This window comes from Typopeltis vanoorti, chromosome 12 (genome assembly GCF_054136105.1).
Source record: "Typopeltis vanoorti isolate ZY-2024b chromosome 12, IOZ_Tvanoo_1.0, whole genome shotgun sequence".
In the NCBI taxonomy this organism is placed as follows: domain Eukaryota; kingdom Metazoa; phylum Arthropoda; class Arachnida; order Uropygi; family Thelyphonidae; genus Typopeltis; species Typopeltis vanoorti.
This window is the reverse complement of record NC_143560.1, coordinates 82222710-82366888: the sequence shown is the minus strand read 5'-3', so window position 1 is coordinate 82366888 and position 144179 is coordinate 82222710. Positions and strand designations below refer to the sequence as shown.

General features: G+C 36.0%; 2 protein-coding genes and 1 pseudogene across 4 annotated transcripts in view; 2 read left to right on the top strand and 1 right to left on the bottom strand.

Annotated features, from left to right (window-relative positions):
* Positions 1–9195, bottom strand: part of PolE2 (DNA polymerase epsilon subunit 2) — a 119898-nt gene extending 110703 nt beyond the window's left edge. For 2 of the 3 annotated variants that reach the window (XM_090401580.1, XM_090401581.1), the window contains exons 1-2: positions 9036–9195; positions 2618–2848 (exon numbers count right to left, since the gene is read on the bottom strand). In XM_090401580.1, the coding sequence (XP_090257706.1) occupies positions 2618–2848; positions 9036–9100 (296 nt within the window). In that variant the 5' untranslated portion in view covers positions 9101–9195. Of the gene's footprint in view, positions 1–2617; positions 2849–9035 lie in introns of those variants that run through there. The other variant, XM_090401582.1, reaches the window with a different exon arrangement.
* An 18146-nt stretch (positions 9196–27341) lies between these two features.
* LOC150100940 (protein YIPF5 pseudogene) lies at positions 27342–28010 on the top strand (annotated as a pseudogene).
* Positions 28011–51053: 23043 nt separating this feature from the next.
* Positions 51054–118184, top strand: Dpm1 (Dolichyl-phosphate mannosyltransferase subunit 1). The gene is made up of 8 exons (XM_090401179.1): positions 51054–51247; positions 66769–66868; positions 78514–78624; positions 81898–81923; positions 93436–93531; positions 96097–96165; positions 108194–108308; positions 117950–118184. Exons 1-8 carry the CDS (start codon positions 51141–51143, stop codon positions 118052–118054), a joined length of 729 nt encoding a protein of 242 aa, XP_090257305.1. The 5' UTR covers positions 51054–51140; the 3' UTR covers positions 118055–118184.
* Positions 118185–144179: the final 25995 nt, after the last annotated feature.

Below are 144179 nucleotides of genomic sequence, written 5' to 3'. Positions count from 1 at the left end.
TTAATTTTGATTTGTAGTTTTACTTATTAACTTTATTAGCCCTAAAAGCAACAGCTTTGTGGAAATGGAGAATTATGGAGCTCCATTTTCACTAAGATATGCTATTAGTATCTAAATTAGGTGCTACATGAAATTTAGATTTCAGAAGTTCTACTTACTGAACATAGGAGTATTTTTAAGCTACATGTTTTAAGAGATGGTGGAGTTATCCTACTGTATTCTTATCACGTCCACATTTTTTTTTGTTTAATTTGTAAACAACATGCAGTGAAACTGGTTAGTAGTCATAGAATAATTCAGCTCTTAAAATTATCAGGTATTTCATATAATAAAATTATTATTATTATTATTATATGTAGACACCGCCGGCCTGGTTGGCTGAGTGGTTAGCATATCCGCTCTCCAGTCAAGAGGCTGTGGGTTCAAATCCCACCTAGGCATGAATGTATGTGATTGTCTTCCACCTTTGTACATTCATTCATCCAAGTATATATACACTTTCCCAAGATGGACTGCTGAGTCATCATGGGAGTAGATCCAACCCACCCATAATGGGAGAAGCCTTCACCCTGTAGTGGATGGACAACAGGTTTATCATCACCATGTAGACACCTTCAAGGAGTTAGTCATCGAGGTATAATTCCTTGATACCTATCATATCTCTCCATAAAACATTCACTGATGAGTGTTCATATGTCCACTGGGAGCTTATTCCATTCTCACTGCATGCTATGAAAAGAAACTTAACCTCATATTCTTCCCGACTACACCTTTAGTAAGCTTCCAAAGACAACATTGAGTTCTCCCTCCTCCACCTGCTATGAGCTGCACAATTTTCCCTATACTCTCTCAAACTGTGATTATCACACTCCTTCATTCTATCTCCATATGAAAAATTCCACAAGTCAGATACAATTTTGGTTATCTAATATTGGATCTTTTCAAGTGCTTCCACATCTCCATGAAACCAGATGACCATATCTGACCACAGTAATACAGATGTGGTCTTATTGAAGCCTTGTAAATGGGAGAAGTAGTGTTCTTTTGAACACTGCAGTTATTTGATGTGATGTCTTAATCATCTTGGCAAAGTGGCCTCTAAACTTTAAATCATTGTCCAGTATTACCCCCAAGTCTCTAGCTTCATCAAACACCTACAGCAAATATTCATTGATATAATATAGTCTTCAATGTCTTCACCCAAAATTCATAACCTTGCACTCAGAAACATTAAACTGGTACTCAATCTTTGTCCATAGAATCAATCTATTCAAGTTGGCCTAAAAGGATTCTGTATCTGAAATATCATTTATCTCAACTTAGCATTGTCTGCATATAGCTGAATGCTTCCCCAAGACTATCCCCAATGTCATTAATATACCAGTAAAAAAAGGAGTGGTCCAAATACAGAACCCTGTGGTAAGTACCTGACTGATCACCCTTATTCTCTTAGATTCACCACCTCCATACATCACTCTGATACTTGTCTGATAACCATGCTCCACTCCATGCCACATGCCTATTTTGCATACCCATCTTCTGAGTTTATATAATAACCATCATCATCAAATTCCTGACATGTACCCTCAAGGGGTGTACAGGATATGATAGTACTACATGAAAAAATTACATCATTACTAATTTCCTATCTACAATTTTCCTCCAAATCAGTCTGTTACTTGTCAAGACTCCAACATTATCAGATCTTATATTTCTATCATCTAAGGCACTTTGTACTGTATCAATCCACCTATATCTTGGTCTTCCTCTGGGTCGTTTTCCTGCCAACCTAGCAGAGAACACTTGTTTTGCTAATCTTTTCTCTCCCATTCTATTTAAGTGACCATACCACCTGAGATTAGCTCTGCTAACGCATTCCTGGATGCTGACAATGTCAAGTTCTTTCCTAATATCCTCGTTTTTAATATGATATTGCCATTGATGCCATCTGTTCACACCCCTAATCTTCCTCAGGACTCTCTTATCTATGATCTCTAGTCCAAATACAGAACCCTGTGGTAAGTACCTGACTGATCACCCTTATTCTCTTAGATTCACCACCTCCATATTTAGTCAAGCATTTTATTTCTAATTTTATTTATTTTATTTCTATATCCATTGGTTTGAATACCATCTTGTATACAGCTAATTTAGTGTTTTGACTAATTTCTCTCTAATTCCATATAAATTTATTCGGTTGACTTCTTACCATACCCAGCTTTGTTGATTCTGTCAAACAAAAGGAGATACTAAACAAAAGATCATCTTCATATGTTTTAGTGAGAAACTGTAGAACTAAGTCTCATAATCAAAAGGTTAGGTAACTGATCCAATTAATTAGTGGCATCACTTGTGCATTTTCTATGTTTCAATGATCTTCAAGGTTAGTGCTTATGAATTTAACAATATTCACTTCCAAACACAAATCCAAGTAAAAAAAAAAAATTGTTTACAAACTTCTTAATTAACTCTCAACACTACAGAAGTTTCCTAACACTTCCAAGAAAAATTTCTTCTACTTAGTGAGAAGAATATACAACAACCCCTACAATATTTTTTCTTTAATAAAATTGACAGAAATTAATTTATAAAGTTAAAATAATAATAATATACATACTCATAAGTATATGATGGTAATAAAAATGCATCAATTACATTAAACATTTGTCCAACATCACTATTTTCAGATTCAGTAATTTCCTTCAGTGCAATTTCCAGTGCCGACTTTTCAATCATAGAAGACTCAAGAGTGTGTGTCTGGAGAGTGTTGATAATCCTCTTCATCCATTCTTTACGATCACTCTCATTTACATTATATAATATATCTGCTAAATATTTACTGGCATCACTGAAAAAAAAAAAAAGAAATAATAATCATAAAAATGTGCAAAAGCTTTTGTTGTTAAAGCTTAGTCTTTACTATTACTTAAATAAAGCTTAGTCTTTATTTTTCTTAAATATACTTATTTTGCATTTTTCAGTATCTATCATCCACAATAATAAATTACATTTGCCTTTTATTCCCAAAAGGGAATAAAAGGCAAATGCTCTTCAGCACTAACTTTTGAAAATCAGCAGAGAGCCAATTCCCCAACCATAGTCAACATCAAGAGTGGAGTTATATGCTACTGATAATTTGAAGACTTCCTTCCATATGAGAGTATAGTAGGCAACTGTAGCCATCTCATATTCTTAAACTCTATTGCCAGAAGCAGTGAGTACAATAGTCTCTCTCCCCCCCCACTTGGAAGATTAAACAGCACAATTTCAGGCAAAAGTCTCTTTGTCATGGACATCTAACTCAGTAAACACTCAAAATAGAGCAAAGAAAATGTTCCTCTACTCAGTGAGAAGAATATACAATATAGTCTGACCACAGTATAGAGAGCTGTGAGCTGTCCTTGGCAGGCTGCCAAGAAGAGTCCATTCATGTTGAAAGGGAGAAAGAAATACAGCTATTTACGAATTGGTCACCAACACGCGAATTTATGTGCTTTATATGTAAAATTTTCAAACTGTTATATAAGCAAAATAGTTATCACTTTAAAAACTACAATGATCATAAAAGAGAAGTTAATTTTTCGACGTGTAGTAATAAACAACCCATCCCAAAAGACGGACTGATTACCCTATAATTGGAATGGATTCTCCTTCTTTTCACATGCACAGAAGTGTCGAAGGGTCTCGAATTTGTGGGTGTACTATACCTACAACAATTCTTTTTTTGACAGTATATCATTGCAGGTAATGGACAAGGCTATACTGCCTTTTTGTGCATATTTCTTAGTCATTTAAATAACAAATGCAACATCTAGTACATATGGATTCAGAAATTGTGTTAAAAGCAAACACAATTTCTGATACATGTGAAAACAAAGCCTGTGGATGATAAACGTTCTTTTGTGGTAAAGACGAGAAGTTGCCAAATTTTAATAAAAGCAATATTTGGGGAAAAAAATAGATGAAAAAAAAGATTTTCTTTATGGCATGAATGCCACTGCTTTTCTAATATAAAGACTAATGTCCACTTGTTTGTTTGCCAGTATACAAACTTAGACTGTCAAACATATCATTACCTAATTTTTCATGACTACCCCAGTAAACTATATAAAAAGATGTCCCAAATTTTGATTACTCATGTCAACGCCATGCTATGCAAGGAGACTGTCGTTCTCTGTATGGTATCATGTTCAAGTCTATCTCCTCTAACTGCATAGTCCACTCTTTCCTTTCATTCAAAAATGAAACAAAGAATGACAGAATCATTGTGATCAAAATAAATCTTACACATATACTAATCCCATCAAACCCAAACAATATTCTAAACATACCAGAATCTCGACAAAAAAAAAAAAAAAAAAATCCCCTTAAACATCCATCAACATGAAACAATTCTTTTTTTTAAGGTTACACAGTGATCAGCATTCATATTTACAAATTTAGGGACACAAAACACATGTGTTGAAATGATTATTTTACTAATTATTAATATTTTATTGATAATTAGTAAAATAATCATTTCATCAGGTGTTTTGTGTCCCTAAATTTGTAAATATGAACATGAAACAATGTGCATCACCACTTACATTCAGACCAGATCTGCTCTTGACAGAAACTAATTGCAGCTACATTAACCACAGTCCACATTAAATGTCCAAATTACACACTTCACGATTCATTTTTCCACAATGGCGGCACCTGTGCCTTTCTGTGATCTGCCATTGACTGCCAACTTTAGAATCCCCTGCTTTTGACCTTCTGTGGCTCATCTGCTGTATTTACCACTCTGAATTATTCACCTTCCTCTCCATGAAGCTTGATCATCCAACTATCCAAAGAGTGAAGTTATCATCCACTTCCAACTGGCTCCCCCTTTTAAAGCATCATCAATCAAGCTGAACATGATGCAGAAGTTTTTGCTATAAGAAATGACTTAATGCAAATTGTATATCTATCAATCCAAATTTCTGATATTCCTCTCCACTTTCCCAATACAGTACTCGATCTTTTTTTAAACCAGTTCTCCTTCTTGATACACAGCAGAAGCCACTGATCCTCTCAGCAATCAGATTACAATCTTGTGCAAATTTCCACTCACACAGAACACCCTCCCTCCAACCATTCCCAATCTTTTGCTGTGCAACTATAAAGGTACCAGTTGGGATGACCTCCAGAAAAAAAAAAAAAAAACTTCAGGCACAAACTTTGTTTGCTTACACTTGGATAAAGGATTAAACCAAGTATATAATTTCTTGATATCTTTAATTTGGAACTACTACTCTTACTTTCCATGGTCTGGCTACTGCTTCTGCTTTTCTGATCCAGAACACCTGCACTAAGCGAGTAACAGAAATTATCCTTGTTGGTATGAAGGCCATCATCTCCAAAATTCTTGTCCACTTTCCAAGAAACTCAGTTTACTGCAAGTGGCTTACAACAAGAATCTCAGCTTCATATTTACTTTATGCTGAAGCAAGTAATAAACATAAAACAACCACTGGCAAATCCAACTTCATAAAGTCCAACAGCAGAAAATTTGCCTCCTGTCCAAATGGAACCACTTCTGGTACTACTTCCATTTATGGCCACAGTCCATTTATTGGTCCCTAGATCAGATTTTCCAGATTATGCAAAAAAAATATGAAAATCCCTCATCCACCCATGATATAAATGCACTACAGGTTTACAACCTTTTGCAGGTGGGAATGACAAAAAAAAAAATGACACTTGTTTTTTTTTTTTCATATCATTTACACGAGAGCCTTAATTTATTATGATGAAAGCATCTGATAGAGCCACAGGAGCAATCATATACCTTCACTTGAGAAGCTGGACTCTCAAATCACCTGAGCCTAATACCTGAAAAATAAAAATACTGTATCATCAGCGAGTAAACTTGAAAGCGAGTATTATGTGATTATCATCACGTAATACTACCAAGGACTCATCACAAGAGGGCATACTACCTACACAACCGACGTCCACACTTCTTAGTCCTCTTTCTATCAACACACAACGCCACTACTATCATCTGCTGTCCACTAATAGTACTTTTGTCTGTAAACTGTGCGTTCTTTTCTCAGTATGTGATGAAAAACCCTGCTATCTCCAGGTGAAATCGCTAACTCATCTTCAATTGAAAATTCCATATGAATTTTCCTCTCTAATAAATTTAGTTTAATCCTTTATCCAAGTGTAAGCAAACAAAGTTTGCACCTGAAAATATCTTCAGGACTGAAGTAAGGTAGTGCAACACCAGGAAACTCCGAGCAAAGGTGGACCAAGCTCTCATCACTCCTTGTCTCGGTATCTCCCATAATGCAAAGCACATCTCCTTGCAGACATGTATACTGCTATGCATTAAGGAAAGGGCCACTATCCAGACTGGTTTCAACCTTTATTGAGGTCTCGTCAGTGGGAGGCAGACCCAAACGCGGAGATACTAAGGCAAGATGCAAGACGTTTCTGACTATAAGGGTGAAGCAAAATGCTTTTATAATCCCAGCTATCTGATAAGGTTGCTGTGTAGGGAAAAGTTTATGAGCTAAGTGCTCTGCCTGAGTGGGTGTGATTTAAAGATCTTCATTTGGAAGTAGGATGGCCTTGGGTCTCCTATATTTGGAGAAGTCTGTTTCATCATAATTTGCTGCTTGTTTCACTAATTCATTTGGATGTGAAGAGGATGCTGAGAAGAACTTTACTGCTGAAGACTGCAGGAAAGAGTAGATGTAGGGGATATTTGTATCCCGGTGGAGTTGGACATTTCTGATATACCATGGTGCATTTAAGATAATGCAGAGACATTTGTTTTGCACTCTCTGTAGTTTGAGGATATTTGTACTTGAGGTGTGGCGCCAAGCTGGGGATGCATAAGTAATAATGGGTCGAATCATCAACTGATAAAGGAGCAGTTTTATTTTGGTATCCAGCTTGCTATTCCTATTGATAAGAGGGTAAAGCTGTGCAATGATTTTTGATGCTTTTGTACATGAGGCTTTTATATGTGGATTGAAAGTTAGTTTTCTGTCCAGCAGTACACCCAGATATTTGGCTTCTGCTTTTCAGGGAATCTTGATATTAAATAGGAAGATGTCATCTTTGGGAGATATTGAGTTTTTAGCGAAAAGCATGGCGATACTCTTCTGAGGGTTTACTTGCAATCTGCATTCCGAGAACCAGTGCTCTAATCTCTGCAGGTTTTCTTGCAGTTTCTTGGTGACAAGGTATGGTTTAATAGATCCGGTTAGTATAGCTGTATCATCTACGTACAGGGCAATGATAGATGACATTGGATTATGCGGAATGTCCGCCATGTAAATCGTGAAAAGTATCAGTGCCAGTAGGGACCTTTGAGGCACTCCTGCCAAGATTCATCTCTGAGTAGATAATATATCATTTAGTTTGACTTGCATTCGTCTGCCACTGAGAAATGACTTTATAATTTGGACTAGATCTAATGGAATGCCAGTTAAAATCAACTAGTAGTCCAAAGTGCCATAATTTGTCGAACATCTATTCTAAGTCAAGAAAAACTGCTCCAGTGTATTGGTGCCAATTGTAACTTGTGGTAATGAATTTGATTAGTCTAAATTTGTTGGGTGTACTGTGAAACTGGCAAAAACCAAACTGTTCTGAAGAAAGGATTTTAATTTTTTTACTGAAAATTGAATTCTGGAAAGGATAGCTTTTTCTGCTATTTTGCCTAAATTAGAAATCAGACTTATGGGACGATAACTTTGAGGCTGCTGAGGATCCTTTCCAGGCTTGTATATAGGAACTACGTCTGCCAACTTCCATGCAGAAGGAAAGTACTTAAACCTGAACATAGCATTTATTATTGTTGTAATATGTGCAATGGATAGCAGTCTAATAACTTTGTTGGATATGCCATCAGGACATGGAGCTTTATTATGCTTTAAGTTCTTTATAATGTCATAAATTTCAGCTGGAGAAGTAGGTGCGAGTTGGCTGGTACAGGCATTAGGCCGTTTTAACACATGTCTGACGTGGCAGTGAATTTTATAAATATGATTGAAGTTTAGGTTATCATATGAAGGGCTACACTGTTTTTCTAAATTTTTAGCTATAGTTTCGGCTTTTTCTGCATCTGTGTAAACAATGTTCAGGTCAGATTTGAGAGGAGGAAGAGATTTGTTTTTGATGTTTTTTCTCAGGAACTTCCAGACAGTTTGATCACCAGGTGATATAGAGGATAATTTGTCTTCCCATAGTTTGTTTCTGTGAGCTTTAAGTGCATCTCTCACTGCACTGTTCATTTTGTTCAGATATTTTTTGTCTTGAAGTGCTCTGGTGTTGTGGTATCTTTTTCTTGCTTTATTTTTTCCCCCTGATTAAGTTCATTATGTCATCTGGTAGTTGTTTAGGCTTAAAAGCAATTGAATTTGAGGTGATAGATGCTATGACTGTGTTGATTTGATCAGTAAGTTTACTGACTGCAGAATCAATTTCTTCCTTGAAATTAATATGAGGGACAGGATCAATGTAGGAGATACTAAGGCAGAAGCAAAAGGAGAGGTCATATTTACCTATAGGAGTTGCCAACAGGTCTACCACCTTATTATTGAATTACTATGGATTTAGAGAAAGATGTTGGAAGTTTATTTTTCACTTGGTTAGACTATAATAAATTTAGTTTAATCCTTTATCCAAGTGTAAACAAACAAAGTTTGCGCTTGAAAATATCTTCAGGACTGAGGTAAGGTAGTGCAACCGTCATGACGAGAATCGAACGCTGGTATTTTTTCTGATAAAGTAGAACAGTGTCCCATCGTTCTTCCAAATTCGCTAAGTAGCGTGATTGGAAGAAAGACTTGATATTGATAATCCTTTCGTATCCATAACATTACATATAGGTGACACTGAGCTGTCAACGTTAAACTATGATTATTACTAAATTCCAGCATCATGTACTCAAATTATAAATATCAGTGATCATGAAATCACTAAGTATTGGAGAAATAAATATTTTGAAGGGAAAGGTGATGTTTTTGGACGTTCGAGAGTTATCAACTTACGTCCGAAGATAGAATCCGTGCATCAGAAATGAACTGCGTATCAGATTTTTCACTCGCATATCCATTTTACTTTTCCACTGTATTCATCTAACCTTATTTCATTTTTCTTTTTTACTTTTTTTGTCAAGTCATATACGAAACATTACAAATTGGCGCCAGAAATGAAAGCTCACATTGGCCCTCTAGAAAGAGAATTTTAAAACATTTACCATATATCAATAAAAAATAAATAATTCCCATAACTCCCGTTTCTTACTTTGGTATGACTAAAGGAAGAGTACATATTTATTTATGAATTTTTAATATGCGATATTGCAAATATGTGATGTACAAATAGCTAAAGTCAAAGAAAAAGTATTATTATTATTATTATTATTATTATTATTATTATTATTATTCACATAATTGATATATAATTGATATACACATATTGACATACATAATTGATAATTGAAATTTTTTCAAGCCTTTTTTCGACCAGTTCCCGAGTTACTCGATCTTAGGCACGGGAAAGCGGGTTTTTTCTCCCGGAAACTCGGATTATTATTATTATTATTATTATTATTATTATTATTATTATTATTATTATTATTTTAACGGTGTCTCCATGGAGTCAAAAGACTCTTCGCGGGAGACCCGACATTGACACACTAACCATTATTTACACAATACCTGTCATACCTCTCCTTAAATTCATTCACAGTTGAAGCATTCACAACCATCTGGAAAAGCATTCCACCCATTCACAACCCTCCAAGTAAAAAATCTAGTCCTAACACCCTTGTTAACCACACTCTTACACAATCTCCAGGGATGGCCCCTCGTTCTCTCACATCCTGCACTGGTCTTAAAAATATCATCAGTATCAATCCTGTAAAATCCCTTTAACACATACTCTCCTACGTTTATCAGCTAGTTTTTGAAGCCCACAGATCATCAATCTATCCTCATAGGGAACATCCCACAGACCTGCAACAATCTTTGTAACCGGCCTCTGAATCCTCACCACCACTTCCGTATCACCAAGAAATCCTGGCGACCAGATCTGTGCACAATAGTCCAAATGCAGCATTATTAATGCCTTATAGAGTGGAACAATAACTTCCCTATCCCTGCTTGGCAGTGTGTTCCTCAACAACCATGTCATTTGATCTGATGTTTTGGCAATCTTTGCAATATGCCATTTAAACTTAAGTTCTCTGTCCACAATAACTCCCAAGTCTCTTGTCTCATCAACTTCCTGCAGTTCAGTTCCGTTAATATAGTAAACAGCATGCGATGTCATCCTCCCGAAGTGCATCACCTTACACTTAACCACGTTGACCTGACAGCCATTTACCTCAGTCCATACCGTCAGCGTATTTAAGTCATCCTGTAAAATATTTACATCATTTGAATTGATTATCGCTCTTCCCAATTTTGCATCATCAGCAAACAAGGGGATATTTCCATTCAAGGTATTTCTAATATCATTGATGTACAAATTAAACAATAGAGGACCAAGCACTGAGCCCTGAGGTACACCACTAGTCACCTGCCTTTTCCTGGACTCAGCTCCGTAAACCACTCTTCGATATCTGTCCACCAGCCATCCTTTAATCCAATTCACCATCTTCGTCGCGTAAACTCAAGAAAATCGACCGTAGAATCCACATTATTTCAGACATTAAATACGAGTGTTAGGGTTAGGGACCCCGAGATGACGGCACTTGTTGAGCCGTCTCTCTTCACTGCGTGCCACTTAATTAGTGATAGCCGTAGGCCAGCTATCTCTGATTGTGTACCAATGGAGATTAAACTGCCCACTCAGTCTCCAAAAGTTAGATAGAAGTAAAAGGCCTCGCCTACTCCCAGTATACGGGAATAAAAAGGCATCAGCTGATTTTTTATGATTGATACACAGTCAAAACAAGATTTAAACAACAATTTGACGTGATACAGAACAATTCAGATTCTACCCAAGAATCTAAGAATAGCCTGTCACGTAGTGTGGCAAAATACGGACTGTTCCAAGTATTGCTGTTTTTTGTCGGTCATATGGGGGTTATTTTGTTGATGTTTAATTGCTGTAAATAGTTCGATAACCTCTCTGAAATTGCGCCAAGTGCACCGATAGCTATTGGGATAACTTTAGTGTGTTTAAACCGCAGCATTCCAACTTCGATGTTTAGTCATTTATACCAGTTGTTTGTTGTTAGTATCGTTATCACTGGATGCTGTGATATCGATTATCCAAACCTGTCGATGTTCGATAATTGTGATGCCAGGTCTATTGTGTTCCAAATGCCGATCACTGTGTATTCGAACGTCCCAGAGAATGTTTGCTGTTTCGTTTTCCAACACTGTCTCTATTTTATGCTGCCACCAGTTATCAGATGTAGGAAAGACATGTTTTTTGCACACATGCCAATTAATCATTTTGGCTACTTGTTCATGGCGGTATTTTTAGTCAGTGTGAGTTATCTTGCGGCAGACATTGATTAGATGTTCTACAGTCTCATTTTTCTGATTTGCATTTGCTGTTATTATTGATGTTCAAAATTTTTGATTTCATTGCATTAGTTTGTAATGCATTTTTTTGAGCTGTTAGAATAAATCCTTCTGTTTATTTTTTAATATATCAATGTTGTAGCCATTCATATGTCTTGTTCACGTCAATTTTGTCTCAGTATCTCTAAGAAATTGGGCATGGAAAGGTTTATTTTTCCAGCGCACCTATCGGCTATTTTGTTGTTCCTTTTTAAATCGCATTCGTTTCCTATTGCTTTCAGAAAACCCTCTTGTGTAACTGCTGCAAGCATTTGCTCAGAGCTAATGTCCATGTAACTTTTTAAGCTAATTTCTTCTTCTAGCACAGTCTATCTCACTTGCAGCAGACTCTATCTGCCTATTCTCCTTGGTAGGTACAACCAGTCAACATCACTTCGTGGATGTAATGCATGATGCATAGTCATTAGTTTTCTAGTTTTGCGGTTAAGTTTGTCCAGGTCTTATTTTGTCCAATCGATTATGCCAGCTGTATATCACTTTACTGGTTTAGCCCAAGAATTCATTGTTTTTTAATTGTGTTTAATCCATTTAGTTTTATTTTCAGAATATTTCTACCTCTTTTGGTGTATTCTGCTGCTAACTGTTGTTTAACTTTCGAGTGGAGAATGTCACTGGCTTCTAATATTCCTAGGTATTTATATCATCAGCTGAAATTGCTTTTACATATTCCTCTTGATCAAAATTAAAACTGCTAGTGTCATTAATTTTTCCCGTTTAATAGATAAAATTGCACATTTATCTCAACCAAATTCCATTTTATTTCCCGACTGAAAATACGAACTGTGTTCAATAAAGAATCTATTTGCTGGGCCGATTTTCCATATAGCTTCAAGTGGTCCATATACAACAGATGGGAAATTTTAATATTAAATTTAGGGATTTCATATCCAAGTTTTGTTTTCTTTAGAATCATAGACAAAAGTATCAAAGAAATATTGAAGAGCAATGGTGACAAGGAATCACCTTGGAAAATTCCGCGTTTAATGCTGATATCTCCAAATCATTCATCATTCACTATTAAAGTTGTTTTCCATGATTTCATAGCAGCAGCCAGAAACGAACATATGTTTTTGCTAATTCCAAATAGTTTTAGTGATTTTAGAATCCAGGAGTGTGGGAGGGAATCAAGTGCTTTCTTGTAGTCTATCCATGCCATGTTTAAGTTAGTTTTTCGTCTCTTTGAATTTCTGAGAACCGTTTTATTAATAACGATCTGGTCTTTTGTTCCTCTATATTTTTGAAAATTGTCTTTTTGTTCAATCGGCTAAATCTACATTGACAGTTTCTTCTTTTCGTGGTGAATGATGGTTTGCATTTCTATTTCTCTGGAGAGACTGAAAGAACTGACTTTGGTTCTGTCTAAATCGGCTAAATCTGATAAGTAATGGTATATGGAATTTGCTATGATTGCAGTCAACAACTTAAGCATAGTTGGTAGGCATGTTATTGGACAATAGTTACTTGGATCTGCACCCTTATCCTTATCTTTCATGAAGAGAAAAGTGCGCCCAGATATCATCCAGACTTCCACAGAACCTGACTGCAACAAATAATTAAATTGTTCTGCCATTCGATCATGTAGACTGGTTAGATGTTTCAAACAAAATCAATGTAGTTCGTCTTTGCCAGTTGTACTCCAGTTTTTTAATTTTCTGGCTTGTGTAATTACCATTTCTTTAGTGATAATGATATTTTGCATTTGTTTTTGTTTTTTTTCATTTCTGATTCTATTTCCTTAATACATGAAGCATCTTTATTGTGTTCAATAGGATTATACCACATTGACTTCCAAAATTTGACAGTTTCTTCTTTTCCTGGTGAATGATGGTTTGCATTTCTATTTCTCTGGAGAGACTGAAAGAACTGACTTTGGTTCTGTCTAAATTGCATATTTTGTTCATATTGGTTTATTCTTGCTTCATATCTTTAAATTTTCCGTGAGGTCGCTATAATTCTTTGTTTTAGCTCTTCGGTAACTTCAGCAATTGTTTTTCCCCAAATTATATGTGTTAATCAGTTTGTTTTTGATGTTATTATTTTTCAGCTGTCCTTCTTTAAAACTCTTTAAGTTGCTCAGATCAGCTCGAAGTTTATTGACTTTTCGTTCTAACCGGATTTTCCATGGTGTAGATTGCTTCATCCTCGGCTTTTGCTCTTTTTGTTTGCAACCAAGCTTCATTGAAATGATATAGTCTGTGCTGTATAGGAGTTGATTTGTTTCCTTTATACTGTTCGTTGTAATGGTTTCAATTACAGCATTTGCGTCTAAGATGAGCTGTTTTAGCTTGATTTTTGTGAAGCTGTTAATGGTAGTAGTCTTATACGGTCATTTACGGAGTTCATATGTTCAAATATCCTTGACTTCATTTTACACTGCACTTCTGTCAAAACATTCGGAGGTATGTCTTCAGCTTGATGTTTACTGAGTTGAATTCCAAAGTTTGATATAGCTACCTCCTGATGCTATATCAAACTTTGGAATTCATGCTGTTACTGGAGTTGTTGGTATATTACCTAATTCTTGCAGCTCAAGTTCGGTAAATATTTTGTTACGGAAAATGAAATTGTTTTGTTTCATAGGTCTTTGTTCTGTTATTACAGATTCTGGGAATTTTTGTTTCCAAATTAAATGCATAACCTTTCTGAAACCTCGTTTTTCTGGTGTTGATCTGTAAGAACATTTCATAACTTCTCTGTTTTCTTCTACAGTCCATTTTTTACGTTCTGTTTCTTTTAGTCGCTTTTCAGCTTCCTGCCCTGATAGCTTAACAAGGAGATCTGGCTCCTGTAGCCCACGGCGCCTGATGCCCAGGATCCCCAATATCTGACGCAGTCCTTGAAGACCCGGGCGTCGACTGATCCAGTATGCATCTCTCTTCCTTTTCACCAGTAAGATGGGGGGGGGTAACACTGATATTCTGGCTCCTCACTTGAGACCTGTCTAACAAGGGTGGCCCTGCTGGCGGCTATGCTACCGCCAGAATAGCTCTCACTGAAGCATGCAAGCCCCACCTCCACGATAAGGCTGTGTCAACTGAGCAATACTGAACAATTCAGATTTTACCCGAGAATGTTCTAATATTCTAAGAATAGTCGGTGGTAGCATCATAAAATATGGACTATACCAAGTAATGCTGTGTTTTGTAGATCATATGTGGTCATTTCATTGATGTTTCATTCTTGTCAATAGTTGGATAGCTTTTTTTGAAATTGCACCAACTGCATTATTAACTATTGGAATGACTTTGGTGTGTTTAAGACACAGCCTGCCAACTTCGATTCCAGATCCTGATATTTAGTGATTTCGCCACCTCCAATTTTTTGTTGTTGATGTTGTTATTGGCGGGCACTGCCATGCCAGTAATTCATACTTGTCCATGTTCAATAACTCTGATATCAGGTTTATTATTTTCCAAATGAAGATCAGTTTGTATTCTACAGCCCAGAGACTTTTTGCTATTTCGTTTTCCAGTACTGACTCTATTTTAGGTTGCCACCCGTTATCAGAAATAGGAAAACATTTTTTTCATACGTGCTAATGAATTATTATGGCCACTTAATCAAGACTGTATTTATAATCAGTTTGGACTGTCTAGCTGCAGGCGCTAGTTAGATGTTCAAAATTCTTGCTTTGGTTGCATTAGTTTGTAACGCCTGTACTTGAGCTGCTAAAATAAATTCTTCTGTTTCTTTTTTAATATATGCATATTACAGCCATTGAGACATCCTGATCACGTCAATTTATTCCTTAGTATCTGGAAGAAATTAGCCATGCACGATTTATTTTTCTAGCGCACATGTCGGTTATTTTGCTGTTCCTTTTTGTAATCGGATTTGTTTCCAACTGCTTTGAAAAGTCCTTGTGAAATGAGTGAACAATTTGCTTAGTACTATTGTAGATGTCATTTTTAAAACTTATTTCTTCTTCCACAGTCTGTCTCACTTGCAGCAGGCCTTGTCCACGAATTCTTTGGTGGGTACAACCAGTCAACTTCGTTGATGCAAGGCATGATGCATAGTGATTAATTTTCTATTTTTGCGGTCCAATTTATCCAGGTTTTCTTTTGACCAATATATTATACCAGTTGCGCATCGGATCACTGGTGTAGTCCAAAGGTTCCTTGCAATAACTGTATTTAATTCATTAAGTTTTGCTTTCCAAACATTTCTGACTGTTTCAGCATATTCCGCCACTGCCTGTTTTTTTTTTTTTTTTTTTAATTTTGAGTGGAGAATATCATTGGTCTTTAGCATACAGTGTTCGTTAGCTGAAATTGCTTTTATATATTTCTCCATTATTTTTATTTCTGTACTTATATAAATACTTAAATTACATATTTACATAAGTGCTTTCATGGATTTATATTTATTATTATTGATATTGATACCGATCAAGGTAAAAAAAAAAGCTCATCATGGAATTTGCGAAACATTACTAAAGTACATGACTGCCTACAGAAACAACAAACTTATCAAATTTAGAAAAATTTCACCGAAGAATCGTTTCAAAGGTGCTTTGGAGACCCAATACACACCAGAAATAACTGAACCCCTAATGCAGTGTCAGCCGGTGAAAATTTTAAGTACGGGTGCTGCATATACAAAAAAGAAAAAATAATTCATTTTTTCCTAATCAGTAACCAATTAATTAATAAATACATTTACATATACAAAAATTGCTTTATCAAAAATATTTCACCCTCACTACGAACACACTCGCCAATAATAAAAGTTTCGTTCGACATTCCAACACTCGTTAGATCGTAGTGCATTTGTTTCGTGTAACGATAATTGAGAAAATATAATTCTTTTCATATTTTCAAAAGTGATACTCGTCATAATTCAGCCTTGTATTTATAATAATTATATGCTATTTTAACAGAATAAAATAAGATTTACCAAAAATATTTCACTCTCACCACGAACACACACCAATAATAAAAGTTTCGTATCTCACAGAAATAACACGCGCAAGCATACAATTTATCTGTAGCGACACTGCTCAACGAGCGGAGTCAGATTCACTTGTTATGTGCAGTGACAAGTGCAAACGAATATCGGCGAGTCTAGCTGGAAATGACCGAACATGATAATTCCGACACTGTGTTAGATCGCAATATCGGAATTATCTGTCGGAATTATTAACTATTCAATCAATGTCGAAGCATAAGCTGTGACCTTTAACAATTGTATTCATATAATGTTGTAAGCATTGTTATCATTTATAAACAAAAACAAAAAAAAATTATTTTTTCGTTTTTTTGCTAAGGGCCTACAGTGCCACAGTGCTTATGTACAAGCCACCACTGCCCTAATGGCAAAACACAGAATCTTGAGTATAAAGAATCTAAGACAGAACGTACTGTTACTAAGACACTATTTCAAAAACGCTTACCGCACTAATAGAGAAACGTACCTCATAACCAGAGCAAACACAATCCTTTTCACAAATGTGCATTATAGAAAATTGTATAGCGCAGCCATGAGGGAGCATCTTATACCCACATTACTCAACAACTTGTCATATATGATAAAACATCTGAACAGTTAAAGAACATTAAAAGTCGAACTATGGAAATTGTATCAGCACACATAGAATTGCAGCAGTTAATACATATTAATCATAGTAACAAATGCTTTTTCAATCATCAAGACCTTAATTTTCCTCTGGGCTTTTTCCTGCCAAGTTATTATCAAACACCTCTTTTTTCTAACCTTTCCTTGTCCATTCTATTTAAGGGGCAAAATTCACCTCTCTGCACATAGTCTTGAATCACATCAAATTCCTTTCTAATATATATATATATTTTGAATATGATTTGAATAAGAATTTTTTCAGAATTCTTATATCGGTGGTGTCTAGTCTTTAATCAATTGCTTTTTTTCTAACCCAACTCTCAGATGCATAACTTAAAATTGATTTGGACACTGTCTTGTATACTGCTAGTTTAGTGTATTGGCTAATTTCTCTCTTATTTCATATAATTTTATTCAGCTGGATGACTATCACACCAGCCTTGCTTATTCTGTTGTTTATACTCAAACTTTCCCTCGATGAGTCTTTGGACTCCCTGAAGGTGCCACATAATAATAATCATAATATTATTATTATTATTATTATTATTCAATTTTCTATCTTCACTAAACACTGTTCTTAACCAGCTGAAACAATTTACCGATTCTGCATCTCTGTTATCTCTACATTTACCATATTAAACTGGTTACCATTACCTTTTGTCCACAAAATCAGCCGATTCACATTATCCTTTACTTTATGATCTACATCACTTTTATTTACAATTACTCAAAATTCACTCTAATTCAAAAACAACTCGGTATTACGCGCAAATAACTTCTATATCATCATCAAAGTAGAAACATCTTCTCGAAGAAGGACTTAACTTCAATTCTAATGGCCACCAAAAGGAACTTTTTCTAAGACTTTCTTCGACCGATTCCCTAGTTAGTCGATCTCTGGCACGGCAAGCAGGTTTTTATCTCAGGAAACTCTGCTTTTTCGTACCATGAATTAAAGAATATCGACCGTAGAATCCACAAATTGAGACATAAGTGAAGAATCCATAACTAAATAATAAGGGAAACAGTTACTTTAATTTACTTCATTTTATTTGTATAATTTTCGGCTATGTTTCATAGCCATTATCGATACAATTATAGGAAAACAGTTGATAGTGATAATGGCTATGAAACAACCGAAAATTCTACTAATAAAAATAATTGAATTAACATTAGTGTTTCTGTTATTAATAAATTAAAGAGCCTGTGTAGCTCAGTGGAAGTCGCTGAAGTAAACTTTTCGTGTTTAACGTAACTAATATCGTTAACCGGCTGAAGAATTTCTCGCAGATCTTTAAAGCATCTGGATCCAATGAGGAAACAAAGGCGCTGTGCAACAACAGGTATAATCCTGATGAACTTGAAAGTTTTGCTACCAGCATCACCAGTGGTACTCCAAGTAATCCAATGAGAATCTACTACTTCACAGACAATGCAACCAATGGGGACAGTGGTTATATGGGATTTAAGTTCATATTGACAGCTTACAAATACAGTGGAACAAAACATTCTGAAACATTCTGGTGTGACAACCAGCAGAAAATTTGGATAGGTCTCAGGTGTGATGGTCACAACAACTGTGGTGATTTCAGTGATGAAGATCGAAGTACTTGTGATCCTGAAGGAAAACAAACAGAGAATCTTATTATTGGAGCTGTTCTGGGTATAGTAGGAATGATTATTCTCATTAGTGCATTAACTTATCATTTTCGAAAGAAAAGGGAACAATATATTTCACTAAATAAGACTCGAGGTACCGTTTCAAGATATAATACTCTGTAAAAAAATAGTAGGAATAAATTTAGAGAGATATTTTCATTAACAAAATACTTTTCTTCTATAAATTTTATGATTAAATTATATTAATAATAAACTATTTTTGAAATTAGCAAAACTGCCTTTCCTGTTCTAAACTATGGTAGGTTATTTAAAGAAAAAAATAATAATAATGATAAGAGCCTGTTCTTCCAGTTTGGTTATATTTTGAGGGCAGAGGATTTTATGTAGAGTTAACTTTCATAGTGAAATCACTCATTATATCACTTCTAAGCATGCTGTAGCAAATTTTATCTTGTAACGAACTATTTCTGTGGTCCTTATATATGTTTTAAGAATTGAATGTAGCAAAATTTAATAGGTTGCACCTTTTTTATGTTCAAAGCTCAACTCTATATTTCATATAGAGAGAAATTTTCTAAAACAGTATAATTAAAATATTAATTACAGTTTAACATATTTCCTCAGAAATATCTGATAAGGTGTAAGAAGGTGTGTTCAATAAGAATAAAAAAAAAAAAAAAAAAAGTGTAGCTCAGTGGATGTGGCGTTTGTACACCATGGCGCTTGGCCGCACGAAGGAAGACCTAGTTTCAAGTCTAGTCGCCGACTAGAGGAAATTTTTTTAAGCCTTTTTTTCGACCGGTTCCCGAGTTAGTTGACTGGTACTATCTCTGATTGGTACCAGTGGAGATTGAACTGCCCACTCAGTCTCCAAAAGTTAGATAGGGCTAAATGCCTCGCATACTCCTCATATACGGGAATAAAAAGGCGTTAGCTGATTTTTTTTTTTTATAAATTATAACGGTTTGCCCACACTATATCAGACATTAGTGTTAATATTAGGGACAGCGAGATGCCATCACGTGTCAACCGTGTCACTTCACCAGATTGAAATGTATAATGATTTGTGATAGGTGGACTAACTATCTCCAATTGGCTACCAGCGGAATTTGAACTCACTATACAAGAGCCAGATTCGACTAAAATGGCTTCATCAGCTCCCTACAGGGGAAAAAGGCATTAGCTAGTCGATATATATTAAATTATGGAGATTTAAATCACCAACGATTTGCTGATGACATTGTTCTTTTAAGAAATTCTGCAGAACTTAAAAAGGTGGTCAATGAATTGAATGCAGAAAGTAAAAAAAAAGCATTAAATATAAGCAAAGAAAAAACAAAAATAATCTATAACAAATAGATCACGAAAAATTCAGCACAAATGTAACACCAGGAAATTGATATATAACCTCCTATCCTATCTGATCACAGTAGAGAGAGGCTGTGAAGAAGAAATTATATGTAGAATTCAACTTGGTTGGATAGCATTTGGAAATCATTGTGAAGTACTGAAAGGAAATATCCTAATCTGCCTTAAAAATATTTGACTATATATTTCCAGTCATGACATATGGAGTGAAACGTGACTTTGAGTAAAAAAATAACCAATAATTTAGGATAACCCAGAGTAAAACGAAAATAGCATTACTTGGTATTACCATTAGAGATGGAAAGAACAATAGTTGGATCAGAGCTCAGACTAAGGTGAGATATTATATCAGGCATTAAAACATCCAAATTAAAATGGGCAGATCATATTGGAAGAAGTAACACTCAAAACGAACAAAGTTGATATCAGAATGGATTCCCAGAGACGGAAAGAGAGCTACGAAAAACCAACGAAACGGTAGGACAATGAGATTAAAAGAAGGATGAAACTCAGTGTCATAGAAAGGCTCAAGATAAGATTGAATGTTGGAATTGAGGGAGAGGGATTTACTCCATCAGTAGACAGAAACTGGCTGAAGAATATTAGTAGAACGTACAAATGTGAATTATGACAAGACAGAAAAACAAAGAACAACACAACCACTCTTTCAATGGCAGCATTATAACTCCGTTAATATGAGATAGTAAGATGCTTCTGTCTGCTTGAATAAACAAACGCAGGCAGTGCAGTATTAAATAGCTATGCGTGGTGCCGTAGTTATGAATGTTTAGCATTTATTTATTGCAATAAATAAAATTGTTCATATTTTCAAATTTTTGATGATACCCCAAAAAAGAACTGTCCGTATTTGAATTAAACTTTTAATGCAAACAGTCCGAACCAAGTGGTTGGAACGCAATCATGACTTCAGTCAGACGCAACCCTAACGACATCAGTCGATACATGCGAAGAGGCAGATTTTGTTTAAAACCTCCTTTAAATTTTTTAGTTATTGAAAAATTAATTATAGAATAGACCTGAGTTCTGCGACAATACGGAGACAAAAATATAAAGTAAAAATAGACAATCACATTTTTTATTTTTTGTTTTTTAAAAAAAAAAAATTTTCACGTACTACTCGTGGTACCACACCTTTGGAAACATTGATTTAAATCAAAGGATGTAATATAATTTTGGACAATGGTTTATTAATTTCGTTGGATTGATATAACTAACATAAGATATCGCAAAATTGATACGGAACATGTTAATTTAACTTCATTCCATTAGGCCTGTGTAGCTCAGTGGAAGTGACGTTTGCATCTTCTGGGCTTGGCAGTACAAAGTTAGACTTATAGTTCGAGTCTAGTCGCCGACTGCAGGAACTTTTTCTAAGCCTTTCTTCGACATTTCCCGAGTTAGCCGATCTCTTGCACGGGAAAGCGGGTTTTTCACCCAGAAACTCGGATTTTTCATCCCATAAACTGAAGAAAATATCTCCATAGAACCCACATTATTTCAGACACAAAGCTAGGTAGGGTTTAAAGGAGTAGAGGTTAGGGTTTAGAAGGAGTAGGTGTGTGTGTGTGTGTGTGTGTGCGTGTGTGTTTCCTTTCTTGTTTCATAAGATTTCAAAAATATTTTCGATTTAATTTCGAAAAGAATTTTTTTCCCACTTCTACTCAAGTGATCACAAAAACATATATTTTAGTATGTTTCAATAAATTGAGCATCTTCAAAATATCTAAGGAAAGAACAAATAATTAATAAAAAATAATAAGGTCATAGATAAATTGGTTGGCATATGATGTAACATAATGTAATCCTGAAAATAATTTATTCAATACAATGTGTGTGTATGTGTGTGTGTGTGTGTGTGTGTCCCATATACCAATGGTTGGTAGCAAATGTATAGTGCATTTGTACCATGGGTGAACTAAGAATTATTTTCCCCATTTTTATCAAACTTTTTGTCAGCTTTTTTCGTCCAGTTCCCGAAGTAGTCGATCTCTTCCAAGGGCAAGCGGGTTTTTTTTTCTCCTGGAAACTGGGATTTTTCGCCCTATAAACTGAAAAAAATCGCCCCTGGAACCCAGACTATTTCGGACATTAAAAAAAAATATTATGTTAGGGTTAGGAACCATGAGATGGCGACACTTGTTGAATCATCTCTTCACTGCGGGCCGCTTAAATTAGTTCTAGCCGGAGACCAGCTATCTCTGATTGGCTACCAATGAAGATTGGGCACTGCCCACTCAATCTCCAATAATTAGATAGGACTAAACGACCTCGCCTATTCCCTATAAGAAAATAAAGGCATTATCTGATATATATATATATATATATATATATAGGCAAACTAGACAAACATGGAACTTTTTCAAGACACTTCAGGCTAACAATAAACAGAAAGAATAGAATGCATCAAATTCTGAGCGAGCATTAAGTAATTCAAACGTCATAACATCTTTCAAAAAAATTACACACGAAAATGATATACAGGGGTGGTATGATTTTTTTTCCAAAGCTAAGGTTTTTCACCTACAAAACAAGAAACCAACTAAAAGTGCAAACGCGACTAACGACTAACAGACATGATGTTTGGCAGCAATTCCAAATAGCAGCAACAAAAACTACTACAACTACTACTGCTGCTGCTACTGTTCTACACAGTGGCGCACACTCAGGATTTAATCTAGGAGGGGGCCAAGCACTCAAGATTTAATCTTGTGGGGGAGGCGAGTTGAGTAGACGATTTGAGAATACATACTACTCATTGCATACGTGCTATGACTGAGCATCTGCAACGATCGCCAATACATGATATCCGCGATCTCCTCTGGCTCGGGCTAACGAAATAGCGCCCCAACACTACGTCATTTGCCTTGTGTTCACAGCGGGCAGGTTCCTGAAAGCTATAGAGTATTCCCACCTTATGTGACCGTTAATTCATAAGTGGCATAGAAATAGAAGACACGACATGACATAAATTAAAAAAAAAAAAAAAAGAATTCCCAAAAGATTTTTAGAAATTTTTCTTTTGGGGGGCCCAGGGCCCTTGGCTCCCTCCATGGGTGTGCCAATGGTTCTAGAAGTATGGAGTCTCCTAGCTCAGTCACTTTGGGTGAAGAACTTTTATCAGAACTTTTTGACTGCAGGTGATTTATCCTGTCTCACGCGTGGTAGAGGTGTCTCGTTCTGTCCCGTTTGCTTACTGGTTTTATAAGATGGTGACGTACCTGTCTGTGTGGCCTCACGGCCGTTATGGCATCATTAACTATGACTGCAATAACTAATATCTACTTTGTTCGTTGTTCTTTGTTTTAGGAATTTAGTTTTATGAAGAATTTAATAGTAGAGAATAATACTTTAATGCCACTTTAATATTTAAGTGAAGAGCTCTATATTCAATTAAGAAGGAACCTATGCAGGTTAACAGAAGTGGAGCCTACAATCCACAGCACTAGGCTGCTAAAGAAAGGCTTATGTTCGATTCTAGTCAGCAACTAGAATCGAATCATTTCCTGTCTTCGGTCAGCTTTATGTGACTAAGAGTGAAGATTAATTGTCTACCACTCTTCCAAAAGTTATTAAGGAGTAAAAAGGTCTCGACTACTTCCTTTAAGGAATAAAAAGCTTTAAGAGATTAATATATTTGTTTTATTGAGCATTTGTAGCTCAGTCGGTATAGCCAAAGCCCTTTGGTGGAAAAAACTTGGATTCGATTCCCGTCCTGGGCGCGAGGAACCTTTATCTGGTCTCTTTTGACTAAAGGTGAGTTAGCTGGTCTCATAAGGAGATAGAGGCTTTTTCATCAGAAAACTTTGGTTTTTAGAACTCCTCGAACACACACGGATTTATAGTCATGAATACTTGCCCTTAGGGGATGTAGCAGAGGAGTGACGAAACAGGCTGCATTAATTTGTCATAAACCCCTCATTAGGGGGGGGGGATCCAACCGTCCTAAGTGACAGATGAAACGATAGGATTCATTCTATTAATTTGGGATTTTTCAGAGAAAAGTAATCATAATCCCTATATTTTTGAATTTACTGTTTCATCCTCTCTTTTATGTGGTTCTTGAAAAGTTTTCCAATGAAACATTTTTAAGTAATCTCATTTTCTACGTTAAAATCAGTATTTATCCCACATGTTTCCAGTGAGTTGTTCACATTATTTGTACTGTTATCTTCTATGTCTGTTGTATCATTGTATGGATCGAGTTCGTTTTGCTTCATCACTACTGAAGCCTGTGAGTATGGTTTTTCTCTCCAAATAGCCTATGACAAGTATGACCATGTATAGTTCGCCCACAGATTAGAGACCCTTCGACACTTCTGCACATGTCCGAAAAAGGGGAATCCATTCCAATAATATGGTATATAAAACAAACTCATCTCAGAAGATGGATTGTCTTCTGCGATGAGTTTGTTTATTATTACAGGTCGAAACATTTAGCTTTTCTTTTACAAACATTGTAGTTATTAGTGTAACTATTGGAAAAATAACAGTTGGAAAAATGTACATAGAGTATTAACAAAATTAATAAAAGGTATAGCATAAAACAAAAATTTAACGAAATTTATTTTTAAGAAAGTTTTCTATAAAATAAAAATAATTATACAGAAAAACAGAAATTTTTTTCAAATGAACTTAGATATTTTAAACTTTAAACTTAGATATTCTAAACTGAGACACTTTAATGTCCTAAACTGGTTAATTATTTATGATTTGTTGTGACTCTTAACAAACCATGCAAAAAAAAAGGTTGAAAAAAAAATATCATTATCATATCCTTTCAATCTTCATAGTCATCTGAATTGGTGTCCGAATCGCCATCACTTTCACTTAAGCTGATCACCAAAGGTTCGCATAATTCTTTGATAATTCCGTCTTTGTCCCAATACATATTTCCCAATCAGGTGACATGAGAACAATATTTTCCCCAGTTTTGAACTGTAATATTTTCAATCGCCTGTTCTGAAAGCTTAAATAGTTTCGACATGTCAATATCCTCAGTTTCGTTGCGATGGTGAATGAAACTTTTCACTTCTTCCCAAACATACGCAATAGCATTAATATCGCAATGATATGGTGGTAACCCCAAAGCTAGAAATCCATGCTCCTTGAGCATCGTGTCGAATTTAAATAGTTTAGTTGTGGGCGAGTTTCTTTTGATCAAATTAAGCAATTCAATTTTTCGCATATCTGGAGAATTAGAAGTGTTATTTGCAGAGACCAATCCATAAGAACTTGCTTCTTATTAGACCAATTTGGAACTTTGTTTAATCGAATAGAGTGATATGAAGCATTATCAATTATAACAACAGCATTTTTAGGAAGGTTTGGAATCAATTTTTCTTCTGCCCACTTTTAGAAGATCGCAGAATTAATTTGCCCATGATAATCTCCAGTAGTTGAATTGGCTTTGTATAGTTAGTCTGAATTCGGAAAAAAAAAAAAAAAACATTTCTCCACCCGCACACAAAATTATTATGCGCCACGAGGCATTTCCAGTTTGTAGCACTCCACATTCTTCTTTAGACTGCCAACATTTTCCATAAGTTAAATTACTATCAATCCAAGTTTCATCTAGATACACAGTCGGTCTTTTCTACTCCCTGAAATTTTCTATTCCTCGTATTGCTCTCAAACGGCGTTCTAGATAAAACAATGTCACTTTGCTCCATGATAAGTTTCCTTTTATTCTGGGACTTTTTAAAACAAAATCCGATTTCATGAAGTATTTTCCTTAAAGTTTCTCTTTTCCAAGGAAAATTAATTTTTTCTTTAAGCACAGGAATCAATTTCGGAACAGTTGGCACTCTTTTCTCGACCACGTAAAATTCGTGAATAGTTCTTCTTATAACGTCTACATCAAAATCATTCAAAGCTACGGTTTCGATGGTTTTCTTTTTCTGATGGTTTTTATTAGGAGATTTAAATTTTGGCTTACCTTCACCTTTTGATTCCCTACGAATTCTTTTAACAGTCGACCCCGATACACCCGCAATTGCACTTGCACGTTTTATGACTTGAGAAAGGGGAACAAGGAGACTGCCTTTTAACGATTCCTTTTCGCAGCATGTCAGCACATTATTCAGTATTCTTTTGCAAGAGCTACTGAAACGTTTAACAGCAGAACTTGTTGACTGTACTGAATCCATCATACAAATTAATAATAAAAAATAATACAAAAAAGCGACAACAAAAATCAAGCTACTACTAGTACAGCGACACACAAGAAAGCACGTGATTTCGCATGTTGGCGACCAATTCGTACATCCTTCATTTCTTTCTCCCCTTCAATATGAATCGACTATTCTTGGCCAAACGTTACGCAGAGATCTACAAACTGTGGGCGTCTATAATGTTCCCCAGACACGTGGTAATCTTTCTTCATATCGACAGCAATCTGTTGTTCGGATTGTTGCAGAGATACTGAAAATTACTCGTAAATAAATGTGTAAAAATACTATTTTTGTATCAAATGTTGATATTCCCAAACTCAGGGGATATTAGAGCATCTTTTGCCCAAAATTTCTAGTTTTATAATTTAAGTTTTACTTAAACACACTGAATTTTCCCAGAAATAATACTTATGTATCATTATTATTATTATTATTATTATATATTTTCTGATACATACAAAATATTAAAAAATCAGCTAATACTATTGAATTTTAATTCCACTTATTAGTAAACTGGTGTGTATTACTTAATTAGTGCCATCTGTCATGCACATCATCTGTTATCTGGCGTCTGCTACGTTGTTTATAACAAAAAAGATTGCAGCTGTTTTTCGAAAGGGAAGGATGTGATTATTTCTTTAACAGTTTAATTCGATTTAATAATTAGTAACCTTAAATGTTAAATATAATAGCTATTTAAATTTCTCTCGTAGTAGGCAGAGCCCTCTCATTATGGTTATAAATATTTCATCAATTTTACTCTAGAAATTTATGTTGATTGGTCAATTGGTGTTTGATTGAGTTACTGTAGCTTGGTATAGCATGTTTGTTTATCAAGCGAGCGTATTTTGAAAGTCTAGTTTTCAGTTATAATTTTTATTCATGCTTGAAATTCGATTATTATTTATTTATTTATTTTTCGTATAGTACGGAATTGTTTTATATTTAATGTTTGTGTTGAATGCTCTTCAGGAATTGTTTTTAAACTGCACTTGTTCTCATGGCCTCTTATGATTCTGAGAATGTTCCCGAATACACTTTATTTCGGTCCGATGATGATTCAAAAATACAACCGAATACAACTGGACAGTATTCGGGATACTGTGATGTTATGTACACGCTTCGTGATTCAGATTCTGAAATTAATTTCGAAGATGAGCCACCACTTTTAGAAGAATTAGGAGTTGATTTAGAACACATCGTTCATAAGACGTATATGTCCCTTCATCCTTCTATGTCACCAGTGCCCAACATTATTGAAGATAACGACTTGGCTGGACCATTTTTGTACTGTCTGGGATTTGGAATATTTCTCTGCGTGAAAGGAAAATTTCAGTTTGGTTATATTTATGGATTTGGGCTATTGGGTTGCCTAAGTATGTATCTCCTACTGAATTTAATGAGTTTTCACAAGATAACATTTTCATGTACTACGAGTATTTTAGGTTATTGCCTTGTGCCTATGGTAGGTCTTTGTGCGTTATCAGTCGTTGTCCCTCTAGATGGAGTGAACGGTGCTTTGATTGTGTTACCTGTCATTCTGTGGTGCGCTATATCGGCTACGAAACTGTTTGCGGCAGTTGTGTGGTTAGAGCAGCAGGAACTTCTGCTTCTATTATATCCATGCTCCATATTATATGGCATTCTTGCACTCCTAATAGCGTATTGATATTCCCTTGACTTCAGACAGAGCTGGAGTTTCATGCATTCCAACTAAATTAATTCTAGCATTTTGTTATTTCATTGTGAGTGAATGAAAGATAACATACTACATATAAATTTTAAATGACAGCTACATGTGCCTTATTGTATTTTACCCAGCACAGTTTGCATTTCAAGTTTTGAAATATTTTGCCAAATTTGTGTTGTACAGTTAACTGTTTTTGCTGAAAGGCCTCGGAGATTATTTATTACTTCTAGAGTAGATACTGGCAAATAGTTGTGTCTGTCCTGGCCCTAAGCACATAAGTAATTATACCTATATAACCATTGGATATGTAGCCATTATTAAGAAAGAGCTATCACCTTTGTGAGTATTTCCATACTTGTATTATATAAAAGAATTAAAAAATTAAAGGAAATGTGTTTTGGATTTCTTTAATAGAAAATTTGGAATGGATCATGACCAAAATCAGCCACAATAACAGCAGTTTCTTTACTTTAAGACATGTCCCTAAAATCCAAAACAGGCATTTTTGGTGGTAAAGTTTTATTCTTTATCAGACTAGACTATGTAATACAGTATATTTCTTTCCTTGCCATTAGGTTTTTGGTAGGAGGAATTAAGAATAAAATATGATCAATAGCAAATTAAAAATGTTGAGTTAAATCTTGAAAGAATAAAACTAGAGAGGTGTAGTTGAATATTTGGCAGAGGATTCTGGAAAAGTAGACTTCTCAAACACCCTCTTATTGATTGCTGTGTGTTTAAAATTCATTTAGGGTAATGTTTTTATGAAACATAATGTATTGGTAAGTTTTGATTATGATCAACTTATATTACTACATTAGCAATTTCATTTTTCGGATTAAATGTGCATAGAATAGTTTTTTTTATTTTATAAGTGATAATCTGGATTATTAAACTTTCGTACGTCTTACACAGATATGTTCTACTGTGCTAGCCTGCTTGGCCAAATTGATAGTTAAGTTTCCAGTCATTATGTTGTGGATTCAGATCCCACTATATCAGGGATCTTTTTGAACTGTGGGCAGTATATGTATGCACACACACACTCAGTGGATTTCAATGTTTTAATTTTTTTTTAAACCATTGATCTCTTAAACATTAAAATTACAACTACCAGTGTTATTTTAAGATTTAACAGATTTGCTTTGAATAAACAACTTAGGCACACTGATTATATTTCTTAATAGAAGGCCATGTTTTTTATAATTAGTTTACTTCAATGTGCTATAAATTGTCAAAGTGTATATGGTATTACATTTAGTTAACTGGCAGCCAGTGTACAGAATGTGAAATTAGTGACAAATTTTGCTTCTTTTAATTCATGTATATCATTTACTTGTTTTGTCATCACTCCAGTTAATAGGCCATTAGTGTTTGTGAATATCTTTGTGTTAGTTGAAGCACATTGTTGTGTGAAACCATTAACTTGCTTTTTGGAGGCTTGAAGTGGTGTAAAAAATTACATGTTTGGTCTAGCAGGGTTCCTAGATTATCTAATTATTAGATTACTGACCTTTTATGGATGGGATTGTAATTAAAGAAGGAAAAAAATCATCAGCAGCCTATGGGTCTTCATATTCAAAAAGAGGAGTATGATAAGAGAAGTATGATATCAATATAATGAACATTCACATTTTCATGTAGCATAATATAATCCAGAAAAATTGACTTGCTTATGAAAGCAATATTTGCTTTGTTATTGCAATTTAAAGTACTTATTTGGTTAAAGCAAAATTTAAAAATAATAGTTTTAATAATAATTTCTTCCTCTTGTTATGCACTTTATCCCTAACTATACTCAGTGGTCACTATTAGGAACAGCATTTAATAATGAGTGGAACACCAGTTTCCCTTGAGAACAGCGTGTATTCTTTGTGGCATTAATTCAGCTAGTGTCTAAAAGGTTCCTCTGGGATGTTTAACCATGCTGTCACAATCATATTGTCCAATTCTTGCAGATTGGATGGTGGCAAGTTGCTGCTCTGAACTGATTTTTCCACCTCATCCCAGAAATGCTGTATTGGGTTGACATCTGGAGACTGAGTTGGCTACTGAAGTAAAGGAAACTTGCTTTCATGTTCCTCAAACCACTTCAACATGCTCTGCAATTTGTGGAATGGTGCATTGTCTTGCTGGAAGTACCCATTTGACAGTAGATAAACTGCAGTCATGAATGGGTGAAAATTATCAGTGACAATGTTAAGGTAGGCTGTTGCATTCAGGCAGTATTCATTTGGTATCAGGGGACCTAATGTGTGCTAAGAAAACATTCCCCCCACACCATCACATCTTTGCCACCAGCCTAAGCTGTTGCTACTCAGCAGAAAGGGTTCATGGCCTCATGTTGTTGTCACCGTATTCTGGTTTTGCATTAGCATGATACAGTACAAATTGGGACTTGCCAGGCCAGGTGACATTTTTCCAGTTATCAGCTGTCCAGTGTTGGTAATCACTTGAACATTGAAGCCACATTTTCCTGTTCTTAGCTTACAGCATTAGGACCAGGGATGGTCATTTATTCTTGTATCCCTCCATGACAATGTGCAACAAACCATGCACTCCGAGATAATGTTGCATAAGGATGATGTCCATTATGAAAATTATAAGCAGCAGGCTAGAATAGTAACAGCTGTTGTAGAAAGCAACTTCTTCAGTATGAAAAGAAACTGGCTCTGTGCGTTAAAGACAACCCACAAGAATTCTATCAATATGCTGCAAGTCAAAGAAAGAATGAATATGAAAGAATAACTCTTCTAAATGAAGATGGCATGAGTGTTACAGATGCCGAAGAGGTTGTTCAACTAATGAGTGCCCATTTTGTTAAAAGCTATCAACCTGGTGTACGTAACATTGATCTCGCCACTTCTTCACTGGATGAAGAAACTTGGGTGTATGAGGAAGGATGAGATATTAGAGCAGTAGAGTTTTTTTATTTTTGTCTCTCATAAGATCTGCTAAACTGTTTAATGTGAAAATTGCATCTATTGTGTTTCTTCTGCTATTTCTAAATCCCATTTGCTCTTCTTCCATCTGTTCTTCATAGGAATGTTTAACTCTGTTTTGAAGAATCCTAATGAATATTTTTTAGCAATGGCTTAGAAGAGTGATAGGTGCAGGATCTTACATCTCCTCTTTTGTGAATGGGTATGATCTGGCCTGTTCTTCATTCTGTTGAATCTTTAAAGATATATATCAATAGATGATCAAAATCTCATTCAATTAAAAATGTGGAAAGGCAGCTGCAGTAGATGATATTTGACCAGAATTGCTCAAGTATGGAGGTATAAAACTTTTACAGTGGCTATGTCATAATTCAGAGGGCCTGGTCAGAAGTTTGAATTCCAGATGATTGGAGTAGAGCTCTCATAGTTCTCATATATGAAAAGGGTTATAAAACTGAATTACAGAAGAATTTCTCTACTGATGTTTGAGGTAAGATTTATGAGGAAGGCTGAGAAAAATTGCAAAAGAGAAATTTGAAGAAAACTAGGTTCAGGCCAAATAGAGATTATCAAGATAAGATTTTCACTTTAACAAATATTTGAGAAATCTTTGGAATATAACAGAGATCTATGCTTAAGTTTTGTAGATTATTTAGAAAACGGCATAGGATGCCACAGAAAGAACCTTTTCAAAACAGTATAATTATATGTGTTAAATGCAACATTACAAAGAGCAATACACAATCTATATTTAAGAGTTGTAACTCAGTAGTTAGAACTGAAGGAAATACAAGAAAATGGGTTTGATGTAAAATCAAATGTAAGACAAGGGTGCATGCTATTTCTACTTTTATTCATCATCTATATGGATCGCATTATGAAAGAAAGTGGTGTGAAACCTTATATTAGAATTGGAGATATCAAACTGAGCTCTTTACTTTATGCTGATGATATATTCCTAAACACATCCAATGCAAGTTTCCCGGATTTTCTAACTAAATTACGTAACATTTCTAACTAAATTGAATAACAGCTGTAAAAAAATTTTCATGAAAAGCAGCAATAAAATAATCAAAACTGAAAATATTCAGTAACTTTAAAACTTTGGTATTCTCAATGGAGAACCTATAGAATAAGTGAAATATTTAATCTCTTTAGATATAGTGTTTAGTGAAGATGGCAAATGAAATATGCAAATTGACAATAGAATAATTGAAGCTGGTATGGTGGGGAACCATTTAAATAAATTTATGTGAAATAACAGAGAAATTAGCCAAAACACTGAACTAGCAATATAACAAGGCAGTGTTATCAGTTGGGTTAGAAATAAAACACTTGATCAAAGATTAGAGACTACAGATATGAGAGTTTTGAAAAGGCAAAAAAAAAAAAAAAAAAAAAGCGGGATGGGGGGGCTAAACAGATGGCATGAATTGCAAATCATATTTAAAATGACAGTATCAGGAAGGAACTTGAGATTGTTAACATTTGAGAACATGCTAGCAGGACTAATCTAAGGTAGTATGATCATTTAAACAAAATGGAAGAGGAAAGGTTAGCAATACAAGTGTTTGATACCAAGATGGTACGACAGTGATCCAGAGAGAGACCAAGGTATTAGGTGGATTGATTCAGTCAGAAGTGCCTTAGAATAGCATTTCTCAAATGTGGTCAACATCCCAGAAGTGGGTTATAACAGAATTTTATTAGTAAATAAATAATTTTTTATGTTGTCTCTGTACATTTTCAGATACACTTAAAAATACTATATATATTAAAATTCTTATTAATTAAAAAAGTACTTTTACATAATTTCAATTAGTATGCATAAGGTTTTGTGATATGTTGTATATCTCAGTATGTGAGTATATAATGGTACCTAAAATCGACCACTGTGCCATGATATGCGAAGAGAAATCTCCCCCCCCAATTTACTTTTCCAGTGAAAAATACTAAGGGTTGGTATGTTATGCCAACTATCCCACAATTTTGCACTTAGGGGTGGCATATGAAGACTCACCACTAGTAGGGAGGGGTAAATGGTGGGTTGGGGAACTACGAAGCCACTGAGTTACATGTTTTGCTGAAGAGGGCTGCAGCCTGAAAAGTTCAAAAAACATTGCTTTAGAAGACTGAAATGTTAGATACGACAGTAACAAAGTAGTGACAAGTAACAGACTAATATGGAGGAAAATTGTTGATAGATTAGTAATAATGTAAATTTAATTATATAGACTACATAGTTACTATGACAGTACTACATTATATAGTACTGTCATAGTAACATGTATGCTTCTTGAAGGTGCATATCAGGAAATGATGATGCCTCTGAGTTGGTCGCCATATTCATTTCTGTATTACATTTCAAAAAAGTTCAGCTGAAGTGATTGAGACACCAACTTAGATATTCACCTATGTTTTCTACATGTCAACTAATGGATACAGAAGAAGATGACCAAGAAAAAGTTTAGGCAATACATAAGCAAACTTCTTTTTGAAGATGATGCTTGTGAACTATGTAACATACATATACTCTTTAGTACAAAACAGAGCAACTTGAGTCGCCCTCATTTAATAGACATTATCAGCTAACTCCTTTTTATTCTCTTATAGCATCGGTTTCCAACCGGTGGTACGCTTACCCCCGAGGGATATGTGCTGGGCCGTTCTGGGGTACACGAAAAATAATCAGTAATGGCAGAAAAACAAGTAACTATTTTACATTAAGATAGGCACTGAACAAAAGTATCAGTATTTAAAAACAAGGGGTACAATTTATAGAAATGGGTTTAAAAGAGCTACACAAGTGGAAAAAGATTGGGAAACCACTGTCTTATAGGGAGTAGGCGAGGCCTTTAAACCCTATCCTGCTTTTGGAGATTGAGTGGGCAGTTCAATCTCCACTGGTAGCCAATCAGAGATAGTTGGCCATGTCTGTCACTAATTAATAGGTGGCTATATACTAATTATGGGAGTTCCTCCAATCAGCAACTAGACTCTGCCTTCAGGTGACCTAGTAATGCTATGAGCAAATTCAACTCTTTATGGTGTTTCCTCCACCACTCATTACTCAGACTGGTCTAGACTTATTGAACTCTCATCAGTGATAGCTAGATCGAAGAAAATACTAAGGTTGAATCACTGCAAAAGTCGTAACCATATACAATTAATAAATTGTATGTCACCATATTGTTAAAATGTCTAGATACAAAAAAGTTAGTTTTACATTTGGTGGTTATAAAATACACTTCTTGGTAAGAAGTCAACAGATATACCCCCCATGTACAAGGTGAATCGTGCCACGTAACAAGTCACGTGTTTGCAGCCAGTATAAATTGGAGGAATATGATGCTCTCGAGTCAGGGCAGCTGTTTCTGGGTGAAATGGCTGCTGTAAAGAAACTTATGGAAGTTTATTTTTCACTTGGTTAGAGTATAATAAATTTAGTTTAATCCTTTATCCAAGTGTGAGCAAACAAAGTTTGCGCCTGAAAGTATCTTCAGGACTGGAGTAAGGTGGTACAACACCAGGGCACTCCTTGCAAAGGTGGAGCAAGCTACCAACACTCCTTACTCAGTATCTCCCATAATGCAAAACACAACTCCTTGCAGATTTGTCTAATGTTATGCATTAGGGGAAGGGCCACAACCCAGACTAGTTTCGACCTTTATTGTGTGTTTTGCATTATGGGAGATACTGAGTAAGGAGTGTTGGTAGCTTTCTCCACCTTTGCAAGGAGTGCCCTGGTGTTGTACCACCTTACCCCAGTCCTGAAGATACTTTCAGGCGCAAACTTTGTTTGCTCACACTTGGATAAAGGATTAAACTAAATTTATTATTAGAAACTTATGGAGTTTGAAAGAGGCTTTGTGATAGTATGCCATGCCTATCTGTTTGGCAAATTGTTGACAAATTGGACCATCCCAAGTCAACTCAGTGATACTATACTGAGATGGAAGTGCAGGGAGTTGATTGCAGGTGCTACTTGGCCTGGAGGACCAACCATATTCACTGAACATAACTGTAGGGATGCTACAAAGGATAATATATAAAAACTGCCATTCGTCAGCCAACATGTTAAATGCAGAGGTCCAGGCATCAACTGGAACAAATGTGCACAAAAACGGCGAGAATCGATGCTCACAACATGGGTTTACATGGTAGGACCACAATATGCAAGCCACACATTACCCGAACCAACATAGCATCGTCTTCATTGGTGCAGAGAGCTTGTACAGTGGGATGCGTAAGCTTGGAAAGCTGTGTTATGGAGCTACAAATCACACAACGCCCTCTACCAATCAGATGGATGGGTGTGGATTGGCAGATGCCCCATGAACGTTTCTTACCAGAGTATATAACCATAATTATGAAATTCGAAGTGGTAGTGTGATGTAGTTTTTTTTTTTTTTTTTTTTTAATCTGGTTTAGCCTCAGATCTCTGTATATAGCATAGTGAAAATTGTACTTCCAGAGATATATTAACATTCTAGACAATTCAATGCTTTCTTCTGTGCCGTTTCTACAGAAGTGACAATTGTCTCTTTCAGCAAGACAGTGGATCATGTCATGAGTCTGCTACTGTAAATACATGTTTCGGATATGAACCATGCGTAACTGGTCTCTACAGATTCTCGTGGAAAGACGGTTATACATTCTTACTAAATAGCTTAAGGAAATACAACGTACAATAGAATATACATTAAAATAATTTTAATACACTTCCAATATTTCGGCAACGTCACGTAGCCATTATCACAAGAACTTAAATACAAGACGTGCACGCAAGCACAACACACAGTAAATGAGGACCGAAGCAGGAAGCAATTCTTTCTCCTAAAAGTTCTGATGGTGACCCTAGTGGGCAATGTTGGTATTCTTGGGCGATTGGGCTGAAGGTCTTCTGATGTAGGTTTCCCAAATTTGGGGCAGTCTCATGCACCCAAATTTGTTTAGGTTTGGATTGCTTCTTAGGGCTGAGGCTGATTCCATGAATAGCCTTTCGTATTAGAATTTACTACGGTGTATTATCGTGGCTTTCTTCCACTGTATTCTATGGCGGGTATCCAGCGCATGGTATGCAAGACCAGAATGGCTGTATTGGTGAAACCAGATGTAGTCCTTGTGTTCTGAAATTCTGATATTAGCTGTCCTGCCTGTTTGGCCAAAGTAGGACAGCTTACAGCTGCAAGGGACTTAGTATACACCAGGTAGGTCTGGGGGGGTTGGTCTTTAGAGGAGTGGATAAGGGATGCCAATTTTTTATAAGGTCTGTATAGTTCGCCCACCGATTAGAGATTCTTCGGCACTTCTGCGCATCTCAGAAAAAGGAGAATCCATTGTGATAATAGGGTAATCAGTCCGTATTGTGGGATGAGTTGTTTATTATTACCGGTCGGAAAATTAACTTCTCTTTTATGATTATTGTAGTTATGTTGCTTGTATAACAGTTGGAAAATTTTACCTATAAAGCACGTGATTTCGCGTGTTGGCGAACAATTCGGACGTCCTTCATTTCTTTCTCCCCTTCAGCATGAATCGATTATTCTTGGAAAGACGCGAAGCAGGGACCTACAAACGGTGGGCGAACTATAACAAGAAGTTAAGTCGTTTTTTTAGGATTTTTGTAATTTTTTCTGAGGTGCCTCGGATATAGGGAATGGTGATGGATTTAGAGTAATCCTTGTATTTATATTTATAATCGCGCCAACCAAGCTTTGCTCAGAGAACAAATTGCCGCTACTCGCCGTTCCCTGATTGACACTAACTTAGCTATCCAGGCGCTCAAAGATGAGCTTTCCAGCACCTTTAACCACGAGATTTGCTCTATTTTATACGACATCTCGTGAACTGCTGCGGACAAAGAATTAAAAAGTATGGGAACGACACATTAAAAAATTTGAGAATTTAAAAAAGAACTTGAAACCACAACTTCCTACCAACATGGTAATCAACCTTTCGTCAATTAATTTGAAACCTGAATCCCTCTCACGTGGCCACAACTTCGCTATTGTGCCCAGAAGAATACCTACTGAAGATATTATGATACAAATTGAATGCGGGATATGACACCTTCCAAACCACGTCGCCAACGATATTAGACTGGATGTGACGTGTTCTGACCGAAGCAAAACCACCAAGAAACAACATGCCCAGTAAAGAAATTAAATCTCTGCAAGAATTAAAGAAAAACAAGGAAATAATAATCACCAAAGCGGATAAAGGGAACACCATAGTATTGCTTAACCAAAAGGATTACACAGGTAAGCTGAATGCTCTATTGTTAAATCGGGCTACTTACCTCCCTATCGAGTACAATCCCACCAACTCACAAATTAGAAAACTCCACAGGCTCCTTAAGAAGGTCACTTCTTGGCCTGTAGAAGTTACTAACAAATTAAAACCGTTTAACTCCATACCACTCATATATATGGACTCCCAAAAATACATAAATATATGGACTCCCAAAAATACATAAAGAAAATGTGCCATTAAATCCCATAGTGGATGGCATTGATTCCCCCACATACAAACTAGCTAAACATTTGGCCAAAGCCCTCACACACTATACTGGCAACACACCTTCACACAAAAAACTCAGCCCACTTCAAAGCCAGCATAGAAAACCTTACACTCAAACACACTGACGTAATGGTCGGTTTTGATGTCTCCTCCTTATTCACAATTGTCCCACTCAAAGAATCCTTAGAGTTAATCCAAACTAAATATCCTCCCGATATCACAGCCTTATTTCAGTTCACAATGAACTCAGTCAAGGAAAATTCTACAAATAGATAGAGGGGACAGCCACGAGTTCTCCACTCTCCCCACCCTTGGCCAACTTTTATATGGAGACTTTTGGAGAGAAAACCTTAAACTCTGTCCCACAAAAACCAACCATATGGCTTTGCTATGTTGATTATATGTTCGCTATATGGCCACATGGCTCCGATGCACTCCTCTCCTTCCTAACACATTTAAATAACCAACACCCCAGAATCAAGTTCACTCTGGAAGAAGAAAAAAACAACTCTTCCTTTCTTAGACACACTAGTCACCCACCAGCCTGATGGAACCTTGGTTTTCTCAGTTTATAGAAAACTCACCCATACAGGCCGATACGTTAACCAACAATTACCCCCTTTCTCACAACAATATGGAGTCATTAAGACACTACACAACAGGGCTAAACTTATCTGTTCAAATGACAGTGCCCTAACCATAGAACTAAACCATATTCTCAACACTTTTTTCGCCAATGGCTACCACCCCCAAAAAAATCCAAAAAATATTGAAACCAATAAACCACAACCCCCCCCCCCCCTTTGCAACAAAGATTACTCTAAATCCATCACCATTCCATATATCCGAGGCACCTCGGAAAAAATTACAAAAATCCTAAAAAAACATGACCTAACTTGTTACAGACCTTATAAAAAATTGGTGTCCCTTATCTGCTCCACTAAAGACCAACTCCCCCCAGACCTACCTGGTGTATACCAAGTCCTTTGCAGCTGTAAGCTGTCCTACTTTGGTCAAACAGGCAGGACAACTAATATCAGAACACAAGGACTATATCCAGTTTCACCAACACAGCCACTCTGGTCTTGCAGACCATGCGCTGGATACCCACCATTGATTGCGGTGAAAGAAAGCCACGATAATACATCGTAGTAAATTCTAATACGAAAGACTATTCATGGAATCAGCCTCAGCCCTACGAAACAATCCAAACCTAAACAAATTTGAGTGCATGGGACTGCCCCAAATTTGGGAAACCTACATCAGAAGTCCTTCAGCCCAACATTGCGCGTTAGGTGGCACCATCAGGACTTTTAGGAGAAAGAATAGCTTCCTGCTTCGTTCCTCATTTACTGTTATTGTGCTTGCATGCAAGTGTCTTGTATTTAAGTTCCTGTGATAATGGCAACGTGACGTTTCCGAAATATTGGAAGTGTATCAAAATTTATTTTAATGTATATTCTATTGTATGTTATAATTTCCTTAAGCTATTTAGTAAGAATGGTCTCTACAGAGCCTTGATCTCACCTTATTGAATATCTCTGGGATGAACTGGAGCATCAGATAAGATCAAGGGGCGTCTGTATGACAGTCCTGGACCCAATTACACACCTACAGGAAGGATGGTCCAAAATTCCCATTGATTGCTATCATATGCTTGTGGTAAGTATGCCCCAAAGAATTGCTGCTGCTGCAGCAATCGCAACGATAGGAGGACCTACATTTTATGGTGGACGCCATGACTGCTTTCCAAGTAATGATATATATTGTCTGAAAGAATGTGGATTCTAGGATAGGTTTTGTTGAGATTACAGGACGAAAAACATGAGTTTCCGGGGGGGGGGAATACTTGCTCGTGCTAGAAAGTGAGTCATTTGGGACGATAGAGGTAATATAGATTTTTTAATGTTGTATTAACATAAGTGTATACTTATGTTAATACTAAAATATCTATAACTTCACTGTGGTCTCTCAGACAAGCTTGGAACGATAATCACTAAAACTGAATGCTTGTAATGTAGATGCTGAGAATTGACAATCTTTTTGGTCAGTCTGCCGTTTCAACGCGATTATCGATTTCAGGTGTTCAGAATGTCGCAGATGTCATATTCTGAGTCATTATTTCTGCTTGAAGGTCTGCACTAATTTTGATTGCTGTGTTATTTCTTTTTTTATGACATATTCACTTTCTCATTAAGCTTATTGGCCTGTCACTACCAAATAACTTGGTTTCTTAGACAATCTACAACACTTATGCAGTGGTTAATCATATCTGCATAGTATATTATGGTTGTCAACTTCGTGTGTTTTGGCCGGTTTATCTGTTTTGCGGAATGAAAAATTCTCCTCTCGGAAAATATGTTTCTGAGAGGAATGTGTTTGCTGTCATATTCCGTGGTCTCCTTGTCTCCATCATTTGGACTGGTATGTTATTATTTTCATTAATGGTCTCATCTTCCCATTCCTGTTAAGACTCAATCCTCTATCATGACCATGTAACTTAGCTTCTTAGAAATCCAATAATGCTTATGATAGGGAAGTTAATCCTAGCTACATAGTGCGTTACAACTGTCTACTACATACCGTTTTCCTTTTACAGAATGAAAAACACGAGGTCCCAGGAAAAAAATCCAGTTAACATTAGCTGGTTCCCCATTCTTGGAGGAACTAGTTGCTTTCTTTATTTTCAATTTTAGGTTCTGTTAAAATAGCGTTAAGCACTAGGAGAGAATATAATCATGGATTGAGTATATATCATTAGCTATTGTATTAGATTCTGATCTCTGTCTGTTAGCATTTTCAGTTGTTTTTAATTTCAGAGGCAAGCAGCGCTACTTCTACATCATTATTAAACTTGATAAAGTCTCTATTTTTTTAATGTATGCCTTCTAATGGTTCTTGGACAATCATGACTGAGCAATTTTTTTGTTTTCTCTTTTTTTTTTTTCCCCTGAGTAATAGATTCACAATGGGCTCACCAGCGTTTGAGTTACTATACTCTCCCACCTTTTCATTAATGACTGTTTTTCAAATCCTTTATATTTAATAAGTTGAAAGAGGCATTTTTTTTATTAATAATAAATAATAATAAGCTAATGCTTTTATTCCCTTATTGGGAGTAGGTGAGGCCTTTAAACCGAATCTAGTTTTTGAAAACTGAGTGGGCAGTTCAATCTCTACTGGTAACCAATCAGAGATAGGTGGCCCATATCTATAACTAATTATAGGCAGCCACTGATGAAGAGACAGGCAAACAAGTGCTGCGATTTTTTGGTACCTAATCCTAATAGGATATGTTACTGTCTGAAATAATGTGGGTTCTACAATCGATTATCTTGAGTTTCCAAGTTTCTGGGAGAAAAAAAAAACTCACTTGCCATGCCAGAGATCGATTAACGCGGGATCCGGTCGAAAAAGGACTTAGAAAAAGTTCCTCTAGGTGGCGACTAGAATTGAACTCGCGACACTCTTTCTTCGGGAGGTTTAGCGCTGAGGAGTGTAAACACCACTTCTACTGAGCTACACAGGGATTAATAATAATCATCATTATCAATTATTACTGGTGCCTATTGAGCCGATAGCAACAGAAGTGCAAGTGATTGTGAGATTCTGGAAGGGGAAATTCTTTCACCACACCTTTTCAGCCTTGCAAACCATGTAACCAACCTACAGTTACATAGTCACATCTATCTTTATTTAGATGACACACCTAATATCCATTCAAAAGAGCAGTCAGTATTCTTACAACATTTACAGACAAACTTTACAAAATCAGTGACTGGTGTTATATCCCTTTTTTTCTCATGTTGACTTCTTTATCGTTATATTATCTTTAATTTACTTTTCTTTACTTATAGTTTTGTATCTCTTACTCTCAGACTTCGGTTGCCGACAAATTTGTATAGATTTAAAACTGCGCCAGCCGGCAACTAAATTCTGATACACTATCTAAAATACTTAAGGAAAATTGTAGGGATCAAGATATATGCAGTCGTGGTCCCTATTCTCATATCACTATTGGTTTCCCCTTTAAATGCAATGGTACGAAATTTTCCAAACGGTAATTCAAATCCGCAGAAGATATGACAAACTCAATTGATTATGTAAAAGAAACACATTTATTATTTCACAAAGACAAGTATACATTTTATTTAAATTCTTAACCTTAAAAGAGTCTGGGTTCCCCTTACTTAATTAAACACATTTAAACTTCTGCACTATGATCTCTTACTAGACATAAATTCCTCACTTCTGTACATATATCTATCCTCAGACTCTCACAATTAAGTTACCTGATAATATCATACGTGAAACATTACATATAAACACTAGACAATTCAATAAATCTGACATGTAATTCTCTAGGACAATAGTACTTATTTCTACTTAATTCTCTCCCCCAAAATATCTGTTAACTTTCTGATCATATGACATTACTTTTCTTAAATCACTTAAACAGTTCGGAGCTCAGCCTCCTGTTCAGCTGGAGCCTAATATGTTTTCCTCTTAGCAGTAGACAAAAGTGTCCAAATTGCAGACTGTTCCTATGGTACAACACGTAAATAGCGTGTGTTCTTAACGTCTGTTTCTTTATTCCACGGACACTTTAATCCTACATTAATATAAGAAAATCTTCGCTTACCGTTCTTGCTTCGACTAGGTATTCTGATCTGTTCACCGTACCTCCTCTGATGGCGGGCTTTGTTCCTTTGTTCTACACGAACCGAAAAACACTCATGCACAGATCTGTACGCTGACGTGGATTTCATCAGCGGCTCTTTCTCCTTATGTGTTTGAACACATTGTAGTTGCAGCTTTGACCGATGTAACATGCATAGCAAGGGGAGATCCTTGCTATGCATGATACAGCTCTCCTACGGGAAACTAGGCGCCGACGAACCTCGGAGACGAGACACAAGCGATCCGAGGTAAGAGACAAGAGAAAAAAGAACGATTCCTTATCCTTATAAGGACTGGTTTAAAGGGGCGAAGTAAGAATGCTTTTCATCTTACCCGTTATCTGTAGAGGACAGTGTAGGGATAAGGTGTTATTGAGCTATTAAAGCTCTGATCATGGCAGGAGGGTAACAGCAATAGCCGAGCCTCAGTTAGAACTTCATTGGCTACAGCATTGCCATCCATTACCCTCCAAGGGTATTGGATTGAATGAAACTCCCGCCGAAACTTTTATACCCCGAAACAGCTCCCTCACTCGGCGGTGTCGTCAGGCATACGGCGGCAGCCGATTACGCCGTGGCTACGAACTGTCTTTACGTGCCTTAAACTTGTACTTAGCTTATACATATTTATTTGTTATTACTACATGACTTTCTACTTTAATTCATTCACAATTACTATCTTAATAAACTTTGGGATATCTTAACAATGTTTGGAATTTACACATCTGGATGTTTACATTTACTTAGGACATTATACGGTGCACTTCCCATCAGGAGGCATAAGCATGTCCTTATCCCTTCCTTCTGAGGTAACGTTATTGTTGGGTGGGAAAAAGGATGCATCATCACTTTTTCCGACACAACACTGGTTTATGCATAATCCAATGATGTAAAACAACAATAAATTTCAACTCCTCATCTTTAGAGATCCTCAGATGACCACAGATCTCTCAGACATCACTGAAATGTCATTCTAAAAATCGTGTAAAGCAAGGGAAAAAAAAACGTCCTTCCCCAACTATCGAAAGTTGGGCAAGGACGTAATACAAAGTACAGGCTTGTACTTTCAGTACACTATTCGATGAAATATGCACATAAAGCTACCCATATTTGTCTTCAAAATGCACTACTTACAAAATATACTACCAACGAAGAAAATGATCTACAAATCCATAGATGAAGTGTACTGAGCTATAGAATGTCTTATAATGATGAAGCACTGCAATATTTAATGAACAAACTAAGTCCATTACAACATGGATTGGTGGCAACAACAGATGTTTTGCCAAAATCGTGGTCGGCGATAGATGGCGTTGGTGTAGATGCGGTCAGTTGGTCGATTGTGAAGTAGTGGAGACAGAGGTGTAGAGTAGATGCCCTCCCTCGATGACTCTTTGGACTCCCTGGAGGTGACAAATAATAATCAGAAATCAGCTAACGCCTTTTTATTCCCGTATATACGGGAGTAGGCGAGGCCATTTAGCCCTATCTAACTTTTGGAGACTGAGTGGGCAGTTCAATCTCCACTGGTACCCAATCAGAGACAGATGGCCCAAGGCTATCACTAATTAAGCGGTACGCAGTGAAGAGAGACGGCTCAAATGTGCCGCCATCTCGTGGTCCCTAACCCTAACACAATATATTTAATGTCTGAAATAATGTGGGTTCTACGGTCGATTTTCTTGAGTTTACAGGACGAAAAACCCGAGTTTCCGGGAGGAAAAACCTGCTTGCCCGTGCCAGAGATCGACTAACTCGGGAACCGGTCGAAAAAAGGCTTAGAAAAATTTCCTCTAGTCGCCGACTAGACTCGAAACCAAGACTTCCTTCGTGCGGCCAAGTGCGGTGGTGTGCAAACGCCACATCCACTGAGCTACACAGGCTCTCACAAATAATAATAATAATAATAATAAAATAGCCCTTCTCTTTTCCAATCATCCATATATATGCCAATGATACCCATCTGTCTATTCCAAATCTAAAACATTAAACCATCATAGGGAATACACAAACTTTTTAAAAAATTCCTAAACAATGACAACTATCTTGTATCAAATAAGATATATATCACCCATTTTCTCTCCACTGCTGGACAAAGTGTTTCCCGAAAGTCTTCCATTCAATTCTATCTTGAACTTTTGTATGCCACATCATATTATCAGTCTCTTTGGTCTTCCTTCCTATGGCTTACAATTCAGATATAAAGTTTGTCGATTTTTAAGTATTAAAAGTTTAAAAAAAAAAGTAAAAGTATTTAAGTATTAAGTATTACTTGCAATATGATTTGCTCATTGCCATTTACATCTTTTAATGGCTATTAGAATGTCTGTCACCCAAGTCTTGCACTTTCTATCTAGAATGGTGATACCGACTTTAACATTTTCCTTTGGATAATCATCGAGATGGTGAAGTCATATCCAAGTTTAACTCCATATGTCATGAACTGAAGTATACAACTGATGACTATTTTTTAGTTAGATTAGAATGTTTCCTTTGAGTGATCCATGTGTTTTCTAAAAGCTATCTAAATCTGAATTCTATGTATAATTTCTTCTTTACAGTGATATTTCTTCTACTGCGATATTTTTGTCCTAGGTAAACATAAGAGGTATATTATCATTGCCCATGGGTCCAATGCCCATTGGTGTCCGATGCCTATTTCGCCATCCTTTACAACTTCTCTCTGTCCACTATCAGATGACTCAAATCCTGCAAACCCTTTCCACATCACTCATTCACATCATCTACTCACACTCGCCCTGGCAGTCCTCTTCTATTTATATGGTCCGAAGGCATGTGTAGCTCAGTGGAATTGGCGCTTGCATCTTCGGTGCTAGGCACCCGAAGACAAGCTGAAATTCGAGTCGATTCGCCGGCCGGAGGAACTTTTGAAAGCCTCTCTTCGACAGGTTTCCGAGTTAGCGGATCTCTGGAACGGGTAAGATGATTACTTTATCTCAGAAACTCCGGTTTTTTCATCCCATATACTCAAGAAAATTGACCCTAGAACCTACACGTTTAATCAAGAACATATTCTGTTAGTGAGATATGAAATTACTTGGGTCAGCTATCTGTGATTGGCTACCGGTGGCGATTGAACTGTGCACAGTTCAATCTACAAAGCTAGATAGGTTTAAAAAGGCCTCACTTTCTCTCTCTAAGGGAATGGGAATAAAACGCATTAGCTGATTTTTTTTATGGCACCAAGCATAAGGTTTTGATCTTTATTCTGTTATCCATTCTGGAGAGATGTCCAAAAAAACTTTAGTTTCTTTTGAATTATTTTCTTCATTAGATTTTCTTTGCAGCTTACTTTGAGATACATTTGTTACTTTTTTGCACCCAACCAATTCGAAGAATCTTTTATAATATGTTATTTTGAAAGCCAATATTCGTCTCAGTAGTTGATCATTACCTATGACTCATAACCATGGAGAGCACTTGTGAATATGTATGTTTCCACGAGTCTCAGCTTTATGGGAATGCTCACTGGTTTACTTTTCCATATCTTGTCCATTGCCTGTAGGTTTACTTTAGCTCTTGTTTTCTGGAATCTTATTCCTTTCTCACAAACTAAAACATGCGTCATGTTGCTAGGTATATGTAGTTCATAACTTCTTCCAGCTCTTGTCTGTTGACAGTCAATTGCAATTTCATCCTCGTCTCTCCGAATATCATTGTTTTTGTTTTATCGATGTTCATTATCATCCCATATCGCTTTCCTTCTTCACTATTGTTTATAGTTCCTCTTCATCTATGACTTCAATAATGATTATGTTCTTTGCAAATCGCAAGTTGTTTATTTTAGTATCATGTATTAAAGTTCCTCTTACATTATTCTTTATGACATCCATTGCTCTTTCTAAATGCAGGACAGAGATAAGGATATTGGGTCTCCTTGTTTTTGGCTCTTTTTGTCTGGAACCATCTTCCTCTTTTTCCATCGTTTCTCACAGTAGCGTTTGCATTTCCATTGATGTTCTTCAAGAGCACATCACGCAATTGTCCACTTCATAAGATTCGAGTACAGTCCATGCCACATTTTGATCAATAACTGTCAAATACCTTCTGAAAGTAACAAACAGGAATAAACATTTTTATTTTTGCATAGAGCTTTCTTTGCAATTAACTGTAACATTGGTGTTTAGTGGACACTCATTCTGTCCCTTTGGACTGGATAGCTAAGTGCAAGACGTTTTCATCCTCTTCCCTAGGCCGCCCGAAAACAGACTAAATTTCATGTCTAATCGCCGACTATAGAAATTTTTTCTAAGCATTTCTTTCATCAGTGCCAGAGTTAGTCAATCTCTAGCATAGGCAAGCGAGTTTTTCGTCCAGCAAACTAAATAAAATTATCCATACAACCCATATTAATTTCGACAATAACATATCATGTTATGGTTACCAAGGTGTGCCATCACTTGTTTACCAGACTCTTCATTGACTGTCACTAATAATTTGTGATAGCCTTGGGCGAGGTATCTGATCTGCCTACTCAGTTTCCAAAAGCTAGATAGGAAAAAAAGCCTCGCCTATTTCATTTAAGGTAGTGTTTCTCAAAGTGTGGTACACTTAGAGAAAAGTATTTTCCACGTACCCCGAAAAGACCTTTCGGGGTACGCAAAAGGTCTTTTCGGGGTTTTTGTATCTGCTCTCCAGCCAAAAGGCTACGGGTTCGAATCCCGCCATTGGCATGGAAGTTTGCGATTGTCTGTGAAAATAGTGGTGGTGGTGAGCAGTAGATGGCGTTGGTGTAGATAATATTATTGGTGTGGTTGCGGTTCATTGTAGTTGCTGGGTTGAGCGGTGGATATGAAGAGTTGTAGGGCAGGTGCCCTCCCTCGATGAGTCTCTGGACTTCTTGGAGGTGTCATGTAATAATAATAATAATAATAATAATAAATTCACATGCAGCTCTAAATATCGGTGTTCCCTGTACTCAACATCTGGCAATTATAATTGCTAATAATTTCTGATAGATATTCCTAAACCAGTCACCTACACCTCCCCACCCCCCTCACACACATATATAATCCACTAATGCCTCTTACTTCACAAAGGGAGTAGGCAAGGCCATTTAGTCTTAATTGACTTAAACCTATCTCAATATTACCCTAATTATATACTGTACTTTAATAGCATCTAAAATATCTTCATGTAAATCAAGCGCTCGCTTCGAAATATGTAAACAAAATGAAGTATTTCCACAGTCAGAAGGAGAAATCAAGTAGGAGTAAAATGCATGAATAATACTATTAAACAGGAGTTTCAGATAAAGAAAAGGTTGTGGAAGACGTATAAAGAAAAAGGTGATGAACGTTCTAATGAGCAATATAAGGTACAGGCAAAGAGAGTAACCTGTATGGTAAGGAAAGCCAAAGCTAATTATGAGAGGAAGCTAGCTGATGAATCCAAAAGACACCCTAAAGATGTCTTTTGCTATGTGGGTAGTAAAAGGAAGAATATCCATGGAAAGATTACTTTAAAAAGTGTGGTAAGGAAATTACTGAAACTAATCAAATAGTTGAGTTGTTTAGTGATCATTTCGCAAAAATGTACCATCTTCGTAGTGATAGTGCAGTGTCAGATGTGCCATTGACTGATGAGAGTATAGAAATAGATGAAATTGAGGTGCTTAATATATTAAAGAACCTTAATGCTAACACTGCCATTGGGTTAGATGGCATATCGGCCCATGTGTTACGAGAATGTGCAAGAGAAATAGCAACTCCTCTAACCAGAATGTTTAATTTAAGCCTCAGTTCTGGTAAAGTACCAATAGAGTGGAAAGAGGGGAAAGTAGTTCCATTGCACAAGGGCGGCTCTAAGACTGAGATTGCAAATTATAGACCAATCAATATATTTGGAGTGGTGGTTAAGATTTTGGAGAAATTAGTTAAAATTAGAATTCAAGACTGGGTGGGCAGCAATATGATACTTTATAAGGGGCAACATGGTTTTGTGAAAGGTAGGTCTTGCCTAAGTAATTTGCTTACGTTCTATAATAAAGTAACAGTGGAGTTGGATAAAGGAAATCCTTACTCAGTGATACTGCTTGACTTTGCAAAGGCTTTTGACAGGATTCCACATGGAACTCTGTTACATAAATTAGAGCAAATGGGTTTGGATCCGAAGATGGTGATTTGGATTAAAGGATGGCTGGCGGACAGATATCAAAGAGTGGTTTATGGAGGAGCTGAGTCCAGGAAAAGGCAAGTGACTAGTGGTGTACCTCAGGGCTCAGTTCTTGGTCCTCTATTGATTAATTAGTACATCAAAGATATTGGAAATACCTTAAATGGAAATATCCACTTGTTTGCTGATGATGCAAAATTGGGAAGAGCGATAATCAATTCAAATGATATGGATATTTTACAGGATTACTTAAATAGGCTGACGGTATGGATTGAGGTAAATGGCTGTCAGTTCAACGTGGTTAAGTGTAAGGTGATGCACTTCGGGACGATGACATCGCATGCTGTTTACTATATTAACGGATGGAATTGCAGGAAGTTGATGAGACAAGAGACTTGGGAGTTATTGTGGACAGAGAACTTAAGTTTAAAGGGCATATCGCAAAGATTGCCAAAACATCACATCAAATTACATGGTTGTTGAGGAACACACTAACAAGTAGGGATAGGGAAATCATTGTTCCACTCTATAAGGCATTAATAAGGCCGCATTTGAAATCTAGTCGCCAGGATTTCTTGGTGATGTGGAAGTGGCAGAGAGGATTCAGAGGCGGGTTACAAAGATTGTTGCAGCTCTGTGGGATGTTCCCTATGAGGATAGATTGATGATCTGTGGGCTCCAAAAACTAGCTGATAGACGTAGGAGAGGAGATATGATAGAGGTATTTAAATTGTTAAAGGGATTTTACAGGATTGATACTGATGATATTCTTAAGACCAGTGCAGGATGTGAGAGAACGAGGGGACATCCCTGGAGAATGTGTAAGAGTGTGGTTAACAAGGGTGTTAGGACTAGATTTTTTACTTAGAGGGTTGTGAAAGGTGGAATGCTTTGCCAGAACTGGTTGTGAATGCTTCAACTGTGAATGAATTTAAGGAGAGGTATGACAGGTATTGTGTAAATAATGGTGAGTGTGTCAATGTCGGGTCTCCCGCGATGAGTCTTTTGACTCCATGGAGACACCGTTAAAATAATAATAATAATAATAATAATAATAATAATAATAATAATAATAATAATAATAATACTATCCTTATGCTTATTATTATGATTATTATGTATATTTATAAAAATTATTCTTTCAGCATTGCGTATTGAATCTTTGATAACATTTTAAATTCGATTCTAGTGACGGACTAGAGGAACTGTTTCTGAATTTTTTTCCTTTGACCAGTTAGTAGATCTCTGGCATGGACACAGTTTTCTTTCCGGAAATTCGGTGTTTTAATCTGGTCACTTTGGAAAATCTATCGTTTCAGACATAATGTATTGCCTTAGGGTCAGGGACCACAACATGTTGTGAGTTGCCTGCAGTACTGTCTTCACCGAACTTAATATCATTGATAGCTTGGGCCAGCTATCTCTGATTGGCTAAGGGTAGAGATTGTGTGCCTGTTCCCTGCTAAAGTTAGATAGGACTAAAACGGCTATTCCCTTTTTGGGGAATAAAATCTGTTAGCAGATTTATTTTTAATTTTATCAATACTCTATATTCTGTATGCATAATAATAAGAATAAGAATATGCGCATATATTGTAAATAGTGTGGATAACTTAATAATAAAGTCTGACTGATTGATTATCATGTGGGCATCTCTATGAAGTCTAAAAACTCAAGGGAGAATAGCACTGATCAATGTGTTTCATAGTGGTTAGTGTATTTCATTTTAAAACAGTGGTGGGGGGAATTGCCGTAGTGCTTATTTCATATATTGTACAAAAACAAATTTGTAACTTCTACAAAAAAAAAAAAGATTACTTTTGAATAAGTAAAGTAAACTCTTTACTGGTTTCTGCAAGTCACTATAATCAGTAGACGTTATGAAATTGGTCAGGAGATCCTTAGGATAGACTGGCTGATATGATGTATATATTTTATTTGTTATTAGTTTAATAAAATATACTCAGTGGAAGTGACGCTTGCATCTTTTGCGCTAGACCGCACGAAGATAGACTTCAGTTCAAAACTAGTCGCCGACTGAAGGAACTTTTTCTAAGCCTATCTTCTACCGGTTCCCGAGTTAGTCAATCTCTGGCACGGGCAAGCGAGTTTTTCCTCCCTGAAACTCGGGTTTTTCATCACGTAAACTCCAGATAATCGACCCGTGGAACCCACATTAATTCAGACAGTAACATATCCTGTTAGGATTAGATACAAAGAAATGGAAGCACTTGCTGGCCGGTTTCTTCATCAGTGGCGGCTTATAAATAGTGAGAGTCACAGGTCAGCTATCTCTGATTGGCTACCGGTGGAGATTGAACTGCCCACTCAGTCTGCAAAAGCTAGATAGCGTTAAAACGCCTCGCCTACTCCCAATAAGGGAATAAAATGGCTTTAGCTTGTTATTATTTATTATTTTGGAGATGTATACGGAGAATGGACTCTCTCCTTATATATACAATCGCGAAACAGCCAGGTTAAAAAAAAAAAAAACGATGCTATTAGGATTCATTGAAATGTACATACTGTGGTTAAAAAATGCCTTTATTTTCGTTTATTTTTTTTTATTTCTAACTGTTTTACACTAATAATGATCCACGATACATGAATCGAAATATTTGTAATTGATCCATCTTAAATATTTTGAACTGTTTCTACGTGTGTTATTCAGAATGAATAACGCACAGTTGTCTTTTATGATTACTTTGGTAGCCATTAGAGGGCACTATGATAGTTTTCTCGCTGTAATCATTTTCGATATGTATTCTAATGTTTGATGTACACGTCAATTTAGGAAAGTAAAATACGGTATTACGAAATTACAAAACATCATGACTGGCGATAAGAAGAATAGATACAGTATTTTGTTACCAACCTACAATGAACGAGAAAATCTTCCTATAATAGTGTGGCTTATAGTGCACTACATGACTGAAAGGTGAACCAGTCCTCACTGTTTCGTTAGGCCAGTGTTGAGTTATATCTGCTGGAGGTTATGAGTCTTGAATGTTATGTTATACATACTTTTTTAAAATGTGTAATGTAGTTTTGCTGACGAAGATTATTTCCTTCGCTTTCGAATTTAAAATAAAAATAAATCGCGTTGTTTATCTCCTGATCCTGTACGTTCTGTTTATATAAGGCAATTGCAGAATGTTGTACATTCAACAGTAATATTTTTAGAGAAGGTATTGCAATGTAAAGATATATGTTATAAAAAAATAAGTCCACATGTTCAGCTAACGATCATTTCGTCTATTTTGGGAACTGCTGTTATTTGGAATTTGCACACCTTCTTCACTTAATCATATGGCATTTATACTTTCTTCGGTCATTCAAAAAACTTTGCTTTGTGGTATGTGTGTGTGTAGTATTGTGGATGTTTTAAATAATCTGTTTCCTATGTTCTGGAAACCAGGTATTGAACTTTATTGAACCACTTTATCCCTCCAGTAAGCAAGGTGATAGTCATTGAAATTCATCTCTGCATTAAACATTTTGCAGTCAGCCCTGGTTACAGTGGGATTTGAACCCATAGCCTATTGCTTTGCTAACTAGACTGGCAAATGTACTTGCTAAGCTATGCAGTATATGCATTGTTTTCATGACAGTGCAAATCATGCACCAGCAAAATCAGTTACATTGAACCCATAGTTTTGTTGATCACATACTATGTGCCTCACAAATTAAGCTTTACACTCATATTTTTCATTTGTCAAAATATATTATCAAAGAATTTCCAGTTTCATTAGTTTGCAAAGATGAACTCAGAATGCCCCAAAATGTGATTGTGCATGGTTAAACCCCATGAGCTTTAAATAGAAAAGAGCAGTTAAGGGAAAACTTAACTACAGGTGTGCAGTTTCAGTTTCTGCTCAGATGCCATCATAGGCATTGGCATGGTTCATTTGAACTGGTCTGTAGGTTCACCATATCACCCTGAATTGGTTAAAAACACATGCAGTCCCCAGCTTCACACTTATAAAATAAAAATGTACTGCTGTTCTTTGAATGATTTGCTTTCATTTTCATATATAATTAAGTCTCAGTTAGCGCAGATTATGAATCCCATGAAGTTGTCTTGCATTATTCGAATTCGCAATATTCAAACTCATAATTATATGTAAAATATGGTAATTGATTCCAGCTCAACAGAAAAATAGGTAATGAAAAATGTTAAACATAATTTTTTATGTTTATTAATGAAATAGTCTGAAACACCTTTGTCTTTAGAAATATTTTAGTAGTATAGACTACATTTTTTTTTTTTTCTCTCCTCAGAAATGTAAATTCTTTAAAGCATCCTTTTCCAGAATAAACTGGTTTCATCCACAATAAATATTTGTTGTTCAGTGTATTCGCAATCTTCAATTATTTTTTTAAAAATATAAAGATATTTAGATGCTGCATTCTCATTTGCACTGGCTGTCTCACCAGTAATTTTAACATTATGCAAATGGACTTTATTTTTAAATTGATCAAACCAGAAACTATTGCATTAAATGTTTCTTTTACTTCATTATTATTATTTTTTTTTCACTCTTAAAATTTCAAATTTTTGTTTGAATGGCTAAGAGGAACACACTTGTGATTGCAATGCTCAATCCATACAGTTGAAAGAATGCTCTGTTTCTATCATGCAACACTTCTGTTGCATGCCGGCCTGGTTGGCCGAGCAGTTAGCATATTTGCTCTCCAGCCAAAAGGCTTCAGGTTCAAATCTCACCATGGGTATGAATTTTTGTGATTGTCTGTGGAAATACTAGTGGTGTTGGTAGGCGGTAGGTAGGTGGCATCGGTGTAATTAGTAGATGGAGTGGTGGAGACAGAAAGATGTAGAGTAGGTGTCCTCCCTCGATGAGTGTTTGGACTCCCTGGTGTCATATAATAATAATAATAATATTATTATTATAGATGTATGCAAACCACAAAAGGCTGATGCAACTTTACCTTTTTTTTTATTTCCCATGTGTTTTAAAATATTCCATACCGTAGATTCAGGCATTCCAACATCTCGCTATTTTGGAATTGTTATGACCACATTCATGTCATTCAGTCACATCAAATTTTTTCTTTAATGTAATAACATGCCTCTTCTTTTTTGTGCTTGTAATGTTTTTATCTGAAGGAATCTTCCTTTCCTTTAGTGTTACACGGTGATCAACATTCGCTTTACACAAATTATGGACTCTAGATCCCTCCCTTCCAATATCATGGCTTTCTTTGCGCATGTACTATGTTCTGGCTATTTTGTGTGGCAAAACACTTTCTACCTACAAAAAGAAGGCACAGCCATGGGCTAGATTCCTCTCCTTTAAATCCCAAAGTCTGGTTTAGATACATTGACAATGTGTTTGCTATCTGGACCCATGGCTGCCAAACATTAGACATTTTCCTCAACCATCTAAACAAACAACACAAACGCATACAATTCACAATTGAGATTGAAAAGCAGAACACGCTTCCATTTCTAGATACACATGTCGCACATCTTTCTTCTGGCAGTCTTTCTTTCACTGTTTACTGGAAATCGATACATACTGGCCAATATATACACAAAGACTCCTACCAACACAAAAACTAGGGGTCATTAATACACTAAAAAACAGGGCTTTGAAGATTTGCTCCAATGAACAGGCACGTAATTAAAAGTTATCAGCAATACCTTCCTAAAAAAAATGATTACAGCCAAAATACTATCAACAAAATTCTGTACAAGACCTCACTTAAAAAAAAAATAAACAAGACTACAATAAAACTGTAACCATTCCATACATTAAAGGGATTTCAGACAAAATAAACAGAATACTACAAAAATACAACATTAAAGCCACCTTTAAACCTCCTGCAAAATTAAATAACTTACTCAACTCATTAAGGATCCCCTCCATCTGCTGACCCACCCTTGAGTATATTGTATTCATTGCACCTATAATTTGCCCCATATAAGGGAAACAGGATGCACAATTCCTATCAGAAAAAAGGAACACAAACGACACATTAAATATAATAACTATGGTCAATAACTATAATAACTTAGTTTCTGATCATGTCCTGAACACTTTACATAGAATTGACTGGAAAAACACTGTTTGTGTTTGGTGTGATGTAAACCTGTTGTTTACATCACACCAAAACATGGTATGAACATAAATTTAAGGAGGCCTGTGAGATTCTTATCAATCACCTTAATCTTAGACCATCATTATTATTAAGCACATATTCTACCCCTACTTAACCTTTCTCCCTAAGAGTTAATTATAAATAGGACCATAGGTAAGCTAGGATCCTAAATATAATATAACAATTGTCATGTTAAATTAGGACATCATTTTTGCTGTTTCTCTGTTGTCTTAAATAGAATATAGCTTTGATGTAGTTAATTTATTTTATTTCATTTATTTATTGTAATTTTTTAAAATTTTATTTTCATTAGAGGTCAGGCCAGTAGAATAACCATTGATCAAATCATTGTCTCTTCATCATAAAATCTGAAATGTAATTTCGCTTATCTCTGTATATATATATGTGTATACTCTAGATGATGAACTTAATATGAAGGTCGAAGTGTTAGGAAATTAAAATTATTATTTATAACACAGTTGTAGAATCCATAATTTGTGTAAAATGAAGGAATCTTCCTTTTGTCCATTAAAACAATTAAAATAAATCATGAAAACTAATGTCATTATGGCAGGTAGCAGCACATGCATACGCAAAGATAAACAAGTGTAGATTGAAGCAGCAGCATCTAAAACCGTAATGGTAACCTGCTAACTTGAACTGCACATGCACTAGCCTCACATTAACTGAATTTTGGTTCACATTAAATGCAACCTGGTATCATACAATTTGCACAAAATTGAATATCTCATTATTCAAACTCTCAATAATTGTTACCTAGTTGTATATCTACATTTACCTAAAATTGTAACCTCAGACAGTTCAAATTGAATGTTAATAAGTGTTGTTATGACTAAGGCAGAAGTAATATGGACACTGGTTTATTAGCACTAGAATTTATTATATGAAGGTTTACTGTATAATGCATCATATACACAAAACTAACATCTAGTCAATCTCAATGGCCAGAGTTCTAACTTGCTCCCCATTTCCAACGCAACCAACCAAGCAGAAGTCTTCGCTATAAGTAATCACCTAATGCAAAAACATATATCTACCTACTCAATTTCCTGAAAACCCTCTTCACTTTTCAAATAATACTCTGGATCACCGACTTCCTTTCTTCTGTATATAAATGACTTTGCTCTCATTAACCACTAATCCTATCCACAGCTTTGCAGATGATAGTACTATCCATTCATCCTCCTCAGTTGACAAACCACGTAGTACTCTTACATCCCAAGCTACAAGATCATCTAAAACTAGTGCCTTAAGCATTGATCCACATATTCCCCTTCAGTGATGCAAGAACAATCTTATCATAAAATAAATTAAAGATGCCAAGAAATTATATTCTTGGTTTCATCCTTTATCCAAGTATAAGCAAACAAAGTTTGCACGTAGAGTCATTTCACAATTGGGGTACTTGGTAGGAGGCTAATGACTTCACATCCATTGTCCTAGTATTTCATAATGCAATATACATATCCTTATGGACATGTATAATTCTATGCATTATGGGAAGGGTCACTACCCAAACTGGTTTTGACCTTTATTGAGGTCTCATCAGTGGGAGCCAGACCCAGATGTAATATTAAGGTTGAAGTAATGCAGAAGTCATATTTCCATGTATAAGTAACCAAAAGTCTTACAATGACTTCACGTGCAAACTTTGCTTATACTTGGATAAAGGATAAAACCAAGAATATAATTTCCAAGTGAAAAAAAAAACTTTCAACATTCTATAATTCTAGTATTTTAGCAATGAGGTGTGACACCTTTTGGCTACTTGTATATGGAAATATGACTTCTGCATTATTTTAACCTTGGTATCACTTATGGGTCTTGCTCCCACTGATGAGATCTCAATAAAGGTAAGGTCGAAACCAGTCTGGGTAGTGACTCTTCCCATAATGCATAGCATTATGGGAAGAGCCACTACTACACGTCCGTAAGGACATGTGCATTGCATTATGGGATACTAAAGCAGTTGATGTGAAGTCATTAGCCTTTATATACAGGGTGTTCGGGATAAATTTGACAGTTTCGTAAGGAAAAAGAAAATCTTCTTTGTATCTATTAAATTTAATGAATTGACAAAAAAACATTACAGGCAGAGTTAATTACAATACTATCAACAAGATTTACTCAAAATAACCACCATTAGCATCGATCACAGCTTCAATTCTGCTTCGGAACCTCGAACAAGCTGATGCTACAGTCTCTCTGGGAAGGGCCGCAAAAACTGTTTTAATTTTATCCATTAACTGGGCTTTTGTATTACTGGAAGTGCGATTGGTGTCTTTTTCAACTGCGCCCCATACAAAATAATCCATGGGGTTAAGGTCTGGGGAGTTTGGAGGCCAAACATTTGGACTGGTGAAGTCGTAGAAATTTTCAGACAACCATTTTTGACTTTTCCCAGAGGTGTGGCAAGGGGCCGAATCCTGCTGCCATACATACGGCCTACCATTGGCTACCCTTGTTATCCAGGGCTTGACTACAGTTAGCAACTCCACGAACAAAGCCCGAATTCCAATGCCAGGGTTCTTCAACACCTGTTCCTGCAGATTTGCGAGGAATTCTGCTGTACGAACACAATCAGATCGTCTGCTAGGGATCTTTCTTCTTGCTACATCCTCGTAGTCACCATTGCAAGTCTCTAGTTCATGCCTGATTGTTTTTACTGTATTCAGGGAGCATTGGGCAGCAGTCGTAATATCCTTATTTTGATGGCGGGCACGAATCATCATGATACAAGTTATTCTCTTCCATGATTCAGGTGGGTTCCAGCTATCCATCCTTTCTGACATCTTGTATATGAATGAAGAAGGGTCCAAACTTTTAAATGAAGAGAAGTGTGTGTTAATACATGTAACTTACGGAAAAATATAATTAATTATAAATATGTCAAATTTATCCCGAACACCCTGTACAAGTAGCCCAGTTGTGAAGTGACCTCACATGTAAACTTTGTTTGCTTACACTTGGATAAAGATAAAACCAAGAATATAATTTCTTGGCATCTTTAATTTATAGTATAACCAAGTGAAAAAACTTTCAAAATCTTATCATGTTCAATGCCAGCGAAGGTTGGTCGATTGGTAGAGCCTCTGCTACTATTGGCTCACTCAAAAAGTTAAGCAAGTTTGAACGCAGTTAGTAGTTGGAAGGGGATCAGTTGTTTGATGCTGTTGGCACACTCTCCCTCGATGAGTCTTTGGACTCCCTGGAGGTGTCACATAATAATGATAATTCCACCTAAACACATTCTTGCCTTTTCTCTTGCAAAGATATCTCAGCTCACCTACTTCACCTTCACAAATATGTAAATCATCAGACAAATCTAATCTCTCTCTCTCTCTCTCTCTCTCTGTGATTGGATTAATGTTTACCTCTGGTCTCTTCTTGAATAAATGCATCACATCAATAGCTTCCTTAGCATCCAAAAAACTAGGCATTCTTTATCATTCAAAGTGCTATTTTACACCCAGCCAACTCTTAACTACAAATTCCAAATCCATGTTTAGAATACTACTCACATGTTTAGAGTGGTGTACCTAAAACTTCTCTAAATCCTTGACACTGTCAGAGGAGAGCAATTCGGTTCATATGAATAGCTTCCTTCCATTCTACAGGTACTCCAATGGTCATTGCTCTGTTAAACTGTTAACCATCATTCTTCCACACTCTGTTTCACCTGTTAATACAAGAGCAGCAGCAGCTGCAAACATAAAAAATCTAATTCTTATCTTCCTCTTTTATTCTGTTTGCCAAAAAACCAAGATTCCAATCACCAGTCAACTTCTATCTCAGTCCTCATTGCCCCCCCCCCCCCACACACACATCCACAACACTAATGATGAGGGACCTATTCTTAATCTGTCATGTATATGATCAATAAAAAAAATATATATATACACACCTGTTAATCACATGACTCTTGAATACTGATGTGCTGTGAGAAGACTAGTCATCACAATAAGCTTTTTCTTTCTTTCCAACTTTCCGTCTATTTGCCATCTGGTATTTTATGCTGGTATAATTATAAAAAAAAAGAAGTAGATTTCTGGTGATATATGCTACCATGCAGTTTTAGAATAATTTATACCTACTGACTCTGCCATGGCTCTTATAAATATGGAAAAACCTTGAATGATGAGGGACCTATTTTTAATCTGTCATGTATATGATCAATAAAAAAAAAATATATATATATACACACCTGTTAATCACATGACTCTTGAATACTGATGTGCTGTGAGAAGACTAGTCATCACAATAAGCTTTTTCTTTCTTTCCAACTTTCCGTCTATTTGCCATCTGGTATTTTATGCTGGCATAATTATTAAAAAAAAGAAGTAGATTTCTGGTGATATATGCTACCATGCAGTTTTAGAATAATTTATACCTACTGACTCTGCCATGGCTCTTATAAATATGGAAAAACCTTGAATGATGAGGGACCTATTCTTAATCTGTCATGTATATGATCAATAAAAAAAAAATATATATACACACCTGTTAATCACATGGCTCTTGAATACTGATGTGTTGTGAGAAGACTAGTCATCACAATAAGCTTTTTCTTTCTTTCCAACTTTCTGTCTATTTGCCATCTGGTATTTTATGCTGGCATAATTATTAAAAGAAAGAAGTAGATTTCTGGTGATATATGCTATCATGCAGTTTTAGAATAATTTATACCTACTGACTCTGCCATGGCTCTTATAAATATGGAAAAACCTTGAATTACCATCATGGATTTTCATTCATATGCCATGAGGCATCCCCAGTATAATTTTTTAAGATGTTTTTTTTTTTTTAAGTTAGAAAGAAAAATCAAAGATGGTTGACTTAGCGGTTATCGTATCTGCTCTCCAGCCAAAAGGCTGTAGGTTCGAATCCTGTGGGTATGGATGTTTGTGATTGTCTGTGAAAATACTAGTGGTGGTGGGCGGTAGATGGCATTGGTGTAGATTCTGACTGTAGTCGCAGTTCATTGTAGTTGGTGAATTGAGTGGTGGATACAGAGCTGTAGAATAGGTGCTCTCCCTCGATGAGTGTTTGTACTCTCTGGAGGTGTTATGTAATAATAATAATAAATTTTTATTTTAAGCCTAGGCTACCTAATTACCAAAAAAAAACTGTAGCTGAACAGATTTCTCTCCTCCTCCCATCTCACACCACAACTAATGTGTAAAACCTCAAAATCATTCAACCTTATTTGCTGGTGGCACCACTGTATTGGAATATTTATCTGTTTTTTTTTTTTTTTTTTTTTTTTTTTTTTTTTTTTTTTTTTTTTTTTTATAACTTCTGTGAAGTTGCTGAATAGATATACTCTTTCTGTTTATAGCAGGTTTTTCATTAGTGGTATGAGAGATTTTGATGAATTGGGAGATTCTAATTAAAACTTAATTATTATTATACAGGCATCTCCATGGGGTCTGAAGACATTGCAGTAGACCCAAACTATCCACACAATCTATCATACTTCTCCTTGAACCCATTAACAAAGCACTCACAGCTGGCTCTGGGAACCCATTCTACTCATTCACAACTCTCTAAGAAAAAAAAATCTATTCCTCACATCCCTGCTAACCACACCTTTATTCAACTTCCAAGGATACCCTCTTGTTGCCCTTTTGGTAATTGATGAAACATTTCCCCCTGCTTCAATCCTATAAAATCCTTTAAGTAACTTAAATGTTTCTATCATATCACCTCTTTTTCTCCTATCAACCAACTTCTGCAATCCACACATCCTCAATCTGTCCTCATAAGGAACATTCCACAGACCACTACCATCTTGGTTTCTTGCCTCTGAATCTTCTCCACCACTTCCTCATCCCCCAAGTAACCCAGGAGACAGACTAGACAGGAGCACAGTAATTCAGATATGGACATAAAGTGAGATAACTTCCTTATCTCTACTTGTTAGTGTATTCTTCATACTAAGTAATCTTATGAGCCACTTTAGTAACCTTAGTAATATGTCCTTTAAACTTTAACTTTCTGTCTATCATCACCTGTAAATTTCTAGCTTCATCTATTTACTGGAGTACAATATGGTGCACAGCATGTAATCTATTTATCGCAAAATGCATAACTTTACATTTCTCCATATTAAACTGATATCCATTATCTTTTGCTCATATTGACAGCCTATTTAAATCATGTTGCAAGCTTTCCACATCATCTTGATGATCAGATATACTTTTGGTTAATGATATGAGTTATTTGATCCAGCACTTAGTATATCTACTTCCACTTTTGTGTATGTGTGTGTTATCTCTATCATGTTCAAAATTTATAGCATATCAGTGGGCATAAGTGGTTAAAGAGAAAGAGGAGAAACTTGTTTCTTGTGTTTCCTTCCTTGAATGGCTGAAGGTTACAGGAAAGGATAGGTAGAATTAAACAGTGGGACGAGCTGATTCATTAAGTTTGAAGCTTAATTGTGTTTGAATGGTGACCTGTAACTGCTTGTGTTTTCATAGGCTTAATAGAGATGGTGGGAGAATTGTAGCTAGTTAGGCAAAACATTCCTCTTGAAATACCTACAGAAAAGGCAAAAGAAAGCTAGATAGAGGATACACTTTTGAAAATGGAGTGGGAGAGAAGAAATTTGTGAGAGAAGAAATATAATTAAATTCCTCTTGTCTGGATAGTGTCAAGAGGTGCTAACCAAATGCAAAAAACAGTATTCTAAATTGTGCGGATCTCAGATTTATATGATGTTAGAATAGTGCAAGTGAGAGGTAGGTTAAAAAAAAAAGAAATGACTGATTTTTGGAGGCTCTGGATGTGATTGCTTGTTTTCTAGGACAAGCTATAGAGTGTAAGTTGACCTAGGAAGAGAAATCAAATCTTGCCTGGAGGTATGAGCACTATCAAAGGTAAGGAGAAGTGAAATCTTTCTAGTGAGAAATAAGGACTGTGCTCATGTGGTTGTCTTCACTTCAATGGAGAATGGTCACAAGGTCTTAGTGTTTAAGGCATCATTATAGAGGATCTTAAAGTTTGGAATGATTGTCCACTACAAGGTTTGTCAAATGAAGAGAGGAATGAAGGGTACTCAGCAAATCTCTCAGTAGCATTTGAGATTAATGAATGGAGATCATTTATGTATTGGAGAACAGCAGGTTCTTCTCCAGTACATAAATGACTGAGGATATGCTGTCATTAGTGAGGAAACCACTATGATGCAATGAAAATTAGTGAGGAAAACTAGCAACCCATTGCAAAGAAGAGTAAGCAGGCTATATGATGGTAACTTAGTAATTTGGTAAGTAGCTTTTGCCAGAGCTGATCAGATGCTCTGGAAATGTCAAAAGCTAGCATGTAAGTTTTCACAAATCAGTCTGTGACTTGTATCCATTGTTAACTGTGTGGAGGTGACATGTCTTTTTTTTTTTTTTTTCTTGGAAACTGGTTTTTTATTCTACAAACAGGCAAATCAGCTAAAATAACATGCATTTAATGGATATACACACACACACATTGCATATTTGTATACTCATGTCTTAGTTGCTTCAACTGTAATTAATTCCAAATAAACCAATCTGCTCTAGATAGAATATGATGGACTCCATATTGGTAGTCACTAATTTGTAAACCAACTGCTAATGAACTCCATTATTTTGAGAGGACAATAGTTCAGTGGTTGATTTTCATCATCCTTTTTTGACTATATAGTCTTGCTTAAATGTTGTATGAAAAATTATAAAGATGATGAAGGATGTGTGTCTGTTTTGGATGTCCAGTTATGCTTTGAATTGCATTATTGCACTAATTAGCCAGTATAGTAAAAATTATCCAGTTGTTCTCACTACTTATTACAGCTAGAGCCAGTTCTATATTTGGCTCTTTCAGATTCAGATTTATTGATTTCAGAGCGAGTTGTATTTGGATTTCTTTATTTGAATATCACTATTTTTATAATAGAACAACAAATATTGACAATTTTTACAGATGATTAGCATCTTTTATTGAACTATTAAACAGTGCTGTAGACATATGCACACCAGATTATTATTATTAAGAGAGACCTCCAGGGAGTCAGAGACTCATCGAGGGAGGCCACATACTACACAGCATCCACACCAGCTATCATACTTATTCTTGAATTCATTCACACTGCTTGTACTCACAACATCCAAAGGCATTCCATTCCAATCACGCACCACCCTCTGAGATAAAAATCTAGCCCTCACACCCTTCTTGGCGGCCTTCATTCTCAGCTTCCAAGGATGCCCTCTCGTTCTTTCCCCACCCTCCATAAATTGAAAAATTCCATCAATTGAAATTCTGTATACCTTTTTCAGAAGTTTGTAAGTCTCAATCATATCACCCCCTCTTTCTCCTGTTTGCTGGTGTCTGCAGTCTACAAATTCTCAATCTATCTTCATGATCAGTATTCCACAATCCTGATATCATTTTTAACGCACTCCTTTATACTCTCTCCAATATATCAGAATCACAACAGAAACCAGGAGACCAGAACTGTGCACAATAGTCCAAGTGAGGTCTTATCAAAGCCTTGTAAAGAGGCAAAATAACATCCTTATCTTTACATGTGAACGTTCATTTCAGCATTGCAATTATATTTTGAGTTGTATTTGCAATCTTTGCAAAATGGCCCATGAATTTCAACTTCCTATCTATTAACATTCCAAAATCCTTAGCCTCATCAGTTTCTTCTAGCCTAATCCCACCAATATAATATGGCATTGAATATCTAATCATGTCGAAGTGAATGACTTTCCATTTACTGACATTGAGCTGACACCCATTTTCTTGCCCACAATTCCATCCTATTCAAAGGATCATTCTGCAAAGACTGCATATCAGCAGCATTCCTGATTACCCTACCTATCTTTGCATCATCAGCAAATAGCTATATGTCACTTGTCAAATCCTTCCCAATATCATTAATGTACAGATTGAATAACAGTGGACCAAGCACTGATCCTTGTGGTACACCACTTGTTACCCTAAACCTTGCAGACTCACATCCGCTGTATACCACTTTTTGATAACTGTCAGTCAGCCACCCTCTTATCCATGCTAATATTGCATAACCCAAACCCATTGTCTCTAATTTATGCAACAGACTATCATGCTGTATTCTGCAAAATCCAAAAGTATCATGGTGTATCCATTCCCCTGTCTAGTTCAATGATAACATCGTTATAGAATGTGAGCAAGTTGCTAAAACATGACCTTCCCTTAATAAACCCATGTTGTTCATTGCAAAGTAGAGATTCACTGTGAACCCATTTCTGAATGCTGACCCTAACCAATTTTTTCAAAATCTTCACCACCACTCCTGAGATATGAATTGGTCGATAGTTGGATACATCGGTCTTTGCACCACCCTTGTGCAATAGAATTACCACACATTCCTTCCATTGCTGCAAAATTTTCTTGGTTCTGAGACTCATATTAAACATCCTGGTCAAAGGAATGGACAGTTCAGTTGAACACTCTTTTAACACACGTGCTGATATTCCATCAGTCTCTATTGCTGAATTCTTATTTAATTTGTGCAACAGCTTAATACCTCTGTCTTACACACCTACATTTCTTCATCTAGTGAAGAGGTAACAGTGAGCTCAATGTTGCATTCACCAGGTTGATAGCTTTTAACAAAATGGACACTCATTAACTGAACAACCTCTTCTGCATCTGGATTTAGAAGTTATTCTTTCATATTCATTCTTTCTTTTACTTGCAGCATATCAATAGAATTCTTTGGGTTGTCTTTAGCATGTAAAGTTTCTTTTCATACTCAGGCTTTGCTTTCAGTACAACAGTAATGACTATTCTAGCCTGCTGCTAACATTCATAATGGATGTCATCCTTATGCAAATAGTATTCCTTCCAGATCATCCTTTTCTTATGAATCTCTTGCTTAATAAGATTACACATTCATTTGACTCTTACTCTATTTATTTTTGAACTCTCAGGAGACATTCTGATATCGCATTATTTAAGTATTGTTTAAATGCTTCCCATGCAGTGTCAATATTCTTTCCATCCAGCAACCTATTCCATCCACTGAACTCAGTATACTCCTCAGTTGGTCATAATTTTCTGTTTTATAGTTCGGCATGTAACCTTTTCTGAATGGAACATTCATAAACATTGTCGCTTCTCAAGTGAGTGCTGCATGATCACTGTCACCAACTGGAGGCAGAATAGTTACGTCTTTTTAACTGAAATGCCCTCTGACACTATAATCAAATCTAAAACTCTTTGTCCTCGAGTTCCTTCTGTCATGTGCTGCTTGAGCAAGTTGTCTCGCAACAGCTCAATAAATGCATTTTCATTTTTCTCATGACATTCTACTGCTACTCAATCAATATTTGAATAATTAAAGTCTCCTATTACGATTAATCTTTTCGCTATCATCTTTTCTATTTGTGATGCATTTCTTCACCACTAGCAACTGATCCACCAGGTCTGTAACAACACCCCACTATGTAATTAGTCTTGTTAGATTCCACCTCACACCAGATGGCTTCAAGCTCACTGTCACATGAAATATTGTTAGTAGTATTACTACAATCATAGACTTCAACTCTAACTGGATTTAAGTCATCCAATATCATTAGCAGCATGCCCCCTCCTCTCCTTTCTTGAAAATACTGTATCTTTCTTGAAAATACTGTACCATTGACACTCAATACCATTTAGTAGGTCTGATTCTGATAGCCAGATCTCACTAATACCTACAATCTGAGGTCTCAACATATTGGCTAAGGCAACAAACTCTATCTCTTTGTTTCTGATACTCCTAGCATTAGTGTACAGACATAATAATCTACCTGTTTGTTCTTTTGTATTGTCTTGTCTGCAGTCTTCCTGACACAGTTGGACAACTTGCAGATCTCTGTTCTTCTCTAATGCTTTATAAATGTGGACATATTTGCACACATTTAATGGGTCCGAACTGGACGAACACAAACCCGAAATTGTTCTCTCCTCATCAACATTTCCATGACAATGACCGTTCCCGTCATTAACACAGTTATATCACATTGTCGCGCTGACACTCACACCATTCCTCCCTTTATAATTTAGTTTCCCTGACTGTGTTAGGTTTCATACCAGTTATTAGTTTTTCTAGACTTCTGATACCAAACGCATTCAGGTGTAGCCATACCTCTTATACAAATCCAATCTTCCCTCAAACTCACTCCACACATCTAAAACTCGCATCCATTCCTTCTACATAGCCTACACATTGAATTGTTTGCTGTCATAGTCCTTCTTTTTAATTCATTTTTATCATAGCAAGGTTATCTAGTTAAAAATCTCATCTCATCTTCCTTTTACCCTCTTTTACCTTGTGGTGTCGAGGGTTTATTAATCATTGGACCTCAAACCGTTCACAGGATAAGGTGGTCAGTCCTACGCCCTGATGTAATCTATGTCCTGTAGTGTTGAATTCTCAAGGCCGTTTTTCCTGCTTTGTGAAATGAAAAACCCCAGGATAAACTGGGGAAAAAACCCTACTGTCCACGCCCATGACTTTTCTATGGCTGAGGAAGATCCTTCAGCTCCTCACGTTATTGACGGGAATCAAACCTAGGACACTTTCCCCAGTCATATTGTTGTGAAGCGCATAGCCACTAGGCTAACCATGCAGACTTTAAAAATTGTATATTGAATTAAATAGTAATAATTCCTTTTGCAAGTCTGTACATGCTTATAGAGACACCTTTTTTTTTAGCTTGTGACAATATATAGCATGGACAATAACCAGAGAGCTTGTTTTTATTGGAGATCAGTTCATGATTCAATGTTTATATCTTCTTTTCTGGTCTCAAGTTCTTCTGAAATTAGTAAGTGTTTTATAATTAAGGAAAGAGCCATAAAACTTCAACTTGACTTTGACTAAAATTTCTTTACCCATAATCAAGCAAACATGGTTTGCATGTTTGCTTGTATATGGGTAAAGAATTTCTATATAGAGGCTATTGACTTCATAAATATGACTTCTGGAAATATCTGACCTCCACATTGATTTAATCTCTACTGTTTGACCAAGGTAAAGGAATACTCGATGTCTATTTGTATTTGTGCTTCAAAACTTTAAAACATTAATAAAAAGAGAAAAAAAAAAGCAGATTTCATAAACTGTTGGAATTTATTATTTCAAGTACTGAAATACTAAGCTAGCATACTAGGTCATGTAATCATTAGTGTTGTTTTCTTTTGAAGCGTAAATTTCAACATGCAAACTTTGTTTGCCTATAATATTAGAATATAACTAGTTTTGCATTATGATATAATCTTCAATGAGATTCTTTTTTTTTTTTTTAGTGGGTATGATTATGAAGTAATTATTATAGATGATGGAAGTCCAGATGGAACATTAGCAGTGGCCAAACAATTAGAGAAGATATATGGGAGTAGTAAAATTGTAAGTTTTGGTTTTTGGCTTTGATTAATATTTTAAATATTAATTTTATAAAAATATGAGCTCATTATTAAATATTATCTATACATCATCAGTTTACATTTATGTTATATTTTCTGAATGGAAACTCTGAACTCTATTGGAGAACATGAATGAAAACTTTGATTTTTCATTTATTCGCAAGGTCATGCGAATAAATGAAAAATCAAATAAAGAAATTAAGTTAAAAATGAAACAATTGAAGATGTTGATAATTTTACATACCTTGGATCAAGGTGGCACTGATGAAGATGTTTTACAAAGAATTGCTAAAGCACAAAACTGTTTCAAGTCATTAAATAAATTATGGAAAGCATCAAATATTGCAGTTAAAGTGAAAATTAATATCTATAAATCTATTGTGCAAGCAGTACTGCTATATGGCTCTGAAACTTAGAAACTTACCAAGGTACAGAGTAATAAATTGGATATTTTCCAAAACAAACGTTTAAGAAGAATTTCAAAAATTTTCTGGCCAAATACAATCACTAACGAGAAACTTTTAAAGAAAACTTTCTCCAAGATGAAGAGATTTTCCTAAGAAGATGGAAATGGACTGGGCATGTTTTACGCATGGGGATAAACAGAATTCCCCAAGTAGCATTGAGTTGGGCACAAGATGTTCTAGAGGTTGCCCAAAATTAACTTGGAGAAGAATGATGGAATCTGAAATGAATGAGTCAGGATAGGCAAGCTGGGTAAAAGCAAGAGCAGCTGTGAAGGACAGGGGCAAATGGAAAACCAGAGTTGCAGCCTTGTGTTAGCAGGCATGGAAAACATTGATGACGATGATTAAAAATATAAGAACACATTAAAACATTGAATTTTTATTTATTCATTCATGCATTTGTTCACTGGTCATCCACAGATGTCATATGGACACTCCTATGCTCGGTGATGTGCCACACCAGGCCTCGCCATGTAGTCCTGATGTATGCTTTTCTGGAGGCTTCAAGATCAGTCACTCCACACACACACACACCATCCATCCATCTCATTGACAGTCTACACTGTTCTCTTTTTCCAGGAACTTTACCTTCTATTACTGTTCTGAGAAGTCCTCTTTCCATCCTTTCAATGTGTCCAATATATTTTAACTTTTTTTCTGTCAATATCCTTAAGGAGCCTTAAAGTTCTACTGACTTTTTACTAACACCCACTCATTTGTATGCCTTTTCGTATGTGATATCCTCAACAGCCTTCTGTAACATCACATCTCAAAAGCACTATCGTATTCTTATCTGACTTCTTTAGGTCCCAAGTTCTTACATCCATAAGTTGCTGTTGGAAAAATGACTGCATCCAAAATCCTCAACTTTGTTCCCATGGAGATAGATCCATCCTTCCAGAATGGCTAAAACAACAGTCAGATAAGTCTCTGACTGTTGTTTTATCCATTCCTAATCTTCTTCTGATGTCTTCTGAACAGCAATTCTTCACATTAATAATGGATCCCAGGCATTCAAACTTGCTGACTTCCTCAGTTCTTTCTCCATTAAGGTACACTTGTTTATTTATTCATTAATACACATTAAATGGCAAGTTTATCAGGTATGTCATTCATTAAGTCCATTGCACTGTCTGATATGATGGATTATATGTCTATTAAAATAGACATGTAATCTAAAGACTGCATAAAGCAGCTACTGAAGTATGAAGTATGCTGTGCACAGCAGCCCAATAATGGGTGAACAGTATGATTTTGAGTGTTTTTGAATGTATTACAATAGTCAATGATAGATGCTAGAATGGGTTAGGCTTCCTTTCCAGATTCTGAGATTCAAGTATCATGAAAACTGTTGCCTTGATGTATTCATACACAACAGTGCACTGAGAATATCTCAATAAATCCAGTAATCCTGTGCCAGAAGTAGCTTGTCGATGTGAGAGTCTGAAAGTCATGAAAATCATGTTATAGTCTGATAGACTGGCCCAATTCAACAGTGTTCTACAAAGAAACATATTGGCATACACAATGCATTATACCTTATCAAGGAGGTAATATATATGGCCATCAATGGCTTTGAGCACTTTTATTAACTAAAAACAGTTATGGAGCACTGAAACTGGTTGCTTGAGGAGTGAGAATTTGGCACTTGGTCTGGGAAAATATATCCAACTTTACTAGCTGGATATATAGCCGGCGAAGGTTGGTCGATTGGTAGAGCCTCTGCTACTAATGGCTCAGTTAAGTATGTTTGAGTGCGGTTAGTAGTTGGAAGGGGACCAATCGTTCGATGCTCTCGGCACACTCTCCCTCGATGAGTCTTTGGACTCCCTGGAGGTGTCAAAATAATAATAATAATAATAATAATATATTTTCTAGAGACAGGAAACTCTGTATAATAACCCATTGATATCTGATAGTTTATTATTCAGATGGAATAAGCTGTTTGAAACAGTTATCTGTCTCATTTTAGCCTGAGGCAATTGTAGGATGAGGGATCTGTATAGACCTGCATCTCTGTTAAAGACTTTTGACACCTTTGAGTACATTTTGTTAATTTGTGACTCTTCAAGGAGTCCAAAGACTCATTGAGGGAGGGAATCTACTCTATAACTCTCCATCTCTACCACTTAATTCACCAACCACACCAAACTGCCACTACCATCATTATCTATACCAATGGCATCTACTGCCCACCATCACTAGTATTTTTTGTCTATAAATTGTGTGTGTTCTCAAGGCCAATTTGTCTGTATGCGGGATGAAAAACTTGAATTTCCAGGAGGGAAAACTCTGCTACCTCTGTATGAAATTGGCTAACTCACATTCAGTTGAAAAAAAAACATATAAAGATTCCTCTCATCATAACGAGAATCGAATTTAGGCCTTTTCCGATTGGAGGGAGTGACATATCGTCATTCTTTTGATTATGCTATGAAGGCTTTAAAAATATTTTTACTAAGCAAGCTGAAATAACAGATGACATACCTCGTGGCTACCCTGGTCTCTCAGTACATGGTACAACAAATTTGAGTTGTCATGTCAGCTAGAGGGGCCAGGCTGCTTGTTATTTAGATAAATGTGCCTAATAAACTAGCCACCAAATGTGTGTTTTGTTATATATATATATATATATATATATATTTATTATTATTATTTTTAATTATTTTTTTTATTTTTAGATTTTCATGGCATCTTCTGAGATACATTTACGATTTTACCAGACAGGCTAGAAAATTAATAAATTATTTTCGTAGTTAAAGATTAATTTATTATTTAAGCAGAATTTGCTGTCATATAAAAGGAAACAGATTAATATCATGCAGCTCATAATTTTGTGCAGTCAGCATTGAAAGAAAGCAATAATTGTGCTATATTCCCTGATAGTTTAGAATAAAAATGTTTGAACTTACCTGATAGCTTGTTATTTTTGGTTCTGTCACTTGTCTTTATTTGCATAAAAACTTTATTAACTCTGAAATGTGAGTTTAATAATCACACTTGAGATCATTCACATTTCTGATTGTCTGCAAGAATTTGATTCGATGAGCGAGTAGTGATCACACTCCAGTGGCATGTAACATAACATGATAGTCAACATGGTTTTATGTTTATAAGGAGAAAACATTCATAAATAAGAGATATTAGGAGAGGAGGAATGACTGATGATAAAAAAATAGAGGCGGGATAAAATCTTATTAATTACAGGCTGATTGAAAATTGTACTGCAATTTTTCTGATATATTTTTTTCATAGCAAAATTAATTGAAATACTTAGTCATGATCCAAATGCCAACATTTATGGATTTCTGATATAAAGTCCTATGTGAATATCATCCATATTTTATTTGCACCACTGACTTATGAACTCAAAATAAGAGCCTATTTCTCAGGACTGCTGTCAGGATTTACTCAGAGAATAATTTTTTTTTTTTTGCATGAAGAGTTAACTAGATGTACTTTGATATGTCTGCACATAGGATATTAATTCAAAGTTTGGTTTATTTGATTTTTTGTATGAACATGAATTCTTAATAGTCATTTCAAATGGAGAAACAGCTTACATATCTTCTCTAAACTTTCTAATTTTTTAAATGTATTATTTTTATCATCATCATCATCAAATTCCTGCCATGTACCCTCAAGGGGTGTACAGGATATGACAGTACTACATGAAAAAATTACATCATTACTAACTTCCTATCTACAATTTTCCTCCAAATCAGTCTGTTACTTGTCAAGACTCCAACATTATCAGATCTTATATTTCTATCGTCTAAGGCACTTTGTACCGTATCAATCCACCTATATCTTGGTCTTCCTCTGGGTCGTTTTCCTGCCAACCTGGCAGAGAACACTTGTTTTGCTAATCTTTCCTCTCCCATTCTATTTAAGTGACCATACCATCTGAGATTAGCTCTGCTAACGCATTCCTGGATGCTGACAATGTCAAGTTCTTTCCTAATATCCTCATTTTTAATATGATATTGCCATTGATGCCATCTGTTCATGCCTCTAATCTTTCTCAGGACTCTCATATCTGCGGTCTCTAGTCTTTGGTCAAGTGTTTTACTTCTGACCCAGCTCTCAGATCCATAAGTTAAAATTGGTTTGAACACAGTCTTGTATACAGCTAATTTAGTGTTCCGACTAATTTCTTTCTTATTCCATATGAATTTATTCAATTGACTTCCCACGATACCAGCTTTGCTGATTCTGTTGTCTATTTCTATATTTAGTTTACCATCTTCAGTAAAAATTGTGCCTAAGTAGCTGAAATGTTTTACTTGTTCCACAGGTTCTCCATTCACAACACAGTTGACATTTTCAATGATTCTGCCTATTTTCATTGTCTTTGTCTTTTTATTGCTGACCTTCATACCATATCTATTACAACAGCTATTCAATTTAGTCAGAGAATCTTGCAGACTTGTAGCGGATTTATTTAGAAGTATAACATCATCCGCATAAAGCAAAGAGCTGACATTAACATCTCCAATTTTGATATCAGGTTTAATACCACATTCCTTCATAATGTGATTCATATAGATAATGAATAACAGAGGGGATAATGTACATCCTTGTCTCACACCAGATTTAACATTAAACCATCTTCCTGTACTTCCTTCAATTCTAACTGCTGACTCACAACTCAAATAAAGACTAAGTATTGCTTGATATAATGCCCCATTGACACCATATAACTGCAGCGTATTGAATAGCTTCTCTCTTGGCACCTTGTCATATGCCTTTTCCAAATCGACAAAACTTAAATACAGATCTTTGTTATATTCCCATGCTTTCTCGACTATTTGTCGTAAAGTGAAGATCTGATCCTGACAACCTCTATTTGGCCTGAATCCAGCTTGTTCTTCACCAAGCTTTTCTTCCACAATTCTTCTCAACCGTTTCTCAAGTATACTTGCATAGATCTTGCCAGGAACACTCAGTAGGGAAATACCTCTGTAATTCTCACATTCAGTTTTATTTCCCTTTTTATATATGGGTACTATGAGAGCTCTACTCCAATAATTGGGAATTCGTCCCTCTGTCCAAGCTTTCTGAACTATGCAGTGCAGCCACTGTAAGACTCTTATACCACCATACTTCAGCATTTCTGGTCGAATATCATCTACTCCTGCTGCCTTTCCACATTTCAAGCCTTTGATGGCTTTTTCTACTTCAAGTATGGATATGTATTCCTGACTGCATGCCTGGTCAGTGTTTTTTATCACTGTGCTGTCATCACTGCTTGTTTCATTTAGCAGTTTTTCAAAGTAATTACTCCATACTTCAAGGATATCTTTTTCTCCTGTTTTCATTTCACCTTTATCATCTCTAATTCCTTTTACAGCACTCTTTCCTCCATTCCTAAGCTTCTTCAACAACCTCCAGAATATTTTGCCACCTTCTTGATATTTATTTTCTATATTCTTGCCAAAGTCCTCCCATGACTTTTGTTTAGCTAGTTTTACACACTGTTTAGCTTTCTTACATTTGTCTCTGTATTCTGTAAGAGTAAAAGCTGACTTATTTGCCTGGAACTTTTGATATGCTTTCTTCTTTTCCTTCACTGCGTCTTTAACTTCCTGTGTCCACCAGGGAGTTCTGATTTTTTTATCTTTGCACACAACCTCACCACATGCCTCTCTGGCAGAATCAATCAATGTTTCCTTCAGAGTTTGCCACTGAATCTCCAAGGTTTGATTCCTGTTATCAAACTCTTTCATTTTCTTTTCAATAATATTTCTGTATTTTAGTCTACAGTTTACATCTGAGAGCTGCTCAACTTTTATTCGCTTTAAAACTTTCTTACATGTTATTCTTTTCAATATGAAATTCAATTTTATCCTGCTCAAGACTAAATAGTGATCACTTCCAATTTCAAATCCTCTGTACACTCTGGTGTCCTGCACCAGGGAGAAAACATCACTATCAACAATAACATAGTCAATGAGACTTTTCTTATTCCTAGCCTCTTCTCTCCATGTGAATTTGTGCACATTTTTATGTTGGAACATGGTGTTAGTAATAACCAGTCCATGTCCTGAGCAGAAATCCAACAGATATTTGCCATTATTATTAGCTTTGCTCTTTTCTCCAAATTTTCCCAAAATATTTTTGTATGTCTCACAATCATTTCCTACTCTACTATTTAGATCCCCAACAAGGACCAACTTTTCCTTTTTCATTGTGTCAGTTGCTTTTTCTAAAGCCTTAAAAAATTCCTCCACTTCTACCTTAGTAGAACCTTCTGTGGGACCATAGGCACAAATAAGTCTCATTGTCCAGTTCCCCATTCTCATATTTGCCCACATTACTCTACTTGAGACTGACTGCCATTCAAGAAGATTAGCCTCGTATTTTGTGTTGAATACTATGGCTACTCCTTCTTTTCCTTGATTGTTATTGCCTGAATATAACATTTTGTATTTATTGCTTAGAAAGATCTCACCAGTTTTGGTCTTTTTTGTTTCAGTCACCCCTATTATGTCGATCTGGTACTTATCTAATTCCTCAGCTAGTTCCATTTCTTTGCCATTCAGGCTTCTTACGTTGATAGTACCGATCTTTAACTCTGGTGATGTTGAGTTGGGGTTTGTTTTCAGATTTGTTCCAGTAGCTGACTTTTCGCTGTTCGCCCTGGTTCCTTGGCGAAAACTACGGGGGCCTTGTTTAACCGGGCGACGCCCCAGCCGGCATGTAATTTTGTCATGTTGTACCATCATTTTTTATTTTGCTTTAACCAATAAGAATACAATTTGGTCGGCTAAATCCCAAATTGCCAGCCCATCCTCGTTCGTTCAGTATCAAAGTAGATACCCAACAGGGTGCACCACGAGAAGGTGAGGATTGGACATTAGGTCAGAAGCCCTGGTCGGTTCTCCGCATTCCTTTAAAGGCTATGTGGAGGTCTCCTCTCAGTTATACAGCTTTGACCCTTAAGCACCCCGTATTATTTTTATTTATTTATTAATTTATTTTATTACTCCCACATAAAAAGCTGTAAAACCTATAGCAAATCAAAACCTGTTTGTGTGGATAGGGACCAAGAGAAAAGTAATCTGTTGATACTCTTTTGAAGAGATAGAAGTCGTTTTCAGGGTACTATACAAAAAAAGCTGTTCTGGAGAACAGGTGAATGGAATGAAAGATGAATGGGAGTAGCATGTTCATTGGTTTTGAGAGTCCATTGTTTGTACAGTAGTAGATCTACAGAAATAGGGAAAATGATGGATGTTTTAATGTTCTGCTGAATGGTGTCCATGAAAATATCTCTAAAAATATATATATAATGTGGAAACAGTTGTTAGAGAGAGAGAGAGAGAAAAAAAGAGAGAGAGATTCTATGAGAAAGGGATCATCAATTAGCCAAATTGCCCTCTTCTGATCAACATCTAATTTTATAGAGGCTTTTAGTGTACCACCCCAAATGTGAGAGCAGTATTTCAAGGTTCAAATTATTTGAAATTTGTACACAGAAGCTGGATAGATGAATAAGCAATGTCTTCAGTGAAAAAGCATACCAAGTTTCTTGGCATCTTGGATGCTATATAAGTGATGTGTTTGTCAAGAGGGGTTGAGGTGAGTGTCACTCAAAGAAGAGAGAGAGAGAGAATTGTTTTTTAACTGTTGAGCAATATCAGAGGTAAGTGGAGAACTAAGGTCTTTTCTTTTTGTGAGAAAACAGACAGTGTTGTCTTTTTCCAAAATACAATTTTGTCTTTTTGGGAATGTGACTAGGTTGTCATCATCTCATTGAAGGATAGTATGGAGGTATGGTAAGGATGGCATGGAGATCATTGATTAGAGCCTTGTGTAGATCTTGAAGCTTGAGACTTAGCATTGTATAGTTTGCCATGTGAATAGGAAGAATGGAGAGTGCTGTCATCAACAAAACTGTAGATGTGGTTTGTAGTCAGTGACAGAAGGTAATTTATATACAGTGATCTCTCAATTAATCGATTCTTGAATGGATTATGTGCAAGCTAAATTCTGGTAAGCACTATGTAATTGTACCTTCAGTTATACAACTGGAAGATTGCTCTACTCTCTGTGGTTGAATATTTGAGGGATTACTGTATATGGAAGAGGATGAGTAAATAATTGAAACCTGAGGAACACCTGCATTAATCAGAAAATTCAGAGAGAATACCTTCCACAATGACATGCAGTGAATGACCTGAGGCAAAAACTATCCATTTACAAAAAAGTGGAAGGCTGACCATAATATGGTAATTTACTGTGAATCCCAATCCAGTGCCCAGGAAATGTAGAACAACAGCATAGGTTTCTCCAAACATTTTCATGGCATATCTAGAGGCGACAAATATAGACGAGGTGAACTGCTATGGATTTTTACTGGAAGAATCAATTGTGATGGTCACTAATTAGTTGACAGTTGTCCATGTGTTGAAGTTGAGAGTATTGATAACCTTTCCATTACTTTAGACTAGTGAGATGAGAGCAATAGGTCAGTGGTTTGATGGCAGATACTTTGTTTTTGGAATCATCTGAACATAAGCTTACTTTCATGCTCTGAAGTGGATGTCTGCTGAGTATAATAAGTATAGATATGATAATGGATATAATTCAGAAGCATATCTCTTGAGCCTAATTAGTGGGACCAGAAGTGTAAAACAAGTATGGACCATTAGTGGGACAAGACAGCCATCAGGGCTAGAAGTTTTTTTGTATCTAGGTTAGTTAAAATTTTTCTGTCTTTCTGGTGGAAGGCTACAGGAGTATGTATTATAGTGTTCTGGTTATAGCTGGAAGTGATTTATCCTGATTGTCTATGCAAGAGTTGAATCGAAGAGTTAAAGTATTGAATGCATGTCTGTCTCCAAGTTTTGGGAAGTAATCGCCATAAACTGTTTATAATTTTTTATCTATTTATTTTTCATTTTTTTATTATTGCTTTTTTTTTTTAATTACATAATTATACCTGGCCTGGTTCCTTGAAACTTGAATAGTGTCATCTCCTGCTTACTCAACTGTGATCGAGATGTGAATGTATGACTCATGTTCTTTGATTCATTCTTGTATTAATATTTTGAATGTTGTAACCAATAATTCTTTTCCTCTCTCCCTGAATGATGCTCATGTTACAGTGAGCAAAATATATAGGCATTGTGAATAATTTCTAATTTCCTTTACATGTGTCTAATTTCCTTTACAACTTTTTTTTTTTTAAGTATCATTTGGAATTGTGGAATGGTTTGAATTCATTTGATGAAGGATGTGAAGGAGGAAGGGATCTCAAGAGATATTGTTAGAAAACATTCTGAAATTGAGGGACCACATTGAAAGAATTTTGAAGACCACAATTCCTTTAATGAGTAGGATATTGACAAATGTAGTTCCACTGTATAAGGCCTTTATCAGGCTGCATATTTGTTGGTCTTATTGGTTGTGGAAAGCATTTCCATTCTATTAAGTTGTGAGTTTGAATCTCACTGTGGCATTAGGAAGGTAGTAACTGAATATCATTTTCCAGTGTGAATATCATTTTCAACACCAGCTTATTTGAGGCCTCAAGCAGCTTAAGAAAATTCCATGTATGGTCTCTGAAATAGGATTTCTGGATTATCCTATCCTTCCACTCATGGTACTAAAGTATGGTAAGTTTAAAACCTTTATTTAAAACACGCACGCATGCACACACACACAAGCGTGCACGCACGTTATGTTCTAGACTATTGTCATATAGCGAAATTTGTGTTAAAGTGAATTTTTTTTTTCTTTCACTTGTAAATGCATGTAATGGTTTAATAACATTTTTAAATAGTCATATATGTGTGAAACTGATGTAAATAAGGCATTTACTTATGTCATTTATGTAAACAAAAAATTTGGAATAATTTTTGAAAAAAGTTAGAAAAGTTGAATGGTAAATTGTCTTTTGTTTTCTTTTCTCTGCATATTTTTCTATAACAGGCATATTAGTCTAAAATATACTTGCCACTAAATTCAGTAATTTTAATCTATCTAATGTAATAGGTTTACAAGTCTGCTTTCTTTTCACTGGAAGCATCAGTATCCTTACTTTGATTTTCTCTGCCATTATTAAAAATAATAAAATAATAGTTATAAACAGTTTATAATTCATAGCGAAACACTGAGAGAAGCAGTGAGTAACAACAACATTGTAAATAAACTGAATCCACTAAATTTGCACACGTTGCTAAAATCATTTATATGAGTAAATTCAGTGTAGCATAAATGGGCATTGGTTATAAAGAAAATCGTTATGTGAACAGACATTGTAAAACAAAGCATCATAAAGTGGGTCCAGACTGTGTGTGGGTGGGTGGGTGGGTGTGTGTGGACAGAGTCTACCTACTTTTTGAGGAGATGAAGAGATTTTGAATAGGTCCAGAGAAGAGTGATTAGTATTGTCACCCGGAATGTTGGGTATAAGGACAGAAGGAGAGTAAATTCGATTTGCAGAAACAGGTGAATATGTGATATTTTATTGATTGAGAGACAATTGATGCAGAGTTTGTACCAGATTAATGCAGAAGATATTTTTTAGAGAAGAGGGAGACAAGGACATTGCAGGAGAAGTTCTATAAGGGAATGAGGAACAGTTTTTTTTTTTTTTTTTTTATATATATTATTTATTTGAGTGGACTGCATTGCTTGGGTTTGATGAGTGGAAACATTAAATAAGTTTAAGGTACAGTCCATGAGCATTTTGCTTGATAGTGAAGATTTTCCACAATGGGTTTTTTGTCTCCATGAAGTTTGGTGATTATAATTCTGCTACCACTTACTTTGCTAGGAACTATTGTGGATTTTCTGTGATTAGAGGGTTGGGTACTTGGTATATGAGACTTGTACAAATCTGTCACTCCAGGTTGTGGTCTACAGTATTTAAGGAAGTAATTGAAAAATGCAAAAAAAACCTCTCAGAAACTCTTGCAGAATTTTTTATAGTTCTCCATTGAATTACTGCAATTCAATTTAGCAAAAGAATACTGCATTCATTAGATCATGATCTCTGGCCACACTAAATATAGATGATTGCTACATAAATTTTAGAAACTACTAGTAAAGACAGACACACACACAATTATGGACAAGTTGTTTAGTTCAAAAATAGCTTTGTTGTTCATTGCCATAATTTTGTTTGCATTAAAACTTTTTTTTTTTTTAGGTCTTACGGCCAAGACACAAGAAACTGGGACTTGGAACTGCATATATTCATGGAATTAAACATGCAACAGGAAATTTTATTGTTATTATGGATGCTGATCTTTCTCATCATGTAAGTATAAGTTTATAATAAATCTTATTATAGTAATTATGGGTTATTAGCATCCACATTTTCACTGCCTGAAGACACTAGTTAATTAGATGACAAATATAACTCTGCAACAGGTCTCCTAGTGTCAGCTTTATTCACTTTTGAACACTAGCCATGGAAACAAATAGAGAAACGCATGGTTACTGCTGACATTATTAGAACATTTGCTTAGTTTGGCATAGAACTGGTAATTGCAAAATTGCCTTTTGCAGTTTGTTACCAATTTTCTCTCTCATCATTCACTGTTTTTTTTTTTTTTTTTTTGTGTGTGTGTTAGAGGAGATGGTTTCCTCTTTCCATATTTCCTCAGTAATACTTTAGTACCAGTGGATCTCTATTGATCCACACACTCTTCTTCTTCCAGTACATTAAAGATTTTCTATCACTAAGCTAGATCCTTTCTATAATTGTTCTGATGACAGTTATATTTCAGTTCTCTTCTTGATTTTGAGTAAAACAAACCTTGTAATGCTCAAATGATCTAAGCTAAGAGCTTCCATAAGCAATTTTTAAACACTGAACTTCTTGCTCTTTGCCAATGGGTTGAGAACAACTCAGTGAATTTCAGTACTAGCAAAGAAAGAGCTCACTTCACTTCTTCCTTCCCTTATCTAGGAAAATATTGAATCATCAGCCTAGACTGAATTTCTCATGGCCGACTTATAGGCCATGAGAAATTCAGTCTTTCCAGGCATACACAAAATATTCATAGCTTCCAAAAACACTTGGTGTCATTTTCTGTTCAAAACAATATTTCTCATCTCCACAGCTAAAACTATATAAATTTCAAATTTTTGCAACATGGTGGTGTGCTAAAAAACCTCCTAAAAAGAAAATCTCTGGTTCTTAGAGAGCAATCAGCTTAGTAGGTGACACCCAGCTCACAGACATGCTCCAGTCTCTTTCATAGATTTTATCCCCCCCTCCACATTGTATGTCTTTTTTATAGATGTTTTCATAGATGCTACTTCACCAAACTAGCCACCATCATTCCTGCTTTTTCCTTTAAACATGTAAAAATAGCAGCAGCCCCTACTTAACATCTATGCAGTTTGGCTTTGAATTACTGAAACAACTTCTTATCTCCTTCTTTTATTCACTGTTCCAAAGAACTCTTTTTTTTTTGTCTGTCTTTGGAACAACATTTCTCACTTTGCTTTTCCCAAGAAACATATCACTAAGTTCTTTCTTTTTGCTTAATCACTTGCATCCACATGCTGCATCCACATGCTGCATCCTCATGTCCTTTTCATTACTTTAAAGGTTTTGTGACATCTCACTTGTGAGATTGATATTATTATTATTATTTTAAAAAAAAATTAAATGTCCCTACTTTCTTTCAGTCTGCATTTTATCTGTTTACTGCTGTTGATTTCTAAAGAACCTTCTCTGTCCAGAAAGATTATCAAATGGACTCTGCCCATATGTGTAAATAAATAAATATTAGTGACATTGCATATGGTACATAGATTAGATAGGATAACCTGCACATATGCCTATGAAATGACATAACTTGGCAGGTTAGGTCATTACTATGCCAGAGTGTTTAAGGAGTAACATAGAAGTTTCATTCATATGTTTAAAGAGCCAGTAGAGCTGGCTCTTTATTTATATGGTATCTTAAAACTGGTACCAGAGAATAAAAAATAGAATTTGAAAATCTCACTATCACTGTAGCAAACACTGTTATAACACTGCCAAAAATGCCTGCAAAATTCTTCCTATAGTCACAGTACTATATATGAAAGGAAATTCATTATGACAAACTATCTGCTATAACCAAATATTTTTGTGGTGGTCATAAGTGGGCTATAGTGAATGAGTGTAACATTAAAGACCTTGACTAAACAAAACGTTATCTGCCATTGCTCTAACGGTCAGTCCTCAAGTTACATGTCCTTGATGGATATCTCCAGTAATTTAAAGCATCAGTTGCAGTCTGTATTTATATGCCCAGTTTCCTTAAGCGCATTTTTTTTTATTTTTTTAATCTAGTGTATTTTTGTTTTCTCCTGGTAACAATGCCAAAAAACCACAGCTGGTTTTACTAAAGAAGTTATGTGAATAAAGCCTGAGTTATAAGTTTAGTCAACACTAATGCTTCATGGAAGTAATTATCAAATGATTATGTTTTTCTGATATCAGATATAAATCTGTGTGCAAAATATGGTTACAAGTTAGCTTCATTTGGAATTGTATCTTATTGTAATTGTCTTAGAAAACTTAAGTATCTATTAAAAGTAAGTGAATACAGTTTGTGAACTTATGTTTCACTAAGGGGCTCTGGCACCTACAGCACCCAACCTCCCGTTTTCTGGACTGGTAGGGCAGTTCTCCTTGAATTCTGAATGACTCGAATTTTGAAGACTCAACACTCAGGGGCTACCCTGAGTGTTGAATCTTCAAAAGGGGGACTCTACCCCCTGGCGCCTATGGTGCCCCCCCCTCGAGTTCTGGACTGGTAGGCCGGTTCTCCTTGAATTCTGATGACTCGAATTTTGAAAACTCGAAAGGGGGTTTCTGCTCCCCTGGCGCCTACACGCCCGACCCCTCGAGTTCTGGACTGGTAGGCCGGTTCTCCTTGAATTCTGATGACTCGAATTTTGAAGACTCGACACTCAGGCTACCCTGTGTTGAGTCTTCAAAAGGGGGGGCTCTGCCCCTCTGAGTTACGGACTGGTAGGCTGATTCTCCTTGAATTCTGATGACTCGAATTTTGAAAACTCGAAAGGGGTTCCCCACCCAGGTGCCTACGGCGCCCAACCCCCCCATGTTCCAGACTGGTAGGCCGGTTCTCCTTGAATTCTGACTCAAATTTTGAAAACTCAAAAGGGGGGGTTCCTCCCACTTTCCAGGTGCCTACTGCGCCCAACTCTCCGAATTCTGGACTGGTAGGCTGGTTCTCCTTGAATTCTGATGACTCGAATTTTGAAAACTCAAAAGGAGGACCCCCCCCCCCCCCCCCCGAGTTCCGGACTGATAGGCCGGTTCTCTTTGAATTCTGATGACTCGAATTTTGAAGACTCGACACTCAGGGTAGCCCCTGAGTTTCAAAACATTTCAAATAACTTGACAAAAAATGTTACAAAAAAGCTTATTTTATATTATAGAGTAGATATGTTATACTTCTGTAATATTACCACTTAATTTTTGTATTTTGTTTAAGATTTTTATTAACATGGTTTCTACTTTAATTTTATTATTTTTTATGTTTGCATTTTTTTCCCCTTTCAGCCAAAGTTCATCTCTGAATTTATCAAGTAAGTTAAGACTTGCTATCTTCTTTACTTTCATCTTAATTATATAGTCAAAAATAATTATTTTAGTTCGTCTTTTGAAGAAAAATGGATTCCACGTCTTGACAACTCAGTCTTGATGTGTGGCATTTATAATCTCTAATTTACCTCTATGACTTGGGTATAAAATATCTTTCAGGGCTGATAATGTTAATTAAATAATATGGATGCAAAATTCGTGGTGTTAATCATGCCCCCCTTTCAGGATGGATAATTTGACATATTCAAGATAGCAGCTAAATAGAGATTAACTCATTACTAACTCACTTGCTTCATTACATTTCAAAGTAATCACCTCATTGGTTTTTATTACCATTGTAATTTTTTATTATATAATTAGTTTTATTGTTTTGCAAGAAAATTCAGTCATCTATGAAATTAAAAACAGTACATATGCAATATATGAGTTTTTAATAAATGATTGTGTGCCCTTTGGTGTTTGTGTATGGAAGAAAAGAGGTCAACATACTTTTTAATGCAAAAGTATTGTATCCAAATATAAAATAATTATCCACTTTTTAATTATGGCTTCTGACTACTCATTCAAAGATAACAGTGCATTTTGTTCTTAATATTGCTCAAATTCATGAATTTCATTAAATACATATTTCAGTCTTTACTAATCCATAAACTGTTACATGTTAATTTTTATTGTGTAATTAATTTTTATATTCTTAGTTTAAAAATACCTTACAATCTCTTCATGACAGATATGTCATTTTTCTTAACAAAAAAAAAACAAGAATAACTTTATGCATATCATAAGCATTATATACAATTTCATCATAACCACTGGGTTATGGCATATAACTATCTATCTAATATATGTTTAGTTGCTTTTCATGGATTTTCTCTGCTAACCATGGCATTGATTCCACCAGATGTCTAATTACATCATTGTAGATCTGTAGCCACGATGTTTGCTAGGCATCCTATATTTCCTGAATATAGGATGTGGTGTCTGTGTGTGTGTCATGGCATATTCCAGAAAATAGTTATGTTGTATTGTAGAAAGACCCAAAACAATGAAATAATTTCTTTATGTGCCATATAAACCTGGCTGGCCAAGTGGTTAGTGTGTCTGCTCTCCAGTCAAGAGGCTGCAGGTTCGAATTCCACCGTGGGCATGGACGTTTGTGATTGTCTGTGGAAAAAATAGTGGTGGCAGTTGGCGGTAGATGGCATTGTTGTAGTTGTGGTCAATTGGTGGATTGTGAGTGGTGGAAGCAGAGTTGTAGAGTAGATGCCCTCCCTCGATGAGTCTTTGGACTCCCTGTAGGTGACAAATAATAATGTGTTTACTGATCGACAGCCTGGATTTGCTCTCCTGATTTATATTCTATGAATATTCTTTGATTAAATCTTTGCATCATAGGTCTGGTGGCATGTTATTGTCCAGGAAGACTTCACCTGTGAATGGATGCAGTATGACAGCACACATGATCTTCTGCGAGTTGCTTCTGGATCACACCTGTCACACATACACTGGTCATTATTCAACAGCAGTCCTAATTCTGACCAGCATAACATATCCATATTTCCTCCATTGGCCTGTTTGTCAGGATTAAAATCTGTCTGTTTGCATCCATACAGATGGATGTCTTGACTTACTATGACCACTGCTGGATCCACGATTAAATGGAAGAAAACAGCATTGCTACATAGAAGATGGTATAAGTCTGAGAGACTATTTTTGAGTTTGGTGTGTGCAATGAAGCACTCCCCTAATCTCAAAATATGGCTGCATTAATTTACCCAAAATTAGGAGACTTATTTTAAGACCACTTTTAGCCTAATGGCCAGGCAACCTCTGCATACCCAGCCCTAGAGCACGCCCTGCTGGGATGTCAGTTTTTTTTTTTTGGTTAAAATTTGAATTGTTTCTGCATATATTTGAACATAAGACATTACATGAATGTAACACCTTGTGTTCTCTGATAAGTGCTTTTGCAATTTGAGAATGTTGGTTTTGAAATCCAGAGAAATATCAACAGCTTAATAAATTATGTAGGGCTTTTTATTAGCAGTTGTGTGTCATTGAAATAAGTTTTAATATAGTTATTTCAACTTCAGTTTCGTAGACTATTTGAATTTATTTTTTCATAATAGTCACCTATTCCATGAAAAGAGTTGAAACTTTTTTCTTGGGTGACTAATACACACTATACAAATACTTGTGATTGAATATTTTTTGTTTCATGAAATATGTTATTATTAATCAGTGCCAGATTCAGAAGCTCAGTTTCTTTTCCTTTCTGAGTATTTTAAATTTATGCTAATCATTGTATAAAAAACTTGAATATATTCATCATATGTTTGATGTCGAAAACTTTGTGGAAATGGTGAACCATTGTTGTTATCTCATCGTCACTAAAATTTTCCAGAATTCTTCATGTTGTCAATGTACACTCAATGGACAAAACATTAAAGGTAGGGGTGATGGGAAGTTGACTGACATCCCTCACACAGAGTGAAACGTACCCAGATCAATTGCAGTGGTAAATAGGCAGACATCAGGGCTTCCCAATGGTGTATCACAATTGACAAACTTCAGTAAATTTGATGATCTTAGTGACTTTGATCACGGACGTATTATCAGTACAAGACAGATGGATCATTCTGTTGCCAAAGCAGTGAGAACCCTAGGGTTCTCAAGGACAACTGTATCAAGGGTCTACCATGAGTATACCATAAACAGACATACCACTGCCCAGTGAGCAAGTAGTGAGAACCCTAGGTGACCTAGTGAGAACCCTAGTGAGAACCACATACCATTGATGACCAGGGTTGACATAAACTGTCCAGGTTTGTACAGACCAACTACAGGGTGCAAATCACATCCAGTTTCAATATCGGAGGTCTGAGCAGCATCAGCGTGGTACCCTGCATACCGTGGGCTATGGGAGCCAATGTCCCAATCTTATACCACTGTTGACAGCTCGTCATCTGGCATTGCATCTCACCAGGTGTCAGGAGTACCAAAACTGGACCTCTACATAGTGGATCAGAATTGTGTGGTCTGACGAATTGCATTATCAGTTATACTGAGCTGATGGGAGGCATCACCAGCATGAGGCCATTGCCTTTAAGGAGCATTTAAGGACCTCTCCAGACACTAAGGAACCTAATGTGTCACACGAGAAGGCTCCCCAAACCTTCACAGTGCCAGGTCGACTCTGTTCAAGGAGGTGGTGGTGGCACTGTGATGGTTTGGGGAGCCTTCTTGTGTGACACATTAGGTTCCTTAGTGTCTGGAGAGGTCCTTAAATGCTGTGAGCTACCAGAATGTGCTGGCTAATCACCTACACACTTTCATTGCCTTTGCACATTCTTCAGCCGATGGTCTGTTTCAGCAGGACAGTGCACTGCCCCCCACTGGGCCGCAACCACCCAGACATGGCTTGAGGAACACTCATCTGAGTTTGGGACCATTCAATGTCCCCCAAGGTCCTCGGATTTAAATCCGATCGAATCTCTCTCTCTGGAATACTGTATAGAGCAAGACATCAGATCCACGTATCTGTTACTGAAATCTAAGGTGCAATTGTGGACAACGATGCAACAGACATGGTTTGAATCACCTCTGACAACCTTCCAGCATCTGGTGGAGTCGATTTCTCAGAGAGTACAAGCTGTTATTTGCACTAGAAGAGGATCGACACACTATTAGGTAGGTATCTTTAATGTTTTGTCCATTGAGTGTAGTTAAGTTACTGCACTTGGAAGCAAATCCTCCTACTTAGCTTATGTAGAAACCTGGAGCATTTTAGCCTACAGCTGTTTTCATTGATTCCTTATAAGATGTGAAATTTATCCATGTATTGTCTGTTTTTCAGTGATGCATGTATTGTCATGTATTCTCAACCTGCAGCTCCACTGTTTTTAGGGGAGGGGAAAATAAAACCTTTCTCACTAAGGTAAAAAGAAGATATTTTAAAATGTTTGAAATAAACCAAGCTAAAATGGACCATACATGCAGTTTGAATTCATTGAGTTTTAAGGGATAACATCAGGAACAGAAGATATGTACGTAGGCTGTTCAATAAGTTATGACTATATTTATACAGAAAACAGATTACCTTTAATCGTCATCATTTACATGGTCTTTTTCGAAGTAACTACCGTGAGACGCAATGCATTTGTCCCAACGTTGCATCCACTTCTTAAACACATGTGAAAGTCCTTTTTTTGAGAGTTCTTTCAAAACCACCTCCGCAGCTTTTACACATGCTTTGTTGCTTTCGAAATGGCGGCCTCTTAGTGGTTTCTTGAGCTGAGGAAACAGCCAGAAATCGCACGGTGCGAGATCAGAACTCTATGGAGGGTGTGGTAGGATATCTATGTTGTTCTTCTGCAAAACGTCCACTACACAACCAGCAATATGTGGCCTTGCATTATCGTGGTGCAATAAGAAGCCATTCTTCAGTAATGGACGCTTCCTTTTGACGTGCTGTACCATTGTCCGTAAAACATCCGCATAGTATGAGCCGTTTACAGTATTCCCGGGGTTCTACAGCATGTTGGTAAACAATGCCTTCGTAGTCAAAAAACATTATGGTCATAACTTTACCAGCCGATTTTATAGTTTTTGCTTTCTTGGGGGTAGGCGAAGACGGATGCTTACATTCACTGCTTTGTTGTTTCATTGTAGGGTCATAGTGATACAACCAAGCTTCATCTGCTGTAATGATGCGTTTTAAGAAGTTGTCGCCTTCTTGTTCCAGTCTTTCTTTCCATTCTGTGCACACATCCACTCGATGCTGCATTTGCTCCGGTGTCAAGTGTTTGGGAATCCATCGGGTGCAAACACGTTTCAGTCCCAAATGTTCAGCGATGATTAAGTGAACACTTCCCAGAGAAATATTCAGGACAACATGCAGCTGGCGTACTGTAATTCTGCGATCCTCCTTGATGATAATCGCTACTGTGTTGATCATTGTCTCTGTGATGGACGTTGAAGGTCTTCCCTCACATTCAAGATCTTCCACATTTTGCCTTCCTTCCTTAAAAGTTTTATGCCAGTGAAAAACACTTACCCTCGACATTGCTTCATCGTGGAAAGCTTTGCGTATCATGTTAAAAGTGTCCGATGCTGATTTTTGCAAACGCACACAAAATTTAATCGCATAACACTGTTCCACGGACACTTCCATTTCGACGACTGGTCGCGGCTCATAGGCACGCCGAAACAAGCTTGCATTTAGTCACGTGACACTCTGGCACATCAGCCCGTATACGCCATCTATCAACTTCTTTTGTTAATACAGACAGCAACATTTCTTTATTCCACAGAAATTAATATTGTGATGAGTGGTTTCGCAATAGTAAAATTAGTCTTATTACTTATTGAACAGCCCTCGTATATCCAATCTGTTCAGGGTTCTTCTGATATCTTTTGACAAAATATCATAGAAACATTCACTGAGTTGTTCTTTTCAAATTGGGAGACTAACTTAGACCATCCTCAAGTGATGTTACAATAGTGTCATTTGGATATGTGTGTGTGTGTGAGAGAGAGGTGGAAACATGAATGAATAAACATTGTTCCCAATGGTCTTGGAGGTGACCAGCATTCTCCATAATTATTTGAGGAGGTAAGTGTTCTGCACTTGCCTGTTCAAAAGAGTGATTTGGATTTGCTTATTTTTTATTTTTATTTTTACTTCTTTATTTATTTTTTTGCAGCTGTTGTTTAGTATTATAAGCTGAGTGTGAAGCTGGAGTTTTGCTGTTGAGCCATTTGTGATATGTTGAATTTTTTCATCCACTGAATTTGGCATGCTTTTTGGACTGGATGATGAAGACCTTCATTCCAGTCAGCAGTTGTATCAGTAATTTGGTTTGAACAGGTGTTTGGATCGGAAGAGTGAAAATAGTGATTATCCTAAGAAAGGGAGTAGTAGAAACTGTGGAGGTTATCTGATTTGGCACTGTTATAGGGCATGCTAGGATATGAGACAAAGAGTGGTTAGATGAAGGGCAGTATGTAGAACAGGTAATTTGGATATGGTTAGTTATAGTCTGATATACCTAGAGGAGAACTAATTAAGAAGAAATCAAGGATGTTAGAAGAGTGGAGAGGATTATCATGTATTCTAGTGTGTAGATGAACAGTTTGTTTCTGATAGCAATTATCTTGCAAATCCTCAGAATTAGAAAAGGAAAGTTTTTGTTGTAACTGTTGTCTTGAAGGAAAAATAACTCACTTTGGAGAAGACACTGAGGACATCAAATGAAGGCAACTGAATGGGCAGAAAAATTTTTGAGCTCTCATAGTACCCATATATAAAAAGGGAAATAAAACTGAATGTGAGAATTCCAGAGGTATTTCCCCTACTGAGTGTTCCTGGTAAGATATGTGCAAGTATACTTGAGAAACGGTTGAGAAGAATTGTGGAAGAAAAGCTTGGTGAAGAACAAGCTGGATTCAGGCCAAATAGAGGCTGCCAGGATCAGATCTTCACTTTATGACAAATAGTGGAGAAATCATGGGAATATAACAAAGATCTGTATTTAAGTTTTGTTGATTTGGAAAAGGCATATGACAAGGTGCCAAGAGAGAAGGTATTCAATACACTATAGTTATATGGTGTCAATGGGGCATTATATCAAGCAATATTTAGTCTTTATTTGAGTTGTAAGTCAGCAGTTAGAATTGAAGGAAGTACAGGAAGATGGTTTAATGTTAAATCTGGTGTGAGACAAGGATGTACATTATTATCCCCTCTGTTATTCATTATCTATATGGATCACATTATGAAGGAAAGTGGTATTAAACATGATATCAAAATTGGAGATGTTAATGTCAGCTCTTTGCTTTATGCGGATGATGTTATATTTCTAAATAAATCTGCTACAAGTCTGCAAGATTCACTGACTAATTTGAATAACTGTTGTAATAGATATGGTATGAAGGTCAGCAATAAAAAGACAAAGACAATGAAAATAGGCAGAATCATTGAAAATGTCAACTATGTTGTCAATGGTGAACCTGTGGAACAAGTAAAACATTTCAACTACTTAGGGACAATTTTTAGTGAAGATGGTAAATTAAATATAGAAATAGACAACAGAATCAACAAAGCTGGTATGGTAGGAAGTCAAATGAATAAATTCATATGGAATAAGAGAGAAATTACTTGGAACACTAAATTAGCTATATACAATACAGTGTTCAAACCAGTTTTAACTTATGGATCTGAGAGCTGGGTCAGAAGTAAAACACTTGACCAAAGACTAGAGACCGCAGATATGAGAGTACTGAGAAAGATTAGAGGTGTGAACAGATGGCATCAATGGCAATATCATATTAAAAACGAGGATATTAGGAAAGAACTTGACATTGTCAGCATCCAGGAATGTGTTAGCAGAGCTAATCTCAGTTGGTATGGTCACTTAAACAGAATGGGTGAGGAAAGATTAACAAAACAAGTGTTCTCTGCCAGATTGGCAGGAAAACGACCCAGAGGAAGACCAAGATATAGGTGGATTGATACAGTACAAAGTGCCTTAGACGATAGAAATATATGATCTGATAATGTTGGAGTCTTGAAAAGTAACAGACTGATTTGGAGGAAAATTGTAGATAGTTAGTTAGTAATGATGTAAATTTTTCATGTACTAATATCATATCCTGTACACCCCTTGAGGGTATATGTCAGGAATTTGATGATGATGATGATGATGATGGTGAGGAGTCCAAGGACTCATCAAGGGAGTTGTTGGGGAGATTTAATTTGTGGTGAAAGATACAAGTCTTTCACCACACAATGCAGCATGGGACATGCATTGTGTGGTGAAAGACTTTTAGGCGGTGCCCTCCTATGAGTTGCTTGCAGTTACTCATACTACTTATCTGACTAGGTCATTCCTACTGCCTATAGACATGACCTAGTCAAATAAGTGGCAGCTATGTTTGCTAGCTGGTTAAGTGGTCTGTTGATGTGTTGCTTTCAGGTTTGGTTTTTGTACCATTTATTTGCTGGCCTTCAGAACTGCTTTAGTGCTGTATCTTCAAATGGGGAAAGTTTATGATCCTTAGAGCATGTTTGACATGCCTTTGAGGCTTACATCCATTCTAAGAAAGGAAGGTAAAAATCAGATTCTCCTTCGGAGATCAAATATGGTGATAGTACCTGCATGCCTCCAACAAGCATGGTGGTGGTGTTTCACTGGGCAGTGAAAGTCATTTGGCATCTGAGGGTCTAGTTGGTATTTCCTCCAATTATAAAGGTGGCAGGGTTTTTCCTAGCCAGAAACTCATGTTTTTTTATCATATAAAATAGGGAAGAACACACACACACACAATTTACAGACATAATATAGCTTCATAGTCATAATTCTAAACGACAGCATCTTCCATCTAGAGAAGTTGTTTTTTTTTTTAAATTTATTTTGGCAGTTACTCACAAGGGTTATCAGAGCTCCATTTTGAAAATTTGACCACACTGCAGAATGCAAGGATTGCTTGGCAGACTGTATCATTATGCATTGCTGGTATTCTGGTTGGATTTCAGATTTGTATTAAATATTAAATCATTACTTACAGTAAATACTCCATCTCTTCCATCTTGTCTAGAAGGATTGGATAGCTTGACTACCTGAAATCAAGCTTCAAGGATTAAAAGTCAAAGATGTCAGAACAGTTTTCTGAGGTAGGAGGATCGGTAGAGACATCAGATGAATGATGCAGAACAGATCAAGAAAACTTTTGGGAAAAGAAGAGCAGAAAGAGGAGTTTCAAGATTTGGTATTCAGTCTGATGTGGAATATCAGACTATACAAATGCCTAAGTGATAACCTTGTAGCAGAAGGAAACATAGATTCTTTCTGCATAGCTGCTATTTTAGATTTGGTCATAAACCTGAGATAGTAGCTATAGTGAGATAAAGTTGATTTCTTTAAGTGGTACTGGTGCATATCATTTAAGTTTGCATTCAATGTTGAAGCAACTGGAAGTGTTGCTTGCAGTTAATGATTAATCAAATACTTGAGCAAGTATTTGTAATAATTACTAGTTTAAACTCTCTTTGTTATTTTGAAAATTCCAGTGAAATACCAACATGTTGCTGCTAAGTTGACAACCTTGAAACAGTTCAACAGTTCTCATACTACAAAATTATGACATAAACAGCAAATCTGTGATGCACTATTGAAATAAATCCATAATGCGAGAGCTGGAAAGGACACCCTCAAAGCAAATTAAAATTTTCTGATTGCAGTTGCTAGTCTGGTTGGTGAACCATCTCTACTCTGTAGTGTATAGGCCATGTTTGAATCTTACTTTGGTATAATGTTTATGATTAACTTTAGGTTATACATCATTTTCATTGCTTGGCAGAGAACCACCACCTTTTTACTTGGAAGTCTGAAAAAGTTCCATGTGTAGTGTCTGGAAACAAGATTCCCTAAATATCCCTAAAAAGCATTAGATATTTTAACATTTATATGTTTACACAACCCACAGTACTAGATTGTGTTGTTGGTTTCCAGCCTCTCCTGATTAAGATTGATAATAAGAATAAGGGGGGGGGGAAACTCTTAAGACTACTGCACAGAAGAAGCAAACTGCTCTTTGAATTCTTAACTTATAAAATAACTTACTTCAAGAATGTGAGTACTATGGAAGTCACTGAAGAGCACATAGGTAATAGTGCTGCTAACACTGTAAAAAATGTGCAAGAAGTGTATTGCAATAATGTTTTGAATGTGAGAAAGTGTCAGCAATGGTTCCAAAAATTTCAACAAGGGGACTTCAGCTTGAAAGACTCCCCTCACTCTGTGCACCCTTGTCTCTCTCGATAATGATATGCTGGAAGCCACTATTGAAAAAAAAAAGCCAATGCAGCTGTTGAAGATTTAGCAAAAGATCTTGATTCGTTGTCATTGACCATCTATCATAATTTGCAAGAACTTGGGATAGTGTCTAACTCAGCAAGTGAAACTGTTCAAACCAAACCTGTTGTTCATCAGTTCATCATGAACTGATGCACAACAATCGAAGAGAGCACGTCAACATCTGCCCTGCTCTTCATTCTCAAGAGGTTCAGTCTCTATTTTTGAGTTGTGTAGTCCCAGTGGTGAAAAGATACTTTATAAGAATGTTAAGCACTGAAGGTTGCAGATTCATTCAGGGGAATAGGCTAAACCTCAGCCAAAACATGACCTTTACCCTCAGATGGTTTTGTTAAGTGTTTGGTGGAATATGGCTGGTATTATACACTTTAAACTCTTGTCACAAAACAAACAATCATGCTGAAGTATATTGTGAACAACTTGATTGATTGAATGAAAAACTGAAAGAAAAGAGGTGTTCTCTGACCAGTCGAAAGGGTGTTGTTTTTCACCATGATAAAGCACACCCTCATAGTTCAAGAATCACCTGTATCAAGATTGAGAAACTCAGCAGGGATAAGCTTCCACATCCTCCTTATTCTCCTGATCTTGCATCTTCAGATTACTGCTTATTTCAAAATTTGCTTTGCAACATTTCATTAACGAAAAATGAGATGACATATTAGTGTGACTGAAATTGAGCCTATGCGCCATCTTTGCCTCCAAACCTCCTGAATTCTATAGAAATGGTATTATGAAGCTTTCACAATGTTGGAAGAGTGTCATTGATTCAAATGGAGAATATATTCTTGAATATATAACAGAATATATAACTGTTTCTTAACTAGCTAACAACTACAAAAAATGCCTATATCATTCTGTAGAAGACCACTATAGATATAATTAACTAAAAGGGTGATTAATATTTTAACAACAAATAAAGATTAGTACAGAAAAAGGGAGAAGTTTTGACAGCAGAAATCTGTTAACTGTAGTGAATTAATTTGTGAAATTTTACACACATGGATCATTTTCAAAGATTTTCTTTAAAATATATTTTAAAACAAGGATACAAAGTATAGGAATACAATTATCAGTTCTCTAAATTACTACAAATATTAGGCAAATAAAAAATAATTGCCACACTTTTATTGACTAAAAAATCAGAAAAATAATTCAGATTGAAAGAATTTGTAATTATGTTATATGGTTTAGTTATCTAACATTTGAATAATGAACAAATTACAGTGTGCAAATGGACTGCATAGTAGTCATGATATGCATTTACTAATTTTGAGAGTTGGGAGAATGTCCAGTATACCACTGTACAGACCACTCAAAAACCTTATAGATGTAATTAAAATATTCATTAAATTCATTATTATAGTGGGTAAAAGGTAAGTATGGATGGATGCATCAGCATAAGAATGAGTGTCACACGATAACTTACTGTTTTAAAATCACAGTAGTTGGAGCACTTAGTTATAAGTCGAAATCAAATTAGTTATTTCAAAATTGATCATTGAATTCACTCTTATATTATTACTTTTATAATTTTCAGAATTAATTTCTGTTTCTCCATATATTCCTGTATTTCTAATCCTTATCATATAAATATAATGCTTTTTTCTTTATAATATAGTAAGCAGAAAGAAAAGGACTGTGATATTGTGTCAGGCACCCGGTATGTTGGGAATGGTGGAGTTTATGGATGGGATTTTAAAAGGAAGCTAATTAGGTATTATTTTGATATATAATGCATCATTGTAGATTTTAATATCATGAACAAATATAATTCCTTCCTATGCAAAGCATTTATTTCAAAGATATATAAATATTTTTAGTTATGAAATTTAAATTGTACAAGACCTTCAGTCATTTCTGAAAGGCATACAGCACTTTTCTACAGAAATTTGAATATATGATGAATGTTTCTAATACCATTGAACTTCTCTGTCAAATAATCAGTTGCAATTTCATGTCCTGTGGATAGCAAGTTGCATTAAACTATTGTGCTTTAATTTCTTAACTGAACTGGAAGGAGACTTCCATGGAGCATTTTAAGGAATGTGGAGAACTGACCAGAGGTATGACCTATTGTCTGGTTCTCACCTTCTCGTGGTACAGGAAGGAAACTTCCATGGAGCCTTTTAAGGAATGTGGAGAACTGACCAGAGGTATGACCTATTATCCAGTCCTTACCTTCTCGTGGTGCATACTGTTAAGTATTTATCTGTATATTGAAAGAAAATGAAGATGGGCTGGAAATTTGAGATTTAATCAACCAAATTGTATCCTTACTGGCTTAACCTATAATGCAAAATGATGGTACAACATTATAGAATTTCGTGTTGGCTGAGCCATTACCTGGTTTAAACAAGGCTTCTGTTTTTGTCAAGAAACAAGGCCTCTGTTGTTTTTTGTCAGGTGAATAGAAAAGTCAGCTTCTGGAACAAATCCCAGATGATGTACCAATTCAACAAAAGAGATCAAGATTGCCACAATCAACATAAGAAGCATCATTAGAAAAGAAGTGGAACTAGCAGAAGAATTGGATAAGTACCAGATTGACATAATAGGTGTTGCCAAAACAAAGACGACAAAATCTTTCCAAGCAATAAATACAAAATGTTATGTTCTAACAATAACAATCAGGGAAAAGGGGGGAGTAGCTATAGTATTCAACACTAAACATGAGGATAATTTTCTTGAATGGCAGGCAATATCAAGTAGAGTGATGTGAGCAAATATCAGAATAGGGGTACTGGACAACAAGACTTATATGTGCATATGGTTCCACTAAGGAAAAATTGGAGGAATTTTTCAAGGCATTAGAAAAAGTAGCTGACAAAATGAAAAAAGGAAAAGTTGGTTTTTGTTAGAGATCTAAACAGTAGGGTAGGAAATAATTTCCAGACATATACAAATATTTTGGAAAATTTGAAGAAAAGAGCAAAGCTAATAATAATAATGGTAAGTACCTGCTGGATTTCTCTTCAGGACATGGTCTAGTTATTACTAACACATATGTTCCAGCATAAAAATGTGCACAAATTCACATAGAAAGAAAATACAAGAAATAAGAATATTCTCATTGACTACATTATTGTTGATGGCAATGTTTTCTGACCGGTTCAGGACACAAGAGTATTTGAAATTGGAATTCAAATTTAGTTTTGAACAGGATAAAATCAAATTTCTTATTGAAAAGAAGTGTGTGTAAGAAAGTTCTAAAATGAATCAAAGTTGAACAGCTTTCATAGGTAAACTGTAGACTCAAATATACAAACATCATTCAAGAAAAAAATGAGAGTTTGAAAACAAGAACCAAACCTTGGAGAATCAGTGGCAAACCCTGAAGAAAACATTTATTGATTTAGGCATGTGGTGAAGTTGTCCACAAGGATAAAAAAATCAGAACTCCATCATGGACTGGCAAATAAGTCAGCTTGTGTGCTTAGATAATACAGAAAAAAAAAGTAAGAAAATGAAGCACCGTGTAAAACTAGCTAAATAAAAGTCATGAGAAGACTTTGTTAAGAACATAGAAAATAAATATCAGAAAGGTGAGAAAATATTCTGGAGGTTATTGAAAAAGCTTATAAATGGAGGAAAAAGTGCTGTAAAATTAAAATTAATCAGAGGTGATAAAGATGACATGAAAACTGAAGATAAAGAAATTCTAAAAGTCTGGAGTCATTACTTTGAAAGATTGCTAAAGGAAACAAGCAGTGCCCAGTAGTAGAATGCAGGAATGCATTCAGGAATACATATCCATAATTGAAGTAGAAAATGCCATCAAAAATCTGAAATGTGGAAAGGTAGCTGGAGTAGATGAAATTCAACCAGAAATGCATAAATATGAAGGTTTAAAGGTTTTATAGTTGCTCTACTTCATAATTCCGCAAGGCCTTGTCAGAGGGTAGAATTCCAGATGGTTGGAGTAGAGCTCTCATTTAAAGCACATTTAAATTCATCTTCATAATTTTTACTTGTTTTTAATCCAATGTCTTTTTAATGCAAAGTTTTTTTTTGAGCCATTATTGGTGGATGACTAACTTTTTGAAAATACCTTGATAGTTAATTGAATAGAAGTTATCCTCTGTTGTTTTAAAATATGGAATGATCTATATTTAACTAAACTCTGAATTTATATTCAGACTCTAAATTCATATATAATGTGAATAAAAATAGGAACATAAGTGCTGCTATATTTAAAGAAACTTCATAAATGTGATTTCTTTATACTTATAATATATTCTTGATCATTTAGAATTTTTTTTTTTTTTTTTTGAATTTATAGTCGAGGAGCTAACTTTCTGACACAGATTTTATTGAGGCCAGGTGCATCTGATCTAACTGGAAGCTTCAGGTGAGATAATAATGCTAAAAAAATGCATATTGTGAACCATGGCAGTGACTTTTAAGCCAAATTCTGTAGTAAGTCACTGACTACACTGATTACAGAAATAATCAGAGTCAAAATTTAACCTGTAATAATCTTGTTCTGTCAGGTTACTATCCCTCTGCACTTTTATTCAACAGATGCCAACAGGATATAGTGTATCAGATTTGTAACAGTATATATGATTCAAATTGTATCAAGCAATACTTAGTCTGTATTTGAATTGTAAGTCGACAGTTAGAATTGAATGAAGTACAGGAAGATGGTTTAAAGTTAAATCTGATGTGAGACAAGGATGTACATTATCCCCTCTGTTATTCATCATCTATATGGATCACATTATGAAGGAAAGTGGTATTAAACATGATATCAGAATTAGAGATATTAATGTCAGCTCTTTGCTTTATGCGGATGATGTTATACTTCTAAATAAATCCGCTACAAGTTTGCAAGATTCCCTGACTAAATTGAATAACTGTTGTAATAGATATGGTATGAAGGTCAGCATTAAAAAGACAAAGACAATGAAAATAGGTAGAATTGTTGAAAATGTCAACTGTGTTGTGAATGAGGAACCTGTGGAACAAGTATAACATTTCAGCTACTTAGGCACGATTTTTACTGAAGATGGTAAATTAAATATGGAAATAGACAACAGAATCAACAAAGCTGGTATGGTTTGAAGTAAATTGAATAAATTCATATGGAATAAGAGAGAAATTAGTTGGAATGCTAAATTAGCTGTATACAAGACAGTGTTCAGACCAGTTTTAACTTATGGATCTGAGAGCTGGGTCAGAAGTAAAACACTTGACCAAAGACTAGAGACCGCAGATATGAGAGTCCTGAAAAAGATTAGAGGTGTGAACAGATGGCATCAATGGCAATATCATATTGAAAACGAGGATATTAGGAAAGAACTTGACATTGTCGGCATCCAGGAATGCATTAGCAGAGCTAATCTCAGGTGGTATGGTCACTTAAACAGAACGGGCAAGGAAAGATTAGCAAAACAAGTGTTCTCTGCCAGGTTGGCAGGAAAACGACCCAGAGGAAGACCAAGATATAGGTAGATTGATATGGTACAACGTGCCTTAGACGATAGAAATATAAGATCTGATAATGATAATATTGGAGTCTTGACAAGTAATAGACTGATTTGAAGTAAAATTGTAGATAGGAAATTTGTAATGGTGTAAATTTTTTATGTAGTACTATCATATCCTGTACACCCCTTGAGGGTATATGTCAGGAATATGATGATGATGATATATGATTCAAAAACTGGAACACTTTTGAACATAGCAAAAAATGCCTGAAAAGCATCATTTTCTCCTTATCCTCTTGTGCAATTAATAGTTCAAATCATTTCAGGAATTCAGAATATACTTTTTTATTTTGCTAAGGCTCCTGAGAAATTTACCTTAATCACATTAAAAATGAAGTGGGGATTTGGATGAGTGCCTTCTCCACAGACACATTTTTGGAGAAGGAATTCATACAGATCACGTTATTTGATTTCAACTAGATTTGGAATGTAGCTATTTTTTATGTTCCCTTCAGAATTTCAGTCCTGTCAGACAGGACCATGGGACCATCATGGAAACCTGTATAGGTTACTTTATTCAGCTCACTTTTGACCTTACTTGTAATATAGCTGTTTCTGAGATTGTATGAAGCCTATCTACAATTTTCCTCCAAATCAATTTGTTACATGTTCAAGACTCCAGCATTATCAGATCTTATATTGCTGTCTTCTAAGGTATGTTTTACTATATCAATCCACCTTTATCTTGGTCTTCCTCTGGGTCTTTTTCCTGCCAACCTGGCAGAAAACACTTGTTTTGCTAATCTTTCTTCTCCCATTCTGTATAAGTGACCATACCACCTCAGATTAGATATACTAATACATTCCTGGTTGCTAACAATGTCAAGTTCTTTCTTAATTTCCTCGTTTTTAATATGATATTGCCATTGATGGAAATATTATATTAAATTATTAGCGGTGTGAACAGCCATCTGCTCACACCGCTAATCTTTCTCAGGACTCTCATATCTGCGGTCTCTAGTCTTGGATCAAGTGTTTTATTTCCAACCCAGTTCGCAGATCCATAACTTAAAACTAGTCTGAACACTGTCTTGTATACAGCTAATTTAATATTTTGACTAATTTCTCTCTCATATAAATTTATTCAGTTGACTTCCTGCCATACCAGCATTGTTGATTCAGCTATTTCCATATTTAATTTACCATCCTCACTAACAATCATGTCTAAGTGGCTGAAATGTTTTACTTGTTCTATTGGTTCTCTATTCACAATGCAGTTGATATTTTCAATGCTACTGCCTATTTTCATTGTCTTGTTCTTGCTGACCTTCATAATGTATCTATTACAATTATTCAATTTAGTCAGGGAATCTTGCAGACTTGTAGCAGATTTATTTAGAAGTATAACATGGTCTACATAAAGCAAAAAGCTGAGATTAACATCTCCCATTTTGCTATCAGGTTTAAACCACTTTCCTTCATAATGTGATCCATATAGATAATGTACATCCTTGTCTCACACCAGATTTAACATTAAACCATCTTCCTATACTTCCTTCAGTTCTAACTTACAGTGCTGACTTACAACTCAAATAAAGACTAAGTATTGCTTGATATAATGCACCATTGACACCATACAACTGTAGCGTTTTGAATAGCTTTTCTCTTGGCAACCTTTCATATGCCTTTTCTATATCTACAAAACTTAAATACAGATCTTTGTTATATTCCCATGATTTCTCAACTATTTGCAGTAAAGTAAAAATCTGATCCTCACAGCCACTATTTGTCCTGAATCCAACTTGTTCTTCACGAAGCTTCCCTTTCACAGTCCTACTCAACCTTTTCTTAAGTATAGTTGCATAAATCTTACCAGGAACATTCAGCAGTGAAATACCTCTGTAATTCTCACATTCAATTTTATTTCCCTTTTTATATATGGGTACTATGAGAGCTCTACTCCATCATCATCATCATCATATTCCTGCCATGTATCCACAAGGGGGGGGGGGGTGTACAGGATATGATAATACTACATGAAAAATTTACATCATTACTAACTTCCTATTTACAATTTTCCTCCAAATCAGCCTGTTACTGCCAAGATTCCAACATTATCAGATCTTATATTTCTTCCTCTGGGTCTTTTTCTTGCCAACCTGGCAGAGAACACTTGTTTTGCTAATGTTTCTTTTCCCATTCTGTTTAAGTGACCATACCACCTAAGATTAGCTCTGCTAACGCATTCCTGGATGCTGACAATGTCGTTCTTTCTTAATATCCTCATTTTTAATATGATATTACCATTGATGCCATCTGTTCACACCCCTAATCCTTCTCAGGACTCTTATATTTGCAGTCTCTAGTCTTTGGTGAAGTGTTTTACTTCTGACCCTGCTCTCAGATTCATAAGATCTGAGAACACTGTCTTGTATACAGCTAATTTAGTGTTTTAACCAATTTCTCTCTTATTCCATACGAATTTATTCAATTGACTTCCTACCATACCAGCTATGTTGATTCTTTTGTCTATTTCCATATTTAATTTATCATCTTCACTAAAAATCCTGCCTAAGTAGCCGAAATGTTTTACTTCTTCTGTAGGTTCTCCATTCACAATGCAGTCGATATTTTCATTGTCTTTGTCTTGTTATTGCTGATTTTCACGCCAAATCTATTACATCAGTTATTCAATTTATTCAGGGAATCCTGCAGACTTGTAGTGGATTTATTTAGAAGTATAACATTGTCCGCATAAAGCAAGAGCTGAGATTAACATCTCCAATTTTGATATCATGTTTAATACCACTTTCCTTCATATTGTGATCCATATAACGAATAACAGAGGGGATGATGTACATTCTTGTCTGACAACAGAGTTAACATTAACCATCTTCCTTCATTTCTAACTGCTGACTTACAACTCATGTATTTTTGGATTCCCATTGACACCATATAACTGTAGCATTTGAATAGCTTCTCTCTCTTGGCACTTTGTCATATGCCTTTTCCTGATCTACAAAACTTAAATACAGATCTTTATTATTCCCATGATTTCCCAACTATTGGGAAAACATGAGTTGGGAGTTGTAGAGTAGGTGCCCTCCCTTGATAAGTGTTTGGATTCCCTGGAGGTGTCTGTAATAATAATACTTGAACATTTCTGGTCGAATATCATCTACTCCTGCTGCCTTTCCACATTTCAGGCCTTTGATTGCTTTCTCTACTCCAAGTATGGATAGGTACTTCTTACTACATCCCTGTTGAGTGTTTTTTACCACTGTGCTATCACTGCTTGTTTCATTTTGCAATTTTTCAACGTAATTACTCCATACTTCAATGATATCTTTTTCTCCATTTTTAATGTTACCTTTATCATCTATAATTACTTTTACTGCACTTTTTCCTCCACTTCTGAGCTTTTTCAACAGCCTCTAGAATATTTTGCCACTTTCCTGATATTTATTTTCTATGTTCTTAAAAAAGTATTCCCATGACTTTTGTTTAGCAAATTTTACAGAGTGTTTAGCTTTCTTACATTTGTCTCTCATCATCATTATCAAATTCATACCATGTACCCTCAAGGGGTGTACAGGATATGATAGTACTACATGAAAAAATTTACATCATTACTAACTTCCTATCTACAATTTTCTTCCAAATCAGTCTGTTACTTGTCAAGACTCCAATATTATCAGATCTTATATTTCTATCATCTAAGACACTTTGTACTGTATCAATCCACCTATATCTTGGTCTTCCTCTGGGTAGTTTTGCTGCCAACTTGGCAGAGAACACTTGTTTTGCTAATCTTTCTTTGCCCATTCTGTTTAAGTGACCATACCACCTGAGATTAGCTCTGCTAATGCATTCCTGGATGCTGACAACATAAAGTTCTTTCCTAATATCCTCATTTTTAATATGATATTGCCATTGATGACATCTGTTCATGCCTATAATCTTTCACAGTACTCTCATATCTGCGGTCTCTAGTCTTTGGTCAAGTGTTTTACTTCTGACCCAGCTCTCAGATCCATAAGTTAAAACTGGTTTGAACACTGTCTTGTATACAGCTAATTTAGTCTTCCGACTAATTTTTCTCTTATTCTATATGAATTTATTCAATTGACTTCCCACCATACCAGCTTTGTTGATTTTGTTGTCTATTTCTATATTTAATTTATCATCCTCAGTAAAAAATCGTGCCTAAGTAACTGAAATGTTTTACTTGTTCCACAGGTTCTCCATTCACAACACAGTTGACATTTTCAATGATTCTGCCTATTTTCATTGTCTTTGTCTTTTTATTGCTGACCGTCATACCATATCTATTACAACAGTTATTCAATTTAGTCAGAGAATCTTGCAGACTTGTAGCGGATTTATTTAGAAGTATAACATCATCCGCATAAAGCAAGGAGCTGACATTAACATCTCCAATTTTGATATCATGTTTAATACCACTTTCCTTCATAATGTGATCCATATAGATAATGAATAACAGAGGGGATAATGTACATCCTTGTCTCACACCAGATTTAACATTAAACCATCTTCCTGTACTTCCTTAATTTCTAACTGCTGACTTACAACTCAAATAAAGATTAAGTATTGCTTGATATAATGCCCCATTGACACCATATAACTGTAGCGTATTGAATAGCTTCTCTCTTGGCACCGTATCGTATGCCTTTTCCAAATCGACAAAACTCAAATACAGATCTTTGTTATATTCCCATGATTTCTCGACCATTTGTCATAAAGTGAAGATCTGATCCTGACAACCTCTATTTGGCCTGAATCCAGCTTGTTCTTCACCAAGCTTTTCTTCCACAATTCTTCTCAACCGTTTCTCAAGTATACTTGCATAGATTTTGCCAGGAACACGCAGTAGGGAAATACCTCTGTAATTCTCACATTCTGTTTTATTTCCCTTTTTATATATGGGTACTATGAGATCTCTAATCAAATCACCGGGAATTCGTCCCTTTGTCCAGGCTTTCTGAACTATGCAGTTCAGCCACTGTAAGACTCTTATACCACCACCATATTTCAGCATTTCTGGTTGAATATCTACTCCTGCTGCCTTTCCACATTTCAAGCTTTTGATGGCTTTTTCTACTTGAATTATGGATATGTATTGCTGACTGCATGCCAGGTCAGTGTTTTTTACCAATGTGCTGTCATCACTGCTTGTTTCATTTAACAGCCTTTCAAAGTAATTACTCCATACTTCAAGGATTTTTTTTTCTCCCATTTTCATTTCACCTTTATCATCTCTAACTCCTTTTACAGCACTCTTTCCTCCGTTCCTAAGCTTCTTCAACAACCTCCAGAATATCTTACCATCTTCCTGATATTTATTTTCTATGTTCTTGCCAAAGTCCTCCCGTGACTTTTGTTTAGCTAGTTTTACACAGTGTTTAGCATTCTTGCATTTGTCTCTGTATTCTCTAAGAGCACAAGATGACTTATTTGACAGGAACTTTTGATATGCTTTCTTCTTTTCCTTCACTGCCTCTTTAACTTCCTGTGTCCACCAGGGAGTTCTGATTTTTTTATCCTTGCAGACAACCTCACCACATGCCTCTCTGGCAGAATCAATGTTGAACAGGATTTAGGCAAGTTTGTGCAGCAAGCTGATTACACTGATGGTGTTATGTTAAAATTATAATATGTAAATTTAATAATACAGGAATACCTCGATTATCGCGATTCTCGATTTATCGCAGTTTATAATTTGATACCAAAATTTTAATTATTGCGCTCCAAATTCGAATTATTGCAGCCGCGAGGTGTAGCCCACTATATATGCAACCAGTTTGAGTCGCCACTCTCCAGGTATCGCTCTCTTGTAGTGCTTCGTTTTTATCCAACGGTACCTTCTCACCACTTACCAGTAACTATCCGCCCTTGCCTGAAGTACATGTGGATATTTATTTCTCTTGTTATTTACCCCTACAATGAATGCTAAAAGAAACAAGGATGATTTCAAGTCTACAGCTATCAAGAAGAAACGTAGAGTGATCAGCTTAGGAGATAAGTTGTATATGATAAATAAGTATGAAGCAGCAAAGCCAAAATTGCAAGAGAGTACGGTCTAAATGAATCAACTGTTCACCATATTTTAGACCACGCTGCAAATTATAAGCAACTAGGACAAAGTGCATCGACCTCGTCTGTGTTCCAAACTACGAGAAACAGAAGCCATCCTATGATTGAAATGGAAACGCTATTGTCAGTGTGGATAGAAGATTGTAACCAAAAGAGAATTCATCTTAGTCAAATGACTATAAAAATAAAAGCATTGAATTTGTTTGAAACTTTAAAAAGAAAACAATTAGAAAGCGAAAATGATTCGGCATCAGTAGTGGAAGAAACTTTCTCTGCAAGTTCAAGGTGGTTTGATCGGTTCAAAAAGCGATCGAGCATTCATAGTGTTCGTGTACAAGGTGAAATTGCAAGTGCTGATGAAAAAACAGCAGCTAGTTTTCCTGGTGAATTGCAACAGATCATTGAAGAAGGAAATTATACCGATAATCAGATATTTAATGCTGACGAAACAGGCTTATTATGGAAAAAATGCCCACTGAAACATTTTTAGCAAAAAATGAAAAATCACAGCCTGGCTTCAAGGTTTCGAAGGAGTGTGTAACACTTTTACTATGTGGCAATGCTTCTGGAGATTACAAGATGAAGCCTCTCTTTATTTATCGTTCACAAAATCCTCGCCCACTTAGAAGTTTAGATAAAAATTTTCTCCCTGTTCATTGGAGATCCAATAGAAAAGCTTGGATGAAAAACTATTTTTGAAGATTGGTTTAAAAACTGTTTTTGTCCTGAAGCTGAAAGGTACTGCAAGTCATTAAATCTTGATTTTAAAATCTTGTTGATATTAGATAATGCACCTAGTCATCCAACAGCACTGAATGATTTGTGCGAAAATGTAAAAGTTATTTATTTACCACCTAATACCACTTCCATCATCCAGCCAATGGATCAAGGTGTAATCGCATTCTTTATGGCATATTACCTACGAAGAACCTTTTCACAAGCAATAGAAAAGACTACAGGAGATGAAGCTATGACTTTGATAGAATTCTGGAAGGCATTCAATATCAAAAATTGCATTGAGAATGTCAAGGAAGCATGGAGTGAAGTAACGTCTAGCAACCTGAGAACGGCGTGGCAAAAGATTATTCCTCATTGTGCAAATGATTTTAAAGGATTTGAAATTGAAGTAACCCATGTTATCAATGACATAACTGAGCCTTCGATCTAGGACTAAAAGAAATTGAAAAAGGTGATGTTCAGGACCCACTTCAGTCACATGATAAGGAGCTGGATGATGAAGACCTAATTAACCTTGAGAGAGAACGTGCTTACGATCCTCAAATCGATGATAATGACGAACAAATTGACTTGGCACCGAAGGAATTTACTCTCAAAGAAATGGACGAAATGTTTAGAATTGCTGAAAATTTTAAAGAAAAAATCTTGAATGGCGATCCTAATCTCCTAATCTCGAGCAGTCACTGAAAGTTCATCAGGAAATTGAAAATTCCATCCGTTGCTACCGAGTTTTATATGAAGAAAAAAGAAAGAAAAAATTCCACCAGACAATTCTACACCAATTTTATCCAAGAAAGAATAATTGTATGTACTGTATGTACTTCTTATATATAAATAAAGATTAAAGAATAATCTTGTTTTTCTTAATGAAAAACGTTTTTTACTTAACACGTTTAACACATTTCTTTTTTACTTGATATATAAAATTTAATTAATAGATTTGAAAAATCCTTGGCATTGATCACCCATTTTACACGCATTATTTATCCCGATTATCGCGGATTCGATTATTGCGGTATTTTTCGTGGCAACAATAACCGCGATAATCGAGGTATTCCTGTACTTAACTAATGATATAAACACTTAAATTCCAGAAATGTTTTAATTATTTGCTTTCATCTGGTCCTGTCGAATGTTCTGCAACTTATAGAAACATATCTCTTGATTTGAGATATTTTATATCTCCTGATCATTACTCTTGACTTGAATCAGGGGATGGTTGACAGAGAAATCTCAAAATGTGGTATTGTTGTGTCGTCCTACCTAGCTAACTGTTCTATTTATATTGGTTATTTATTCTTATCTTTACCTCTTTAATTTCCGTTATACTTGGTTAGTTGTTGATTGATGCTTATCTGAATATAAAGAAATTTATATTATACTGCGCCACCCTATATTCAGATTAGTCTAAATAATATAGAGGAATCAATCATCAATTAAACTTATATTATCACTTTATCTTCAGGCTGAGGTTATTACTAGTATTTAAGGCTTCCACAAAGGTCCGAATAATTTTATGAGCAGTGCAATGAAAGAAAATCAGGCAAACACCAAGTTTAACTCAACAAAAGAAAACATTTAATGTGGAACAGTACAATATATACATTTAAGTATAACTATCTGCAAAAGGTTATCCAATTAAAATATTATAAGAATTCACATTCATACATTAATAAATAATATTAACAATTGTTAATTCACAAAGCATTAGTATTTCTCTGATATATTTCACTCTAACTAATTGGATGAATCACATCATAAATATATTAGCTCAGTTTAAAGTATTCAGAATAATTACAATTCATAAATTATCAAACATTCATTTATCAGTTCTTTATGTTCAGTCAATCAAGTTGAAAATAATTCTTAAAAGTTCGACCTTCCAGATATTACAATAATTAATCTTACGACAGGCTACACTATAATTTTTCTCAGTCAGCTAACACTCAACAGAACAACATGAGACTTATTATTTTGAGGGGAAAGCACTTTAGTACATCTAACATCTGATCATTAATCGACATAACACCACAGCTAAGTTAAAATATATCCGACGGAGTTAACAGTTATAGCTTCACAGGTTACAGAAAGGACAACTCTTACCGGGTTACTGCTTCTACACATCGAATTCGCAAAGACACATTTAAAATTCTTGTATACTTTTACTTTATGGCTACACAATTCTAAAGAAATCTTCCACTATAATAACTGAATTATAGACACAGAAATATACAAGTCTTGATGCACTAGGTTTCAGTTATCTACTAATTCCTTATTTTCTTCTATGTATTAACTTCGGTTCTGCACTATTCTTCCACTAACCATTTGGAAAATATTATAGTATCAGAACTCCCATAGAAGTAATTCGAAATGCCTATTAATTCCTGGTCCTTTCGTAGTCGATTTACGGCATATATCTGCTCCTCCCCCCCTTCTGTTACACACAACCGGTCTCTCTGCTATCTCTAAAGCTTTTCTCCTTTACTTACTTTCGTTTTCCAATCAACTACATTCTTTCTTCCCACCAAAATCCGGTTCTAACCAGTTCAGCTTATATCCATTGGCTTCTCTGTTTATATACAGTAGCTCACGTTCTCAGCACGAGCTAACTAAAACAAACTCCGTTTCTCCTTCAGCAGTCAATCAAATCCAATCAGAAGAATCACATAAAATCACTCTTACATACAGAAATAAAAAAAGATATATCACAATTCATATAATATACATTTAAATTTACATACACATAGTTTCTTATAATAAATTTTACAGAGTAAACTAAATAAAATGAATGACATATTTATATAGAGTCTTTTCATTATTATTACATATTCTAAGATTAAATAATTAATAACAAATGAAACTCAAAGCATTTATATGAATAGTATTTACAAGTCTTGCTTATGACATGGTGGATTATGTTAAATGTGAATGAAATATTAAAACATAAAATATCTTCATTCACAATTTAACAGTATATAGTGGGTGCGAATCTGCCAGATTTAAGGTGACCAGTGGTGTACCTCAGGGTTCAGTCTTTGGGCCATTATTCTCAATCTATATATTAATGACATCAGGCAGGGTCTAACATCAGATATGCAATTGTTTGCTGATGATGCAAAGATAGGTAGGGCAATCAGCTACTAATATTCAGCACTTACAAAATTATTTGAATAGGCTGGAAATTTGGTCATACGAAAATGGTTGTCAGTTTAATGTTAGTAAGTGTAAAGTCATGCAGTTTGGCATGAGGAGATTCCAGCAGCATATTATAGTAGCAGGGTTATGCTAACAAGAAACTGAGGAGGCACGGGATCTTGGCATATTAGTGGATAGGAATTTAAAATTCAAAGGTCACATAGCAAAAGTTGCAAATACAACTCAGAAGATAATTGTGATGTTGAAGTGAACCTTGACATGTAAGGATAAGGAAGCCGTTTTGCTTCTTTATAAGGCTTTGATAAGACCACACCTGGATTATGGTGCGCAGATTTGGTTTCCCAGGTTCCAACCAGATAAAGAAGCTGTGGAAAGGGTGCAAAGAAGAGTTACAAAGATTATATCTGGATTATGGGATTTAGATTATGAAGGCAATTTGTGTGTGGATTAGTTAACAGAAGAATGAGAGGTGATATGATAGAGGTCTAAACTTTTGAATGGCGGTTATAGGATATCATCTGATGAAATTTCTCTTTATATGGAAGGTGGGGAGAGAATATGGGGGCATCCATGAAAGTTAAGTTGTTCACAGTCAAGAAAGGGGTAAGAGCTAGGTTTTTCTTTCACTGAGCAATGAGTGAGTGGAATAGTTTGCCTTTAGGTATAGTGAGTGAATCTAGTGTGAATGAATTTAAGGGAAGGTGTGACAGCTGGTTTTGGTGATTTATAGCCTCCCTCAATGAGTCCTTGACTACCTGCAGGTCTTAAATAATAATAATATCCAGGTTTTTATAGAATTCTTCATTAATAGTAATTATTATATCTTTGAAATTTAGATTTAGCCATTAAAAGATTATTCTTTAATGAAATCAGTTGTTTATTATAAAGATAATGGAATATTTGTTTTGTATAAGAATTTATATCTATTATTATCTATAGACTTTACAAAAAAGAAGTGTTACAGAAGTTGGTAGAAAGCTGTGTTTCTAAAGGGTATGTGTTCCAGATGGAAATGATTGTTCGAGCTCGTCAGTTGGGATATACTATTAACGAAGTAAGTGAGGAAAATTTCCCTTAGAACAGTGACTCTAAACCATTTTTGCTCATCCTCTTTTATTATTATTATAAGAGACCCCCCAGGAGTCAGAGACTCATTGAGGGAGGCCACATATCACTCACACCCTGTCATACCTTATCTTGAATTCATTCACACTATCTACATTCACAATCTCCAAAGGCAAACCATTCTAGTCATGCACTGCTCTAGCCTTTAGCCTGAGAGAATAATCTAGTTCTCATTCCTTTCATGACTGCATTCATTATCAACTTCTGTGGATTGCCTCTCATCTTCTCCCCGCTCTCCATAAAATGAAAAATTCCATCTATTGGTATCCTGTGTGACTTTTTCAGAAGTTTGTAGATCTCTATCAACTGCACTTTCTCCTATTTGCTACTGTCTGCAGTCCACAAATTCCCAACTTCCTCATAATTTACATTCTACAATTCCGATGTCATCTTTAACAGTCTTCTTTGCATTCTCAACTGTATCTGCATTACCTTGGAAACCACATCCACATAGTATTCCAGATGAGATCATAACAATGATTTCTCATCATCATCAAATTCCTGCCATGTACCCTCAAGTGGTGTACAGATATGACAGTACTACATGAAAAATTTACATCATTACTAACTTCCTATCTACAATTTTCTTCCAAATCAGTCTGTTACTTGTCAAGACTCCAACATTATCAGATCTTATATTTCTATCGTCTAAGGCACTTTGTACCGTATCAATCCACCTATATCTTGGTCTTCCTCTGGGTCGTTTTCCTACCAACCTGGCAGAGAACACTTGTTTTGCTAATCTTTCCTCTCCCATTCTATTTAAGTGACCATACCACCTGAGATTAGCTCTGCTAACGCATTCCTGGATGCTGACAATGTCAAGTTCTTTCCTAATATCCTCATTTTTAATATGATATTGCCATTGATGCCATCTGTTCATGCCTCTAATCTTTCTCAGGACTCTCATATCTGCGGTCTCTAGTCGTTGGTCAAGCGTTTTACTTCTGACCCAGCTCTCAGATCCATAAGTTAAAACTGGTTTCAACACTGTCTTGTATACAGCTAATTTAGTGTTCCGACTAATTTCTCTCTTATTCCATATGAATTTATTCAATTGACTTCCCACCATACCAGCTTTGCTGATTCTGTTTTCTATTTCCATATTTAATTTACCATCTTCAGTAAAAATCGTGCCTAAGTAACTGAAATGTTTTACTTGTTCCATAGGGGTTCTCCATTCACAACACAGTTGACATTTTCAATGATTCTGCCTATTTTCATTGTCTTTGTCTTTTTATTGCTGACCTTCATACCATATCTATTACAACAGCTATTCAGTTTAGTCAGAGAATCTTGCAGACTTGTAGCAGATTTATTTAGAAGTATAACATCATCCGCATAAAGCAAAGAGCTGACATTAACATCTCCAATTTTGATATCAGGTTTAATACCACTTTCCTTCATAATGTGATCCATATAGATAATGAATAACAGAGGGGATAATGTACATCCTTGTCTCATGCCAGATTTAACATTAAACCATCTTCCTGTACTTCAATTCTAACTGCTGACTTACAACTCAAATAAAGACTAAGTATTGCTTGATATAATGCCCCATTCACACCATATAACTGCAGCGTATTGAATAGCTTCTCTCTTGGCACCTTGTCATATGCCTTTCCCAAATCGACAAAACTTAAATACAGATCTTTGTTATATTCCCATGCTTTCTCGACTATTTGTCGTAAAGTGAAGATCTGATCCTGACAACCTCTATTTGGCCTGAATCCAGCTTGTTCTTCACCAAGCTTTTCTTCCACAATTCTTCTCAACCGTTTCTCAAGTATACTTGCATAGATCTTGCCAGGAACACTCAGTAGGGAAATACCTCTGTAATTCTCACATTCAGTTTTATTTCCCTTTTTATATATGGGTAATATGAGAGCTCTACTCCAATTTTCGGGAATTCGTCGCTCAGTCCAGGCTTTCTGAACTATGCAGTGCAGCCACTGTAAGACTTTTATACCACCATACTTCAGCATTTCTGGTCGAATATCATCTACTCCTGCTGCCTTTCCACATTTCAAGCCTTTGATGGCTTTTTCTACTTCAAGTATGGATATGTATTCCTGACTGCATGCCTGGTCAGTGTTTTTTATCACTGTGCTGTCATCACTGCTTGTTTCATTTAGCAGTTTTTCAAAGTAATTACTCCATACTTCAAGGATTTTTTTTTTCTCCCATTTTCATGTCACCTTTATCATCTCTAACTCCTTTTACAGCACTCTTTCCTCCATTCCTAAGCTTCTTCAACAACCTCCAGAATATTTTGCCACCTTCTTGATATTTATTTTCTATATTCTTGCCAAAGTCCTCCCATGACTTTTGTTTAGCTAGTTTTACACACTGTTTAGCTTTCTTACATTTGTCTCTGTATTCTGTAAGAGTAAAAGCTGACTTATTTGCCAGGAACTTTTGATATGCTTTCTTCTTTTCCTTCACTGCGTCTTTAACTTCCTGTGTCCACCAGGGAGTTCTGATTTTTTTATCCTTGCACACAACCTCACCACATGCCTCTCTGGCAGAATCAATCAATGTTTTCTTCAGTGTTTGCCACTGAATCTCCAAGGTTTGATTCCTGTTCTCAAACTCTTTCATTTTCTTTTCAATAATCTTTCTGTATTTTAGTCTACAGTTCACATCTGAGAGCTGCTCAACTTTTATTCACTTTAAAACTTTCTTACATGTTATTCTTTTCAATATGAAAGTCAATTTTATCCTGCTCAAGACTAAATAGTGATCACTTCCAATTTCAAATCCTCTGTACGCTCTGGTGTCCTGCACCAGGGAGAAAACATCACTATCAACAATAACATAGTCAATGAGACTTTTCTTATTCCTAGCCTCTTCTCTCCTTGTGAATTTGTGCACATTTTTATGTTGGAACATGGTGTTAGTAATAACCAGTCCATGTCCTGAGCAGATATCCAACAGATATTTGCCATTATTATTAGCTTTGCTCTTTTCTCCAAATTTTCCCAAAATATTTTTATATGTCTCACAATCATTTCCTACTCTGCTATTTAGATCCCCAACAAGGACCAACTTTTCCTTTTTCATTGTGTCAGTTGCTTTTTCTAAAGCGTCAAAAAATTCCTCCACTTCTACCTTAGTAGAACCTTCTGTGGGACGATAGGCACAAATAAGTCTCATTGTCCAGTTCCCCATTCTCATATTTGCCCACATTACTCTACTTGAGACTGACTGCCATTCAAGAAGATTAGCCTCATATTTTGTGTTGAATACTATGGCTACTCCTTCTTTTCCTTGATTGTCACTGCCTGAATATAACATTTTGTATTTATTGCTCAGAAAGATCTCACCAGTTTTGGTCTTTTTTGTTTCAGTCACCCCTATTATGTCGATCTGGTACTTATCTAATTCCTCAGCTAGCTCCATTTCTTTGCCATTCAGGCTTCTTACGTTGATAGTACCGATCTTTAACTCTGGTGATGTTGAGTTGGGGTTTGTTTTCAGATTTGTTCCAATAGCTGACTTTTCGCAGTTCACCCTGGTTCCCTGGCGAAAACAACGGGGGCCTTGTTTAACCGGGCGACGCCCCAGCCGGCATGAAATTTTGTCATGTACCATCATTTTTTATTTTGGTTTAACCAGTAAGAATACAATTTGGTCGACTAAATCCCAAATTGGCAGCCCATCCTCATTCGTTCAGTATCAAAGTAGATACCCAACAGGGTGCACCACGAGAAGGTAAGGATTGGACATTAGGTCAGAAGCCCTGGTCGGTTCTCCGCATTCCTTTAACGGCTATGTGGAGGTCTCCTCTCAGTTATACAGCTTTGACCCTTAAGTACTCCACAATGATTTCTAAAGAGGCTAAATGACTTCTTTATTCTTACATGTCAATGTTCATTTCTGCATTGCAGTTATCCTCTGAGTTGTATTACAACTCAGAGGATAATCTTTGCTATATTGTGCTTTAACTTGAACTTCCTATCTACTAAAACTCTAAAATCCCTAGCCTGATCAGTTTCTTCTAGCATAATCTTGCCAATATAACATGCCACTGGATATCTCATTACACCAAAGTGCATAACTTTACATTTACTAACCTGAACCAACAGCCATTTTCGTGTACACTTTCAACTTATTCAAATGACATGCATTCAGGAATGCATGTAATTTGCATTCCTGATTACCCTGCCTATTTTTGCATCATCAGCAGCAGTTTACTAATGTTCAACTGACAGCTATTTTCACATGCTTACTATTCCAGCTTATTCAAATCATTCTGCAAATTTTGATCCTTATCTTTGCATCAGAGGTGCTTAAGGGTCAAAGCTGGATAACTGGAAGTAGACCTCCACATAGCCTTTGAGGAATGCAGCAAACCGACTGGGGTTTCTGACCTAATGTCCAGTCCTCACCTTCTTGTGGTGCACCCCATTAGGTATCTACCTGGATATTGAATAAACGAGGATGGACTGCCAATCTGGTATGTAGCTGACCAAATTATATTTTTATTGGTCTAAATCACAATGTAAAATGATGGAACAGCATGACAGAATTTCATGCCAGCTGCAGCATTGCCTGGTTAAACAAAATTCCTGTTGTTTTTTGTCAGGGAACCAGGGCAAAAAGTGCAAAGTCAGCTATTGCAACTCAACATTAGCAGAGTTCATGATTGGTAATTGGTACTATCAACATAAGAAGCCTGAATGAAATGGAACTAGCAGAAGAATTGGATAAGTATCAGATTGACATAGCCAGGCCTGACTGAAACAAATAAGACAAAAGCAGGTGAGATCTTTCTAAGCTACAAATACAAAATGTAATATTCAGGCAATAACAATCAGGGAAAAGGTGGAGAAGAATCGTTAGAGAAAAAAATTGAGAGAGAGAGAGAAGGATGGACAAGCTATCATCATCAAATTTCTGACATGTACCCTCAAGGGAGTATACAGGATATCATGATAGTATTACATGAAAAACTTACATCATTACTAACTTTCTATCAACAATTTTCCTCCAAATCAATCTGTTATCTGTCAAGACTCCAACATTATCAGATCTTATATTTCTGTCTTCTAAGGTACTTTTTACTGTATCAGTCCACCTATATCTTTGTCTTCCTCCGTCTTTTTCCTGCCAACCTGGCAGAGAACATTTGTTTTGCTAATTTTTCCTCTCCCATTCTGTATAAGTAACCATATCAACTGATATTACCTCTGCTAACACATTTCTGGATGCTAACAATCTCATGTTCTTTCTTAATACTGTCTGACCACAGAAGCAAGAGCTGTCGCTGCAGATTGCCAAGAAGAGTTAATTCGTGTTGAGGGGGGGGGGGGAGAGGAATAAGATGATGTACGAATTCACCACCAACACGCAAAATCACCTGCTTTGTACGTAAAATTTTCCAGCTGTTGTAAAAGCAAAATAGTTACCACTTTAAAATCTAGAAGTTTTAGAAAAGCTAATTTTCTGACATATAATAATAAGCACTCATCCCATGAAACACATTGATTACCCTATTATCGAAATGGATTCGCCTTCTGCCATGCGCAGAAGTGTCGCAAGGTCTCGCATTTGTTTTTAATGAGCTATTGCCATTGATGCCATCTGTTTACGCTGTTCATCTTTCTCAGGACTCTCATATCTATGATCTCTAGTTTTTGGTCAAATGTTTTATTTCTGAGCTCTCAGATCCATAAGTTAAAATTGGTTTGAACACTATCTTGTATACAGCTAATTTAATGTTTTGAATAATTTCTCTCTCATTTCATACCAGTTTTGCTAATTCTTGTTGTCTATTTCCATATTTAATTTACCATCTTCACTAAAAATTGTACCTAAGTAGCTGAAATGTTTTATCTGTTCTATAGGTTCTCCATTCATGATGCAGTTGATATTTTCAATCTTTCTGCCTATTTTCATTGTCTTTGTCTTGTTATTGCCGATTTTCATACCAAATTATTACAACAGTTATTCAATTTTGTCAGGGAATGTTACAGTCTTGTACTGGATTTATTTAGAAGTATAACATCATCCACATAATGTAAAGAACTGAGATTAACATCTCCAATTTTGATATCATGCTTAATACCACTTTCCTTCATAATGTGATCCATATAGATTATGAATAACACAGGGGATAATGTACATCCTTGTCTCACTCCAGATTTAACATTAAAATCTTCCTGTACTTCAATTCTAACTGCTGACTTACAACTCAAATAAAAAATAATTATTCTTTCTCTTTCTTAATCTTTCCCTCTTTTATCTTTACGGTGTCAAGAGCTTCTATTCCTTATAACCACAACCATTATACGAGGATAAGGTGGTTGGTCTTATGTCTCCCAGTGTATCCTATGTCTGTAGAAGCGTTTAGTTCTCAAGGCCGGATTGCCTGCTTGCGGGATGATAAACTCCAGATAAACTGTGGAGAAAAACCCTGCAGTCCACGCCTAAGACCAGCTAACTTGGCCATGTCTGAGAAAGATCCTGAGCTCTTCACGTCAGCAATGGGAATCGAACCCAGGACACTCCTTTCCCAAGGTATAACAGCTAGTGAATATTTTTTCCATCATGTAATTTCAAATTATGCCTTATGTTTGGTGGTCTACTCCAAAATAGAATATCCTAATACTGGTCTAATTAATGCAAATGGAGCATAGGCTCTATTAGGTCCTACTTGTCTGAATCTAAATATAATAAACCCAATTGCGCTGGAAAATAGATTTGATGGTAGTTAAATGAGGGTACAGGTAACTAAATGTAGGATGATATGCAAATCAATTTGAAAGAATGATTAATTGAGGGTAGGTATTTGAAGATTGGATAATTAAGAGATTGCTGTATCATATTTGTGTTATTTACTGTAACTAGATGTCCAGCTTTCTCTCTGGATATTCACCAAGTGTTATGGTGGATGGCACCCTCTCTTAATCACCACTGATCCTATCCACAGCTCTACCTATGATAGCACACTACATTCATCCCACTCTATTGACATAACCATGTAGTCTTAGACATCCCAAGCATCAAGATCATCTGCAGCCTTAATCACTGATCTCCATACATCCTTCATTGCTACCAGAACACAGTCTTGACTTCTCTCACAAAAGGAAACTCAGTTCGCACACTCTTATCCTCAGTACTACACAAAATATCAAGCAGGTTCAAATTTCCTCTATTTTTGGACTTATATTTACTTCCAGCCTCTCCTGCATAAACACATCACATCAGTAGCGTCATTGGTCTCAAAAAAATTTATGCATTCTTTTCTACTTGTGATACTATTTTACACCCACTAGCTCCATTTCTCCACTCTTAGGATACTCTTCACACATTTGGGAGATGGTGAACCTAAAAACCTTAAAAATTCTTGACACTGTCCAGAGGAGAGCAATTCAGCTCATAGATGACCCTTTCCTCATAGACTCACTTCAGTCTCTATCTCAGGTACACTGTTTTGGTTCTGTCTTCTCTCTTCTACAAGTATTTCCATGGTCACTGTTCCAGTGAACTGGCAAACATCATTCCTCTGCTTTCTGTTGTGCCTACTAAAACACTAACTTCAGCTGCCAACATCCCCTTTCAGTCTAAATGCAAACACATCGAACCTACTTCTCCTCTTTCTAATTTATTCCATCTACCTCTATCCTCTGGAACAGCCTTCCTTCCTTGCTTCTTGCTATATGTTTCAGAAAAACTTCAACCTCTAGCTCTTCAAGAAAAATATCAGTAGACTTCTTTCTCAATCCTTACCTGCACTCCATACATAGCACTGATGTACTATAGGAATAACATAGCAAAAAAGATAACTATGGAGTCAGTTTTAAAAAAAAAATGTTAATCCATTAAAAGCATAAAAATGCTTTATTCTTTTTATGGTTGAATACCTCATTATTGAAATGTTCAGTATGTTAATTAGAAACTGATTTGAAATATATAATTAAATCTTTTTAAATTCTATATACTTTCCCATGAGAATGGATTTTTCTTTTTCTTAACATCATGTGTAGTTGATCAACTTTCCATGATTACAGTGCATAGCAATCAAATTTTTTATTTTTCAGATTATTTAATTTCATTTCTTATAAATCTCTGATTTAATGAATGTATAATAGTCTTATAAATAATTTTTTACATTTTCATTTATCTTAAGAAGTCCTTGTAAAAAAAAGTTTTTTTTTTTACTTTATTTCAATCAAAAGAAACTTATTGTCATATTTCATGCCTGATTAATGTACTCTTTGTATGAGGTGAATCCAGAAAGTAAGGTCCAGTCAAGAATTAAAAAAAACTGGTAGAGAAGAAAAAAGATTTATTATATGCTAAAATACCTACATTCATACTTTATTTTTCCATGTAGTCACCATTGATTTCCAGGCACTTCAGTATTGTGGTACCAGCTTCTTTATACCTGTGTCAAGAAAGTCTGCTGCCAATTAGCTCAACCCACTGAATTGTGCTGTTCTTCAGTTCCTCATCTTCTTCAAACTGCTGAGATGGGAGCCTTTGCTTCATGTGTAGGAACAAGAGGTAGTCACTGGATGTGAGGTCAGGACTGTAGGGTGGATGGTTGAAAAGTTCCCACTCAAACTTCAGGATTTGCTGGACAGTTCAAGCTGCAGTATGAACTCACACATTGTCATGCAAAAGCATGATCCCTGATTATAGCATTCCTCATCTTTTGTTCGGAATTGTTCATCCAAGTTTCTTCAGCATTTCACAATACACATCAGCATTAATTGTGGTTTCTTGATGAAGAAAATCGAGCAAGAGTCCCAGAAGATAGTGGCCATATTTTTTTTTTTACTTTCGGAGATGATGAATGGTGCCACTACATTGATTGTTGTTTTGATTCGACATTTGTGTGTGAAATCCAAGTTTCATCGCCAGTCATGATACGAGAAAAAAGTTCATGTCCTTCATTTTCGTAATGCTTCAAAAATTGTTTGTTCCAATTCCACTCATTGTTTTGCACATTTTTGGGACCCATCTGGCGCACAATTTCTTATATCCCAGCTTTTCTGTCACAATTTCATGAATGACTGCACGTGAAACTTCCGGGAATTCAAAAGACAGTTCTGTAATTGTGAAATAATGATTCTCACGAATTTTCGTGTTCACTCTTTCCACCAAATCATCTGTCACCACACTTGGCTGGCCACTGCACTCTTTATCATGAACTCTGTTGCACCCTTCTTTAAATAAATGAGACCATTGCCTAACTTTACTGTCACTCATTATGTTAGGCCCGTAAACCTTACACAATCATTGGTGAATTTCTGCAGCATGACTGTTTTCCATCAAGAAAAACTATATTGCACCATGAGCCTTGCAACTGGCAAGGATTTTTTTATCACAGCGCTCATTATAAATTCTTCATAGAAGACAACAAATGATAATATGACAAAAAGTAAAATGGTCAACAGCTAGCTAATCAGTCATTCTGTGCTACAACACATGCACAACCCCTCTCCCATATCTTATTTGGGGGTAAATTCTGAACAGACCTTACTTTCTGGATTCACCTTGTATGTGTATACTATTTCAGCTTTATTTTATTATGCTTTTTTCTTTTATTCTTTCTTGAAGGTTCCAATAACATTCGTAGATCGTTTCTATGGAGAATCTAAACTAGGAGGAAATGAGATAGTCCAATTTACTAAAGGACTTCTCTATTTGTTTGCAACGACATAACAAACCATATATCTGATAATATGGATTTAATGAATGAATTTATAATGATTTTATATTTGTATAAATGTATATTGTGACAAATTCTACATTTTCAAATAAAGCAAAATATTTCCTGTTACAGAACTGCAAACAGTTGCATTCAGAGTGATTATTTCTATTGTGTTTGACTTGAAGACTGTTTATAAAAAAAATATATAAAATAAAATGTATCGAGACTTTTAAACTGTTGAGAGGCAGTTACAGGGTTTGCACTGAGGAGTTCTTTCACCTGGTGGAACAGCGGGAAGGAGCAATGACAAGGGATGGCCCCCCTTGAAAGGAAGCTGTGAGAAAGAGGGTGAGGAGTGGTTTCTTTGCGTGGATGGTGGTTGAACTGTGGAATGCATTGCCTGATAGAGTGGTGGGAGCAAGAACGGTCAAGGAGTGGTATGATAGATTTTGTGTTTCCTAGTAAGATCCTTCCATGATGAGTCTCTTGACTCCATGGAGGCCTGAATAATAATAATAAATGCATCTTTAATATTAAACATAACTAATATTTTTAAGCAGTGACAGTTACATTTTTATGAGCCAAATTAGTGTTATCACATTTTTTTCAATGCTTATAATTTGAAAAAAAAAACATGTTTATATATATATATTATAGTGTCCTCCATTTATTATTTGTTTTAATGCAAATGTCATTATGTTTGGGATGTCTTAATTTGGTTATAATAGGTGTTGAGAGGAGTATTAAGATTGATTCACTTCAAAAAGAAGCTACTGAACCATTAAATAGGAACACTGCTAATTTTACCACAGTAAAATTAGCATAGTGTTAATTACAGTGGTAAAATTTATGTAGCTGAATTTTAATTGATTACTTTAAAAAAGATGAAATAGTTTTATTTAATAATTATGGTCCAGATTAAAAACACTGTACCCCCCCCCCCCATGAGAGTACATATCAAGAATTTGATTATGATAAATTCAACGTGATTTTGAAGTATTATTCCAGTAATACTTATTCTAACTGTAATTATTATATCATCATCATCAAATTCCTGACATGTACCCTCTAGGGGCTTACAGGATATGATAGTACTACATGAAAAATTTACATCATTACTAACTTCGTATCTACAATTTTCCTCCAAATCAATCTGTTACCTGTCAAGACTCCAACATTGTCAGATCTTACATTTCTATCTTCTAAGGCATTTTGTACCATATCAATCCACCTATATCTTGGTCTTTTTCCTGCCAACCTGGAAGAGAACACTTGTTTTGCTAATCTTTCTTCTCCCATTCTCTTTATGTGACCATACCACCTGAGATTAGCTCTGCTAATGCATTCCTGGATGCTGACAATGTCAAGTTCTTTCATAATTTCCTAATTTTTAGTATATTTCCATTGATACCATCTGTTCACATTCCTAATCTTTCTCAGAACTCTCATATCTGCAGTCTCCACTCTTTGGTGAAGTGTTTTACTTCTAACCCAGCTCTCAGATCCAGAAGTTAAATTGGTTTGAACACTGTCTTGTATATAGCTAATTTAGTGTTTTGACTAATTTCTCTCCTATTCCATATAAATTTATTCAGTTGACCTCCTACCATACAAGCTTTGTTGATTCTTTTGTTTATTTCCATATTTAATTTACCATCTTCACTAAAAATCATGCCTAAGTAGCTGAAATGTTTTACTTGTTCCACATGTTCCCCGTTCACAACACAGTTGACATTTTCAACAATTCTACCTATTTTCATTGTCTTTGTCTTTTTAATGCTCACCTTCACACCATATCTAATACAACAGTTATTCAATTTAGTCAGAGAATCTTGCAGACTTGTAGCCGATTTATTTAGAAGTATATCATCATCTGCATAAAGCAAAGAGCTGACATTAACATCTCCAATTTTGATATCAGGTTTAATACCACTTTCCTTCCGAATATAATCCATATAGATAATGAATAACTTTATCATGTACATCCTTCTCTGACAACAAATTAACATTCAACTATCTTCCTGTACTTCAATTCTAACTGCTGACTAACAACTCAAATAAAGACTTAGTATTGCTTGATATAATGTCCACTGACACCATACAACTCCAGTGTTTTGAATGGCTTCTCTTTTGGCACTTGTCACATGCTTTCTCCAGATCTACAGAACTTAAATACAGATGTTGGTTATATTCTCATGACTTCTCAACTATTTGTCATAAAGTAAAAATCTGATCCAGACAGGCTCTCTTTGGCCTGAATCCAGCTTGTTCTTCCCCAAGCTTTTCTTCCACAATCCTTCTCAACCGTTTCTCAAGAATATTTGCATAAATCTTACCAGGAGCTCTCAGTAGGGAAATCCCTCTATAATTCTCACATTCAGTTTTATTTTCCTTTTTATATATGGGTACTATGAGAGCTCTACTCCAATCATCTGGAATTCATTCCTCTGTCCATGGCCTTCTGAACTATGCAGTGCAGCCACTGTAAGACTTTTACACCTCCATATTTGAGCATTTCTGGTTGAATATCATCTACTCCTGCTGGCTTTCCACATTTCAAGCCTTTGATGGCTTTTTCTACTTCAAGTATGGATATGTATTTCTGACTGTAGGCCTGTTGAGTGGTTTTTGCCACTGATTGTTTCATTTAGCAATTTTTCTAAGTAATTATTCCATACTTCAAGGATATCATTTTCTCCAGTTTTCATGTCACCTTTATCATCTATAATTCCTTTTACAGCACTTTTTCCTCCATTCCTAAGCTTCTTCAACAACCTCCAGAATATTTTGCTACTTTCCTGATATTTATTTTCCATGTTCTTAAAAAAGTCTTCCCATGACTTTTGTTTAGTTAGTTTTACACAGTTGTTTAGCTTTGTTACATTTGTGCCGTATTCTATAAGAGCGTAAGCTGACTTATTTGCCAGGAACTTTTGATATGCTTTCTTCTTTTTCCTTCACTGTCTCTTTAACTTCCTGTGTCCACCATGGAGTTCTGATTTTTCTATCCTTGCAGAACACTCTCACTATATGCCTCTCTGACTGAATCAATCAGTGCTTTCTTCAGGGTTTGCCACTGAATTTCCAAGGTTTGGTTTCTGTTCCTAAACTCTTTCATTTTTTTTCAATAATCTTTGTGTATTTTAGTCTACAGTTCTCATCTGAGAGCTCAACTTTTGTTCACTTTAAAACTTTTTTACATGTTCTTCTTTTCAATATGAAATTCAGTTTTATCCTGCTCAAGACTAAATGGTGATCACTTCCAATTTCAAATCCTCTGTACACCCTGATGTCCTGTACCAGGGAGAAAACATCACTATCAACAATAACATAGTCGATGAGACTTTTCTTATTTCTTGCCTTTTCTCTCTATGTGAATTATTATTATATTGTAGTTATTATATAAAACTATTTTGTATTTGTTAAATGAATGAATATAATTAATGGAGCTGTTACATATTTATTTGTAAAATCATTGGTTATTATTATAAATCTTCTGTTGTTACAAGGACATCATCAAAGAGTATAAAAGAAAGCAAATAAAACAACATTGAAAATGAAATTAAAAGTGCCAAGAAATTATATTTTTGTTTAATCCTTTATCGAAGTGTAAGCAAACAAAGTTATGCATGAAATATCTTCAACTTGTAACTTGTATATAGAGACTAATGACCTCCCATTAATTGCCTTATTATTTTATAATGCAAAGCGCATATCCTTTCGGGTGTGTATAATGCTTTGCATTATGGGAAAGACCACTACCCAGGCTGGTTTTGACTTTTATTGGGGTCTCATCAGTGGCAGCCAGATCCAGAAGAGATACCAAGTTAAAGTAATGCAGCAGTCATATATTTCCCATGTACAAGCAGCGAAAGGTGTACCATGTTGTTTTTAAAATACTCTACATTAGAGCTAGAATTAAAAAGTTTTTTCACTTGGTTATAAATTAAAAATGCCAACATATTATACTGTTTAATCCTTTATCCAAGTTCACTGAGTGAAATACTAAATGTTATTCAAGTTTGATACTCTCTCTCTCTGTAAATATAACTTGCTTGTCTTCAATTACAAGCGGGTAAATTATTTATTGCATTTTCTTAGATTTATTAGGTTAATTCTTAACGCTATAAATCTAAAAATACCATATTTGTTATCAACCTTTGTTAACCCCTTAACATACAAAGACGTCTGTGACATGTCTTTTGTTTGTTGCACCAAAATTGATTTTGAATTTTGGTTTCACATATAAATACAACCGAATGTAGACGCTAGACAATCTTGTGCCTATTTCCTTTCAGCCGAGAAAAGTTGCCGATGACATGTATCGGCTATTTCGTTTGCATTTGCACAAATTCATTATTTTTCAAATAATGATGAATTTGATCCAGCAAATTGCCCTTGCCCAAAAAATTGGCAGAAAAATGACCGCTTTCTGATTTTTAATTGGCATGTTAAGGGATTAATACTGTATTTTCTTTTCAAATACTAAGATACTGTTTTTCCATCTTACAGGCACACACCAAATGAAACAGAACAGTTTACATTCAAATTAATGTGGTATAGCATACAACCACCACAAATTAATAAAAACTATTTACTGATGAAGCTAAATTTCCTTTTATATTTCTTGACTTATTCAAACACACTAAAGAGAGAGAGTATAAAAAAGGAGTGGTAAAACACATTTAAAAATGTTACATAGCATGCATAAAACTGATGCACTGAGTTTACTCCATCTTGTATTGAATCCTTTTATTGGAAGAACTCAGCAAAAGTCACCAATATTTATAATGAATATTACAAAGCCTATGGTCAGAGAATCTTTGATAACTATCATCCCTCAACCAGACCACAATCAGTTGCTAAAAGTTACCTTATGACATCAAAGTAAATAACATGAGTTTACCAGAAATTTAATGTACACATTTTCTTTAAAAGGTTTTGTAAAAAATATCTCATTTTCTACTCTCCACTAAACATAAATTACTTCTTCAATTCTAAACTAGTTCCACCTAGGACACAAATGGGCCGCTTCAGGTCAAACAATCAGTGATATACTGAGATGAAAGCCCATGGCATCAACTGCAAGTGCTATCCAAAGTGGATGACCTGCCACACTCACCGAACGTGACAAATATTATTTACATATATTATCCTTTGTTGAGTGCTATGAAGGATAACGTAAAAACCACCATTCGTTGCCGACACATTGAATGTGGAGTTCTGGGATTGACTGGAATACGAACCTGCACAAAAACTTTCAGAACTGAGGCTCAGAACATCGGTTTCTATGGTACAACTGCAATATGCAAGCCTCACATTACTGGAACCAACATGTAGCATCATCTTCAATGGAATGCGAAAGCTTGGAAAGCTGTGTTATGAAGTCACTAATCATGCTACAAGCTCTCTGTCGAGCATATGTATGAGTGTGGGTGTGGCAGATACCTACTGAATGCCTCTTACCTAATTGGAATTATGAAATTCAGAGGTGGTGGTGTAATGTATGGTCTTAGTTTGGCCTCGGGCCTCTGTTTTTGGTGCCACGAACATTGAACTCCTCTGAGAGGTATCTGAACATTCTGGACAATGAAATTCTTCATCATACTTTGTGATATTTCTAGAGAACTGGCCATTATCTCTTCCAGCATGACAATGCACCCTGTTGTAAGGCTGCTGCTGTAACTGCATGGCTTGTGGGCATGAACATCACACTTGACTGATTGCACAAAGCCCTTGTCCCAACCCTACTAAACATCTATGGGATGAGCTGGAGCATCAAGTGAGGTTAAGGGACGTCCTCCCCACAACAATCTAGGACCTTATTATATGCTTACAGGAAGAATGGTCCAAAATTTCCATTGATCACTATCGTATGCGTGGAAAGTATGTCCCGTAAGATTGCTGCAGTCATCGCAGTGAAAGGAGGTCCTACATCTTTTCTTATTGCTGTTTGTTCCTCACACAATGGTGTCTGTTGACTTCTTTCCAGCAGTGTATGTGATAAGCTCTTTAGAGTTTAAGATATTTAGGAATAGAATTTATCTGTCTTGACTACATTGAAAAAACTCCTGGTGGCAGCACTGAATGTTCTTGTTTTGTTTTGCTTTGTTTACACTCTGCATGTTCTCATGCAAGTGCATAAGTGTTGTACTGAAAGTCGGCAAATGGGAGACATCTGCCTCCGAAGATCGACAGTTTCTAAGGTTTTTTCGGCATACACATAATATAATCGAACAGAAACAGTGGGCGAATATAAAATGACAGATCGTCGGACATTGACAAGGATTGTTTCGAACAATCACAAAACTGCTGGAGCATAGGTAACAGCAGGAACTGAATACTCAGTTTGTAGAACTTATTTCCACAAAAACTGTCTGACGTGAGCTTCCTAAATCCAATATTCATGGTAGAGCTGCTATTGCTAAACCTCTACTGAAAATAATGCTCAGGTGCGTAAACAATGGTGTCACGAACGTCAAAAGTGGACATTAAAAACTGGTAGCGTGTGATATGGTCAGATGAGCTTACCTCTACGCTGTTACCCATACCAGGATGAGTTTACATTTGGAGAACACCCAAGGTTTGAAGAGCATGAAGGTGAACTTCAGCATCTTCCCTGGCTAGCACAATCACTAGATTTACACATTATTAAACCATTCTGGTCAGTTTAGGAGACTAGAATAAAAAAAAATTCCTACCTCCATCTTTGAAACAACTTGAAAATGTTCTTCAAGAAGAAAGGTACAAAATTTCACCAGAAACTATTCAAAACTTATTCGAGTCCATTGCAAGAATTCAAGACAAGGTGGTACAATACCATATTGTTGTACACCATTAGTAAAGAAATACACTGCTTGAATAGGAGTTAACAGGCACCATAGAGTGAGGAACAAACGGTCATGGTACCCACCTTAATAAGAAGTAAGACTTTTTGCTGCAGTGACTGCAGCAACCGTACAGGACATACTTTCTACAAGCGTACGATAGCGATCACTGGAAATTTTGGCCCTTCTGCTTGTAGGCATGTAATGAGGTCCTAGACTGTTGTAGGGATGACGTCCTTTGACTTCATCCAATGCTCCAGTTCACTCCATAGATTTTAGTAGGGTTGCGATCAGGGCTCTGTGCAGGTCAGTCACGTGTGGTGATGTTCCTGTTCATAAGTCAAGCAGTTACAGCAGCAACCTTATGACATAGTGCATTGTCTTGCTGAAAGAGACAATGTCAGTTCTGTAGATTTGCCACAAAGTATGAAACATTGCAATGTCCAAAATGTTCAGATACCTCTTGGAGGAGTTCAATCTTCATGGCACAACAGAGAATCGAGGCCAAAATAGGACCATACCATCACACCGCCACTTCCGAATTTCATAGTTGTGGTTACACACTTTGGTAAGAGAGGTTCGCTAGGCATCAGCTACGCTGACCCCCGTTCATCTGCTTACCAGAAGGTATAGCGTGATTCGTCGGTACATAACAACCTTCCACGTCCCACTGTACACGCTTTTGCACCACTAAAGACGATGAAGCATGCTGGGTCGGGTACTGTTAGGCTTGAACATTGCGGTCCTACTGTGGAAACCCATGTTGTGAGCACCGGTTCTGAATGTATTGTGCAGATTTGTGTTCGAGTTGAACTCTGCATTCAACGTGTCAGCGACGAATGTCGGTGTTTACATATTATTCTTCGTAGCACCCTACGGTCGCTTTCGTTGAATGTGATGGGTCGTCCACTGCGAGTAGTGCTTGCAGTTTACTCCCTGTGCTTCCATCTCAGTATGACATCAGTGGTTATTGACCTAGGATGGCCCAATTTGTCAACAATTTTCGAACAGATAGTTTTGCAACACGGTAGCCTATCACAATGCCCCTTTCAAACTTCGTCAGTTACCTTCTCTCAGCCATTTCACCCGTACATAATTGCACCTACTCGGGAGTATCATATTCCTTCAATGTATACTGGCTACAAAAACGTTACCTGTTATATGCCACGACGCACCTTGTCCATGGGACTGTCCGTTGACTTCTTTCCAATCAGTGTATTATTCGTTCCAAGACGAATTTTGGCAGATCTTCCAATTTATCCATAGTACGACCAGTGGCAAGAATGAGGAAACTTGCATACATCCGAATCTGAGATGGGAAGAAGTTGAATTTTAAGTAAGTAGATAAAACAGCTAGCTTCAAATAGGGTTTGAAAGAAGCACAGCGATTAAATTTCTTTAAGTTTTAGCTTTTTTTGGGGGGGGGGGATACAGGGGTGTTACTGTAATCTGTACTCCAAGAGGAATTTGCTAAGTAGAAAGGAACAAGTATTCCGTTAATTTTTTTTCGGCATCATGTTCTTTGGACAGGATGAGGCATCGAACAAAGGGGGAGTCACTTGAGGCAAGCTGTTGGAACAGGGTTTGTGTTCCAGTTAATAATTTTTATGATACCATATTATTGGGAAAGGGAGGGGACAGTGGTGTAGCTAGAGCTTTTCCGCCCGAGGCGGTCCCTGAGTTTGTCGCCCCTCTCCATACACAAATCCAAAAATAATGCAAAAAGTCAAAACGACGTATAGGGAAATAAATTAAAACACTATTTTATTTTGAAGTAAAACTTTAATTTAAACATTCTAAAATGTTATTTTTCTTGCTTTTCTGTTAGCAAAATCATCGATGACATTGGCGAAGTCTATTTCATAGTAATGTAGGTAATTCGTAATCAATTTTATATAGAAAAACTCCTCTCACAACTATCAACACAATTGTGAGGAAAATTCGCAGTAGTATTACAATATTTGGAACTGAGTTCTCGAGACTGTATTTTAGAATTAACTGCAAAAGTTCAAATAGGTTCAAAGTGTCGCCCAGGTGTATCCCCCCCACCTCTGCTCTCACCTAGCTACGCCTCTGGGAGGGGAAGAGAATAATCGTGAAGCTTTCTGCGTGGGTATATTTTCTGTAAACTGTGAAAGAAAGAGTAACGTTACAGAGATGCATGGTTAAAGTGTCTAGAAAAGACTTTTTTTTCTCTTTTTTTTTGTATTGTAATTTGACCTAGATTGCAGTCTGCTGGCTGTTCAGGTGGAGGAATAATTTAAATGTTTCTGAGTAGTGTGGGGGAAAATGGAAAATGCCAATCTTAGCCCTATAGAAGGATTGTGAACGGCAGTCATTTCAGGGTATCTCGTTCTCTAAGTAAAATAGTTTTTTGGTGGTTTCGTCTGGTTCATTTTAAGGACCCATTCAAAACGTAACAATTTAAGCATGTTGGAGAGAATGGAGGAGTCCCTTTTTATTTTTGATGGTAAGTATTCATTTGGTTACTTTATTTTTATTAGTAATTTATATATATATATATATATATAACCTCCCTCCCCCTTCAATAGTTTGACGCTACACAAAGCAGGAATTTTTTCAAGTGGTAGACAGTTACCAGTTTAAGTAGTTTTCTGAATTTAATATAATTAGAAAAAATGTACAATACTAGGAAAAATACATGTCCAAACAATGAATATACGAAAAGATTTGCCGTTGTTGCAGTCGTTAATCAGTTTACAGAGAATTAACAATGTTAATTTTTGAGAACCTGTTGTGTCGAAAACAAATATTACAATAACTTTGTTTTTATATCCAAGCGATTACAATAGCTTGGATATAAAAAGTAAGTCAGCTAACTAAGGATTTTTATTGGAAAAAAAGAAGAAGATTAAAATTACATGAAATAGTGATACAGGAAATGTGACGTGTGGATTTTCTATTATGGTTACTTAGTGCAATTTTTATCCTGAATTGCCATAATTTGTGAGTCCTGAAAGTGATTTTGCCAAGAATTACTTGCATAAAATAGACACGTAACATGAAATTCCTCTTGGAAAGGATGTAAACTAAGTGTCGTAAATATTATATAGAAAACAGAGTTCGTCGAAACAGGAAAATCAGTGCATGCACTTTGTGTGTGTTTCTGTTAAATGCCTCAAAATGCGATACTGGATCGCATTTCTCTTTACAATATTCATCCTACTTTTTTTTTTATCGTATAAAATAAAAAGTATATGTTTATTTAAAGTATATAAAAATGTTATTACTTTTTGTACTTATAATAGATCAAATTTCTCATTTAAATCGATTTGTAAGCGAATGATCTTCAAGTTATGCAGTATAGTGTGGAATTCGACACATTCATAGGTTGAGCCGAGGAAAGAGACGAGTACATGCATTAATAAGTTCGATCCTGGTTTCATTGCCCAGAAAATCAGCTTTCATTTGGTTTGCGTGCGATAAAATTTCCTATGTGGACGAGCCTGGGACGGGCGAAACTTTATTTAATTGGGTAATGGGAAAGTGGAGAGGGTGACCGTGTGTGTGCACGATGTTAATTGATATGCGTGGAGACAATTGAACTAGTCAGACATACACGCTTGGGAACTTAAGGTAGCGGAAGTGGCAGAAGGATGTTTGTTCCACAGCGATTATCAAATACCAAAGTAATGTAAGCTGCTTTTAATATATCTCGCTTGTTGTATACAGTAGTTAACCCCCCATCCGTAAGATATACGTTCCAAGATCCCCCTCGAATAGTCCCGAACTATATAATATACTACGTTTTTCCTTATACATACATATTTATGATAAAGTTAATTTATAAATTAAGCACAGCAAGATATTAACGACAATAATAAAATAGAACAATTATAACAACATACTAATAAAAGTTACTGAATGTGAATGGAATCTTAGTAACTTCAGCATAAGTTTTTTTTTTTCTTTTCTCCTTATGAAGTCGAGAATGTTTACCTTTTCACTTAAAAGGAAGCACTTTTCGGCTTCTCTTTGGCATATCCGAATTGCCAGTATCACTATTCTTGCTCTTTGGGGCCATTATTATGTAAAATAAGGGTTATTTGAACACAAGCACTGCGAAACTGCGGCAGTCGATCTAATAATCGACTGTCGCGGTACATCAGGTTTTAAATTGCGTGCAAACCTATGAATTGTTTATTTTAGGAATTTTCCATTTAATATTTTCGGACGGCTACCAAGTGACTAACAGGCGGGTAGCGTACGGGGTACAGAGTGGATATGCTAGACAAAGGGGTGATCCACTTGCCTGGCAGGACGACGCGAGATTTCATCACGTTACTCAGAACGGCGCGCAATTTAAACCTTATAAATTGTTTATTACTAAAAGAAAGAGCCATAACCATTTTGGTGATGTAAATTTACATAAGCAAAGTGGATACTAGATCCAAAGTAAGCTCTCAGTTCAACTTACGAAACTTCCATAGTGGTGGTCGGCGGTAGATGGCGCCTGGTGTAGATGATGAAGGTAGTTACGGTTAGTGGAGGTGTTATGTAATAATAATAATAATATTATTATTATTTACGTACCGGGGTTGACTGCGGAAAGCGAACCCGAAGCTAAAGGCGGGGGGGGGGGGAAGGGGAAGAAACTACGGTAACTATTTAAGAAATAACAGTAGAGGAAAACAGTGGTTAAAAAATGATTTTTTTAATAAATAAATCCGCTAACGCCTTTTAGAGAATTCCGCTCAGGAGACTGAATGTGGTTACTTACGGTCACTTCAGGACTATAATAAGCTGGGTAAATAAAAAAAAGCAGGCAGCAAAATCACCCGCCATTCAATATTTACTCGAGAACTGATCAGAGGAAGTCTCAGAAACAGTTCCTCTGATCCGGTAAATCTTCGTTTTACCGGTGCAATGATGTGTTCTCGTTTTGGCATATCCTGTTCAACGAACACTTAAGTCAGTATTTCCCAGCGTGGGGAAATTTGAATATATTTTTTTTTTTGGGGGGGGGGGGGGCAATTAGAAAATGATCATCACTTCATCACCGATATGGTAAAAAAAAAAAAAAAATTCTCTTGTCGGCGATAAAATGTCGATGTTGCAACCCTGACTTTCTGAGAAAAAAAAGCTGACATCATTAGTACAGCAGTCAACATAAATACGGTATCAAGAACTCTCAGAAAAGCAAAACAATGAGTCTATTAGAAATTTATTTAACATAAAAGGAACAATGGCATGGCTTTCTGACGAGACAGAAACGAAATACCGAAATTCAACTAGTTCTGCAAAAAAAAAAAAAAAAATACTGTTGCCCTTCCCGTCGTCATATTTATATGAATGTGGCTTTTGTGCTGTAAATGACTTGCTACCGAAAAAAAGAAATCATCTGGATATCGTAAACCATGGGGATTCAAGATTGAAATTGACTAATACCTCAAATAAAAACTCTTTGCAGCAGACATCAAGCTCAAGGATCACATTGACTTGGAATTTATTTTCCCGAGTTCAGTTCGATTTATGTTTTATAATATACAAAGTGTAATATAAAATTTATGTTCATTGAAGAAAGCCAAATTAAAAACAGTTTTACCCATGTTCCTTTTTTTTATTTTAAAGTTTATGTTATATTTTTTCAGAACTTGGCTGACTATTATGCTAGAGGGGGGGGTATCAAAATCTTTGAGGCGTTGAGAGTGGGGCATGATCTAAAAAACGTTTGCAAAACACTCACTTAAGTGAATTCAACTTTTTTAGCTGCTGTGCTAGACGATCTCTAGTAGCAAAATCTCTGTTCTAGATATTGTAATAAACAATAAGAAGCTGATTGATACCTTTTGGCATGAATGAGTTCATTGTTGTTTACCATTTCTTTGCAGTGAGTTGATTTTAGAGGTGCCCATTTTGGCATGTCTTTTTTGTGTCAGGGTGTTTTTTGAAGTCACTTATAACATGCCCTTGATCCCTTCGAGATTTCTGATGCTAACGCATCTTGCTGTGGTAAGTAAATATTTAAAAGTATGGAGAGTGTTTGTAGTTTAATGTTTCGAGGTGAGTTTACTTCGGCTAAGTACTTCTGCTATCTGCATGGCCTTGCAGGGGGGGGAACTGATAATGAACTCCTAAGCTGATGCTGTTGAATTGGTGTGAAGCGATGGACTTCATAAGGATAGTCCATTCGGTATACTGCTTATATGGAATAGTAAATGAATATTTGTCTCCAGTAGAAGGATTAGATCAACACGATGCTGCTGTATATACTCGAATGCGTAGAGCAGAAGCACGCTCTTTTGCGTTTAGCGACAAAATGCCTGATTTGGGGAATGAGTTGGTTTTTTCCTTTAGTATTGTAGTTCCAAACCCGTTGATTATGTAATATGCATATACACCTGGTGACCCTCTGCTCTGTTCACTTGCGACTCCCGGAGCTGTAGAGGGAATCTTGGAGGGTATATTTGAGAACTACGGTGAATTTACAAGGAGAACCTCGAAACACTTTCCGTATGGACAACAGTTGATTTGCGGTTAATGGTTTATCTTCTAGGTCGTCATGTACGGGAATTCTTTCTTCATTTATCTGTAACCTCTGTTTTCTTCTTTGATGGAGACAAACGAGATTGCTCTACCAAGTGAGGATTTACTGCAGTTCAGTATCTGTCAGGGATACATCTGGTTAGTTTAATTCATGTTCACTTTTTTGGATTGGTTGCTACAAGCAGCTTGCCGGGCTCATTATGTCCGGAAATTTCATCGCTAGATCTACTCTTTCTTGCAGATGATGGGCCTTTATCGATTGGTTGTACTCTTCTTGTAGAGATTTGGGTGGTTCTCGTTTTGAGGTGAGGGAGTTCTTGACTAATTAATTCTTTTTCATACTTTATTTATTTATTTTTTAATAAGCAACACTGCCTGTCTGTTTTTGATGACTTTTCTTCGGATTGGAGTGTTTGTTCCCATGTCATTGGAATTGTAGATAAAGTTCACTATAATGTGATCCTCTTCATGACAGTAAAGGCATTGTGATGAGACAAATATGTAGAAAGTTTACAAGATTATACTTATATCGGTATTGATGATCTTCGGCAATTATTTGTTTAGCTGCATCATTGTTTGGGAAATGCATTAGTGCTTATCTTCGGGAACTTCTGTGCGCAAATTCAGACCTTGTCTAGTTGCTAGCAGTTGTGCACTTTTCCATTAATCGAGCGGTATTTTGTTAAGAGGCCTCTAAGAAATTGATGAGGGTACCAGGGAGGACGTTTGCTACTGTTACTTTAGTTGGTGCAAGTGCGATTGGAGATGCGTCTAGGTGATGTCAACAGCAGTGCTCTTTTGTAGAATGCTGCATTCTCTTTGCCTGTGAATAGTGGCTGAAATAAACCTACACGGTTTCTGTTTCCCAGAATGCGTCAGTAATATTTCAACCACACTTCATGAGCACAGAGTGCTGCAAAAGCATCGAAATTGACTATCAATCGCTGTGAGATAATCTTTCAAGAATGTTGTCTTTAGTGAAGAAAGTAACTATTTCGTTCTTGAAAGATTAGCGAGGCTGGTGTCTACGTCTTGTTTAATCCTCTGCTTCCGATTAGAACATTAGTGTGTGAAAGCAGTGTTAGGCAAACATTCGTTGCTATGTTAGCATAAGTAATAAAAATTAATGACCTCTTTTCCTTCTAAGACTTTTTTTGTCCTTCCTGGAACGAAGGGGTAGATGAACTCCTGGTTCGTTTCGTCAGATATCCTATTGCTATGGTCGCTAATCCGATCTTCAGAAACAATGTCCTGATCCATATCAAGAGATACAAGGTTGAAGCTATGAGTTTGAACTAAAGACGGTCTTACGTTACGTTTAGAAGATATATACTCAACAGACAGCATAGTGTGAGGAACGGCTATAGTGCCCACCTTAATAAAAGGTAGCACCTCCTTTCGTGCAATGACTGCAGCAATTCTACGGGTCACACTTTCCACAAGCTTACGAGAGCGATCAATAGGAATTTTGGACCATTCTTCAGGCATGTAATGAGGTCCAGGACTGTTGTAGGGTGGACGTCCCTTGACCTTACACAATGCTCTAGTTCATCCCAGAGATGTTCATCTGTGGGGTGAACTGGATTCCAGTTCTTTGGCTGAAAGAGACAATGGCCAGTTCCCCACCAAGAAACTCCACGAAGTACAAAGCATTGCATTGTTCAGAATTTTCAGATACCTCTCGGAGTTCAGTGTTCGTGGCACCAAGAACATAGGTCAGAGGCCAAACCAGGAAAAAGAGGACCATACCATCACACTCCACCTTTGAATTTCATAGTTGGGGTTACGCATTCTGGTAAGAGACCTTTTACGGGAATATGCCAAACACACACCCGTCCATCTGCTCGGTAGACGGTGTCGAGTGATTCTTTGCTCCATAACTCAAACTTCCACCTCCCACTATACACGCTCTTTGCACCACAAGAGACAATGCCCATTGGTTCGGGTAATGTGTGACTTGCATATTGCGACAGTAGTAGGGAAACATATGTTGTGAGCCTCGGTTCTGAATGTTTTTGCGCAGATTCGTGTTCTAGTCGATGCCCGGAGCTTCACACTCAACGTATCAGCCAACGAATGGCGTTTTTTTTTTTTTTTTTTTTTTTTTAAATATTATCCTTCGTAACACTCTACGGTCTCGTTTAGTGAGTCGTCAACTGCGGTAGCACTTGTAATTGACTTCCTGCGCTTCCATCTCAGTATGGTATCACTGATTGTTGTCCTGGGATCGCCCAATTTGTCAAAAATGTGCCGAACAGGTAGGCCTGCAATATGGCATTCTATCAAAACGCCTCTTTCAGACTCCGTCAGTTTCCTTCTATTTCACTGGGACACAGTCACGCTGAATTGGAAGCACCTTACCCATAGTGTGCATTGGCATGTAACGGGTCACGTGTTTGTAACGGCATACATTCGAGTAATATGATGCTTCCAATTCAGTGTGACCGTGTCCCAGTGAAATAGAAGGAAACTGACGGAGTCTGAAAGAGGCGTTTTGATAGAATGCTATATTGCAGACCTATCTCTTCGGCACATTTTTGACAAATTGGGCGATCCTAGGACAACAATCAGTGATACCATACTGAGATGGAAGCGTAGGAAGTCAATTAAAAGTGCTACCGCAGTTGACGGCTCACTAAACGAGACTGTAGTGTTACGAAGGATAATATTTAAAAAAAAAAAAAAAAAAAACGCCTTTCGTCTTTTGACTTTCCAAGCAGTGTACCTGTAATACATCAGTAGTATACCGTGGATTGATTAAGTATTTTTTTGAATTTTTCTTGTTATTTTATTTATTTTTGTGTTTTTATTTATTTTTTTACATAATCTGGAAACCCTGTTCAAGAGACCAAACACGAAACTGTTCAAGCCACTTTTTCGTGTGTTTTTTCGTGTTAATATTGTTAATTTGAAGAAACTGTGTATATTATTGCTTGTACCGCGCGGTTAGCCTAGTGGCTTTGCGCTTCGCAACCATATGCCTGGGGAAGGAGTGTCCCAGGTTCGATTCCCGTTGTAGACGTGAGGAATTTGAGGATCTTCCTCAGGCATAGCCAAGTCAGCCGGTCTTGGGCGCGGTCAGTAGGGGTTTTTCCGCCAGTTTATCTGGCGTTTTTCATCCCGCAAACAGGCAAACCGGCCCCGTGAACATACGCCTCTACAGTCAAAAATATATCCCCCCCCCCCAGCGGCAGACCAGGTGACGGGTCGGTTGGGAGTAGTACTAACAAGAAGTCGCATCTAAAAGTAACACGCGGACCCAGCATAGGAAGCGGGAATAACGCGTAGAAGAAGTGTATATTATTGCTTGTAAATTGCTTTTATTCTCATGGGCGCTTTACTAGATTTCTGGATGGCAGGTGAGGGAAAAAAAAAACCCCGAGTATTCTGGATTATTCTTTCTACATCAGTATGAATGCTTTCAAGACGGTCATTCAGTACTGTGATTTTATGAATCTGATGGAATATTCGACAGTGATCCACTTCTAATCGAGAATAAGTTAGATTTTTTTTGGGGGGGGGGGGATTATATAGAGACAACTACAACCATGAGTTTTTCTGTAGGGGAAACGTGATCCCGTTGTTTGAAATTTAATAACTCATCCTCCACACATGAATATTATAAGTTCAAGGAGGACCCAAACTAATGTATTCATTTTGTCTCAAAAGAAATTAATACAATTCCTTAAATAATGATTCATCATATTCATTTTATGTACTAGGCGCATTATTATTATTATTATTATATATAAGGTGCCTCCATGGAGTCAAAAGACTCATCTCGGGAGACCCAACATTGACATACTAACCGTTATTCACACAATACCTGTCATACTTCCCCTTAAACTCATTCACAGATGAAGCATTCACAACCACCTGGCAACGCATTCCACTTATTTACAACTCTCCAAGCAAAAAATCTAGTCCTAAACACACTTGTTAGCCACACTCTTACACAATCTCCAGGGATGACCCCTCGTTCTCTCCCTTCCTGCAGTGGTCTAAAAAAGGTTATCAGTATCAATCCTATAAAATCCTTTTAATAATTTATCTGCCTCTATCATATCTCCTCTCCTACGTCTATCAACTAGTTTTTGAAGCCCACAGACCTTCAATTTATCCTCGTAGTAGATATCCCACAGGCCTGCAACAATTTTCGTAACCCGCCTCTCCACCATTTCTGCATCACCAAGAAATCCAGGTAACCAGATCTGTGCGCAGTAGTCCAAATGTGGTCTTATTAATGCTTTATAAAGTGGGACAATAACTTCCTTATCTTTGCCTGTCAGTGTGTTCTTCAATAACCACGTAATCTGATGTGAAGTTTTGGCAACCTTTGCAATATGCCCTCGAAACTTAAATTCTCTGTCCACAATAACTCCCAAGTCCCTACCCTCATCAACTTCTTGCAGTTCAGTTCCACCAATATAGTAAATAGCATGTGATCTTATCTTTCCGAAGTGCATCACCTTACACTTGACCACATTAAACTGGCAGCCATTTAGTTTAGCCCAAACCGTCAGCCTATTTAAGTCATCCTGCAAGATATCCACATCACCTGAATTGGCTATCGCTCTTCCCAGTTTTGCATCATCAGCAAACAAGTGGATATCTCCTTTCAAAGTATTCCCAATATCATCGATGTACAAGTTAAATAATAGAGGACCAGCACTGAGCCCTGAGGCACACCACTAGTCACCTACCTTCCACTGGACTTCGCTCCATCATAAACCACACTTTGCTATCTATCCACTAGCTACCCTCTAACCCAAATCACTAGCCTCTGATCCATACCGATTTGCTCCGATTTATGCTACAGAGTCCATGCGGAATCTTGTCAAGTGTCGTTGCAAAGTCCAGCAGGATCACTGTGCTCGTATGCAATAAAATTAAATCTGTTAGCTTTGATTTTCATTTTAAAGTGCCATTTCATGATGTCCCCGATATATATATATATATATATATTATATATATATATATATATATATATATATAATATGAGTTATGAAATGAAAATACATCGGAATTTTTATTACAAATTTTAAATATATCATAACTGCATTTGATAGCGAACAAAATATAAATATTACGGAAATAAATTGTTTAAAGACTATATTAACTCCCCCTATCGAGCACATTAATAATCTTAAATAAAATCTATGAAATATAATAAGAAACCTCGTGAAAATGTTAAAAAGAAAATAAATCATGGTGAATTTTTCTTTTTACATTATTAATGAGACTGCTCTAAAATTAAAGCCTAGGAATCGATTGTAAAAATGAAAATCCAAATCACTTACAAACACATATAATTCTAAACTGATTAGACCTTAAAAACAAAGAAAACTCGACATTAATCGCATCTATGCTTCATTTATCAGACTATAATATCAAATAAATAATAAAAAAATATTTTTTTATTATAAGATATAGAATTATAAAAATATATTTATAAAAAATAAAGAGATTTTAGATTAAAACCGCTGGAGTTGGAAACGTTGTCCTAAGAAATCGAACTGCCTTTAGAAATACGTTCCATCTAAAGGATACGTCAGCGATGGTTTTTTGTGACCTTTGCCCACTGCGTCACTCGCTTGTAAAAGTCTTTTCGAGTTGTCATAATGCACTTGATCCATAGTGTTGACCTTACTTAAGTTAACGACACAAATGGAGGTCACAAATGGCTCTTCCAGGCTGTACAACAGATGCATCAGCTAACCTTTTCTGGTATCCGAGAATTTGGGTTTTATGTCACAGTAACAAGACGTCGCTTTGTTACTTGGAAAAGGCTTCGCTGACGGAAAGTTACTTGACAATGGAAGAAACGAAATACGTGTTTTTCTAGTTGTTCTTACAAGTCAGTTTATAAGAATGAAGAGGGAGAAAAAGCAGGAAACAATTTCTGTATACGACATCATTTCTATACAGGAATAGGAATTACTGGAATGGGAACTATACAGGAATAAGTCGAGTCGTGGATTTTAACTTGTCCACGCACACACACACATACTGTAAATACTATCAAATAAATTATTATACTTAATTAGTTTCGCACTTATCCGCATTCCAAAAAATTGCTTACTTAATAAGCTGCAGATACCATGGATGCCTCTTATTTTTCCTCGTGGTTCTATGGATCAAGTTCAAAATGGCAGAATATGATCCACTGGGATTTAGGGTCTGCCTTTCGGCCACTGTTAATAACAAAATGCAGTTACGACATCTGTTTCGGTGTTGTCTTAACCTTGTAGGTCAATGTTGCTGTAGAGCAGACAGAAGAATGTCAGCGTTCTTTGGTTGGGAAAAAATCCAAGTTCAAATCCTGTAAGCAGTTAACTTTTAGTAGGAATTTCCGTATGAAAGGGACTTGTTCTCATATGATAGTACTCTGTCGAAAAATAAAAATAAAATAAAAACTCCTGGTACATATCGGATAAATTGACTGTGAGTAATTGACAGCCAACACGGTTTAAATGGCCTCCCTCGAGATTAATGCTAAACAGTTCAGTTTAATCAGTTATATCCAATTATCTTCGAATGCAAACGTGTCTGTAACCCAGTCGGAAGAATTACACGAAATGCCTGTTTGCCTGTGAAGTGACAGGAAGACCAGTGAAGCCGGAATAGGCAAATGTACAATCCTTGATGAGAAGAAGAAGGCCTTATTTGAGTAAGGTGTCAGGATAAACGTGTTGAATACGCTTTATATCGATGTACAGTTATTTTATTGTTATTTACAAACTAATATTATTTACAATTGCCCTTATCACAATCCTTTTGTGTTGGAAGTCATTTTATATTGTTTCGGTTAAAAAAAAAAACTTAGCGTCTGCAAGCTATCTCGGACATTTTCCCATCAGTATCTCCCAAACATTTCTTGCGAAGTGGATCAACGTATTTTTGTCTGTTTTGCTGACTAACTTAGTCTTCGGTAGGAATATTTTCAAAAGGAAGTTGCAGTATACGCACTGGATGTTTGCAAATTTTAATCTGTCCAATGTCTTTCTTCGGACAATGCTGTTTTTCTAAGGCAAAATCAATGCCTGCTTTATTTTACATCTAATAAGGTGCTTAAATGAGGGGAGTCGTGAAAATGTGACATGCGACAACAGGGAGAGGAATACAGTATATCTAGAATGATGTCACAGCACAAAATCGGAGTAAAATTTTATTTAAAAAATTCCCATATTAGAAATTCAGTGTTCAAGATATTTTAAAAATGCTCAAAAAACATTAAAATATTTTAAAAAATGTTGAATTCAAACCAAATCTTTTACTAGTCATTCAAATGTTTTCAAAATGTGTGTAGGTGGATGGATCGATTGGTTATTATACCTACACTACTGTTACATAAATTGTTTCGGGAAAAAAAAAGCAATAAATGAGAATCATAATACCTTGATCATTAATAAATAACAGTAAATGGATTTAACTTACGTATACCTTTTAATTTGTATAAACTTTTCACCCTGGTGTCAAGGGCATTTTCAGCACGAAACCGATATATTCAACAATGACGCACGTGATCTGCACGTACGTGACGTAAGCGTCATGGTCTAATTATATGAAGGTTCTAGTAAAAATAACTTTCCCAAATTTAAAAATAAATAAATTGAAGTTAATTCTGGAATTTGTGAAGAAAAACTATTTCTCATAAGAGGGATAATTTAAGTCTGTCATTTTTATTTAGATTCGGTCGATGTAACAAGGAACTCTCTTTGTATGAATGTCCCAAGAGATTATTGATTTTATGGAAAATCTTAATAATCTTCTAATCTAGAAAATCGAGAACCTTAATATAATTAGCCCATGAGACTCTGTGCATCATGAATGTGCAAGTTCGGACATCTCATTATGGAATCTACTGGTTTCTGTTTTTGTTTAATTTGAAAGTCATAGCGAAGTCGCCCTTCTGTATGACTGGAGCGAAAATTTTATTCCAATAAAAACATATACTTAAGTTAAATTCATTTTATGTCATTTATTAGTTATCAAGTCTCACGTTCTAATACGTCAAGTTATAATAGTTTGGCTGGGCCCACTTAATATCCACATTTATTTAAATTAACAAGAGAATTATTAATTTTTAATTGGTTTATTACTTTTATGAATAACAACAGTTTATTTATTTTCAGTTTTTGTGATAAAAATAGAATATTTATTTATAAGAGATTCGAGTACACCGTTTTGAATTTTAAATACATTTTTTAAAGACTCGACCTTTAAATAATTACACCCAAGAAATAAGAAAGAGAAAATAAACGAAAAACGAAATTAAATTAATTACAAAAATTATTTTAATTATTATGAATTTTATAAATCATTAAAACTGAGGAATCATGATGAATTTCGTCACACAGTTTGATTTTTTTTTTTTTAAATTAGTACTTGAGAAATAATATTACTTTTATCAGTTGTTGAATGTACACAGTCCATCCCAATATGTTAGAGAACACTTGTCATGGTAAACGTCCGTATGCAGTATACTGGCGTGTGACTTACTGTTCATTCGAATTTGATGACTGACGTCGAGTGGTTCGCGATCTGACGGACTTGGAAAAACCCTTATTGTAAGATGTTAGTTGAAGGGAAACTTCCAATATTACAGACTATTCGCGGAGTGATTTTGTTAAGGTGTTCCAAGAATTGATGAATATTAGGCATAACACCAGTCATGGTCTAAAGGTGTACTTCCACACGTCATCTATGCTCGTGATAAATGCCGGTGGTCTCGCTTTGTACCCATAGAACGTAAAAAATACTGTGGAATGGCTGACCAATGACAATGTTTCCTGGACTACAATCCAATGCACTCTTATCCTTCTCTTCCTCCGCATAGGCCTTCAAAGTAGGCACTCAACGAAGGTGCTCATGTTTACGCTTAATCATTGACAACTATATTCTACAATTTGCATCTAAGAAACGTTATTCAACCATTGAATAATAAAAATAAATAAATAAGACGTTGCCTTTTCGAACGAATCTCGTTTTCTGTACATCATTCATTGTATGTGGTGATTTGGACATGTATCGGGTATCAACCTGATGTCATGATGGTCCAACCGAAATGGACAGGAGGCGGCAGTGTTATGGTATGGGAGGGGGGGGGGGTGAGGGGGATATTTTCTGTGGAATCTCCTGGAGCCCTGATACGCATCTATGAATGTTAAAAAAGTAATCTTTGCAGGAAATATGCTTTAGAATTTCGTAGAGTTCATGCTGCGCGTTAGTAGAAGAGTCTCTCAAACTATTACAACAGCAGTCTTCATATTTTAAATGGATAGCTCAGGTCTATACAATAGTTTTTATAGATCTGCTGATGCTGCTGTCAATAGTTTGCAAGTATTTGTATTATTTTTAATATCCTTGTAAATGATGTATACAAAAAATAAATAAAATAAGCAAATAAATTAAAATTTGGATACGACGATTTTGAATAATTTAAGCTCCAGTAATATTAAGCTTCGAAAATTTCAGTAGTGAATTATACGACTTAACAATTTTTAATATAAAATTATTTGTATATTACACATTATTTTTATGTTATATATTTGTAGTTAAATGTAAATATGTGCTTGAATGTGTTACGACATTAAAAATATTTTCTATAATTGCATAATGTTCATCAAGTACATATTTTTGTCGATAGATGTCGCCACAATTATGTTTCGTAAACATAAATGAGAAAATGTTCACGAATCTTCTTTTTTTTTTTTAAACAATTTTTCTTTCGAAGAAAAATATTTTAGAGTTAAGTGCTCCGAATAGGATTGCTGGCACGATTCCAGTTGCGGTTCGAAGCATTCGTGTTCTCAGGAAGTGTTTGTCATTAACATAAGCCTCGTCCTTGGTGTTTTACTTACCTAGTATACCTGCAAAAGAAGCAAGCAAAAATTTCATGCCAATGTTTGAAGATGTATAATTTATTCACTTTGGACTTAACTGTTTCGACAAAGACATGAATTTCAATTACGAGCTCCCAGAAGGAGTTTTGATAAGCTGCATGATAAAAAAAAAAAAGAAAGAACTTTATCTTTGAGATTAAATGAAATTGTTTTGTTTTTATTTCCATGACAGTAAACAATCTTTTACATAAGATAGCAACAGGAAATTTTAACAAATTAGTATTCCGATGTTTGATTTGTATAAGATAATAATTAACGCCGAGGTTCTTAAGTGATCAATAACATGCTATCTGCGAGTCTACATCCTTGAGTTTGTGCACAAGGCCAAAGGCAAAATAATCGACATAGAGTTGAAGATGGCGATTATTCAGATGTAGGATTTGGAGAGGAAGAGAAAGCCTAGCTGGCTTCTTTTGAATGCTGAGGTAATTTTGACATAATACTCGCACGTTTAAACCAAAAGAGGAATAAACTTATTCTTTTTCTAACGAGGAAAACCATTTATTGATTGAGTACGATTGCGTACTACAATGGCAAAAAAAATTCTTGCTTGGTAGTCATTTGGATTTTTGATTCTTCTGTCAAAAGGTGCTTCGATTTACCAACTCTTCCTTGTGGCTTCCGCAACTTCATCTTTTTTTTTTTTTTTTTTTTTAAATTTCACCCACGATTTTAGTTAGTCTTTAAAGTTTAAGTTAGATGTCAGTGTACACTTTCTTTATCTATTTATTTATGTATTTCACATCTGATTCATTCATTTTGGTATCCTGAATCCAGTTAGAGTTTTGTATAATACCTTTATTTCCACTTACGGTCAGTTTCTTTTATCGGTGGCTGTACATCCAAATGGTTTTCAGTTTCCCTAGTTACTCAATGTAGGAAGTTGAGCCTTGTAGCCAATTTATCTTCTAGTGTCCGGGAACTGGCATTCGACGCTTGCTTGTTAAGCCTTCAGACGATCAATCCGACACGGATGATTGTGTGTCAGTACGCATCGTTATTATGAATGGGAGGGATAAGACACTTTATTCTGTCTTCGGAGCTTCGATCTGCATAGCTTGAGTAGCTAACGTACTGGTAGCTATATTATAGCTAGTACAGGTCCCATCTTTACTGGAACTGAGACCTATGGTCGCGATAATGTAAGTCCACGGACATCCAAGAGGGTTCTTTCACTACAGCAATGTCTTCCTCTCTCTCAGAGGAGATTATTATTATTATTATTAACATATCAAGATCTCAGACAATTAACTGTATCACATACAAATATAATTGCTATGGAAAAGCTACTTGGCGCTACGTTCCAGGTGTGTTAAACAAACTATCCTCTGTAAACAGAAACCTTACGATTTATAGCATCCTAAAAAGAGCTCTAAGGACAAACGTGAAAGAGAGATACGCCATCTACATACCTTACAGGCTTAATGAGATGCGTTATACTTTGGGCTTTCCCTGTTTGGTAACGCATCATCGCATTCTAGATATTTATGTGTGGGTGGGTGGGTGTGTTTCTCATTCTACTGCAGTAATATGGTGTATTTGAGATCTGTTAAGTGTCGGTCTATTTCTAAAGTAGGAAACCAATAAACAGTGACCAACTCAGATAATTTTAACGCCAGATTTGACGGTGCTATCTGCTAATATGCCACACTCATCCACAATCAATATAAAAAAATCATTTATTGCAACAATAATATAAAAGCATATAAAATAAACAACACTTAGTACAAAATTTGTAAAAAAAAAATTAAAATCTTCATTATTCACATGCGTAGATGTGTACACTGTATACGGGAAAAAATTATTATAATAAAATTAAAAAAAAAACGGAATACTCAGCCTGAAATGTTCGTGTTTATCTTGTTTATGTATACATTAATTTCTTTGAAAGAGCATAAATGATTATTATTATTATTTGATATGGAAGTTGCTGAAGATTCTTCTACCACCTCATTGATGAACAGGCGATGAGACTGAAATGCGATTTAGTGTAGAAGAAGGAGACATCTCTCAAGTTCCTCTTTCATAAATTACGCATATAATCAGACAACATATAATTATAGGTAGTCAGCTTTGTTTTCTGTTGAAGAAGAACAGTCTGGATAGAAAAGAAGTTGATGCGTAGAGATGGGCAATTACGAATAAGGACTTTGCTATATTGCATGTCAGCAAGACAAGAGGCTACTTTCATACGTCAGATTCTGATATCTTTGCAAGTATATGAACTGAGATATAAGGATGGGGGGGGGGATCTTGTTCTGCGTAAGTTTGTGACATCTTGCACTTTAGCTTCGAATTATAAAGTGAATAATTTGACGACGGTACGTTGTTGGATTCACCGGAAGTGACACACTCTGCCATGCCGATACACTGAAGACCAGAAATCAACTGAAAACATACATCATGGGGGTGAGGAAATTATATCAGTTGGTAGTTTTTCGTTTCGCTGACTTGTATTGGTTAGTTTGGCTTTCTGAGGATCGCAGGTCTTCGAGAATATCATAGAAAAAACGAGCCAATAGTGAAAGGGCACGAGATTGACTGCAGTTTAAAAGTGAACACTTGGTTGACATCATCGTTTGAATTGTCAAGAAAGTAAATTCAGTTTGAAGTACTGACAAGAACGACAAGAAATCATTAAAATATCAATAGTGTTTGTACGTACGAGGCTTTTTAACGAGATGGGTACGTTACAAAGTACGATGGCCCAGTGGAAAAATTAAGGAGAGAGAGAGATCTTGACGATACCGCATTTCTTCTTGCGATAGTTTATTTAATGTTAATTCTGTGTGCATGGTTAGGGTTCGCAAGATCACCGTTATCATCTCTCTCTCTCTCTCTCTCTCTTTCTGCCAAGTAATTGAATTATGGTCAAAAATAAAATTATTAAAAAGGAT

Bases quoted from the DNA above. Each gene is read 5' to 3' on its own strand.
- Dpm1 (XM_090401179.1), top strand. From the start codon at position 51,141: ATGACTGGCGATAAGAAGAATAGATACAGTATTTTGTTACCAACCTAC. The intron at 66,869-78,513 runs GTAAGTTTTGGT...TTTTTTTTTTAG, and splicing joins TATATGGGAGTAGTAAAATT to GTCTTACGGCCAAGACACAA. The intron at 108,309-117,949 runs GTAAGTGAGGAA...TCTTTCTTGAAG, and splicing joins TGGGATATACTATTAACGAA to GTTCCAATAACATTCGTAGA.